Source organism: Canis lupus, chromosome 12 (genome assembly GCF_011100685.1).
Source record: "Canis lupus familiaris isolate Mischka breed German Shepherd chromosome 12, alternate assembly UU_Cfam_GSD_1.0, whole genome shotgun sequence".
In the NCBI taxonomy this organism is placed as follows: Eukaryota; Metazoa; Chordata; class Mammalia; order Carnivora; family Canidae; genus Canis; species Canis lupus.
Genome location: NC_049233.1, coordinates 5,713,884 through 5,846,650, shown reverse-complemented (window position 1 = coordinate 5,846,650; position 132,767 = coordinate 5,713,884). Strand labels below are relative to the sequence as shown.

The 132,767-nt window shown below is 41.0% G+C and overlaps 2 protein-coding genes, 1 long non-coding RNA gene and 1 pseudogene across 13 annotated transcripts; 2 read left to right on the top strand and 2 right to left on the bottom strand.

Moving 5' to 3' along the window:
- The first annotated feature begins 29,222 nt into the window (after nucleotides 1–29,222).
- Nucleotides 29,223–70,876, top strand: STK38 (serine/threonine kinase 38). 5 transcript variants are annotated; one of them, XM_038553875.1, is made up of 14 exons: nucleotides 29,223–29,472; nucleotides 35,293–35,425; nucleotides 46,712–46,763; nucleotides 47,659–47,781; nucleotides 49,738–49,821; nucleotides 53,951–54,074; nucleotides 56,397–56,551; nucleotides 59,555–59,657; nucleotides 60,477–60,538; nucleotides 65,577–65,694; nucleotides 66,743–66,866; nucleotides 67,055–67,150; nucleotides 68,038–68,132; nucleotides 68,831–70,876. In XM_038553875.1, exons 2-14 carry the CDS (start codon nucleotides 35,295–35,297, stop codon nucleotides 68,956–68,958), a joined length of 1,395 nt encoding a protein of 464 aa, XP_038409803.1. In that variant the 5' UTR covers nucleotides 29,223–29,472; nucleotides 35,293–35,294; the 3' UTR covers nucleotides 68,959–70,876. The 5 variants fall into 5 exon arrangements, with proteins under 5 accessions (XP_038409803.1, XP_038409801.1, XP_038409802.1 ...); XM_038553873.1 differs by having other exon boundaries at nucleotides 29,227–29,472; nucleotides 68,828–70,876; XM_038553874.1 differs by having other exon boundaries at nucleotides 29,227–29,472; nucleotides 35,290–35,425; nucleotides 68,828–70,876.
- LOC119874155 lies at nucleotides 51,255–53,121 on the bottom strand. 2 transcript variants are annotated; one of them, XR_005367619.1, is made up of 3 exons: nucleotides 52,355–53,121; nucleotides 51,771–51,877; nucleotides 51,255–51,482 (listed from the first exon to the last, which is right to left on the bottom strand). It is a non-coding gene; the product is annotated as an uncharacterized LOC119874155 (long non-coding RNA). The 2 variants fall into 2 exon arrangements; XR_005367618.1 differs by having other exon boundaries at nucleotides 52,479–53,121.
- A 3,471-nt stretch (nucleotides 70,877–74,347) lies between the features above and the next one.
- On the bottom strand, nucleotides 74,348–112,440 carry KCTD20 (potassium channel tetramerization domain containing 20). 6 transcript variants are annotated; one of them, XM_038553880.1, is made up of 9 exons: nucleotides 112,345–112,424; nucleotides 110,170–110,367; nucleotides 89,275–89,481; nucleotides 86,355–86,628; nucleotides 83,214–83,316; nucleotides 82,538–82,658; nucleotides 81,037–81,234; nucleotides 79,530–79,640; nucleotides 74,348–78,001 (listed from the first exon to the last, which is right to left on the bottom strand). In XM_038553880.1, exons 3-9 carry the CDS (start codon nucleotides 89,432–89,434, stop codon nucleotides 77,709–77,711), a joined length of 1,260 nt encoding a protein of 419 aa, XP_038409808.1. In that variant the 5' UTR covers nucleotides 89,435–89,481; nucleotides 110,170–110,367; nucleotides 112,345–112,424; the 3' UTR covers nucleotides 74,348–77,708. The 6 variants fall into 6 exon arrangements, with proteins under 6 accessions (XP_038409808.1, XP_038409807.1, XP_038409806.1 ...); XM_038553879.1 differs by lacking the exon at nucleotides 110,170–110,367 and having other exon boundaries at nucleotides 112,345–112,440; XM_038553878.1 differs by lacking the exons at nucleotides 110,170–110,367; nucleotides 112,345–112,424 and adding an exon at nucleotides 112,091–112,216.
- A 122-nt stretch (nucleotides 112,441–112,562) lies between these two features.
- LOC608388 lies at nucleotides 112,563–114,910 on the top strand (annotated as a pseudogene).
- Nucleotides 114,911–132,767: the final 17,857 nt, after the last annotated feature.

Genomic DNA, 132,767 nt, shown 5'->3' with positions numbered 1-132,767 from the left:
TAACCCAAAGAGGACTCTCACCAGAACCTGACCATGCTGGCATCCTGATCCTGGACTTCTAGCCTCCAGAACTGTGAGAAGTAAATTTATATTTTTATAAACCACCTAGTCTATGGTACTTTGTTAGCACAGCCCAAGCTAGGACATTTACTAAATTTAATAAATTAATAGATCAAATCTATAAAAAATAAAATATAAAAATAAATATATATATTATATATATATAAAAAATAAAAAATAAATAAAAAATAAAATAAGTCAAGTCTATAAATATGAAACATCAGGGTTTTTATTCTGGTCCAGATTGTGGGATCTGAATAAATATTTGATGACATGAAGGAATTACAATTAATCTTTATTTTTAAATTTATTTTTACCTTTACATATTTTACTTGTTTATTTGACAGAGAGAGAGAGAGCACAAGCAGGGGGAACCGGAGAGGGAGAAGCAGGCTCCTCACTGAGCAGGGAGCCTGATGTGGAGTGCCATCCCAGGACTCTGGGATCATGACCTGAGCTAAAGGCAGCTGCTTAACCCACTGAGCCACCCAGGCACCCCTCCAATTAATCTTTAAAGAATTATAACAATACTATGCTTATGATTTTTAAAGTCCCTATCTTTTAAAGGTACATGCTGAGATACACATGAAATGATAAACGATGTTCTAGGGATCCCTGGGTGGCGCAGCGGTTTAGCGCCTGCCTTTGGCCCAGGGAGCGATACTGGAGACCCGGGATCGAATCCCACATCGGGCTCCCGGTGCATGGAGCCTGCTTCTCCCTCTGCCTGTGTCTCTGCTTCTCTCTCTCTCTCTCTATCATAAATAAATAAAAAAAATAAGTAAAAAAAATAAAAAAAGATAAAAGATGTTCTAGATTTGCTTCAAAATAATACAGGGATGGGGCGGCCCGAGTGGCTCAGTGGTTTAGCGCCACCTTTGGCCCAGGGTGTGATCCTGGAGACCTGGGATCAAATCCCACGTCGGGCTTCCTGCATGGAGCCTGCTTCTCCCTCTGCCTGTCTCTGCCTCTTTCTCTCTGTGTGTCTCTCATGAATAAATAAATAAAATAATAAAAAAAAATAATACAGGGATGGAGGCACATATAAAGCAAGCTGAGAATGGCTAGCTGAAGCTGGATAGTGGATACTGGGTTCAGTCTACTTTTGTTATGTTTGATATTTTCTATTATAAAGAAAAAAAAGGAGAGAAGCCGTATGAGAAGAGTGGGAAGAAAAAGAAATAATTATCCTGCTGCTGATAGTGTAGCATTTTATAGATTATGGCATATTTACATGCAGTCATTCAGAAGAGACAGGTGAGCTCCCAACTTTTTCTTAAACCCTTTCCCTGCCAGCCACAAGAGCCCTGCCAGTCTCAAGACCAAGCCAGCCTGACACATAGAAGACAATACATGTTCATCAGAAATGAGTAAAAAAGCTCTCCTTCCCAGCACTGCCCACACTTACCCACAGGCTCTACAGTGATCAGCCCTCTCAAGCTTGGCCTTAAAGCAAAGACAGACTGTAAGGTAGGGACCCCTAACAATACCACCTCTTGGTCCTGTTCTCTTTCTGGCCTGACAAAACATGATTGCTTCCAGCTGCTTGCCACATATTTTAGAATTTAAATGACATGTATATCTAGCTGAGGCTTTATTCTCTAGGCAAAGATCTGTAACTTCTTTTATGAGTTTTTTTTTTAAGATTTTATTTATTTATTCATGACAGACATAGAAAGAGAGAGAGAGAGATTGAGAGAGAGAGTCAGAGACACAGGCAGAGAGAGAAGCAGGCCCCATGCAGGGAGCCTAACATGAGACTGGACCCCGGTCTCCAGGATCCCACCCTGGGCCAAAGGCGGTGCTAAACTGCTGAGCCACCAGGGCTGCCCTGTTTTTGTTTTAAAGTTTAAGGAACAGGGCCAGAAAATGAGGGCTGTTCATTCTAGGTTATAGTTGATAGTTCTATTCAAGTCATATTTCCTCTCATTCACCATTCTGTGTCTGGAGAAGGTTAAATCCTCTCAAAGCCTGTCACAGAATCAAAAAGTATGGGAAACACTGAGTTTCAGGCTTTCAGACTCTCATTTTAAGTTGGTTCATAGTTTCCAATAATCATCACTTAAGGCTCCGATTTCTCCTACTTTGTGGTGTCACATGACCATGGAAGTGTGGGAGTGAGCCAAGAGCTAATTTGAGTAATTCCACTTTCCTGACACTGCCTACCCACCACATACCTTTCTCTACACATAACAACTCCCTACCCCTAATCCAGCACATGCACTAATCTTTCACCTTGGTTTTCTCTGGAATTTATCTGGCTTATGAAATATAATTGTACGCTTGAAACAAGTGGATACAGAAGGGTTAAGTCACTTGCCTGAGGTCACACAGCTTTTAAGGGATGGAGATGGGATTCAAACCTCAGGTCAGGCTCTGGAGCCTGATGATTATCTGAGGAGTGCAAATTATGGCCATTTGGAAAGGCTGCCTTTGACATATCTGGGTGTGTGTGTTTGTTTTTTCAGCTCCAAGGAACAACATGTTACATGAACACATGTCCTTCGCTGCTGTGCCAGCCCCCTCTGGCAGTTCAGTTCCTGAGCCTCCTTTCCTAATTTCAACTCCACCCTCTACCCTCCCTGGGTGGTGCCTGAACGTCAATGCCTGCCTCAAGTATATTGCCTTATTTGGTTCTCAGACCCACAGAGAGGTCTGGAAAAGGATTCAGGCCTGAGTAAAAGGATTGCTTATGCAGCTAGGAGATGAGAAATCTATTTTACGGACCCTGCTTAGTGCTCAGGAAATCACAAATAATAGGGAAACGAGTTTGATCAAAAGCAACTACAAGGGCAGCCTGGGTGGCTCAGTGGTTTAGCGCCGCCTTCAGCCCAGGGCGGGATCCTGGAGATCCAGGATCGGGTCCCATGTCCCGCTCCCTGCATGGAGCCTGCTTCTCCCTGTGTCTCTGCCTCTCTCTCTCTCTCTCTCTCTCTCTCATAAATAAATAAATAAAATCTTAAAAAAAAAAAAAAGCAACTACAAGAAAGCAACTGAGGAGGGCCAGTAGAGGTATTGAGAATTTCTAATGTGTGCATAATTCTGTGTTTGGAAAGAGATTTTTCATTTTTTTCAGCTCCTCATGGCTGTCTTTTTCCCCTTCTTTTCTGAGCTTCTAGGGTCTACACACCAATCTCTAGTTTATAGCCAAGGAAATTCACAGGCCTAGAAAGTGCAAAAAATTTTAGGTAGCTGGTACCATAACTGTCGTCATAATTTAGCATATGCTTATGTGTAGCTCTTAAACAGCCTTTTTAAAGTGGGTTTAGAGGGTCTCTCTCTCTCTCTCTCTCTTCCTCCCATTCTCATTATTTTGGGGGCACCTGAGTGACTCAGTAGGTTGGGCATTCAACTCTTGACTCTTGTTTTTTGCTTAGGTCATTATCTCGGGGTCTCGTGAGACCAAGCACCATGTTGGGCTGTGTGCTCAGTGGAGAGACTACTTGGGCTTCTCTCTCTCACTCTGCCGCTCCTCTGCCTCTTTCTCAAATAAATAAATATTTTAAATTTTTTTTCATTTTTAAGTAATCTCTATACCCAACTTGGGGCTCAAACTCACAACTCAGATCTAGAGTCACATAGCGTCACTCATTGAACCAGCCAGGCGCCCCGCCCACTCATTTAATCCTTGAAATTCGCTGAGGTAGATGTTTTCATTATCTCCATTTTATGGATGAAAAGACTGAAACACAGAAAGTTACATTGCTTACCCAAGGCAAGGCCCTAGAGCTCAGAATTACCAGAGCCAGGTTTGACCTCTGAGTCAGGATACTAGCCACAGGCCCACCCTGCCTCTGACCCTCTGAGTATCTGGAATCCTCATTCTATCTAATCCATCATAGATTGATTCCATTCCTCCTGCATCTCTGTCTTTTCTCTCTTAGTTTTATAAGTTTCCAACCATCTGGCTCCTCATTCTCAGTGCCCTTCAGAGTGCTTCTTCTACTGCCTGCTAAATCAGGGAGCCCTCATGGTTTCCCCTCAGTCTCTGTGGGGCACTCCAATCAGATGGGGGAACCACCAAATGTGGGATGTGTGCGGTGAAGGAATTCACCCAAGGCAAGATAATCTTTTCTTTTTTTTAAGGATTTTATTTATTTATTCATGAAAGACACAGAGAAAGAAAGAGAGAAAGGCAGAGACATAGGCAGAGAGAGAAGCAGGCTCCATGCAGGGAGCCCGACGTGGGACTCAATCCCGGGACTCCAGGATCTCACCCTGGGCCGAAGGCAGATGCTCAACCACTGAGCCACCCAGGCATCCCTACCCAAGGCAAAATAAAAGAGAAATTTATTGACTACTCTGAAAGGGAGCAGCAGGCAGGACAGCAAAGGAGAGATTGCCTGCTCTGAGGCAGTGGTAGTGAGGCCACAGTTATAGGACAGAGTGAGGAAGTATGACAACAAATGGAATTTTCCCTTTTTTGGTAATCTTAGGAACTGTGCCTGGTTGTAATTAGTCAGTTAGGGTCTATGGGTGATTTTTTTTTTAATTTTAATTTTTATTTATTTATGATAGTCACACACACACACACACACAGAGGCAGAGACACAGGCAGAGGGAGAAGCAGGCTCCATGCACCGGGAGCCCGATGTGGGATTCGATTCCGGGTCTCCAGGATCACGCCCTGAGCCAAAGGCAGGCGCCAAACCGCTGCGCCACCCAGGGATCCCCCTATGGGTGATTTGAGGTGGGTTACCTAATGGGCCTGTTTGCAGTCAGCCCAGTGGGCACAATGGGCCCTTTTACCTTGTTCAGATTTCCAGTGCTCAAATTTGTTGACCAAAAGTGGCCTTTATAATCTCTTCCTGGCTCTCTGTATGTCAAGCTCCAGGAGGGAGCTTGTCTAGTTTCAGGACTCAAGTTCTTTGCTTTATCATTGGTGGGGTACTTATTCCTTCATGCTTAAAACACATCAAGAGGAGATCCCTGGGTGGCTCAGTGGTTTGGCACCTGCCTTCAGCCAGGGTGTGATCCTGGAGTCCCTGGATTGATTTCTGCATGAGGCTCCCTGCATGGAGCCTGCTTCTGCCTCTGTTTGTGTCTCTGCCTCTCTCTTTCTCTCTCTCAGTGTCTCTCATAAATGAATAAATAAAATCTTAAAAAAAAAAAAAACCCACACACATCGAGAGATGCCTGGCTGGCTCAATCAGTGGAGCATGTGACTCTTGATCTCAGGATTTTGGGTTTGAGCCCCATGTTGGGCATAGAGTTTACCTAAAAATAAAATAAAAAAAAACCCCATACATCCAAATGTTATATATGCCCTATGTTCCCGACATTTTTTAGATCTCCAACTTATTCTTTCCATTCTATGCCTTACATTTGAACCTCACTGCTTCCAGGTTACTCATGACCTAAGTCAAAGTCAGATGCTTTTCTGACTGAATCACCCAGGCACCACAATATCCAGGCTACTCTTGATTGACCTGGAACCTCATGGCCTCTATACCTGGCCCTGCCTGCCTACTTCCTAGTCATCTTGTCTTTCCTTTCCAGAAACAAACTGTGTACCTCTGTATTTGGTCCCCTTTGCCTGGAATGCCCTAACCAGGGTTTTTCAAACTTTTGATTCCAAAAGTAAAAAATACATTGGACAATACAACCCAGTACCCACAAGTACGTGGCCCAAGGATAGGGAGCAGTGCCTACCTTAACAACACCATGTTCATATCCAAGTCAAATATGAGTGCCAGATTATAGCAGTTAGAATTCTAAACCAGTTTGTGTCCACACCCAGAGGAGTTATTCAAAATATTTAACCCTAGTTCAGCCTGGACCCTAGTTAATCAAAACAGTCCTGAGAGGGTGGCAAGAGAAGAGACTAGGGCTCAAGGTAGGTAGGAAATAAGCACTAGGGTAGGGATGGGGGTTCTCCAAGTAGCGGCTATTTATCAACAAACACAGAAGTATTTGCTTTTTTTCTTTTTTTTTCCGAGAGAGAGAGAGAGAGAGAGAGAGAGTGCACTTGGATGGGGGAGGGTAGAGGGAGAGAGAATCTTAAGCAGACCTCCCCCATGCTCAGCATGGAGCCCAACATGGGGCTCCATCCCACAACCCTGAGATCATGACCTGAGCTAAAATCAGAGTCAGATGCTTAACCGACTGAGCTCCCCAGGTCCCCCAGCACTCAATATTTTAACAACTGTTACCTCTGTTCCAGAGCCTTCCAGCTGAAAATCAGTCCTGTCTATACTTTTTTTTTTTAAAGATTTTATTTATTCATGAGAGACAGAGACAGAGAGAGAGAGAGAGAGAGAGAGAGAGACAGGCAGAGGGAGAAGCAGGCTCCATGCAAGGAGCCGGATGTGGGACTCGATCCCGGTCTCCAGCATCACGCCCTGGGCCGAAGGCGGGTGCTGAACCGCTGAGCCACCCATGAATCCCCGTGTCTATCCTTTAACTTCTGTGTTCCTTACTGACTCCACCATCTAAACTTGTTTTCGGACTCCTGTCTTTTCTGTTTCTTGCTACATTCTGTTTCATCCTTGCTTGGAAAACAGCCCAGGAGGTCACTTCTAATTAATTCTAATTTATGCTCAGACAGAAGTCAATGAAGGGGGTTTTAACGGCAAAGGAATGTATTCCAGGCCTGTTGGGCCACGGTTTCAGCTTCTGTGCCACACTAGCAGGTTCGGGGAAGGGCAGCACAGCAGCCCGTGAGACACTTGGTAATGACCCTGCTGTAAATGAGGGAGTTCATAGCAAGGAGATGAAATGTTTCTCAATAGACTCTGACCATGTTGCTAGGAAGCAGGCACCCAGTACTGGCATACTATGACAAATCTTCAAAGTACCTTAGCAACCGAGACCTTTAATTCTTTTTAAAAAAAAATATTTTATTTATTTATTCATGAAAGACAGGGAGAGAGAGAGAGAGAAAGAGAGAGAGAGAGACACAGGCAGAGGGAGAAGCAGGCTCCATGCAGGGAGCCCGATCTGGGACTCGATCCTGGGTCTCCAGGATCATGCCCTGGGCTGAAGGCAGGTGCTCAACTGCTGAGCCACCTAGGGGGCCCCGAGGCTTTTAATTCTAAAGGCAAAGTCATATTAGGAATTCTTGATTGCTGGCTGAGATTCAGCAACTTTTTAGTCTCAAGTTCTTTTCAGTCTCACTGTCACATCTTTCATTTTATAAAATGGGAAAAGAATAAAAAGGTGACCTGAATAAAAAGGGTGTGTGAGAAGTAAAACAACTCTTTGTTTTAAAAATTGGTGACTGGACACCTGGGTGGCTCAGCGGTTGAACATCTGCCTTTGGCTCAGGGCGGGATCCCAGATCTAGGGATTGAGTCCCGCATCAGGCTCCCAGCGAGGAGCCAGCTTCTTCCTCTGCCTAGGTTTCTACCCTTCTCTGTCTCTCATGAATAAATAAATAAAATCTTTTTAAAAAATTGGCAACTAAAGGGAGAGAATTGAACTTTTTTTTTTCATTTGAAAAATTTATTTTACTTATTTTTACTATTTTACCAGTGTGGTGAATATTTGGGAAAGAGCTATCTTTAGATCAACCAATACACTTTTAAAAATTTTGTATTCTGGGATGCGTGGGTGGCTAAGCAGTTGGGCATCTGCCTTTGGTGCAGGGTATGATCCTGGAGTCCTGGGATCAAGTCCCACCTTGGGCTCCCTGGATTGAAACTGCTTCTCTCTCTGCCTATGTCTCTGCCTCTCTCTCTCATTCTCATGAATGAATGAATCAATGAATAAATAAATAAATAATTTGTATTCTTTTTTAAAATGTTTATTTATATCCCATTAATTCACATATAATGTATTGTTTTTTTCAATATTTTTTAAAAATTTTTATTTATGATAGAGAGAGAGAGAGAGGCAGAGACACAGGCAGAGGGAGAAGCAGCCTCCATGCATCAGGAGCCCGACGTGGGATTCAATCCCGGGTCTCCAGGATCGCGCCCTGGGCCAAAGGCAGGCGCTAAACCGCTGCGCCACCCAGGAATCCCCACATATAATGTATTGTTGATTGCAGAGGTAGAAATCTGTGATTCATCAGTCTTATATAATACCCAGTGCTCACTTCATCACATGATCTCTGTAATGTTCATCACCCAGTTATCCCATTCCCCCACCCCCATCCCCTCCAGCGACCCTGTTTCCTATGATTAAGAGTCTTTTATGGTTTGTCTCCTTCTCTGATTTTTTCTTTTCTTTTTTCTTCTCTTTCCCTAGGATCCTCTGTTTTGCTTCTTAAATTCCACATATAAGTGGGATCATATGATAATTGTCTTTCTCTGATCGACTTATTTCATTTAACATAATATCCTCTAGTTTCAACCACAACATTGCAAATGGCAAGATTTCATTTTTATGATCGGTGAGTAGTATTCCACTGTATATATATAGACCACATCTTCTTTAACCATTCATCTGTCGATGGACATTGGGCTCTTTCCATAGTTTGGCTATTGTGGGCATTGCTGCTATAAACATTGGGGTGCAGGTACCCCTTCAGATCACTACATTTGTATCTTTGGGGTAAATACCCAAGAAGTGCAATTGCTGAGTGGTAGTGTAGCTCTATTTTCAACTTTGTGAGCAACCTCTGTACTGTTTTCCAGAGAGGCTGCACCAGCTTGCATTTCCACCAAGGAGGGAATGTAAGAGGGCTCCCCTTTCTCAGCATTGTCAACAACATCTGTTGTTTCCTGACTTGTTCATTTAAGCCATTCTGACTGGTGTGAGGTGGTATCTCACTGCGGTTTTGATTTGTATTTCCCTGATGCCAAGTGATATTGAGCATTTTTTTCATGTGTCTATTGGCCATTTATTTGTATCCTTCTTTGGAGAAATGTCTATTTGTGTCTTCTGCTCATTTCTTGATTGAATTATTTATTCTTCGGGTGTTGAGTTTGATAAATTCTTTATAGATTTTAAGAATCAAACATTTAAGCTCCGTTCTAGTGGGAACTATATTTAGGATAAGTACATAACCTCAGTTGATGAGAGAAAGCTCTATTTTATTACGAATACCAGATAATCAATGTAGAAGTAATGTTAGAAATATAAAACCAGTGGTGCCTGGGTGTTTCAGTTGGTTATGTGTCTGCTTTTGGCTCAGGTCATGATATTAGGGTCCTGGGATTGAGTCCCACGTTGGGCTCCCTGGGCTCCCTGTTCCTCGGGGAGTCTGCTTCTCCCTCTGCACCTCTCCCTCCCACCTTGACTCATTCTCTCTCTCTCCCAAATAAATAAAACTTTTAAAAAAATAAATATAAAATCAGCATTTTGCAAGTTCTAATAAAATCAATGTAAGCAAGGATTGTCCACTGGTATTAAAATTAAGAACCTGATCATATTAAGTGTTAGTGAGGATATGGAAAAGTTGGGACTCTCATGCAGTGCTGGTGGGAATGTAAAATGTACAATCATTTTGGAAAACAATTTGGCAATTTTTAAAAAAGATTTTATTCATTTATTCATGAGAGACACACAGGAGTGCAATCCTGCTGAGACCTTGATTTAAACTGGATAAGGCCCATGTTGAACTTCTAACCTACAGTACTGTAAGATAATATATATATATATATATATATTTTTTTTTTAAATTTATGATAGGCACAGAGAGAGAGAGGGGCAGAGACACAGGCAGAGGGAGAAGCAGGCTCCATGCACCAGGAGCCCGATGTGGGATTCGATCCCGGGTCTCCAGGATGGCGCCCTGGGCCAAAGGCAGGCGCCAAACCGCTGCGCCACCCAGGGATCCCAGATAATATATTTTGTATTGTTCTAACCTACTACGTTTGTGATACTTTATCACAGCAGCAATAGAAAATCAATAGAGTACCCTTTAAAAATGTGCCGTTTAGGGATCCCTGGGTGATCTTCTTCTTCTTCTTCTTCTTCTTCTTCTTCTTCTTCTTCTTCTTCTTCTTCTTCTTCTTCTTCTTCTTTTTTCTTTTTTTCTTTTTTTTTAAAGTAAGCTCTTCTTCTTCTTCTTCTTCTTCTTCTTCTTTTTTCTTTTTTTCTTTTTTTTTAAAGTAAGCTCTATGCCCAATGTGGGGCTTGAACTCAATGATTCTGAGTCAAGAGCTGGCTCTACCAGCTGAGCCAGCGTGGTGCCCCTAGATACAACTTTTAATTTACTGTAAACACAAGGTGCAAGATAAACACTGGCACAAGGAAGTAGACAGAGAAATCAGAAAGTAGAACATTCTGGAGGACACTGAGCTTGTTCTCTCTGAAAGTCAACTTCATGACAAAAGGAGAAGAAGCCGTTAAGGGTTGTAACAGCCAGATCAATGAACAGTACTGCACCCGTCCCAGTTTCTACAAATTTACTCTCTGAGAAGGACAATTTGGGGGAAATTTGAATTTAGTTTGGATATTAGATAAAATAAAAGTTTCAAGTGTGAAGAGGAAAAGATTGGTGACTGAAAAACAGTTGCAAAATAATATAAAGGAGATATATTTTTTAAAGATTTTATTTATTTATTTATGAGAGACAGAGAGAGAGGCAGAGGCAGAGGGAGAAGCAGGCTCCATACAGGACTCGATCCTGGGACTCCAGGATCATGCCCTGGGCCGAAGGCAGGCGCTCAACCGCTGAGCCACCCAGGCGTCCCACTAACAATATCTTTAAAGGAATATTCGGATTACACGAGACAACAGGTAATACAGATAAAGCACTTGGACTATGTTAGGTACACCTATGGCTACTTCACCAGGTCTACCACTATGATCATAACTAAGATTTATTAAGGGTCCACAAGGGTGCCCCCTCTACTTTTAATTGCTTTGCCTGTATTCATTCAGGGGTTTTCAAACCTTTTGGATGGTGACTCACAGTAACATTTTACAAAGCAATGCAGCACATTCATACGTATGTACTTTTAGGCCATATACAATGGAAACAAAAGCTCTCAGAAAACATAACCTTCCCCTACTATGTGTGATGCATTCTAATATCATTTTGAAAAATGTATTCTGATTTTACTTCATTAAAAAAATGCTGGTTAGGGACGCCTGGGCAGGGAGTCCTGGGATCAAGTCCCACATTGGGCTCCCTGCAAGGAACCTGCCTCTCCCTCTGTCTGTCTCTGCCTCTCTCTGTGTGTCTTTCATTAATAAATAAATAAAAAATATATTTTTTTAAAATGCTGGTTAACACATTAAATTCATTTCATGATCTACCAACGGGTCATGACCTACAGTTTGAAAAACCCTTTTAACTCATTTAATACACACAGACATACATAAATTCCTGTGCAGTAGGAACTATTTTTATACCTATTTTTCAGAAGAGGAAATTCTGGCACAGAGAGGTAAAATAACTTGCCTAAGCACACATGGCTAAGGATGAAGTGGGGGAACAAGAATTCTAACCCAGGGAGTCAGGCCCAAAGCCTGTCCTTTGAACCAATCTCTTACATTCCTCTCATCCCACCAGACACATGGTGAGAAATGAGTATCTGCTATTACATGTCTCTGATTCTCCAAACAAGTGATTCACGTAATATTTGAACAGAGTGCTCTGTAAAGGGTATTGGTGTATTATTCACAGTTATACAGATTTAGGAAGCATATTTTCTGACTTTTGCATTTTGTGATGAATAAGAGTTCTGTATGAAGAGCATAGATTTCAAAGTCAGATAATTCTGGGTTCACACAGTGACTCCACAGCAGGGGCAGATTCAGATTTGGTGGGGACTAAACTTTAAAAGATATTGAAAGCTCCTTTTAAGGAGAAGAATAAAGCTTATGGATACAGAATTAGGTGCAGTGTCTGGAAGGAGCTCCATGTACGAGAGGGTACCTTCAGTCTCCTTAGTTTCATTAGCTTCCTGTTAATTTGCCTGTGTCTGCCCCTCATTGGCCCTATCTTTCTGACACTCAGTTTTTAGGTCTCTTAAATAGGGTTAACAATGCTTATTTCTTATGGATGCCAGAAGATTCGCCGGAGGCCCTAACACAATGTTTATGAGTAGGTATGCAATAACTGATTATTAACAATAATATAATAATAATGATTAAAAAAATAGGGCAACCCTCTAGGGTCCCCTCCCTCTTTGGGAGCTTTGTACTCTCTCATTCAATAAACTTTACTATTGCTCAAAAAACCTTGCTTTGCTGCTGACCAAAGGGGCGGGGGGAGAAAGAAAAGAAAAAAGAAAAAAGAAAAAAAACTAGAATATTTCAATTAAAAACCAGTTTCTAACCAGGGTTTTGAAATTAAAAACATGATGTGGAGAAAATTAGTTTGTCAGTTCATTTAAGCCTCAGCTCTGCAACTCAGCTCTCCCTGGAGTCCAATTATTCTGGTTTCTCTAAAGAGAAGTCTAAGTAAGAATAAGAAAACAGGGCGTCTAAAAACAAAGGCAGATAGAGTATCATGGGAGAAAGTCATCTGTAGGGGCCCCCAAAGGCCAGATTTCCACTGTGTGGATGTCAACAAGAAGAAAAGATATTTAACCATTTTAAGTCTTTCTCAATCAGCTGAAAAATGGTAGACTTCAAGGTATACTTTGCTATTGAGAGAGGAGGAAGCTGGATAGACCCTATCCTGGTCTGTATCAAGTTTTAGCCACCAGCAGACAGACACTTTGTGCTCGTTGTTCAGTTGTGTCCTGAAGGATTATCATAAACCAAGAGGCTTCTGGAGCTGGCTTCCTGCCCCCCTGGAAAACAAGCAGTATTTGAAGAAAAGCATGAGGTCACTTTGCCTTCAACTTGCATCTTCCCAGGGTTTGAGGTTCTAAACAACAACAACAACAACAACAACAACAACAACAAAAAACTATGCTAATACAGAATTACATGAAAATAAAATATAATGGGAGTCTTTCTCAACCATGCAGCTTCTCTTGGCTATCTGTGGGGTTTTTGTTTGGGGTGATCATGCTGTTTCATTTAGGTAATACACCATAAATGGAGATAGGTGGGAAGAGAAAGGTCAGAAGATGGTAGGAGGTAATTAGATTAATTAGATAATTAAGGGCAGATATGTGGGTGATGATTAACTTTCTTGCTAGCTACATTTAGGCACAAGTACATGTTTTATTTTCCTTAATGTTTACAAATGACTCATACCCTCTGTGATTCAACAATCACAAAATCTTCACATTTTCCTCCAAAAATTTCTCTGTGTAATGCCGGAGATCAAAGGGCCCTTCTTTTTCTACTCTCTGGCAAAATGATTTTTTTTTTCCTTCTGCCATATCTGTTTATTGCCTAAAGACATCAGGCAGTTCTGGATACATCTATTATCTCCAAACCCGTATTTCTCTAGATTCTCAATATCCACAGTACTGCATCAGGAGGCTCCTTTGGAATATCAACTCATGGCTTTTGTCCCCAGGATATTTTTTTTCTGCATGGCCTTTTTGCCCATTTGGTGAACTAAATCTTTGTTGTCTCAATTCAGGGCAGGGTGGACCCAGCAGAAAGAGGAATCTCTTTCTGGGGCTTGGGAGCTAGGACCCTGTGGGAAACAAAAGAGACTCATGTGAAAAGACAACACTCAAGGTTTGGAAGAGTCTACTCGACCTCTAGGTGAGATCCTCTAGGTGAGATCGGTGACCTCAGTGGTGGTTGTTAGGCATAATTTCATACGAAGAGGCTGTGTGGCCACCATCAGGCCACTCTCAGGGACTGCTGCTTTAATAATTTCCCGTGATCACTTTGGATAAAGCCTGGAAAAACAATTTAAATGTGTGAGGAGAATGAAGGAGAGTATTCAGATCCTTTTAAACTAGTATTCATGAGGACTGTAAACTCTTGGTACGTTTCGGCTGGAGAGCACAAGAAGAAATGTGCAGGAGCAGAAAGCCACCCTCCCCTGTGTCTTGTCACCACAGCAGTCTCTGGATAGTAGATACAACTCAGGGGGAAGGCTGGGGTGTAGAATGACCCTAACATATCTAATTGCAATCTGTGATAATTGCTACTCAGGTAAAACACAGAAAACTGTGCACACAGGTCTGAAGGAAAAGGGAAGGTGCTTTTGCTGAGATCTGAAGGGTGAGTTAGAGATAACGAGGTGTTTGTGAAGGGAGAAACCAAATATAATCTCTGGGCTGGCATTTACTTGGTGAGCCACCCAGAACCATTTATGAAATGTTGTCATAAGGAAAAGAGCAACAAAACAAGGAGGAGGGAGTGGTTGGTAGTGGTGAACACTGCAGAGAGGTCAAGCAATGTGAAGACCACTGGATTTAAAGAATACAGAAGACATTGGTGTTGACTTTGTCAAGTATAGTCTCAGCAGATGGCAGGGGGAAAAACAAAATTGCAGGAGGCTGAGACATGTGTGGGAGATGTAGAACTAAGGATGGTAAACAGAGACAACTCTAATGAAATTTGGCTGTGAAAGGAATGGTAAAGGGCAGTAGGTGAGAGACAGATATGGGGTCAAAGGAAGGGGCTTTTAAGTTGGGGAGCCTTTGAACATGCATACACATTGCTAGGAAGCAGCAAGAAGAGCTGGTTAGGAGAGAGGGGATGGAGTTGGGGGTGGACACTTAGTAGCAAAGGATTCCTAAGGAACTAGAAGTGATATAAGCCAAAGCCCTGGAGGAAATTGCCTGAATTTAGAAGAGAAAAGGTTGAGGGCTTGGGTGTCTGTAGATTTGGCGGCAGAAGGTGAGGGAGCTGTCTAATGGTCCCTGAAAAGTGGGAAGTGATAGAATCTGCTAATTGGGATGGGTTGGTGGGTGGGAAGGTTGGCAAAATCTAAGAATTGAGGAAGGTAGAAAAGATTCGAAATAGCTAGTAGAGTGGGTACAAATTTCAGATGCACACAAACCCCCTTCTATTTCAGTACTTTTACTCCTATTTTGAGCTGTCATTCCTCTAGGTGGCAGATGCTTCATCTCAGTCAATTTAAGCAGGGCTGACAGGAGGTCGGATTCAAGCTTAGAGAAGGGATATGGGCTGAAAACATCAATTTGGATTTCATCAGAACATGGTTTGCCCAGGAGTCATTGACATATTTCAGGGAGAGAAAAGAGGAAAGAGCCAGACTTGGAAAAACTCTAATATCTAAAGGCTGAGTAGAGGAAGAAGAATCAGCAGAGGAGATGGCAGAGGTAGGAAGCAAAGCAGAAGAACGTCATATCTCAGAGCTAAGGAAAGTGAATATTTTAAGTAAGTGAAATAAGAGGTCAACTAGGATTAGGATTATAAAATATCTGTGGGTGTCCCGTCTTCTTTCTTTGAGATTGGGCACACACAAAAAAGTGATAAGATATATAGTAACCACAATGCCCACTCTTTATTGAGTCCCAGCCCCTGATTATATCATTCAACCAACCAATCAGTCATATTTACCAGAACACATCATATGCCAAACTGTGCTAAGGACGTGTTTCCTCTCATGCTCATCAAGGCTCCTCAACCATTCTTGTGGCCACACATTAAAAAAGCAATAATATTTGGGGCACCTGAGTGGCTCAGTCGGCTAAGAATCTGCTTTTGGCTTTGTCTTGGGCCCTGATCTTGGGGTCCTGGGATCGCCCCCCTTCCCACAACTACATTAGGCTCCGTGCTCAGCTAGAAGTCTGCTTCTCCCTCTCCCTTTGCCCCTACTCCCCTCATGCTCTCTCCTTCTCTCTCTCTCAAATAAATAAATAAAAATCTTAAAAAGTAAAACAATAATATTTGTACATCTCTTGTGGTAAATGGATGATGAGGCTTCCAAGGCCACCTGGGTCCCTTTGGCTACACTGAAGGCTGGGAAATGCCATCACCCTTTACCTGCCTCTGATCAAGGTCTTTCTTTCTTTTTTATTTTTTTAAGATTTTATTTATTTATTCATAGAGACGCAGAGAGAGAGAGAGGCAGAGACACAGGCAGAGGGAGAAGCAGGCTCCATGCAGGAAGCCCGATGTGGGACTCGATCCTGGATCTTCAGGACCACGCCCTGGGCTGCAGGCGGCACTAAACCACTGCACCACCGGGCCTGCCCTCTTTCTTTCTTTTTTAAAAGGTTTTATTTATTTATTTGAGAGAGCGTGAGTCAGAGAGTGAGCACACCTGCACATGAGCAGGGGGAGGGGCAGAGGAGAAGCAGGCTCCCCACTGAGCCCCTGGCCCAATGCCTCCAGGGCTCCTTCCCGGAACTCTAGTATCAGGATCTGAGCTGAAGGTAGATGCTTAACCAACTAAGTGACCCAGGGTCCCCTGATCAAGGTTTTTCTTGTTCTTATAGTGAATATGATGGTAGAGAAGCTTTATTGTTGTGAGGGCAGAACTGGGAACCACCCGGAATAAAAACTGCCAGTGGTCATTATGAGGATTATTCAGAGCTTTGGAGAATGAGGGAGGTTTCAAAAGCTAGATGTTAAAAAAAAAAAAAAAAAAAAAAAAAGCTACATTGGATTGTTCAGCTTTCAGTAATGAGGAAGGGATGGAGAAAGAGAGAGAGTAGGGGAGAGAGAGGGAGAGAGAGAGGGAAATAAGTTTATTCCAAAAATGAGGAACATTAAGACTTGAGGTTCTTGAAGCAATCTGAGATTCAGCCTTAGCAGTTAGGAGGTGAAAACACTTGTGAGTTTCTGTTTGGCACAGATAGTGCCAATAGTGAGCTCACTATTGAAAAGAACCCCCTGGGATCCCTGGGTGGTGCAGCGGTTTAGCACCTGCCTTTGGCCCAGGGTGTGATCCTGGAGACCCGGGATCGAATCCCACGTCGGGCTCCCAGTGCGTGGAGCCTGCCTCTCTCTCTCTCTATGACTATCATTAAAAAAATAATAATAATATGAAAAGAACCCCCTTTAGATGAATTCATTTTGGTATATTGGTCATTGGAACATTATATAACCCTAAAAAAATGAGGCAGTTTTATTTGTCCTGATGTAAAATGATTTCCAAGATGTATTTTTCAGTGAAAAAGCATAAGGTGCAAAACAGTGTGTTTAGAATGCTATTTTCTTTTTTTTTTTTTTAGAATGCTATTTTCAAAAAAGGATATATATGAATGTGTTTGCATATGTAAAAACTATGGAAAGATACACAAGAAATGGACAACAAAGATGACCCATGGGGAGGGAGGAGAACATGGTGACCAGAGATGAGGGTGGGGCATTTTCATTGTGTACTCTTTTGTATTTTGTACAAAGTATTATTTATTTAATAAATAAAATTTTATTTAATTTTAATTAATTTTATTTTATTTTATTTAATAAATAAAATATTAAATACATTAAATAGATAAATACATTAAAAGATGACTTGGTGAGTCATTTTGCAAGGTTCATTTGTAATACAAACAGCCACTCCCTCATTTGCTTTGGAAATGTTGACATTTGTGTTCTGGATTTTCTTAAAGCATGAAATACCAGAGTCTATAAACCACACCCTGAGTGTTCTAAATTTGAGGTCAACTGACAAAACTAGCCATGCAAGTGTGACTTTCCAAAAGACCAAACATTGCCAAGAGAGGCAGAATGAGTAGCAGGGGGCTTAATGTATGCCTGGCTTGTGAGAATGTCAGAGCGGCAGGCGAAGAGATTTGGAACAATATCCTTTCTTTATAAATAGGGAAATTAAGGCTTGAACAGGAAGAGACTTGCCTGATGAAGAGATCATGCCATTCGTGTAAATAAGGGAAAGAAATGACTCTATATGCATATGTGAATAAAGAACTCTGGAAGGAGGGGCCCTGGCTAGCTCAGTCTAAAGATCATGTGACTCTTGATCTCAGGGTTGCCCTGTGTTGGGTGTAGAGATTATTAAAAATGAATGAATGAATGAGTAAATGAATTTAAAAAAAGAACACTTGGGGTGCCTGGGTGGCTCAGTGGTTGAGCATCCAACTCTTTTTTTTTTTTAATATTTTATTTATTTATTCATGAGAAACACAAAGAGAGAGAAGCAGAGACACAGGCAGAGGGAGAAGCAGGCCCCATTCAGGGAGCCCAACGTGGGACTCGATCCTGGGTCTTCAGGATCACACCATGGGCTGAAGACAGGCGCCAAACCGCTGAGCCACCCAGGGATCCCAAGCATCCAACTCTTGATTTCAGCTCAGGTCTTGATCTCAGGGTGGTGAGTTTGAGCTCCACATTGGGCTCTGCACTGGGTGTAGAGCCTACTTAAAAAAAATGAGAGAACTCTGGAAGAAAATACAAAACACTAATAACAATGGCTAACAATGTGGAAATGGAAAGTAAGGTGCATGGGAGACAGAGGTAGGAATGAGACTTTCACTTTGAAATTTGTATAATCTTTGATCTATTTTTTGAACAATACAACCCCATTTTATTTTATTTTTAAAGATTTTATTTATTTATTTATTTTACAAAGAGGAGAGGGCAGAGAGAGAAGAGATTGAGAATCCCAGGCAGACTCCATGAGACACAGGGCTCTATCTCACGACCCTGAGATCATGACCTGAGTGGAAATCAAGAGTCTGATACTCAACCAATTGAGCCACCCAGAAGCTCCCACCCTATTTTAAAACTTTATAAGGAGAGATGGGCCATGACATCTACATGACTTAAAATTCAGTTTTCAAGGTAGACATCATGAAGCTATGGCCTCAGAGATAAATGAAGAATCTGGTGCTGAAATCATGGGTCAAATCCTGCTGCTTCAAATGCCAATGACTGTGATGGTCTGAATTATTTTATCATATTGCAGTTTCTTTGAGATTGTATGAGCCACTAGTTGGTTTAGATCTCATTTTTGATAATAGACATATTTGTCAGAATTGTGCAATGACAGCCCATTGAAAGTCTGTGGATTCAGTCATATGGAGAGAGGCACCAAAAAGCAGGAGAAAGATCAATGGACAGGAAGTCAGGAAACCTGGCTCTAACTGAACTTTGCAATTTAATGTACCCATGATTTTGGGCAACTTAATTCTTGTCCGTAGGCCCGATTCCATCTGTAAAATGGAAGGATTAGTTGAGGTGATCTCTAGGTTCCCTTTTAGCTTGGATGTTGGATTCTAAAACATATGTTAGCAATTGAGAACCAAAGGGGAATTTATGAGATCATATTTCAAAGCCAGGAGGTGGTAACAGGCTGTTGGGTCTCCTCTTGCTCCTTTGGTCAGAAGCTACACAAGAACTAGCAGGTGATCCTGGCCCATCTCTCATATATCTCATATAACCATCTCCCCACACACACATACCCTGGTGGTAACTATCTAGTTCTGTGTTCCTCAAAGCACTAGTTTAGGGATATGTTAACTAGTGCTCCAAGAAACATCTCAGATACATCTATGGATTCCTTTACAATAAACGTTCCTTTTTTTTATTTTTTATTTTTTATTTATTTATGATGGTCAGAGAGAGAGAGAGAGAGGCAGAGACACAGGCAGAGGGAGAAGCAGGCTCCATGCACCAGGAGCCCGATGTGGGATTCGATCCCGAGGCTCCAGGATCGCGCCCTGGGCCAAAGGCAGGCGCCAAACCACTGCGCCACCCAGGGATCCCCTACAATAAACGTTCCTAATGGAGAGTCACAATGCTATTAAAAGTCCTGAGAAGGCCTGCGGTAAAGAAACTCATATCATTATACTTAACCCAGTTTCAAACTTATGGATATAGAACATTTTAGTATGTTCTATTATGGAACAAATGGGCTTATCTATTTGGAACAAATGGGATTCACATGCCTCCACTTTTAGGGAATGTATGACATCAGCTATCAGTTGGCAGTTTGGACAGTTCTGGGCCCTCGGCAAACATGGAAAATTTAGTGCATTCCTAAGAGAGCCTGGGAATCTTAAGATTCTTGCAGCCCCCCACCCAACCAGTTAAAAGAAAACCTTTCAATAATGGGAGCCTCAGGAACTCCCTTGTTTTACAGGAAGTTTCCCATCTAAACACAATGAAGTCAGTGACATCCCTTTCACTTCTGGTTTTGATTTATTTTTGCTTTAGGGATGGCTTCTTGGCCTTTTGGCTAAGATCAAGTGTATTTTTGCTTTGGGTAACCTGTTTTATTTTATTTTATTTTTTTTAAGACTATTTATTCATGAGAGATACAGAGAGGCAGAGACAGAGACAGAGGGAGAAGCAGGCTCCCTGCAGAGAGCCCGATGCGGGACTTGATCCCAGGACCCTGGGATCACATCCTGAGCCAAAGGCATATGCTCAACTGCTGAGCCACCCAGGCGTCCCAAGGAACTCGTTTTCATTACTCTTTTTGTTCTGCAGTTATTATTCTCTTTCTTTCCTTGCTCCATAAGGTTCGTATAATTTCTTCCCTCCTAATATTTCATACCAAAGGTTAGGTGGGAAAAGTTTATGCATCATTTGGTTACTGAACCTACCATGCTTCACATCCTTCATTTGTTTTTGAGATTTTTCACCCTCAATCCCCCAAAAAACATAGACTCATTATCATACACACACACACACACACACACACACACACACACGGGTATACACAGTCACTTGGAAAAAAATGATTTAAAATCTGTATTTCTTAAGACTTCACAATTATTTTGGCCCCATCTTTAAGTAGTTTAGAGAAAATAAAAACCTCTAAGCAGGCAAAATCATATGATCAAAACTATTATTGTACTACGCATTGGCATAGTTGTAAGTCTGCACCTAATAAACAATATGAAAAGCTAATGATTGCCTTTATTTTTTAGATTTTATTTATTTATTCATTCATGAGAGACACAGGGACACAGGCAGAGGGAGAAGCAGGCTCCATGCAGGGAGCCCGACGTGGGACTTGATCCCTGGTCTTCGGGATCACACCCTGGGCCAAAGAGAGGCGCTAAACCGCAGAGCCACCCAGGCTGCCCTAATGGTTGCCTTTAGTGCTTTCTTTATTGAGATTTTCAGGTTTGTAGCCTAAGCATTGGGCTAAAAAAGACCAGTAAGACAGCTGTGGCAGGCCCAGTCAATTATACTTATGCTTCTGAAGGACTGCAGCTGCAAATAAATTCTCCTCCTGGCCAGGCATGGTTATTGGCAGTTACCAGAGCATATATGCTGTGTGAGCTCTGCACTCTTCTGCTCTCCTAGGACTGTGGGAAAGAGATGGAGATGAGAAGGCAGCTGGATGGGGCTGGAGCAGGTGCCCAGTGACTCTCCCAATATTTATCTATTTATTTATTTTTTTAAGATTTTATTTATTTGTAAGAGAGAGCATGCATGCAAGCAAGGGGGATGGGTAGAGGGGGAGGGAGAAGCAGACTCCCCACTGAGCAGAAGCCCCATGCAGCAGGACTCGATCCCAGGACCCTATCCCAGGACCCTGGGTTCATGACCCAAGCCAAAGGTAGATGCTTAACCGACTGAGTCACCCTGGCACCATGACCCTTTCAATATTTATATATTATGGTTGATATTGAAAGGGGACGGCTATGAAATTGAGTGGGAGGGGAACACTAATGAGAAAATAAAACCATAGTGGGAGAGACCACTTAGGAGGATGGTTAATTTCAGGGTTAACTTGGCTAGGCTATGGGGTTCAATCTGGCCACAAGTACTAGTCTATATGTTGCTATGAAGGTATATTTTAGATGTGATTAACACTTATAATCCTTTGACTTTAAATTAAGCAGATTACCTTCCATAAGGTAAGTGGGTCTCATCGAGTCAGTTGAAGGCCTTTCAAGCAAAGGCTGAGATGTCCCAAGGAAGAAGCAATTCTGCCTCAAGATGACAACATAGGGGCAGCCCGGGTGGCTCAGCAGTTTAGCGCCTGCCTTCAGCCCAGGGCATGATCCTGGAGACCCGGGATCAAGTCCCGCATCAGACTCCCTGCATGCAGACTGCTTCTCCCTCTGCCTGTGTCTCTGCCTCTCTTCTTTCTCTCTCTCTCTCTGTCTCTCATGAAGAAATAAATAAAATCTTAAAAAAAAAAGATGACAACATAGAAATCCTGCCTGAGTTTCCAGCCTACTGGCCTATCCTGTGGACTTCAGACTCAAGACTGAAGCATCAACTCTTGCCTGGGTTTCCTGCCTGCCAGCCTGCCCTACCAATTTAGGACTTGCCAGCCCCCACAATCATATGAGCCAGATCCTTAAAACAAATCTTTCTATCCTATTTCTCCGGTTACTCTGGAGAACTCTAATACAGAGAGCTCCATGAAGGATGACCCTAGAGAAAAAACTGGAGCTGATAGACTGAGTTTGACCATAATATGAAAAAAGTTTTCCAGTTTTGACAAGAGAGATTGCAGACTAAATTAGTGATACATTTTTTTAATTTTAATTTTTTTTTTGAGAGAGAGAATGTGTGCACAGGTAGTGAGTGGGAGGGAGATGTGAGGGCAGAGGAGAGCGAGAATCTTAAGTGGGCTCTATGTCCAGAATGAAGCCTGAGGTGGGGCTTGATCTCAAAACCCTGAGAATCATGACCCGAGCCAAAATCAAGAGTTGGATGCCTGACTGGCTAAGCCACCCAGGTGGCCTGATGATAAATATTTTAAAACAAAACTGAACAAAGGAAAAAAACTGAGGCAATTATTAACTTTAGGGAAAACAAAAAATGGTCCAAGAAGGCAGAGTAATTATTCTGTCTTGTTTGGTTTAGTTTTTTTTTTTTGTTTGTTTGGTTTAGTTTATTATTTTTTTTTTATTTTATTTTTAATTTTATTTATTTTATGATAGTCATCAGAGAGAGAGAGAGGCAGAGACACAGGCAGAGGGAGAAGCAGGCTCCATGCACCGGGAGCCCGATGTGGGATTCGATCCTGGGTCTCCAGGTCGCGCCCTGGGCCAAAGGCAGGCGCCAAACCGCTGCGCCACCCAGGGATCCCTGTTTGGTTTAGTTTAAACACTGAATATTGACTTGAGAAAAGCAGTGGTGAAAGTTGTGTTGTGAGTTCTATCCTCACTTTCACTGTGAAAATTAAAAAAATTTAAAAAGACTGAAAATTTCAGAATCAGCAATGTTATTTAGAAGCAAGGAGGTAAAAAGCAGAAGAAACAACTATGTGTTGAAAACAACTGCTTATTATTATTTTTTTAAAGATTTACTTATTTGAGAGTGAGAGAGAGTGTGTGCGCACAGGGGGAGGGGCAGAGGGAGAGAGAGAGAGAGAGAGAGAGAGAGAGAGAGAAACTCAAGCAAAGTTTGAGTGCAGAGCCCAATGCAGGGCTCAATCCCAGGCCCCTGAGATCATGACCTGAGCCTAAATCAAGAGTTGGATGCTCAACTGACTGAACCATCCACGTGCCCAAAAGTAGCTGCCTCTGCTGAGTGAACTAGGAGTGGATGGGGCAAGGAATTGCTGTTAACATAAGTCTTGTAGATCGTTTTTTCCCCCCAGGTCTATATGTGTATTGCTTTGATAAAAATAAACTAAATTAAAAGTTATATGGGTACAATGTGGAACATTTTGAAAGAGAAATGTATGAAGAAGAAAATAATAGTCATTCATAACTCTTTCACTCACAGAAAGCAACAATGTACATTTTACAGGAGTAGGATTATTGAATGAATCTGAGATTTGGGACACCTGGGTGGCTCAGTTGGTTAAGCATCTGCCTTTGATTCAGGTTCTGATCCCAGGGACCTAGGATGGAGTCTGGCATTGTCCCCGCCCCCCTCAGTGGGGAGCCTGCTCCTCCCTGTCCCTCTGCCTGCTGCTCCCCTGCTTGTGCTCTCTCTCTGACAAATAAATATTTTAAAAATATGTAAATGAATTTGAGATTAAATTGTCAGAGCTTGCGGTTTACCAAATATCACAACTTAGATGTAAATGAATAAGAACAGTATAATACTGTGTGATATTGTAGGTATAATTACACACAATATAATCATACACCATATAATCCCCATTTGTTGATATGTGTATTAGAAAGTAGCCTGGAGGTGGGGTGCCTGGGTGGCCCAGTTGGTTAAGTGTCTGCCTTTGGCTTGGGTCATGATCCTGGGGTCCTAGGATTGAGTCTTGCTGAGCAGGGAGCCTGCTTCTCCCTTTCCCTCTGCCTGCCACTCCCCCCTGCTTGTGCTTTCTTTTGGCCAAATAAATAAAATCTTAAAAAAAAAAAAAAGTAGTCCGGAGGGATAGTCACACCAAAATGTGACTTGGTAGTGAGTAGGGTGGGCAAACAAGGTGCTTGTATGCACAATATAAGGAGGCACTCACCTCATGGTCATGTAATGAAGTTGCTGAACTTGAGCCTAGGTGCCTCACTTGCCTCACTCAAGTCTGGCCATGGTCGGGACATAGGGCTGCTGGATCATGGGCACTTACTCCATATTTTTCACTTGGGTGTATGTTCAAGTTCCTTCCTACTCCAAATGTGGTACATGGACCTCCAGCATTAGCATCACCTGGGAGCTTGTTTGAAATGCAGACTCTTAGCTCTGCCCAGACCTTCTAAATTAGAATCTGTATTTTAATCGAATCTTCGGGGATTTGTGTGCTTGTTAACATTGGAGCAACCCTGGGCTAGCAGGCACCAAGAACAGTTCCTGTCTTCTTACTAAAGGAATATTCAGAGGCACATTGACAGGCGAGGTGAGACACACTGACAGGCGATAAGACGCCTATTCTTCAGAGGATTGTGGTCTTTGACTAGAGGATGAGCTTCAGCCAGTGAAGCAATTGCAGATCAACCTGATGGATGAGAAACAGGTGAATTGCTTGGGACAAAGAACAATTCGGGGCAACCTTTATTTTATTTTAAAGACTTATTTATTAAATATTTTATTCATTTATTCATGAGAGACACACAGAGAGAGGCAAAGACATAGGCAGAGGGAGAAGCAGGCTCCAAGCCTGATGTGGGACTCGATCCCAGGACCCCAGGATCGGGACCTGAGCCAAAGGCAGATGCTCAACCACTGAGCTACCCAGGTGCCCTATTTATTTATATTTTGAGAAAGGTGAGGGAGATGGGGCAGCCTGGGTGGCTCAGTGGTTTAGCACTGCCTTCAGCCCAGGAAGTGATTCTGGAGACCCAGGATCGAGTCCCACATCGGGCTCCCTGCATGGAGCCTGCTTTTCCCTCTGCTTGTATCTCTGCTGCACACGCATGCTCTCGCGCTCGCGCTCTCTGTCTCTCATTAATAAATAAATAAAATCTTTTTTTAAAAAAAAAGTAAGGGACAGAGAGTTCACTTGCTCTCACTAGGGGTGGGGAGGGGCAAAGGGAGAGGGGGAGAGAATCTCAAGCAGACTCCCTGCTGTGAGCAGATCCTGAGGCAGGGCTCATCTTCTTGACCCTGATATCCTCACCTGAGCGGAAACCAAGAGTCTGATGCTCAATTGAGGGAGCAACCCGGCACCCCTGGGGCAACTTTTAAGCAGAAGGAAAAGATTAGTCCGTCTGAAACTGGGGAAAAGAGCAAGACGAAAGTGTTAGTATTTGTAGCACCTGTAGCACCTGGCTGGCTTAGTTGGCAGGGCATGCTACTCTTGATCTTGGGGTTGTAAGTTTGAGCCCCTGCTTTGAGCATAGAGCTTACCTAAAAAAAAAAAGTGCTAATATTCTGACCAAGTAATTCAAATCCATGGGGATGAAGAATAACTTAGTATACTATAAGGTTGTTGGTTTTCCAACAGCTTTTAAAGATATCTGTTATAGAACCGAGAATCTTGCAGGGTGCCTGGTTGACTCAGTTGGTAGAGCATGTGACTCTTGATCTGGAGGTTGTAAGTTCGAGCTCACTCCTTTGGGTGTAGCAATTACTTAAAAATAAAATCTTAAAAACAAAACCAAAACCAAAATGGAGGTCTCTTGCTGCAGCAACAGGAGTGGGTGCATCAGCCACGGGGCTCGAAGGGGAATTTCATGGATCGTTTTAAGAAAATGGCAGACAAGCCAGGCATGGGGGAAATCGTCCCCAAGCTGAAGATGGACCCAAGAGATGGTTGAATGGAGAAGTGGAGTGAAATTTCCTAAGAACCTTTAGGATTCTCTACCCCCAGTCATCTTCAAGACACCTCAGTCCTGACGTGGAGGAAGAAGAATCACCTGCAAGATGGACGTAAGTGCATGGTGAACCCGGGCATTCTGTGCTGATCCCACTGGCCTGTGGGTCTCTCAGGGGACTCCCAATCAGACTGCTAAATTCTCCACCTTGCTCTGGGATATTACAGGAAATTATTTGTATGGTGAATGAAAATAACATGTACTTTGTGGCAAAAAGATGTCAGAAAACCAAAACCTAAAACAAAACCCCCCAAAATAAAACCCCAAACTGAGAATCTTGAATAGGTGGATTGTATTGTAGTTATAATTATATGAGGGCAGAGATAATACAAAATAGAAAATAAAAAGGGATGTTCCCATTAACCAGTAGTCAATTAATATGGGTCCTGTAGGGGCACCTGGATGGAACTCCTGGAGAAGCATGTGACTCTTGATCTTGGGGTCTTGAGTTCAAGCTCCATGTTCAGTGTAGAGCTTACTAAAGAAAATAAATAAAATTTAAAAATAAAGCATCCTGCAATATGCCATTCTGCACTTAGATTAGGAAGTTAGAGGGATCCCTGGGTGGCGCAGCGGTTTAGCGCCTGCCTTTGGCCCAGGGCGTGATCCTGGAGACCCGGGATCGAATCCCACGTCGGGCTCCCGGTGCATGGAGCCTGCTTCTCCCTCTGCCTGTGTCTCTGCCTCTCTCTCTCTCTCTCACTGTGTGCCTATCATTAAAAAAAAAAAAAAAAAAGATTAGGAAGTTAGATTAAGGGGGCAACTGGGTAGCTCAGTGGTTGAGTGTCTGCCTTTGGCTCAGATCATGATCCTGGGGACCCGGGATTGAGTCCTGTATTGGGCTCCCTGTGGAAGCCTGCTCTCCCTCTGCTTATGTCTCTGCCTCTTTCTCTGTGTCTCTCATGAATAAATAGATAAAATCTTAAAAAAAAAAAAAAGGAAATTGGATTAAAAGAGAACAGCAAAGTAATGTATACTCCATGGCAGTCATTATTGGCTGGATCACTCAACATCCATTTTCACTTCCTTTCTTTTCTGTCTGCCTCCATTACAGAATATAACAAAAGCTGAGTACTTGCTTTCCCAGAAAGGGTGGCCGTGTTACACATGACCATCCTGGTCTGAGATCTCTATGAAGGTCTCTAGAAACTGTATGTAGCAGCTACCACTCTGACCAGAATGGATTCAGAGTGATCGTTCCAGGGTCTGGAGTAGGGTGAGGTGAGCAAGACACTTCCCTTGGTACAAGATTTATGAGGGTAGCAAAAGAATCAGTAATCAAGATAACATTTTAATGCAACATTTAAAAAAATAAAAATTAATGCAAAAAATGCATGATAAAAAAATAGCAGCATTTATTATTTTTTAAAGACTTTATTTATTTATTCATGAGAGACACAGAGAGAGAGAGAGGCAGAGACACAGGCAGAGGGAGAAGCAGGCTCCATGCAAGGAGCCCAATGTGGGACTCGATCCCAGGCCTCTAGAATCACACCCTGGGCTGCAGGCGGCGCTAAACCGCTGCACCACCGGGGCTGCCCAAATGGCATTTAAAATAAAAGCGGGATCCAACAACACAGTATTATAGGGAGGCAAATAAGGCCCCGTCCTGTGGGTGTAAGGGTCAGCTCACACTTGCTTCTGCTTCCAACTCACAGTCTGGGGTGGGTATAAGTGACTGGTGGCACTTAGGTTTTGTTTCTATTTGCTGGAAGTAGAGAAGAGCAGCATATTCTGGTTGAGCAATTTTGAGTAAAATTTTAGTGTTTATTAGAGTTAAGGTATAGATAAATTAATATAGAACTATAGAGAATAGAGGATGGGATATGTATCCTCTGGTGAAATTGGGAAGGCTCCAAGGAAAAGATAAGGTTTCAGCTGGGGAAAGGGGAAAGCAGAAAGAACATTGGATTTGCAATCAGAGAATGAGGCTCCTCTTGCTTTACTAGCTGTGACAATTCAGGCAAGTTCCTTCACTTCTCTCAGTGCTAGTTACTTTATGTGTAAAGTTACTCATCCTATGTGACCTGCCAAAGACTTGCGAGGATGAACTGAGATCAGATGAACGAATGGGGTTTCTAAACTGGAAAGTGCGCTAAGCAAACATCTTGCACTGCTATTAAGTCATTAAGGACTGGTAGGACTTTGACAAAAGGCATTGGTGGAGAAGGGCCTTTGGACAGAGAGAATGAAGGATGAATTCTTTTTAGTTTGAGGCGACACAAAGGAAACAGGGCTTTGAAGTCTAGGAAGATAAAAGCAGTCACGGAATGCCTACGTTTTTTAAGACCATTAAGGAAACAAAGCCCAGGACCCCAAGTTTGAACGGCAAAACCAAGCTTTATAGTCTTAGAATAACCCAAGAATGAGGCACCAAGCTAGCACAAAATACCCTAATGAATGACTTACACATTTTGCTACCTACATGGTCTTTTTGAAGGCAAGCAGGCACCCTATCTTACTCATCTATAATGTTTCCAGGAGCCTGACGCTTTCTAGTCAAGAGCTCTGTGCTCCTTTCTCAAGAAAAGAATGAGCGTCCTGAAGGCTTGGGGCTTCTTTACTCGGGGTTGCACAGACTAAGCGGTTGCGTTGCCTTGAAAAGCAGGTTCTTCTGTGCAGACTGGGATGCTCCCCCCCCCCCCCCCACGCCATAGCCTGACGTTACGAAAGCTCTCCAGATCCCAAGTAAGTCCTTAGTGTTAGTCCTTATTTTAAGGAAGAGTAAGATGGGGTGGGGTCAGGGGTTCTAGCCGACTTATTGCTACGATGATCAAAAATCAGGGGAAGGCGGGGGATGACGACTACACAAGTAATACAATTTAATACAACTACAGATGAATGCGAGCACGCAAGCACTCACAGACACACCAACGAGTGCATGGCAAACTGGTAAAATCCGAGTAAGGTCTGCAATCTAGTCAATCGTATTGGTTTAGTTAGTTGTGTTGTGCCGATGTCAATTTCCTGGTTTTGATCATGTACTAGTTGTGTAAGATGGTGAGGGAACTGGGTGGGTGATGGGTACACGGGACTTCCTCGTATTAGCCTTGCAGCCTTCTGCGAGTCTGTAATTATCTCCAAATAAAGCAAACAAAGAAACCAGAAAACACAGGGCACCTCCCCCGAGCCCGGCCTAGCCCACCCCGAAACCCCCACTGCACACGGCGCGCTGCCGCCCTCCGCACCGCCTCCCTCTCCCTCCGACCCTCTCCCAGGTGAGGCGGGGAGGATGGGTGCGGCGGGGCCGCGCACGCGCAGTCCCGAAGCCCCCCCCCGCCGCGTCGCGGGGCAGTCACGCCTGCGCAGTGCGGGCCCCCGGCCCCCGCGCCAGCCCCTCTCCGCGGCGGGGGACTGGGCTGCCTTGGCCCCTCCGCGCTGCCGTCTTTTCCGGCGGTTGGAGCGCTTCCTGTTGTCCTTACGCGCTCCCGCCCCCGGCCGCAGCCTCGGAGCCCCTTGCGCGTCCCCCGGTCGTGGCTGGTCGGCGCGGGGCTGCCGCTGGGGCTTCGCGTGTCTGCCGGTCGGAGAGGTCGCTGGCCGGGCGGCGTCCGCGGCCGTCCGCCGTCCCCAGCCCTTCTTTCCCGGGGCTCTGGTGAGTCTTCAGCCCACCCCAGGCTGCCCCCTCCTTTAGGGGCTCTCCCTCCCCCCGGCGCCCTCTTTCCAGCCGTTGTGCGGGCCGGCCCTCGGCGGCTCTCCTCAGCCGCTGGCACCCCTGGCACCCCGCCGCGCCCGGCTGCTCTCCCGGTCGGTCCTCGCCACACTTCCCCCGTCGCAGGCTCCCCACCCCATTCTTTCTTTCTTTCTTTCTTTCTTTCTTTCTTTCTTTCTTTCTTTCTTTTTGTGCGGTTGGGGCGGGGAGCCGGGCTCTCTTCTCTTTTTCCGTGTTGCCAGCTTTGCTCGCTGCTACAGCTCAGGTCTCCTCTGGGATCGCAGTCATTACCATTTTGCACCTCTTTTCTTTTTTTCTGGGGTCTGAGAACCTAGGAGCTGTTGTGTGAGGCAGAGATGTGGAAGGCCCACGCTGGGGTGTGGCTCCTTTGAGTGTGCCCCCTTCCCCACGGCGAGTCTTAGGGTACAGGGCTTCAGATCATCTTAAAATCACAGGAAAATTGAGTGACGGTTTTTTGTTGTTGTTTTTTTAAAGAAATAATGGAAAAGGAAAGTGTGTATCACAAAGTGTGCAGAAACAGCTACTAGCTGATCTACTAAAGATCAGATCTCCCAGTTTGCACTTTGAATCGACTAAAAGACACAAAGAGAAGCTTTTTTTTTTTTTTTTTTTTAAATGTGCAGAGGGAGGTTGATGTGAGGCACACCTGCTGCTTCCTCTCCCTTTCAGCTCACCTTGGCTCTGAATTAGAATTAGCCAGGCAGTAGCTGTGGTTTCCCTAAACAGACGACATCAGGCTAACAGGCTCCGCTGGTAAGAGGACCAGAACTTCATCCCCCAACTTGGCGGAGAAAACCATTTCACCTCCCAATACCGTTCCTGTCCTACATACATATTCTCAGCTCCCAGGAATGGTGAGGAAAGATGAGTGCTTTCTTTTTTTTTTTTTTTTTTTTTTTTTTTTTAAATTTTATTTATTTATGATAGTCACAGAGAGAGAAAGAGAGGCAGAGACACAGGCAGAGGGAGAAGCAGGCTCCATGCACCGGGAGCCCGACGTGGGAATCGATCCTGGGTCTCCAGGATCGCGCCCTAGGCCAAAGGCAGGCGCCAAACCGCTGCGCCACCCAGGGATCCCAGATGAGTGCTTTCTTGGCAAATCTTTTATAAGGTGCTTACTAAGTACATTGAGCATGAGATGGGAGAAGGATATTAAGAGTAGTGTAAGACAGATGCTTGCTTTGCCTTGGCTTACAGTTCAGGAGGAGAAATTCAGATACATGATTCTTAAGGAATAGTCTTAGCATCCGTGTTCATTGGCCCAAATGAAAGATACAGGATTGTCTGTTACAAAGAAGTAAGTAAAGAATTGGTGAGAGAAGGGGTCTTCATTAGAGATGACAGTGCCATTGTAGAGTTAGAGCCAGTCAACCAAGGATAATCATCTGGGTTGAATAAAACAATGCATTCATTCAGTCTACTTTTATGTTTACACTACCTACCCCTAACTTCTGAAGATCACATTCTTTTAAACTTTTAACACCTTTAAGGATTTTTTACCTACCTGTTCCCTAATCCTGCAGAGTTGGAGAATGAAACAAATAGGACAGGGGCCTCCATTGGCTTGTAGGTCAGGGCATGAAGGCTTGAATGATCAAAAAGTGTGAGTGTGATCCCTGTCTTATAAAAAGTACTTGGTTGACCCAGTAAAGCTATAAATTGCTATAGGGCAATAGTGATTGTATCTTTTGATGAAAGGTTATTAGAAAAGGCTATTCCTTTTATGAGTAGAGGAAGGGGAGGAGGAGGAGGTTTTGAAGAAAGGTCAAAGGGAAGGGCAGTGCCACCTTTGCCATTACATTAGAGACTATCATTCTACTAGAAAATTTGTTGGTCTGTTATATGAGCATCTTTGAATACACTTATCTGTCGATCTTTTTAAAAGCTTAGAAAGCCATGCCAATGACTTAAATGAGTCAAAACTTTCTTCACCCCAGTATTTATATACAGATCAATGTAAATGTAATTTTGTTCTTTAGTTTTTTTGACAACCAAAAAATCATGAACTTGCTCAACTTATATTTATTAACAACCTATTATATGAAAGACATTGTTTGTCTTAGGTTTAAACACTAGTTGCATTTTTATGTTGAAATAATTTCAGTTGTTAGAATGTAACCACATGTATGTGTTATATATATATAAAAGGGTCTCTAGAAGTGTTCAGGCAAGGGAGGAGTACAAAGCACTCCCTTGCTTCAGACTTGTTTTTAAATTTGGTTTAAAATTTCTTCACCAGACTTAGAGTGCATGTGGTTTTCATTGTGGGTGGAGGGGGTACAGGCTGACAAATAAGGAACCACACCCAAGCTTCATAAACCAGAGGTTTTTAAAAAATTCTACTGTTATCCTAAAAATATTTGGGTTAGCTGTTGCTATTAGCAGAAACCGCCCATAAAAAGTAACAGTAACGAATAACATTGTAAGGTAGAGCTGAGTTCACTTTCTTGAATTTGTGATTACTAATCATTTTGGCACATCATGAATAAAAATGTTTGAAGTAGAGCCTTGATCTTGAATCTCTTTGCTCTGAAAGGATTATTCTTTTACGTGACTTTTGCCTGAATATCTTTTATGTTAAGCCTTTTGTCTTAGTAATAATAAGTGCACACTCCTAAATAGCCTTAATCTAAGAAGCTGCTAAGTATTTTTTTTTTTTTAAGATTTTATTTATTTATGAGAGACACAGAGAAAGAGAAAGAGAGGCAGAGACACAGGCAGAGAGAGAAGCAGGCTTCCTGCAGGGAGCCCAATGTGGGACTCATAATGTGGGGATCCCGCATCTCCAAGATCACGCCTGGGGCTGAAGGCGGCGCTAAACTGCTGAGCCACCCGGGCTGCCCGAAGCTGCTAAGTATTAAGGGAAGAACCTTAAGGAAACTTTCCATAAAGTGTACTTTTTAAAAAAAATTGTTATATTTCTCTTCTCTTCTCTTCTCTTCTCTTCTCTTCTCTTCTCTTCTCTTCTCTTCTCTTCTCTTCTCTTTCTTTTTTTCTTTCTTTCTTTTCTTCCGACTTTGTTTATTCATGAGAGACACAGAGAGAAAGGCAAAGAAGTAGGCAGAGGGAGATGCAGGCTCCCTGCAAAGAACCTGCTACGGGACAAGTTCCAGGGACTCCGGGATCACGCCCTGAGCTAAAGCAGGCAGATGCTCAACCGCTGAGCCACCTAGGCGTCCCAAATGTACTTTTGAAAATGGCCCTTGGTCGCTTCTGATTTTTACTCAGCTTCATATTGGGATGAAAGGACAAACTTAGAAACAGGTCATATTGGAGGAAGGCATGATAAGGTTAAAATATCTAGCATTATTCTCAACCCTGGAGCAAGTCCAGAGTGGTGAATGGTTTGGCCAACTGTGACAGTATGGGCTGGGGAAAATGAGATTTAAATTTAGGGAAAAAATGGGGGATCTCTGGGTGGCTCATCGGTTTAGAGCCTGCCTTTGGCCCAGGGCGTGACCCTGGAATCCTGGAATCCTGGGATCGAGTCCCACGTCGGGATCCTCGCATGGAGCCTGCTTCTTCCTCTGCCTGTGTCTCTGCTTCTCTCTCTCTGTGTCTCTTGTGAATAAATAAATAAAATCTTTTAAAATAAATAAATTTAGGGAAAAATGTTCTGTAAGTTGTTTAAACCGTGTTGGTATCAGTTTTCTCATATGTAAATTAAGAAGTTAGGGTTTCTTGTTTTTAATCTATCTTTTATAGCTAAAATTATGATTCAGGTTTTTTCTTTGTAACATTGTTTTTATCATAGGTTTTAATTTAATTTATAAATCCAAATAGCATGCATTTATCAAATACTATAAGACATGTCAGAGTACATCTATACCTGCAGATAAGCATTTTATTTTATTTTTTCTTAAGATTTTTTTTAAAAAAGATTTTATTTATTTATTCATGAGGAACAGAGAGAGAGACAGAGATACAGGCAGAGGGAGAATCAGACTCTATGCAGGGAGCCCGACCTGGGACTTGATCCTGGGTCTCCAGGATCACGCCCTGGGCTGAAGGCGGTGCTAAACCACTGAGCCACCCAGGCTGTCCTTTTTTAAGATTTTATTTATTCATGAGAGACACAGAGAGAGGCAGAGACATAGGCAGAGGGAGAAGCAGGCTCCCTGTGAGGAGCCCGATGTGGGACTCAATCTCAGGACCCTGGGATCATGACCTGGGCAGAAGGTAGATGCTCAACCACTGAGCCACCCAGGTGCCCCTGTAGATGAGCATTTGTTATAGATTTTTAACTGTAGAAAGTTTATAAATTTAAAAATTATTGATAATTTGGGGCACCTGGCTGGCTTAGTCAGTAGAGCATGCAACTCTTGATCTTGGGTTGTAAGTTTGAGCCCCACGTTGGGTGGAAAGATTACTTAAAAATAAAATCTTTAGGGACACCTGAGTGACTCCAGCGGTTGAGTGTCTGCCTCTGGCTCAGGGTGTAATCCCAGGATCTGGTATCGAGTCCCACATCGGGCTCCCTGCATGGAGCTTGCTTCTCCCTCTGCCCATGTCTCTGCATCTCCCTCTCTCTGTATCTCTCATAAATAAATAAATCTTTTAAAAAAATCTTTAAAAATTATTGGTAATTTAGTAGCAATAGTACATGCTCATTTAAGAAAATATATAAAATATGGAAAAGCCCACATAAATGATCTTTATGCCACAAAAGAATGGCATTCTTACTGCCTAAAGTTAAACCATTAGTCACATTTGATACATATTTTATTTTATTTAAAAAAATTTTTTTTAAAGATTTTATTTCTTCAAGGTAGATTCTTGGATGGCAAAGTTTTATTCTGTGTCTATATTATATATTCTTAGTATACATTTATGGTATTGTGATCTTGTTCTCTTCCTTTTTAAAGTTATAGCATATGTTTTAAAGATATATTCATGTCACTTTTAGGTACAGATAGATTTGCTTCTGACTGCTGCATGTTATTTCTTTATGTGCATCCACAACATTTTCTTTATTTCCTTACTGAATTGGCTTCAACTTCCTATAACACAAATGAGGGCATAATAAACATTGTGTATTATATACATCCTTGTGCATTTCTTTCTTTTTTTAATTTTTAAAAGATTTTATTTATTTATTTGAGAGAGAGAAACACAAAGAGCATGAGAGAGAGAGCAAGCAGGGGGAAGGGCAGAAGGAGAAGGAGAGCAGGGAGCAGGGAGCCCAATGTGGGGCGCCATCTCAGGACCGTGGTATCATGACCTGAACCAAAGGATAGACGCTTAACTGACTGAACCACCCACGCACCCCCTTTATGCATTTCGTAAGAGCCCGTGTGACAATTTCTTTAGGTCTTATACCTAGCAATGGTATTTCTGGGTCATAGGACATTAATATATACTTATTTTCACCAAATATTCTCTTTGGCTTTTGTTATATATTATATGTTTGTCCTCCAGAAAACTTAAACAAATTTACTTTCCTACCAGTGGAGTAAGAGAGTACATAGTTGGTGGGTTCTTTTTTTTTTTTTTTTTTTTAATTTTTATTTATTTATGATAGTCACACACAACACAGAGAGAGAGAGAAAGACACAGGCAGAGACACAGGCAGAGGGAGAAGCAGGCTCCATGCACCGGGAACCCGACATGGGATTCGATCCGGGGTCTCCAGGATCGCGCCCTGGGCCAAAGGCAGGCGCCAAACCGCTGCGCCACCCAGGGATCCCTAGTTGGTGGGTTCTAATCCAAAACTAATACCTCTTCTTTTTTTGTTTCTAGCAGCCATGGCAATGACAGGCTCAACACCTTGTTCCTCCATGAGTAATCACACAAAGGAAAGAGTGACCATGACCAAAGTGACACTGGAGAATTTTTATAGCAACCTTATCGCTCAACATGAAGAACGAGAAATGAGGTAAAGAACTGTGTTTGAGAAAATTGTGTCATGGTTTTGGCATTCATGTCTAGTATCATAAAACACATTCATAATATTGTTGAAAGGAGATAAGAATAGCAGCAGCCATGCAGTAGCTATCCCATTACAGTGGAAGGACAGGGTCATTGATTTCCAAAACCCTTGCTATTTAACCCACTCATTTTTACTACTAGTCATAACACAGGGACACCTGGCTGACTCAGTTGGTAGAGCATGTGACTCTTGATCTTGTGGTTGTGAGCTTGAGCTCACATTGGGTGCAGAGATTACTTAAACTCTTAGGAAAAAGAACAATGCAGAATTCCATAGTATAAAAATATTAATTGGGTCAAATCCTTGGATTTATTGTTAAAACAGTATGATGTAACGGAAAGAGCAGCCCTTACGGAATCAGAGCTGCGTATAGAGTCATGCTTTTACCATTTATTAGCTGTCTGAGTCTGGAATAAGTTTCTTAGTCTTTTTGTGTATCAGTTCCCTATCTGGAAAGTGGAGATAATACTTGCTTTGCAGGATTGCTATGGGGATTATATATAACATATGTGAGTAACCACCATAGTGCTTCTCACGTAGTAATCACTTAATCACTTGGCACCTGTTGTTATTGATCTGGTGTAGAGTATTCATGTGGTAACTTGTAATTAAAATTTTATTCCCAGCATTTTATTATGAAAATATTTAAAAGTGCAGAAAAGTTGAAGGAATAATATACTGAATACCCTTATATACATCAAGATTCTACGTTTATCATTCATTTTATTACATATTCATCTATCCATCCCTCTATTCATTCATTAAACCATCTTGATTTTTTGCTATACTTCAAATTATGATGGAGATGTCAGTATGTTTTACTTCTGAATATGATGTCTGCTTATATAACAAGTTCAATATTTATATATACGTATATATTTAAGAGAGTGTAAGTTTTGCATACAATGAAATGCACAGTCATTGTTTTTTTCTGTCTTTTTAAGTAATCTCTATACCCACGTTGGGATTCCAACCAAAATGCACAATCTAAGGGTACCATTCAGCAAGTTTTGACAAATGGAAATACCTGTAGAACTTAGTCCTATCAAGACAGAATGGTACCATCGTCCCAGAAAGTTCTTTTATTCTTGGAGATGTTCCTTCAACCCCAGGCAACCACTGTTGTAATTTTGTTTCTATATTAGATTACTCTTGCTGGTTCCATGCAAATGGAGCATGTAAATGGATTCATATAGTAAGTACTCGTTTGAGTAAGGCATCTTTCACTCATCCTAATGTTTTCAAGGTTCATCCATGTTGCTCTTGTATCAGTAGTTTGTTCCTTTGTATTGGCTGAGTACCATTCTGTTTTCTGACTATACCTCTGTTTTTACATTCTTCTGTTAATAAACATCTGGGCTTTTCTCAGTTTTTGGCTGTTTTTTTTTTTTTTTTTTAAAAGATTTATTTAGGGATCCCTGGGTGGCACAGCGGTTTGGCGCCTGCCTTTGTCCCAGGGCGCGATCCTGGAGACCCAGGATCGAATCCCACGTCGGGCTCCCGGTGCATGGAGCCTGCTTCTCCCTCTGCCTATGTCTCTGCCTCTCTCTCTCTCTGTGTGACTATCATAAATAAATAAAAATTAAAAAAAAATAAATAAAGATTTATTTATTTGTGATAGACACAGAGAGAGAGAGAGAGGCAGAGACACAGGCAGAGGGAGAAGCAGGCTCCATGCCGGGAGCCCAATGCGGGACTCAATCCCGGAACTCCAGGATCGCGCCCTGGGCCAAAGGCAGGTGCCAAACCGCTGAGCCACCCAGGGATCCCCAGTTTTTGGCTGTTTTGAATAAGTTTCTACTGACATTTGTGTACAGATCTTTTTGTGAACATGTGTTTTCAATTCTTGGGTAAATATTTCAGAGTGGAATTGCTGGATCATAAATATACATAAGTATATATTTAGTTTTATGAAAAACTGCTAGATTTTTTTTCTAAAATATTACCAACAATGTGTGAGAGTTCCAGTTGCTTTACATTTTTGCTAACAAAATGTCAGCCTTTTTTTCCTCTTAAGATTTTATTCATTTATTTATTTGAGAGAGAGAGTGTGTATGTGCACACACTCATGAGAGCTGGGGGGAGAAGCAAAGGGAAAGGGAGTGGGAGGGGAAAGAATCTACAGCAGATCCCTTGCTGAGCTCACAGCCCAATGCAGTGCTTGATCTCATGACCCTGAGATCATGACCTGAGCAAAATCAAGAGAGGCCTAACTGTGCCACCCAGGTGCCCCTCCTGTTTCTTTTCTTTTTTTTAAAGACTTATTTGAGAGAGAGGGAGAGAGAGAACGAGTAGGGAGAGGGGCAGAGGGAGAAACAGACTCACTGCAGAGAAGAGAGCCCAATGTGGGACTTGATGCCAGCACCTCGGGATTATGACCTTAGCCGAAGGCAGATGCTTAACCGACTGAGCCACCCAGGTTCCCTCCTGTTTGTTGTCTTTAGATGAGCAGAAGTTTTAAATTTTGATGAACTCTAATTTGACATTTTTTTCTTTTATAGTTCTTGCATTCTGTGACCTCTAAGAAACCTTTGCTGCCCCCCAAGTCATAAAGATATTCTGTATCTTCTTTGGAAACTTTTATTTTTTTATTTTATTTTATTTTTAAAGATTTTATTTATTTATTCATGAGAGACACACAGAGAGAGGCAGAGACACAGGCAGAGGGAGAAGCAGAGGGAGAAGCAGGCTCCATGCAGGGAGCCTGACGCGGGACTCGATCCCTGGTCTCCAGGATCACATCCTGGGCTGAAGGCGGCGCTAAACCACTGAACCACCAGGGCTGCCCTTTGGAAACTTTTTTTTTTTTTTTTTTAATTTTTATTTATTTATGATAGTCACAGGGGGAGAGAGAGAGAGAGAGAGGCAGAGACATAGGCAGAGAGAGAAGCAGGCTCCATGCACGGGGAGCCCGACATGGGATTCGATTCCGGGTCTCCAGGATCACGCCCTGGGCCAAAGGCAGGTGCTAAACCGCTGCGCCACCCAGGGATCCCTGGAAACTTTTATAATTTAGTTTTTACATTTAATTCTATGATCCATCTTGAGTTAATAAGTGTATGAGATGAGAACACTAGATCTAGATGACTCTAGATCAAGAGTCACATGCTCTACCAACTGAACCAGAAATTGAACCCTAATATGGTTTTCTACTGTCTTTCATTGATCATTTGTCCTTCTGCCGGTATCATACTGACTTGGTTACTGTAGCATTGTGGTAAGTTTTGAAGTCATGTAGTGTAAATCTTCAACTACATTGTTTTGTTTTCTTTTCCCCCTAAGATTGTTTTGGATATTTTAGGTTCTTTGAATTTTCATATAATTTCATTTTATTGTATTGTATTTTAAGGTTTTATTTATTTATTAATGAGAGACACAGAGACATAGGCAGAGGGAGGAGGAACAGCCTCCCTGCAGGAGCCCAGTGCAGGACTTGATCCCAAAACTCTGGGATCACGTCCTGAGCCGAAGGCAAACTTTCAACCACTGAGCCACCCAGCCGTTCCTCACATACATTTTAGAATCTGATTGTCAATTTCTAGAGAAAAGCTTGATGGAATTATGATTATAATTGTATTGAGTCTGTAGATTAGTTTGGGGGAGAATTGACATCAGTATTGAATCTTCTGATGCATGAACATGGTGTATCTCTCTATTCTCTTAGGTCTTTAATTTTTCTCAGCAGTGTTTTGTAGTGTTTACTGTGGGGATCTTACGTGTTATTTTGTTCATCTGTTACTAGTATTTTGGAGTTTTTTTTGAGCTGTTAATTGGATGTTTAAAAAATTTTTTCCAATTATTTGCTGCTAGCATATAGAAATATAATTGAATTTTGTATATTGACTTTATATCCTGCAACTTGCTAATTTACTTATTCTACTAGCTTTTTTGTAGATTCCTTAGGATTTTCTGTGTAAACAATCAGGTCATACTCATTTTTCTTAAAGATTTAATTTATTTATTAGAGACGGGACAGTAGGGAGGGGTAGAGGGAGAGGAAGAAGCAGACTCCCCACTGAGCAGGGAGTCCAATGTGGGGGCTTGATCCTAGGACCCTGAGATCATGATCTGAGCCAAAGGTAGACACTTAACTGGTTGACTGAGCCATCCAGGAGCCCCTGGTTTTGCTTTTCTTAAAGACCAAATTAATTAAAAGATCGTAAGAAGGGAATATTAAACATTTAAGAGGATTAGAATGTTTTTGGTAATTTTTGTTATCAAATCATTATTTTTCATTAAAAAAAAGTAGTAAATACGTTGAAGGTCTCAGATATCCTTGCTAATCTTTTTCATTTAGTGCCCCCTTTTTTTGGTGCCCCCTTTTTGGGAAATGAGTTGATCTTTGTTGTGGGTTTGTTATACCAATTGATAAGACTATTTAGGTTTTATTGCTAGAAATTTTAAAAATTAAAAAAGGAAAACAGCGATTGGCAGGAGTTACTACCACATTTAGAACTACATTTAGAACTGTCAGATGGAAAAAAAAAAAAAAAGAACTGTCAGATGGGGGGTGCACCTGGATGGCTCAGTGGTTCAGCATTTGCCTTTGGCTCAGATCGTGAATCCTGGGTCCTGGGATCGAGTCAGGGAGCCTGCTTCTTCCTCTGCCGGTGTCTCTGCCTCTTTGTCTCTCATGAATAAATGAATAAAATCTTAAAAAAAAAAAAAAAGGACTGTCAGATGGGGAACTGAGTTTCTTAGTCAGTTGTGTCTGACTTCTGATTTCAACTCAGGTCTTGATCCCAAGGTTGTGAGTTCAAGCCTCAGACTGGACTCCATGCTGGGTGTGGAGCCTACTTGGAAACAACAACAACAAAAACCCTATCAGAAATGGATTTTCAGGCTTTTTGATGTTATGGGTGGAAATGTCATAGAACCTTGAGAAATAAGCAGAGTTTAAGTGATATGAGACACTCATTGATAAAGAAACTTTTATTTATTTATTTGTTTATTTATATATTTTTAAAAATTTTTATTTATTTATGATAGTCACAGAGAGAGAGAGAGGCAGAGACATAGGCAGAGGGAGAAACAGGCTCCATGCACCGGGAGCCCGACGTGGGATTTGATCCCGTGTCTCCAGGATGGTGCCCTGGGCCAAAGGCAGGCGCTAAACCGCTGCGTCACCCAGGGATCCCTTATTTATTTTTTTTAAAGAAACTTTTATTATGAGTATATCACTAATATGTGATGATGAGTGGTTTGAAATAAGTATTGCTAGTAAATTTTGAGATCAGATTGTAACAAATTTTCATTTTGTTCCTCCCTTGGATGCCTTTAAAATCTCTAGTATTTCTGCCACATACATGCACTTTTGCATTGTTCCATGTGTAGTAGAGCAGTAGGTTATATTTGAAACAAAGTACCTAACGGCAGGGGAGATGAAACCAAAACCTAGAGGTAGAAGAAAGAATAAAAATCATTTAGGATTGGTTTTCTGTATAAAAGTAAAATGTGAGAACATTGGCTGGGATTGGAAACATTACAGCAAGTTCTACTAATGGATTTAAAAACAATTAAACCCCCTGAGTCTGGTGTCTGATGGTCTCCTGTTAATGCTACTGGTAGGCTATAAGCTGAATCCCCTCAAGAATGCAAGTTTATCTTCTTTATATATATATATGTGTGTGTGTGTGTGTGTGTGTGTATATATATATGTATATAATTTGTATACATACTATTTTTTTTGTATACATACTATTTTTTTTTGTATACATACTATTTTAATCTTTGTTTTGCCTCTGATGGTAAGGTTATCTAAGAATAGCAGTTCTCCTTCTATTCTCTCATGTGACCCTAAGTACCCAGTAAATATTGATAATTGCCTAGTTTTTCATATAAAAAATATGATTATAGCAGCCTGAAATCAAAACTGAGGAAGCTGGCATTTTTTCTTATTAAATATTCTGTGTTGTTTCTGTTTTTCATAAATACTGTTTTGGTGGATTAATTAAGGCCACAAAAACCCAATTTTTAAAAAAATTTTTTTTTTAAATTTTTATTTATTTACTTATGATAGTCACAGAGAGAGAGAGAGGCAGAGACACAGGCAGAGGGAGAAGCAGGCTCCATGCACTGGGAGCCTGACGTGGGATTCGATCCCGGGTCTCCAGGATCGCGCCCTGGGCCAAAGGCAGGCGCCAAACTGCTGCGCCACCCAGGGATCCCAAAAACCCAATTTAATAGGAAGTAATGGTATGCTTCCCTCACCTTCCGCCCCTAAATCAAATAAGAACTTTTCTACATTTTACCCTTTGAGAACCAGCACTGTCTGCTACTCCTTTTAGATATTCATTCTTACCCAGGTTTTCCTGTGTATTTGGTCTGATCTGATACGGAGTTGCAATATGTGATTATTTAGTGAGCAACTGTCAGTTTTTTGGGGGTTTTTGGTTTTTTAAGATTTTATTTATTTATTTGAGAGGGAAGGAGCAGGGGGAAAGGCAGAGGGAGAGGGAGAAGCAGACTTCCTGCTGAGCAGGGAGCCTGAAGTGGGCCTCCATCCCAGGACTCTGGGATCATGACCTGAGCTGAAGGTGGACACTTAATAGACTGAGCCACCTAGGTGCCTACAAGTGTCAGTTTTATCTAAGTCCTAGGGATGAGTAAGTCTTGACCTTTGAATGTTGTTCACTGATTAGATGTATCAGTCAAACCAAAGTAATTTGTTGAGTTGTATGTATGTATGTATGTATGTATTTATTTATTTATTTTGAGCACACACCAGGGAGGGGCAGAGAAAGAGGGATAGCAGACTCAGTGCTGAGCATGGAGCTGACCTGGGGCTCGATCTCAGGGCCTTGAGGTCATGGCCTGAGCCAAAACCAAGAGTCATACACTTAACCTACTGTACCACCCCAGCACCCCAATTTGTTGAGATTTTTAAAAAATCTGTGTAATATTTATTTTTAGGGTATTTCTTGAGAATATTTTCAATTTTAATCATAGAAATAACAACTAGTGCTTATTTCTATACTATTTTTACTGGATTTTCAAATGTCTCATCAACAGAAATTAGAAATATTGTCTGGTCAACTCTCATAGAATGGACTAGCCCTTTTCTCCTATCCCTGGAACCTCTGAATCAAGATGTGCTGTGAGGTGAACTGAAATCTTAGCAGAGGGAGCTAATTACACATAGTCATGAATGTGTCTGCACATCATTACATACTCTGATTTTCTTTTTCTCACCATTTGGAAACATAAATTTTATAAAGTTGGTGTGTACAAAGCACTATTAGTGGAAAAGAAGGATTCAGATATGGGCCATCCCTTCAAAAGAACTTACTGTCTCATGAGAGGTGGGCTCACATGCAAGTAAATGGAGTTCATGGAAGGCCATGATGGAGTTAGGTTGAGTGTGGCCTGTAAGTGTGAAAGTGGCCAATCTCTTTCCCGGGGTTCTGCTCTGGATCATTGCAGTTGAGTGCAAGAGTGACTTCACCAAAGCTTGGAGTGTTAGCTAAACTGGCTCTTCAATCAGAGACATACCAGTGGAGGGGCCTGCTTTTCTTTTTTGTTATGAACACTTTTAAACACACACATAGAAAGATTAATACAATGAACCCCTGTATATTCATCCCTCAGATTCAGTAATTATCAAGATTTTGCTAAATTTGTTTCATCTGTTCCATTTTATTTTTTCTTGCTGTGTGTTTTAAAGCAAATTTCAAACATTTATGATTTCTTTTTTTAAAATTATTTATTTATTTATTTATTTATTTATTTATTTATTTATTTATTTATTTGGGACAGAGAGCGAGAGAGAGAGAGAGGCAGAGATACAGGCAGAGGAAGAAGCAGGCTCCACGCAGGGAGCCCGACGCGGGACTCGATCCCAGTCTCCAGGATCACACCCCAGGCCAAAGGCAGCGCCAAACTGCTGAGCCACCGGGGCTGCCCAAGCATTTATGATTTCAATCCTATGTATTTCAGTGTACATCTCTAAAAATAGGCCATTTACTTGTGTCATTGCAGTGCCACCATGAATCTAACAAAGTTAACAGTAATTTCTTCATGTCATCTCATAGAGGATGTCACTAGTAAGCCTCATTTTAGGTTATGCTTGCCATTTTGGGGGTCTTTAAGGTCTTCATTGGCTTGGGCCCAATAAATTATTACCATGGAGAATTCTGCATGATAGGCTTTTTCTGGATACTTTTTCTAATGAAAGAATCTGATTGTGTTCAAGGAGTTGATTCTAATAACTTTACCCTCAGGTAGGTATTCTACAGAACCCATTTAATTACTCTTGCAAGTATACTCAAGCTACGGAAAACTTCTTAGTTTGAATTAAGATTTAAATATAGTCAGAAGCAACTGTCTCTGGGTCATACTTTGTATGATAGCATATTGGACTTCCCACTCTGGTATGGTCATTCAAAAAAAAAATATAGTCAGAAAGTATGATGGTGTTTGATATTCAAGGCACAAAAAGAGCTGACCATGGTGGAGTTATAGTTCTTGCCATGATGTTTTCTTTCTTTCTTTCTTTCTTTCTTTCTTTCTTTCTTTCTTTCTTTCTTTCTTTCTTTCTTTCTTTCTTTCTTTCTTTCTTAATTTCTTTCTTTCTCCCTTTCTTTCTTCCTTCCTTCCTTCCTTCCTTCCTTCCTTCCTTCCTTCCTTCCTTCCTTCCTTCCTTCTTTCTTTCTTGATTTTATTTATTTATTTGACAGAGCACAAGCAGAGGGAGTGACAGAGGGAGAGGGAGAAGGAGACTCCTTACTGGGCTGGGAGCTCGATGCAGGGCTCAATCTCAGGACTCTGGGATCATGACCTGAGCCGAAGGCAGACACTTAACTGACTGAGCCTCCCAGGTGCCCCTCTTTGATTATTTTTACTTCAACTAATTAACTTATACTCCTGAAAGTACCAGCAGTATAGCCTTATCCTTTTAACACACATGCAGACAAAGATGTGTATCATAAAATATTGTGGGAACTCAGAGAAGTGAAGTAGGCAGACTGGGAACCATGTAGGGTTTTTTTGTTTTTTGTTTTTTAAAGATTTTATTTATTTATTCATGAGAGACACACACAGAGAGAGAGAGAAGACAGAGACATAGGCAGAGGGAGAAGCAGGCTCCAAGCAGGGAGCCTGAGCCACCCAGGGATCCCCATGATCCTGTGGATTTGTAATATGATTTCTAACACAATACAAATTTTAATTACTATTATTGCAATAATTATATATTGACCAAAATTAATTCCATTACCTTCACATGGTCCTTTCTCTGTGTTTCCTGTCTTGGTTGGTGGCATCATTATCCCCCCGCCCATGAGAAAGTCTAAGATTTTTCCTTTGACTCCTACTACCAGTTAGTCATCTTTGTAGTAACCCCCTTTACTTCATTCTGGGTTTCCAGCTCTTGGTCCAGATCTTGACTCTGAAGAATCATTAGGAGAGCTTTCAATTTGCCTTAGTCTTTGTTTGTTGCTTTCCCAGCCAATCCATCAGCTCCTTACTGCTGGCTGTCATTTTAAAACAGAAATCTCATCACATCACTCCTTTACACACCAACCCCTGGCTCGGTCTGTAGCCCTTAGTTGTCTACAGACCGAGCCAGCCCTCTTAGTGTGACATTTGAAGTGCTGTGTGCCTCTGCCACATTAGACTACATGCTGTTGCTTCATGTATTTCCTACTTTCTTTTCTTTTTTTTTTTTTTTTTTTTAAGATTTATTTATGTATTTGAGAGAGTAACAATGTGCATGCCCACAGATTGTGGGGAGGGAGAGGGAGAGCAAGTCTTAAGCAGACTCTGTGCCTAGCTGGAGCCTGACTTGGCCTGATCCAATGACCTTGAGGTCACAACCCCAGCTGAAAACCAAGAGTTGGGCGCTCAACTGGCTGCGGCACCCCAGCACCCTATATTTCCTACTTACATTCTTCCCTGCTCTGTCCACATTGCCTGTTATCTGGAATGCTGATAAGGGATAGAGATCCCAGTCAATATGCTTTCGTTTATTATGCTAAATAAATACAGGTGGAATCAGTTATAAGGAAGTTTTTCTTGTGTCTTTGAGTTTTATCAAGTCAGTATGAGACTATAGATCAAAAATATTCATGGATGGGGATTCCTGGGTGGCTCAGCAGTTTAGCACCTGCCTTTGGCCCAGGGCGTGATCCTGGAGACCCCGGATTGAGTCCCACGTTGGGCTCCCTGCATGGAGCCTACTTCTCCCTCTGCCTGTGTCTCTGCCCCCCCCCCCCCCCGCCCCCCCCTCTGTCTCTCATGAATAAATAAATAAAATCTTTAAAAAAAATATTCGTGGGGCAGCCCCGGTGGTTCAGCAGTTTAGCGCCGCCTGCAGCCCAGGGCGTGATCCTGGAGACCCTGGATCGAGTCACGCTTCGGGCTCCCTGCATGGAGCCTGCTTTTCCCTCTGCCTGTGTCTCTGCCTCTCATTCTCTCTCTGTGTTTCTATGAATAAATAAATAAAATCTTTAAAAAAATATTCGTGGATGCAGTTTTTAAAGTTTAATACTCTACGGATTTAGAGCCTTAAATTTTAACAGTGGTGCCAGTTGCCTGTTTTAATCATTCCTGCCCCCCCCTCCCCCCTTGAATCTCTAAATTCTGCCTTTACTATTGTTTATCACTCTTTGCTTGTGTACGGAGGGGGAGGAAGATGTAAAAATAAAGGAAGTAGATTTCAGTCAGGGACAGAGAGACATCCTGATAGAAGAGGTTATCAAACACCAGCTGTTTGTGGTTTGCTAAGGAGGAAATACTTTTAAAAAAGAGAGAGAACTTTTCATATTGAAATAGGATTCTTTGTTGCATTAATGTCTTATATAGTCTTTTTCAAAATGTAGAACTAACAAAGGGTGGGGATCTTTTTAGTTGTCTTAGTAACTGTAATTTTTTTTTTTTTAAAGATTGATTTATTTTTGAGAGAGAGGGTGTGTATGCATAAGTAGAGAGGGCAGGGGGGAGTTGGGGGTGGCTGGGGCAGAGGGGCAGGGGAGAGGGAGACAGAGAATCTTTATAAACAGATTCCTTGCTGAGGGTGGAGCCTGATGTGGGGCTCTGTCTCACAACTCTGAGATCATGACCTGAGCTGAAACCAAGAGTTGGTAACCCAACAGACTTCACCACCCAGGCAGCCCTGTAATTGTTTTAATGAGGCATTTTGAGATTTACCTGTTTATATCATTAAAAAGATACTATGTTTATATAGACTTTTCAGAAAAGTATTCAGTTATTTCAAATATCTTTATTTATTTTTAGACAAAAGAAGTTAGAAAAAGTGATGGAAGAAGAAGGCCTAAAAGATGAAGAGGTAATTCATATTGGGAAATTTTTCCTTGAACCCAGCATGGCAGATCTTGCCCAGCAAGTTGTTAGCCTTGGAGCATAGGGAAAGGGTCTTGGCTTAGTAACAGAAGAACTTATGAGAGCTGGTGTACTTCTGGATTTAGGTATTTATGCAAAGGGAGAAATTAATTACTAAGTACCAGGGAGAAGAATATTTATCTAGGCACAATTATAGTAAATTAACTAGATTTAGAATTCTAAGAAAGAGATGAGATCACATTAAAATTTAAAAAAGCAAATTATAGCATATTTACAGAAATCATGGGAAAGTCTTTAAGAAGTAGTGCCAATTTCTGAAATCATTATCAAGGCAAAATATCAAATCAGCTCTTCCCCCAATGCCTACAGATGCAGTAGGAAAAAATACAGTTAAACTGTGCAAAGAACTGAAATGAGAGTGGAAATGCTTTCAAAAATAGGAATGAAAAGAAAAATAGGAATGAATCATAGAATCCAGGAAAACCCAAAAAACCCCAACAAACCCAGAAGGAAATTTAAAAAAGCTCATACCCTTTTATTTTATATGCAGAAATTAAAGGAAAACATTGATTGTTTATTCTTCCTTCATTAGAAAAGTTCAAATAGTTGATTGCCAAAGTTGGTAGAGTCCTCAGAGGAGGCAGGCACCCATCTGTTCTCTATGGTTTGGTTATTGTGTCCAAATGCTGGGGAGGGGAGATTTGACCTCTTAAGGGTTCTTCTGTTCCTCTTAAGAACCCTTCTTAAGGGTTCTTCACGTGTGAGAAGGTTGTGCTTAGTCTGTGTGGCCCTGCTTTCCAATCACAAATAAGACTGTTAAGGAGTTGCAGTGTTTTAGTTCCTCCCCTTCCCACCTCTCTTTCCCTTTATTTAAACATTAGAAACGACTGAGGAGATCCGCGCATGCTCGGAAGGAAACAGAGTTTCTTCGTTTGAAGAGAACAAGACTTGGATTGGAAGATTTTGAGTCCTTAAAAGTGATAGGCAGAGGAGCATTTGGTGAGGTAAAAAAAAACACAGCTACTTATCAGATATAAAAACACCACAGAACTTTGAAGCTGCTGACATATTCATGATTCATGATTGTTAATAGAACTGAAATATGGGGTAGATAGGTCAGGCATGCCAGCCCCACATTTTAACTGCTCTCTCTGTCCTTTCTTTCTTTCTCCCTCCCCTGTCCCAGATCTCTGATTATTCTTCTGTTTTGCCAGAGATGATGTTGATGTTCTAAGTATTGATCTAGAGGGAGAGTTGAAAGGTAGAAGGAAATCAATATTTATTATTTACTGAGTGCTTCTCTCCTACAAGAACTCATTTTATGGATGATGAAATTAAGACTCAAGGGGGATATATAATGTTCTGTTGTCACATGGCCATTGAGCAGCAGCCCCAGAAGTTGGGCCCAGGAATTCCTGAATTTTTCTTAAAGTTTTTTTTTTTTCTTTTTTTAAGATTTTATTTATTTATTCATGTGAGACACACACAGAGAGAGGCAGAGACACAGGCAGAGGCTCCCCACGGGGAGCCCGATATGGGACTTGATTCCAGGACCCTGGGATCACAGCCTGAGCCAGAGGCAGATACTCAACCACTGAGCCACTCAGGCATCCCTTTCTTAAAGTTTTTAATCACCCAGTGCTCATGATGACAAAGTGCTCTCCTTAATCCCCATTACCTATTTCACCCATCCTCCTGCTCACCTCCCCTATGGTAACCATCAGTTTATTCTCTGTAGTTGAGAGTCTGTTTCTTGGTTTGTCTCTCTCTTTTTCCTCCTTGACCCATTCTTTTTGTATCTTAAAGGAGTTCCTGATCTTACATAAGCTCTTGCTTTTCCCAGCATCACACTGCCTCTCTAAGAGCAAACTAACAGCATATCTGTACCCTTCATTTCTTCCCCCAGATTGCTATTGCTCTGAAAATAGTTCCAGGAGACAGAATTTATAGAAATAGGTTATGCAGATAGTGGTAGAGAGCTGAAAGCATCTGCAGCTTTGTCCTACCTGGTCTCGTAGATGCATCCTGCTAGGTCATAAGGGCAGTCTGGTGGGGAGGGTTTGAATGAGCCCATGTGAGGTCATCATTGTTAATGGTAAACACCCAAAGTGGACTACTTACTGATGCAATAGTTTCATTAACTTTGTATAAAAGGAGTAGCATATTATTAAAAACCCATACCTAGGGGAAATGTGAGTACCTACTGAGAAGCACAAGTCAAAAAATTAAATTGATCCCTCAGTGTTCAGAATCCCTGTTGGCTCCTGGGGAGAGGGAAAGGTACGGTACTCCCTCTGGAAGGACTGTTTAGTGAGGAAGGGACATCAGACTCAGGAAAAACAGGAAGAAAGGTACAGGGGGGAGAAAGCATACATATCTTATGAGGGTAGGGGGAGGATGTGTGGGGACTTGCCAAGAGATTTGTCTTTGGGTTGATAGACCATTAGTTTTCTTTTCATCATAAAATTATCTGTTCTTTCTAAAAACATTGGAAGATAAAGAAAAAGGAAAACTGCATAAAACTCCATTTCCCTAATTATACCTTTTAGGTTTTTTCCTTCTTGATGTTTTTTCTACCCATAAGCTTTTGCTGTTGTTTTAAACATTGTTGTAATTGATTCCTTAGGTTTTCTGAGCTGACTGGATGGATATGTGGCATGGGTATAATGAATCCTTAAATTTGAAAGTGAGGGTTTTAAATTAGATGGATTTATTCAACGAAGGAGTGAAACCTGTTCAGATGTGGAGATGTTTGAGAATGTTTTCAGGGCTGACTTCATGATATTAATAAATATATCCATTCTGGAACATTAAAAAAGCGCTTTTTTCTGCTTTGTTATTGCTGGTTGCTTGTATTAATAGTGTAATACTTTTTCAGTTTAAATTATTTCTTAAAACACATGAAAGCGTTAGCATGGCATTGTGAACTTTTGACTTGACATTTCTTTTATAACTTTTAGGTGCGGCTTGTTCAGAAGAAAGATACAGGGCATGTGTATGCAATGAAAATACTCCGTAAAGCAGATATGCTTGAAAAAGAGCAGGTAAACCACAATTGTAGGAGTGATTTTAGTCAGCTGATAAATTTTGTGTCATGTAAAACTGTTCTTTTTGTTTATTTGAAATGTATTTTATTACAGTTTTCTTTAGCACTGATTCATGTATGAATGTACATATAATTACTTTTCTTTCCCCAACGAAGAAGCAGTTACATTAGTACAACTAATGCCTTATGTTGTATGGTCTTTTAAACGTTGTAAACCTATTAGAAGCATCTGCTGTTCGTGTCTCCCATTTGATCACAAGCTGTGGTTGTCATGAGGAGCCTGTTTTTGAGGTCACCCTTGCTGTGGTACCGTGTTCCTACTGAATGCTGAGAGAAATTGTATATATATACCTTGGAACTGAGACTTAGGAATTAGCAATCTAAAATGTGTCTTAATACGCTTCATTCTGTACACTCGAACCAAAGTTGGGTCTTCTGACCCACTCATTATTACCCAAGAGAGGAGACCCGCTCATTATTACCCAAGAGAGGAGACCAGTCTTCATTCTGAGTGAATTTGAAAAAACCTAATGCAAACGGCAGAGCAGTGCAAATTCTCCTTTAAGGAGTAAGAACGCTTTCTAAAACCTAAACCTACTTTGCATTTAGATTTAAAAGATGCAGAAATACTTTATGCAAAATAAAATGTTAAATATTGGACAGTATGTTAAAAACAAAAATGCAGCCTTTCTGTAAATCTAATATCATCAGCAGTTTGCTTAAGAATAGATTGTAGTGGGTGATGCCTGCATAGGTCCTGTAAAGGATCAGATGCCCTAGGAGAGAACAGAGAGACTGTGGCAAGGAGAGCTCTGGGTATAGAGTGTAAGAGCAGGAATGGAGACCAGCCCCACGCCCAATCCCTTTCTGCCTCATGAAAGGAGGCATAATCACTAAGGCTTCTCTGCCCTTCTTTTAAGTGCCAGTCACCATTTGGAGTTTTTATTTTCTCTTTAATTTTCATGTATTATCCATAAGCTTAGACTCATGGTTATTTTTTTTTTTAATTTTTTTTTATTTTTTTTATGATAGTCACAGAGAGAGAGAGAGAGAGAGAGAGAGAGAGGCAGAGACACAGGCAGAGAGAGAAGCAGGCCCCATGCACCGGGAGCCTGACGTGGGATTCGATCCTGGGTCTCCAGGATCGCGCCCTGGGCCAAAGGCAGATGCTAAACAGCTGCGCCACCCAGGGATCCCGACTCATGGGAATTTTGATTGAGAGTATCAAATACTCTGGCAGTGAACCTTCAGACACCATAGCTTATGCTAATACCAACCTCATTCAGAATGCTCAAGAGCCCTGTTTGTGTATTATCTAAAAATTAGTGTGCACTATGGGTATAGGCACTGAAAGAGTTTCAGTCTTGGAAAGGGAAAAGTACAACGGTATGGATTAGTCACTATACTTTGTATTTCACAAGTAAGCTTTATTTTTACAAGACCTATTTCCTGTAGTTTTAACCAACGCTCGAAATGTTTCTTTATCAAAGAGTGTTCAGAATCAAATTGTAAAAAGAAGTGTGCATGATGACTTTCACTTATTGATCCTTCATAGTTCGTGCCAGTTGCCCAGCATAGTCACAGATGGTGATCCAAACATATGGTGTAAAATATTTTTTCAAGTTGTACTTTCTTCAAAAATCATTTTCGAAAGTTTTCCTACATGAGAGTAGAGGGACTTTGTGAAAATTAGGGTTTTTATTTTTATTTTTTATTTTTTAAAGATTTTATTTATTCATAGAGATGCAGAGAGAGAGAGAGAGAGAGAGAGAGGCAGAGACACAGGCAGAGGGAGAAGCAGGCTCCATGCAGAGAGCCTGACGTGGGACTCGATCCAAGGTCTCCAGGATCATGCCCTGGGCTGCAGGCGGCACTAAACCGCTGCGCCACCAGGGCTGCCCAAAATTAGGGTTTTTAAACAGTGCATTAACTGAATTGTTAGCTCACCTTGCTGCTGGACTCTGCTCCCTGGGTTGAGTCTCAGTGTGGTCTAGTTAAAGTTTCTGGCTGTAGACATGGCCTGGATCAGCCATCTTGAAGAAGCATAGTTTGTGCTAGGGTGTGAGGGGAGGTAGACCAACCAGTGCAAATCCATTACTTTTGGGTAGGGCTGACAAAATTTAGATTCAGAGCCTAACTTTTTGTTAGGTAGAGTACCTTATCCATAGGAAAAGTTTTTTGTTTGCTTTTACTAAACTGAATAGGAATTAAAGCTACTCGCTGAGAGTTCAGGTTGTTATTCTCATCCTTAGGATAGAAATTTTGCTATCTGGAAAATTTTAAAGGATAAGAGACCAGCACTTAGTTTTTTCATGTGTCTCTTACATTGCAAAAGGAAAACCTCCAGTTGTGATGCCAGTATAGTATTAGGATGGAACAAAAGATAGACTTATCTCTGCTCTTTTCTTTTAGTGTTTAGGATAGCAACTAGCATGTAACTGTCCACTCCATTAAATATTTATGGAACAAGGAAAAGGAATCTCTGATGTGAATTGCACCTCTGGTTCTTCCCTCCCTGATCCTATATTTACCTGACTCCACTACTATCTGGATCTTGAGGTTCCTAGCTGCTGTTTCAGCCCCAGGAAAGAAGGGCAAGATGTGCACAGGTTGCCTATAGCTTTCCGCTTGACAAACAGTGAATGTTTCACTCACTTCCAAGGTGAGTGATGAGTGGGAGTGGTTGTGCCTTGCTTTTTCTTTGACTCCCTACACCAAGTAGAAGCTCTTCTCTGGAGCCAGGAGAGCAGAGGCAGGTGGAGGTTGACTTGCGCAGTCTTCACATCTGCTAATGCCAGGGGCATATCCCCAGCTGCAGTTGAGCAAGTGACATTTGTGTTTTCCACAAGCTTTGCTTCTGTAGGAAAGCCGAGGAAAAGCATCTGCTCCTACACAGCTTCTTTGTGATTTCCTAGCACTGTTCCTTACCACCCTTCTTCCATTTCCCCACCCTTGTACCCTAAATAGAGATGTACAAAAGGAAAGTTTTCTGCCACCTTGAAGCTTTTTAAAAAGTTCCCAAACAATATTAGTAGAGCCTTGAAACCGAAATCTGTAAACTCAAGTGCTCTGAGGCCCGCGGGAAGAATGGGGCAGGTTCCATGTAAGATGGGAGAGAGGAATGAGAGCTGTGTCTTACTGGAGGAGCAAGTGCCTGGCTTTGCTAAAGACATTCCAATAAAACAAGCATATAGAACACTGTATCAAACAAAACAACAGCCATGGGCTGAGTTTGCCACAGAAGTGCCAGTTTGTGAGCTATGGTAAATCTTCACCTCCTAACATGGAGTAGAACTCAAGCCCTTCAACATATGTTAAGAATAAAATCTCTACTCAAGAATTGGACTGGGTCTTAATAAACATAGATCTGATTGAACTCAGTTTTACATTTTGTGACACATAAGAGGAGAGGGAGTGGGATTTGATAACACACAACAGTGTTTTGATTACTATTACATATTTAAAGTAGATAAGGTAAATTTGATAATGAAGCATTGTTTTAATGAAGTAATTCTGCTGGTTCTCCCAAACCTTTGGTGACTTGGTCTCCTTAGCTAGGTAAGTTTAGTAAGAGCAGAAAACTGGCAATAGAAATTTGAATCAGTAACTTTTCTTAGGTATCCTTATATTACAATTCAGTAAGAACTGAGCACTTAACTCTGTGAATAGCAGTGAACTGAATGCTGTGGAATAGTATTCTAGAATTGTCAACTAGGGCATTGTCATTGCTGATCTCATCGCAGACCCGAGCCAGGACTTAGTTATTTAGAGAGTCTCATCTCGGGGCCTTATTTTTGTCATAAAAGATTATTGGAACAAAAAGCTGTGCAAAGAATGGTAGTTTTAATTAATCAGAGGTTCAATTTATAGCACTGTGAAAGTTGCCGTTTGCATTATAGCCATTCATTGTGTTATTTTTTTAAGCCTTTCATCACTCAGGTGTTCATGACTGAATACCTTCAAGTCAAATGTTGTCTGTTTTGAGTTCATACGTTTGCCTGAGCAGAAATTAGTTCTTTTGCATCATCACAATTTAATACTCAAACAGTATTTAAATTGTTTAAACAAATATACAGTCGAATAAAGCAGAGCAAGGCTTGTCATTAATCAAATGCGTATACCTCCAGGTTGGCCACATTCGTGCGGAGCGTGACATTCTAGTGGAGGCAGACAGTTTGTGGGTTGTGAAAATGTTCTATAGTTTTCAGGATAAGCTAAACCTCTACCTAATCATGGAGTTCCTGCCTGGAGGTAATTACTTGACGATGAAAGGTCATTTTTCCTTTTTGTTCTGTGGTTTCTCTCTCACGTCAATTAACCCTCCTTTCTACTTTTAATCGTGCTCACAAAGTTGCTTTCTATATCTTTTTTAGGTCTGTAAAGGAGGTCAGTAACCTGTCTTGTGCTGGGGTGCCTTCCTACAATTCTTAGTGCCATAAAAGTAACCTCATTCATTCTCATGATTTCAGATGGACATTTCTTTCTTTTCTTTTTCTTTTTCAATATAGGAATACAATAGGGACTCTGCTTGCTCTCCTGTCAATGGGAATCATGTATAATCAGTACCCAAGTGACCAAATTGAAGCTATTACTTTTTTTGCTTCAACTTTTTTGTTCTTTTTCTGTAACTTCTATTAATGAATGAATCTCTCATTACATTATATTAGTAGTCAGAATCAATTTCTCATATTTGAGATTTCAAGTTTTATATAACCCAGCATGTGTATCTCCTAAGACTGCTCCAAAGTAAACCCATAACAGAACATACCATCTATTCTGGGGAAGACAGTCTGTTTGCCAGTGAGCTGATGAGCTGTGAGCAAACTCTGGTGGCCAAAAAAGAAAACTTTTTTTCTCTTTGGTTCTATAGCAAAGCAAAATGCAACTGTAGTATAATATTTTGATCCTGTGAGAACCTTTAATTAGATCTAGGGTCATCAATTTTTAATGAACAATTAAAGAAAGTTAGGAGTCTATGTAGTAGAATGAGGAAAAACTTTTGAACATTTAGAAGCCAGTTCTTAAATAGGAATAAAACCCAGCTCAGCCACCAGCCCCTTGACACATGTCTCCTCAAGCTTTTAAGTACACCATCTTCCATAGCTTCTCATGTCTCCTGGACCCTGCCCTTTGCACTTGGTGAAGCTGGCCTGCAGAGCCATAGACCATCTGACTTGAGCTCTCTGATCATCTGGGCAAACTTGCACAGGTGAGGCCATTGGCTATTCTCCTGGGCCACAGCACTAAGGTCACATAGCTACCCTAAAGCTAGCCTGAGTGCACCATGTCTCTGTTGTGCCTCCAGATTGAATAGGTAGCTGCCAGGAGTGATTAGGGTATCCTGGTTTTCAAGTCTTGGGTCAAAAAAGAGAGCATTTTAATAAATGGTTTAATTTTTTGCCTGAGCATAAAATATCCACTCTTCCAAGAACACATGAAATTCCCCCAAAGTTATAAATGAAATTCACAAAGTGGCATGATGCTGTATTAAAATCAGAGGTTTCTTTCTCTTTTCCTTTTTTCTGACCATAAATGGCTTTATATGGAATCTAAACTGAATCTTTCCTGTTTCTCTTAGCTTTAAACTACTTATACATATTTTTTCTTTGCTTTGCTTTTTGTCTAACCATTGAGTTAGGATCAGAATCTTTTTTTTTTTCCATTTTATGTTGCTGATATTAAGCAGAGATAATTAAATTTTGACTTTGCAGAAAACTAGGGAGTTTACCTTTTACCTGATAGAATACTGATACTGTGTCATAAAAGTTGCATAAAGCCTATCGGTGTATATTTAACTACCTATAATAAAACTCTGGAGAAGAAACTCCACTGATCTCGGGAGGTGTTCACTTTGCACTTTGGGGAGGCAGCCATTACATATCTCAGTACATAGCATTTTCAGTTCCTTTTTACCTTTTGTTGACTTAAACTCTGCTACCTAAATCACACCTTTTTATGTTCAAGTGTTTTGTAAGTAGAGACTGGAGACCTTGTTTTCAGCTTTCTCATATATTTAGTTTTTGTTTGGCATTTCGACCTCTCTCTATAATAGTGGCAGTACTGCCTGTGTGGAAATGCCATTTGGTTCTGGGTTATAGAGAAGTTGGCAGGCAAAATGAAAAGTAAAGTAATTTTTTCCCACTCCAAAAATTTACTGTAAGCAAATTGTGTGTGTGTGTGTGTGTGTGAGCGTGTATGTGTGTCTGTGTGTGTGTGTGTGTGAGAGAGAGAGAGAGAAAGGGATTTCCTTTTTCTCTCTAAATTACAATGTAAATCAATGCTCAGTGGTCAGCATCAGGTTAGGTTAAAAACATTTTTCTCTCCGTGGCTGTGAATTTTACTTTTAAGTCTAAGTCTTAGAGACTGTTTACCATTTCCACCCATATTGGCAGTGTGGGGTCAGTTTCTGGAACACAAAAGAGGCTTGTTTATTACTGCCTTATGTAGGCTGATAGGGAAGACCAATCTGGAAACTGGCGCTTACTTATGTATTGTGTGTGTGTGTGTGTGTGTGTATGTGTGTGTGTGTGTGTGTGTGTGTGTGTGTGGTGTCTTATATCTTCTTGTTTGCAGGGGACATGATGACCCTATTAATGAAAAAAGATACCCTGACAGAAGAGGAGACTCAGTTTTATATAGCAGAAACAGTATTAGCCATAGACTCTATTCACCAACTTGGATTCATCCACAGAGACATCAAGCCAGACAACCTTCTCCTGGACAGCAAGGTACTGTGGTAGGGGAGAAGCGTGCCTGATGTGTGTTTCCTCATCTGAGGAGTCTCTGCTTTCACAACTGTACCATTTATAATCACAGTAAGGAAGCTGGGCACTGCCTTTTGGGGTGGGGGTGGGTGGGCAGTAAGCTTGCTGTTACTTCCTTTCTCTGAAATACGTATGATTTTATAATTTGATTGAATATTCTTTTTAAAAGTAAAGGACATTTTCAAAAATGATTAAGAGGAAAATTGACTTAGAAGCTTATTTTATGATAAAGCCAAAGATAGTCATCTTTTCCTAGCATATAATTAACTATTCAAATGCATCACCTATTGGGAACCCCTCTGTTGGCAAACCTTATTAGTTGAGGAACCAGCTAGGAACCAGGAAGTAAGACAAACAAAAACAACAAAAGTCTCTCCCAAAGTTCAGGTTCCAGATCTTTTGTCCTCTGTGTAAAGAAGAGTCCTGCTTAACCTCTGTACTGCTCTGTTTGTAATGTTCTTCAGACATGCAAATGAGTTCAGTCGCTTAGTTCTTAAACTCATAGCAAATGAGAAGAGAATCGCTGTGCTGCTAGATTGCTGGCTGCTCCTTGGCACGTCTTCCCCACTGTCCAGAACTCACGTATTTATAAAGTGGATATATTGTTCCATAGAAGCTCCAAAATCTTTTCCAGCTGTAAAATTTTAGGATGTTTTGTTCTATTACACAGTTGTCTGGACTGAACTTTTAAGTAGAACAGTGAATGTGATTCTTATATTTTTCTTTTTTTAAAAGTTTTACTTATTTATGTTATCTATCTTTTTTTAAAAGTTTTACTTATTTATGTTATCTATCTCTACACCCAGTATGGGGCTTGAACTCACGACTCTAAGATCAAGAGTCACATGCTCCACTGACTCAGCCAGCCAGGTGCCCCTCTTCCTGTCTTTTGATAATTTTCTTGGGATCTTTGAAAAACTTGAACTTTTGGTATACTTTCTTTAAAAAACTTTTATCTTAAAAAATTTTTATCTTTCTATTTCAAAATGGCAGGAGATTTACCAAATAATTGCTTCTGGTTAGTAGCTTTTTTCTTTGTCCTAAGAGTATATACATAGTAGAAAATTTGGACAGTACCAAGAGTTATAAAGAAGAAAAATACCTATAATCTGATCATTCAAAGATAATTACTGTTTTGGTATAAAAGCCTCAGTACCTTTTCTGTTTGTGTCTGTAATTTATATACAGTTAATATCCTAAAAGTACTTTAAAAATATTAATGTGTATAAATTATTCTTTAAGATTTTATTGAAAAAAAAAAGATTTTATTGATTTATTTGAGAGAGAGAGTATGAGCAGGGGAAGGAGCAGAGGGAGAAGCAGGCTCCCCATTGAGCAGAGAGCCTGATTAGGGGCTGAATCCCAGTACCCTAGGACCCTGGGATCATGACTGGAGCTGAAGGTGGATGCTTAACTGACAGCCACCCAGGCGCCCCTCAGATTTTTCTTCTATGTCATTATGTTCAGATATATTTTTAATAGAGTACTGGCCCTACTTTCTGTGGTTGGATTCAGATCCCCTGGTCCTGTATCCAAATGAATTAGTGCAGGCTTAGTTGAACCCTGTAGTCTGTGTTGAGGTCCAGCAAGCATATTGAAGGGAAAGACATTGGGGCTTCAATATAACTGAGGAGTGAGGAACCCTTGTAGGTGCACATTTGCTCTCTACAAGATGCTAGCCCAAACTTGTAGAAAAATGTTCTCACGAACAAGCTCATTTAGGTGTTCAGCCATACAGATTCTAGAAGTGAAACTGGATGTTTTGAGTTCCTGCTGCATACTTAAAAAAGCTACAAAATTCCCTGAAATTAGGCTTGATTAGCATCTGCTCCAGTACTGCTTTTTCCATTCCTGTCTTAGAGGTATCTAGGTAAAATGTAGTTTTGAGAACTATAAATTAAACTCTAGCCCTTGACTTGTATAACATATTTGCAGATCTCAAACAAGTGGTACCAAGTTAGCAAGCTCAAGGCTGTCTTCGTTTGGCAGTTTACGTTATTGTGCATGCATACACGTGTATGCAACACACACAAGGCCAAACCTAAGGGGATTTCTTCAAAATAAAACTTGAGCCACCTGGCAGGGTTTCTGTTGCCTCCTTGTATCCTGAGAAGTTTGTATGTTAAAGTATGTCTGAAGGAAGGTGGTGGAAAGACCACAGATGTTGAAATCACTGGGGCTTAACCCTTGCCATGCCACTTCTAATTGTACGACCTTGAGCAGTGTGTAGATCCCTGCACATCAGGATTCCCTCCCGTAATTTTGGCTTTATTTCCTTATCCACTTGAAATTTCACTACTCCAAGGACACCTACCTCTTTCTCAGGACTGGTTATGTGCACTAGGTAAGGAGCTTTATGTGCATTAATTCTCATCATTCCTACCAGGAAGATACCTTTATTTCCATTTTCCAGATGAGATCAGGGGGTTGGAGAGGGTAGGTAATCCTGGTCTGGGGAGAAGGAACATGGATTGATTTCTGGCTTTGGTTCTCCCATTTCACCAGTAAGCCATTTAACAAGTCTGAGTCAGTGAAGTGCGGCTTAAGAGTTATAAATGAGATGATACATTTAAAGCATGAGGCCTGGCTCAGAGGAGGTGTGAGTGTTCCTTGAAGAGAATGATAAATCATAAGTGTCTACTTATGATTAAAATATAGTATAGCAACATTTGTCAGGAACTATGTAATAACATTCATTCTCTGTTTTTGGAATAATTTATCCTTTGGACTGTAGCCTAATGAAACAATTCAAGAGTAAAAGTTACATGAACAAAGACTTGTTCATTTATTCATTATTTAACAATCATTTGTTGAAACCATCCTCTGTACCTCTATCACAGCGGTGCTTATAATCTACATCACATGAGAATGAGAATTAGAAACAGATATTTTGAAGAGCCAGAAAATATAACGTCTGTTCCACATCTGAGAATGTTCATCTTCCATTACCTTATTTCTTCCCCACAGGGCCATGTGAAGCTTTCTGACTTCGGCCTTTGCACAGGACTGAAGAAAGCACATAGGACAGAATTTTATAGGAATCTGAACCACAGCCTCCCCAGTGATTTCAGTAAGTGTCAGTAGTGGTGTTAGCCTTTTTATCCCTTACCTGGGCCTAGAAGAGCTGTTCCCCAGGTAACCAAAATATCCAGGACGGATTAGGAGATTCTCACAACCTGAGTCTAGAGAATGAAAGTATCTTCCCAGGTGTGCCTGTGGTTTTTATTGTATGGAGAGGCAAGATGAGTGCTGCCGGATATATTAAGGTGGATTTTGGGAAGAGCCTTCTTTGGACCTCTACTGAGAACGGGGGGATGTATATGGGGCAGGCAAGCAGTAGAGGAAAAAGTCCTGGGACCAGCTCTGGATGAGATTTATCCTAGGTGCTTCTTTCTGTCATGGCAGAAAGAAATTGATCTTTGTAAGTGTTATTTTCACTCCAGCACCGTTAAACTATTAAAACTATGCAGTACAATTACAGTTCATCCTGGAGAAGGTTATGCCAAAAATGTATTCTAAATTCAGAAGTCTTTGAATACATGCTAATTATTACTCTTGGAAACTTGATGGTAATTTTGAGAAATTATGAATATCTTAGGTCTACTTTGGGACCTTCGCTTCTGATGAAACTGTATTTCCTGTAATTCTGATGAAGGCCTGTATCCTCTATGGCCGCATGACCCATGTGACTGTGTGATTCTTCGAGCTAATGCTTCAGTGACTTTGATTTGGGTTTATAGACTTGCTGGGAGGTGTGTTAGATCTAGAGTTACTGATGTACAAGCTGGAAAAGCAAGACCGAAGTCTCATGTGGCTTGAATCAGAGCCTGAAAAAATATTAAACATACCTGTCTGAACTTTGACTAGAACTTGTTCTCTCTACTTTTAGCTTTCCAGAACATGAATTCCAAAAGGAAAGCAGAAACCTGGAAAAGAAATAGACGTCAGCTAGTAAGTAATATCTGTGGCTTCCTAAATTGCTGCAAACTGAGTATGAGTAAATTTTAAAAATAGGCACAGAAATTTGCATCCAATAAATGTTGACAGCATATCTATTCCTTGCTTTTAAGATTACCTTGACAGAACACTGTCGTGTTGCCAGTGGCACCAAAGGTAGTATTTTGATGAAGGGAAGATAATTTTAGGTTGTTTTGGTTGTGACATTTTTAGTGGGGGACCTCATCCTGACCTTTTACAAGACAACCCCATTCCTTCCTATTCAATCTGTTCTCTATTTTTACGGTGTTGTAAAGGGGTTATTTTTGAATTGGAGATCTCGCAAAATGAAACTAAGTTACAGATACCTACCCAGAGCTTTAAGGCCGCGGTTCTCATACTTTTAAAATTTTGATTCACAAAAAAAAAAAAAAATAAAAAAAAAAAATAAAATAAAATTTTGATTCACTTAGGCAAGTGAAGACTCTTCAGTTCACCTGCCCCATCCTACTTTGTGGTAGAAAAGAGAACTTAGTGATAAAAATTGGAGAGAAATTTAAGGAAAGTGCTTATAACTTACTGTATAAATATATACACAAAATTATGAGCTACAAGCTTAAAAATAAGTAACATTATTGCATTTACCTTGATGATATGTTGGAAGTGATTTTAAATATGCAAAGTCACCAGTGAAATATTGATGTCTAGGCAAACTTTTATTCTCATTCATTGGATTATATCTGAAGTATAATCTTGTGTCCAAATGTCTAGTTATTGACCAGAGATAATAGAAGTGTGTATCACCACATACTTAGACTTTGCTAGAAGCCCATAGCGAATGGAATAAATGATCGTAAAGCTAAACTAACAGTTGGTCATAGAAAGCAAAAATAGCAGCTGTGGAAAATGATGACTAACTTGGAATGATGGTCATGCACGTGTATCCTCTAGAAATGGTGGCACTTCTGCTTGTTGGTTGGTGTATACAGTAGTAACTTGGCGGGTTTGCCAAATACTTATTTGGGTCAGCCTTCTTAGTAAAATACTGAATTAGAGTTCTCTGTAGTATTTAGTAAGTCACTGGTAAGTAGTTGTCCGTCCTAGTGAAAATGGATGCCTGTAGGGTTGTTTGAAGAAAGCATCAAAAGAAAGGCTTGCAGTTTTTGAGGCCCATTGGTGGGCCTCAGACCAGACCATGGTTTGAATATGATGATTTTTTTATTCAACCTTGGTCCTGGGAGAGGCATTATCTTAAACACTTCTAGAGATGTAGTAACTGAAATTCATCTTTGAGATCTTGTCCTAACATTAACTTGGGGATACTTATGGTTGGTATGTCAGTCACATCATGATCTCCTTTCCTTAGGAACTCTGATGCTCTTTAAGAGTCTGAATCTTGTATGTGGTTGAAAAACTGTTTACATAGCTTGTTGAGGGTTAGGAAATGTCAGGAACAAATTTGGTCAGGTGCTTCTATTATGTCTCTCCATAGAGTAGTAGATCTTAACCTTGGCTGCACATCAGAATGACCTGGGGGACTTTAGAACCTATTGATGGCTGGGTCCTACTCCCAGAGATAGATTGAGTTGTATTGGGGTATATAATCTGGGTATCTGGTTTTTTGAGAGGACTCTTGGTGATTTTACTGTGCAGTGAAGGTTAAGATCCTCCACTGAAGAGACTGTTTCTCAATAGCTTCTGCATTATTGGGAAACTGATATTTACCTGTGTTTTGGAAGCTAATGAAAGGTAAAAAAATCTTCCGATTTTTAAATTAAAAAAAAAAAGATTTTATTTATTCATTCATGAGAGACACAGAGAGAGAGAGAGAGAGAGGCAGAGACACAGGCAGAGGGAGAAGCAGGCCCCATGCAGGGATCCCGACGTGGGACTCGAGCCCGGGTCTCCAGGATCACACCCTGGGCCAAAGGCGGCGCTAAACCGCTGAGCCACCCGAGCTGCCCCTACACTTTTTTTAAAGTAAGCCAGAGTTAACCTTTGGCTACAGTGCTAGTATATTTACTTTTGTTTTTTAAAGTGATTTCTATGCCCAGTATGGGGCTCAAACTCACAGCCCCAAGATTAAGAGTTGCATGCTCTACCGACTGAGCCAGTCATTTCTGGTTTTGTAATAGAAATTTCTTTAACAAAAAAAAAAGAATTTTTTTTTGACAAATAAGATATACTTAATATTCAGTTTTGCTGGAATAAATCTAGTTTCTAAGTGGAAGCGTTTCTGTAGTTTCTTAACCTTTATAATTAGACCGAAAATACTTCTCGGGGAGACCACAGTCCATGTCTCAGACTTTAAAGCTTTAAAAACAACAACTGGCATTTATATTTGTTAATACATGTATTTAAAAGAAAACAGTATACAATTCTATCTGGAACAAATGAATTCCTACTTTATAGTATACATAACAATAAGTTGTAGATGGAAAATAAAACTTTAAAATTTTAGAGGAAAGTATAGGGTGGTATGCTCATGATCTTGGAGTAAGGAAGGATTTTAAAAAATCCTTTAATTTTAAAGGAAAATTTAACTTCTTGTTAAGATACAAGAAGTACAGATCATAAAGGAAAACTTGATTTTACTTTAAAGACAGAACCCTTCAGTATATTGAAAGACATAAACAAATGAAAAAATAAGCCACATGGTCCCACTATTTTGGGATTATGTTACAATTCATATGCATACCCTGCAACCCAGGGAGTCTACCCCTCCCTATTCATATGGTCTGGAGAAATTTGCACTTGTAAAGCAGGAGCCATATATAAGAACGTTTATTGCATTTTTTAATAGCAAGAAACTGGAAATAACCCCGTGTCAGAACCCCATTGACAGGAAAGTGGTTACATTTTGGGATAGAATATTTTACAGCAGTGAAAATGAATGAATTCTAGCTACATGTGACATCATGGATCAATTTTAGGAGCAAAACATGGAGAAGAAAAATCAAACAGCAGAAGACTGATGTAGTGTGATACCATTTTTACAAAGCCCCAGAATAAAACCAAGATCTCATTTAGAGGCAGATATGGGGCAAAATTAAATTTCTTTTTAAAAGCAGAGGAATGATAACAAAATTGAACCATAGGGGTTAGGAGAGGTAAGAGGATGGAAGGGACAGGAGTACATGTTTAGTTCTAATGACATTGGTAATAATTCATTTCTTCAGTTGAACTCGTGGTTATTCATTTTTATTATTATGCTTCATAATTTGATAATTACACACTTTTTGGTATGTAACAAATATTACATCACTTAAAGGTCATAATAAAAATGATAATCCTCACACTGGGATAAGTTATTTCCAATATGTAAAACTATAAAGAATTAATGTCCTGGATTCATAGAGAATTCCTACGAACCAATTAAAAAAAAAAAGTAATGCAACTGAAAAACGAGTGGGCAAAGGATCTAAATGGGAATTCAGAGACAAAAGACCTGAATGGCTTATTAGTAGATGAATATATACTCAACCTTACTAGAAATAAAGGAAATACAAATTAAAACATCCCATTTCATATTCATCAGATTGGCGAAAATTTAAAAGAGTCTATCAGAGCCAAGTGTTGGTGAGATCTGGAACATCAGGAACTCATCCCCCCTGGGGGTGTTGCAATAGGTAATAACCACTTTGGAGGACAGTTGGAAGATGTCTAGTTAAATTAGAAGATGTTTGTAATGCAAGACCCAGTGATACTCCTCCTTTAGAGAAATTCTTGCTGTACTGCCCAGGAGGTGTCACAGGAATGTTTATTCGGGTGTTGTCATAGTGAAACATTGGAAGCAATAGAAGAATGGATAAAAAAAACACTGTGACATTTGTATAACAGAATACATTTGCAGTAGTGAAATGGGTGAATCAGAGCTACATGAATAAATCTTAAAATCATAATGTTAAGTTAAAACAAGTTGTAGCATTGTAGACTAATGAAGTGCCAAAGGAAACCCTTTATTAAAAGTTGAAATATTCAGGAGATCATATTATGTTATTTATGCAAATATGCATATAAGCATGGCACAGCAACTTCAGAGTGGTTTTGACTTCAGTAGGGGAAGAGGGAAGGGCTATCTGGTTTTAATCGTTTCTATAGTTTTATGTCTTTTAAAAAACAATTGATCTGAGACAAATATGGGAGATTATTAACTTCTCTTTAATATGGGCAGTAGGTGTTGTGTGTTGTATTGTCTGTTGTTTTTTTTCTGTATCTTTGCAGTATTCCATAATAAATATTTTCAAAAGACAATACATGTTATTTTCTATCTTAGAAGTTCTGTAATGTCAAAAGCACTTAGATTAGAGCCTTCTATGTGGTAAATCCTCAAATGCTGAGCACACTGGAAGGCTTTGAGTGCACATCCCCCTAGTATCATAGTCCTCATTATGAGAGTAGATTACTTGAGTTTAGAAAATATTCCCGTAAGAACTATTTACATAAATGAATATGTTTGGTAAATGGACATAAATCTCTAATCTGTAGGATACTACTACCTTGTAATAATAAAGCTTCCCTTTATTTAGGTTTTATCAAATTAAGGAATATTTAGGATAGAAAGAGGGATGATTTAGACAAGGTATTTCATTTTCAAACTGGCCTCTGCCACTTAACTAGTTCTCAGCCTATGAACAAAGCTGTTTTGGGCGTCAGATTTTTTTTTTTTTTATCTGCTAATAAAGTCCTTTGCTGACTTGTGCCAGGACTACATAGGCTCAGAAGCATGTAAGAAATATGGAGCCTCGCACTCACTGGGTGCTCAGTCAGTCACAATGCTGGTTGTTGAGATGGGTACCTTTGTCCTGATCAACCATGGGCTTTGGGTGTATTTAGGAAGGGTCTCTTGCCTTGCTGACAAAGCTTTATTGTTCATTTTGGAAGTGCTCTGGCAAATCAGACTTGCCATTGGGCTACTGGGGCCATCCATTCTGCTTGGTTAGTTTGTGGGTCCCCGTAGGTGGTGCTTGAAACTTTCTGTCTCTAGAACAGAACTCTGAGCACCGTCCTGGCTGTGGCCACCCCCCTCCCTGATGTATGGTACATGTTTCAGGCCTTCTCCACAGTAGGCACTCCCGACTACATTGCTCCTGAAGTGTTCATGCAGACCGGGTACAACAAGCTCTGTGATTGGTGGTCGCTTGGGGTGATCATGTATGAGATGCTCATCGGTAAGTTGCATGCTTTCAGAGGACATTTTGGTGCAACCAGAAGAGAGTCCCGTATTGATAATAGATGATTTCAGTTGAGGGTGGTCTAAGCACTTTTCTCCTTGTGTCTTTCAATGTGAATTTTCCTAAGCAGAAAGCTCTTGGCCATCAAAGAGCCAACTATGTTCTCTGGCCTCCTGCATCCTGTAGTTGCTTTGCTGATCATTTATCCTGTTCTTCCCCTATTTCATCCTCTCCTTCTAGCAGCTCTTTCAGTCACTTAAATATTCATTATTTGCAGAGAGCTTTAATTGGGCATTGCCTCACATACTCTTCACTTCTTTGCTGTCCCCTTCCTCTCTCTAAGCCTTCAAAGCATGGACCCCTCTGATCTCTCTCCCTCTCCCTCTAATTTGGATGATGTGTCTGTGTATTTAGAGGACACTCCAGGGGTGGGTGGCCATATTCCCAAGAGCACTAGGAGAGTAAATATGTCCATGGCAGTACTGAGTGCATGAGTCTGTGGATGACTAGAATGGTTTCTGGCTGTGTTGTCTTCCGGAACATTGGGTGGATGCCTGTGGAAGCGCATGAGATCTGTGTGGAGGGCATGTGGAGTAATGTGGTGTGAGAGTACTTATCCCCTTATCTGTAGTTCTCAAAAAGAGGCATGGTAGTCACCTTTAAAACCTAGGCTTTTTTCTTATTCAGCTTGTTTGGCACTTTACTCATATAGGGATATTCCTGGAACAGAGTCATTTTTCAATGATGTTGTTTCTTTTCATTTCTTCTTTGGGCGTGGTGATTTCCACCTGTGCAATGCTATGTATGTCCTCCTTTCTTTTCCCGGCTTCAGCTGTTAGCTGCTTCTCTTGTGGTACCAGAAGCACAAATTCACTTTGGGCTTAGAAGTTTGGGGGGAAATGAAAAATCAGTTTAGATGTTTTCTGGAATGAGTGGAAGTCCTGTGCATGTCATGGAGGGTTAAAGATAAAATCCTATTAAGGAGAGTACTCTCAGATTCAAAGTTCTGGGGAGTAAAAGCTCCGAAGTGTCTCTCTTATTACAGGGTACCCACCTTTCTGTTCTGAGACCCCCCAAGAGACCTATAAGAAGGTGATGAACTGGAAAGAAACTCTGACTTTTCCTCCAGAAGTTCCTATCTCTGAGAAAGCCAAGGACCTTATTTTGAGGTATTAGAGAACATCTCCCCCGCCTTTCACCCAGGTTTTTTGACATGCCAAAATTCTTTTTTTTTTTTAAACTTAAATTATTACCTGGATCTGCCCCCTGCTGTCTCCCATTCCTCTGTTTAGGTTATTCCATATCTTCTTCTAAAGAGACTACTTGAGGTTTGCTGAAAGACCTCTGTCTTTTCCAGATTCTGCTCTGAGTGGGAACATAGAATTGGAGCCCCTGGAGTTGAGGAAATCAAAAGTAATTCTTTTTTTGAAGGCGTTGACTGGGAACATATCAGGTATATCCACATAAAGGCTTTCAGGATTATTTCCGAAAGGGTGTAATTTGCTTACCACTAATATAGAGGCCCCAGTATTGGCAAGCCAGGTAAGGGAAGAGGGCTTCGGAGACAGTGAGCGTCCTTTCTTGATTTTCATTCTTGGCGGGGCTCAGGAGTCAGGGCTTGCTGTCGGCCATGTGCCCGGGGACATGGGGAAGCCAGCAGTTATTTCCAAAGTGAAGGGACATTTGAGTTCCGTGGTGAAGACAGCACTTTAAGCGTGTTGCCCTTGCTCTTACCTAGAACACACCAACCTCTGTAGCGTCGGCCACCGGAGCCGGGGTAGGAAGGAAGGAACTGGCCCCGGTGTGGGCTGCGGGGTGTGGCCAGCGCGCCGCCTCTTGCCCCCGGCCCAGCGCTGCTTCCTAGGCATTCGGTGGTTCCCAAACAAGGTGGGGACGTTGTCCTCTCCTCATAATTGTGTTCTGTTTTGCACTCTCATAAGTTTTACCTTTACCTCCCTTTTGCCACATTTTTAGCCCTCTCCTTGTTAACACCTGTGGTGGAAAGTGAGAGCCCCGCGCAAGAGGGCGCCCGGAGGTTTAGTTCCCCTTTTAACAACTGGGCAGGACACAAGGGCAGTGCGTTAACCTTGGATTTGACTTTCTCCTCATGGGTTTTGTCTTTCTTCCCAGCTCTGGATAATTGTTAGTTATATTCTCTCATTTGGATGTGGCCAAGTGGCGTGGTCGCTTGGTGTCAGAAGCTCTTCAGAGAAAGGAAATGCTGCCTGCCAGTGGGGTGGTCTTCCCGTGTCAGGCCAGGGTTCTTTTTGGAGAAAAAAATCAGCTGTGAGCCATGTGAGTACTAACTATAGTAATTTTTGGCATGTCTGTTCTTGGCAGAGAGAGACCTGCTGCAATATCTATTGAAATCAAAAGCATTGATGATACCTCAAACTTCGATGAATTTCCAGAATCTGATATTCTTAAGCCAACAGGTAACATCGCCAACACTGCCTCCTGCTGCATTATAGGCCCATTACGTCCTGCCAGTTTAGGGGTTGTATTCACAGGTCAGCTAGAGGAACTTTAGTTCTTTGGGTTCTTTGTAAGTATTTTTGTGGTGCTAACGCTGGGTAGCAGTGACCCCTTGTCGAATGGAGAATGAATATAAACTCTCATGGTCTCTTTCCTTATTTATTAATTTATTTTTTTAAGATCTTTAAAATTGATTTTAGAGAGTGAGCATGAGTGGGGGGAGGGGCAGGGGGAGAAGGAGAGAGAGGATCTCCAGCAGGCTCTCCATTGGCTCTCGTGACCCTGAGATCATCACCTGAGCCAAAATCAAGAGCCCGGCGCTTAACCAACTGAGCCACCCAAATGCCCCCACGGACTCCCAGTGTTTACCTGCTAAATGGAGTGGGTAAATCACAAAGGTTTGTTCTTTTGTTTTATTTATTAAGGGTTAGGTAACCTGAAATGACAGAAATGGGAAAATGGAACTTTTAAAATATTTGTGACAAATGGGAGATTCAAAGACCATAGACACGCAAATGTAGAAAATTTGCAGAGTGAAAAGCAGTTTTTCCCAAATACAGACTGTGCTATCTTCTTCAGAATGTCCTGTCCTCAGTACTGAGCAGTCCATCGGGGTAAGGCAGTGAATCAACTCTCACATCTATTTCTTTCCCAGTAGCTACAAGTAATCACCCTGAGACTGACTACAAGAACAAAGACTGGGTCTTCATCAATTACACATACAAGCGCTTTGAGGGCCTGACGGCTCGGGGGGCAATACCTTCCTACATGAAAGCAGCTAAATAGTGTCCTCGAAATAGAATCCTAAATGGAGCAGAGCTCTTTGTACAACGTTGCGGTTTTCCTCTTACACATTCTTTGAAAAGAGTTTCCAAGAAGTTTATGGAACCTGCCAGTATGTCATGGTAAACTCTCCTGAAATGTGACAGTAAGTGGATTCTCTTCCATAAAGCATTGGAAACCTGCAGAACAAAGACAACCATTTCTACTACGTCGGCCATAAACATCTGTACCGCTTCTTCAGAAGCCTCATGAGCCAATTTGATAGAGTTCTTAAAAAACTCGTTTTCCTAAGTTCCTCAGAATGAAGGAGAAAAAAAAAAAACAGCCATCATCAAACATTATTAAGATTGTAACATACACTTAACTGAGTATCAGCCAATTTCTGTGATTTTTGTGACAGACCTGCTTTCTGCCAAGCCCACCAAGTATTTCTTTTTCCTTTACAGCTAAAAGTTCCATAGTACTAAGGAAATAAAGCAATAATGAAAGCCTCAGCAGCCAGCGTTCTGGCTGAAGGAAATGATCCACCATCCTCTGAGCGGGTGGTGAGGGTAGTGTCTCCCATACCTCGGCCTCTGGTGAGTGGCTCCTCACAGCCTCCATTCATGGTGCACTTTATTTATGGTACTAGGATAAAGACCCTGAGTCCACTGATTTATCTCCTGCCCATCTAAAACACTCATGCTGCTTTTCTGAGTGTTGGTGGGGGATCCTAGCGTGATCCATCGTCGCTCTCAGAAGACCCAGAAGCCACTGGGCTTTGCCAAGGAGTCCCAGATCATGTGGAAAACCCTTACTGTCCCTTCATGGCTGGATCAAAAAATCCTTAAGATGGATGTTGTCGCGGACCAGCAGTAGCCACAAGTGCTGTCAGCAGGAACTCGGTTTGTTCCTGGGAACACAACAGGGAGAGTCCAGGCAGAGGCAGGAGGCCTGGAACCCTCTTGGCCAAGGTGCTGTTCCTGCTCGGTCTCCAGAACCTCCTCCGAAGTGAAGGAGCCAGCCCAGTAGAAGGCGAAAGCTGGCCTACAGGGCCCTGTAAAGCTCGCTCCTCCTCAGTCCTTGGTGCAACTGTGTTTGGTGTCTCTCTCTCTCTCTCTCTCTATTTGTATTTGTCCTCTCCAATTTAAGTAACCATTTTGCCTTGGAATCATGATTACTGATTTTTCCTTTGCAGATGCCTTCCAGGGCAGGGCAGGGGGGGTGCTTCTCTCCAACTTAAAGGGCAGCCTGCTGCTCAGGCTGACCGGTCCTCTCTGCTGTGGCACTCTCCCAAGAGACCCTCTGAATTTTAGCACAAAGTGCCTTTTCTTTCACACCTGCCACCACCTTAAGAGGAATTTTGTGGCATCAGAAAAATGTGGAGGTTCCATACTAATGCATTAAGATTTTTGATAACTCTGAAAGCATCATTTGCACCTCTGTGGTAATTTTGCCTATGGCAAAGCGTCATGGCCAAGCGACAACAGGGAGTCCGCTTTCTGCCAGTCTTGAGGTTAAGATCGACTTGAAAGGAACGTATGTCCTGGCTTAGCCATTCTGAAAAGAAAAATGGGATATCAGAGTTACAGTAAATGAAACTGCTTTGAGTTTCAACGTCTTAGAGGAAGGAGAAAGAGAGTAATAGGGAAGCATTAACTTTGGTTGAAGGTAATGTTTGCCCTTTAATCTTTCACTCATGGTCTGCTAGTGAAAAGGAAGTAAATGAGATTCTTTTGTGTAACTTTGTCATTTCGTTGTATTACCAAATAGCTGAGGTTTTGATCCCGAGGTGTTTTGCAAGTATGTTTGGTAAGCACAGTAAAGAGAAGTTAGCAGGAGTGGTGATAGTCTGTGTGTGGGGACTGGCAGGGGATGATTTGTTTTAGGGGAAGATGCCCATATTTTAAACTTCTGAATAAACTGTGTGAAACGGTGTGAATCTGATGTGTTTTAAAGCCAGCATGGTTCATAACTGAAAGGGGCAGAGTGCTGTGGCTTCTTTTAGCCCGTTTATCTGCAGACCATCGGAACTATTCATCACCATGTTTAAGTAAAGCGCTCTTCTGTCTCAGGGAGGCTGGGGCCTGCTTTTTTGTTCCCCGAGGATGAGCCTTCTGAGTTGGTTTGTATAAAGAGACCATCTTCTGTTGGCGCCATGCATGTGTTCTTTCTGCCTGGTTCAGGGCTGCGGGGCAGTGGGGCCTCCCCCTGCAGCAAGGCCAAGGGGACACCTGCTGACAAAAGTCCTGTTAGTTGTTGGACTTCCGTACAGCTGTTTACCCACCTGGGGTCGACCAGGACCCTCACAGGCTCCTGGGATGGGACTTTGGCAGAGCCTTTTGGGCCCTTTGGGTCTACCTGCTGGGGCCCCACATCAGCCCCTTCTCTGGTCTAGGGAAAGGAGCCTCAGAAAGAGGAAAGAAGAGCAAAGGCCATCCCGGGTCAGAACCGCAGGCAGAAGGAAGCCGAATGCAGCCAGAATGGCTGTTGTCTTTGCAAAACTTAAGAGTTTCAAGAAACATGTTAGGAGCCGCTGGTTCAGCGTTGGTCCTCTTCACGGATAGTACTGCCCCCTGCTCTCTTAGGGGGAGTCAGGAAATAGGACTTGGACCGTACTGCATACTGAAGTGAAACAATGCTGATGTCATTCAGCCTCCTCTTGATTTGGGGCTACATCAGGATTTTCTTCGGTGCCTGTTTCTTTTTCTTTTTAAATTTTTTCAAAGTAGGCTCCACACGCAACACAGGGCTTGAATACCGACTCTGAGGTCATGCGTCCCATGCTCTACCGGCTGAGCCAGCCAGGCATCCCCCTGCCCCGCCCCTGTACATTTCTTTTTAGAATTACTTTGAAAAGCTATGAATGGGTTCCTTCAGGATTAATATTCAGGCTCTGGATAGCAGGCTGCAATGTCAAAGCTCATGTATATGGCATAATATCTGCCATCAACTGTTAATGCTTTTTCTCTGAATTGGTTCCTTGGGAGGTGTGTTTGGGTTTCACTCTTTCCTGGGGCTCTGTGTGGAACCCCACATGGTATTTTTTTCTTGAATTCAAAAAGGATTCAGTGAATGGTATTTCCCTTTCCTAGCTAGCATATATTTCCCTGGAATGATCTACAAAAGCCAGCACTGACTTGAAAACCACCTCCATGATGCTTTTCAGGCGTACTTTCAGGGAAGAGCATCTTGCCTAAATCACATGAAGCACCCATCATATACAGAGCACAGTACTGGGCACCCTGGGATGCACCCGGGGAGCCCCCTTTGGTCCTGAACTGCAGAGCAGTTGGAGAGTTCCCACTAAGTGGCCTAAGGGCACGCGGCACCAGCTGTGAAGTCCTGGCGAAGCAGTGTGATAGCTGACCTGGAGCTGTTGGGGGACCTGGTGGTGTTGGGGAGCTGAGGGAAGCTTCCCGGAGAGGTTTCTTTTAAGATTTATTTATTCCGGAGAGGTTTCTTAATAGCAGTGACTTGGCAGAGTCGTGGAGCTGTTACTTCCTCATTTCCCCGCTCCCACTTCACTTCATCTGACTTCCGTCCCTAGTGTGAAACATGTATTCATTATCCCAGGTATAAAACCTACTAGTTTTTGTTTTTATAGTCATTTCTCTGGTCATGGATGTCCTGTCATAGCCTTTGGCTTCCATTCAGTCCTCATTAAGATTTATTAAAGAAGAGGGGGTAGAGGGGAGGAAGAGGGAGGCTGAGGGAGAAGCAGACCCCCCGTCGAGCAGGGAGCCCGCCTTGGGGCTCCATCCCAAGACCTTGGGATCATGACCTGAGCTACCCAGGCAGCCCTTCAGCCCTCCTTACTTGATCAACCTGTTGCATGCATACTGTTGACTTAAAAAACAAAACCAAGACTACTCTCACCCAGCTTTCTTCTTGGTGGTTTCCTTGCCACCGACTGAAATGCTCAGGATCGTCTGAGCAATGCCTTTGCCCTCTTTTGACTCACGTGGTCTTGGTGATCTCCCCAACACCGGGGCTTCAGCGCCCCTTTTTGTGGGGAGTTCCTCAAAGTGACCAACTTCCAGCCCTAGCCCTGGAACACTAGATCCCACGAAGCCAGGCGCCCACTAGACACCGCAGTGTGGAAGGCCTCGTTCAGGCTCAAACTACTGCAGTCCAGACGGAACTCCTGTTGCTTCCCACTGGCCTTTTTGACTCTGCCTACTCAGCTGTCCAGCCAGAAACTTCTTTCCCGGCTCCCATCGGTAAACACGCACAGCTGGGGCACAGCCATCTGTCTTACTGGTGCCTTCATTTGCTGAATCTACTGCTGTGGCCCCTTAGCTGACCTCTGTCCCTGGGCCTTCCCCCTTCAAGTCCACGGGCCTCCCTGCTGCCAAAGAAAGTCAAGTCTGACCATGTCATTCTCCTGCATAAAACCCTTCAGGGCTCCCAATAGTTTATATGAACAAGACCAAACACCTTTTCTGAGGTAGAAGAGTCCTTCCTTACTCTGGCTTCATCTCTGCATCTCTCCGTCTTCCCTGATGATTATCTCACCTTTGCATCTTTTCTCAAATAGTGGTGTTGGCCTGGAACACCTCCTGGCATGTTCACGGATCCAAAAACAACTCGTGTTTGTTCTTCAGAATTCGGTTCACATATCACTTGTAGAGCACTCTTGTAAACTCTCCTCATGCTGAAGAACTGGCTACTGCATGCTCTTGGGTTTTCTGGGTGACTTGGACTATAGATAGAGGTTTTCCCCACACAAATCTAAAAATCCCTTGGAGAGGAACTGTCCTGGTCATTGTGTCCCTGTGGTCATATAGGACTTGGCACAGAATATGTTTAATAGGCCGTGTCTACAGAGACGTTTTTTTTTTTTTTTTTTTTTTTTTTTTTTTTACAGAGACGTTCTTAACCTCTTTGTTGATAAAGGCAGGCCTGCTGGGAGGTGTTAGCACCCCTTGAAATTACCATCATCGATAAACTCCTAGGCTAAGGGAGCTGAGGAAACTCAGTAGGCACCAGACTGGAGTCAGGCCAAGTCACAGAGACCAGAGGAGGAGCCCACAGCTCTACAGCAGTGTTTTCCAGGGACCTGCTCTTCATTCCTGTTGCAGTTCCTCATTTGTTTGAAACCAGAACATCAAAGTCTGAGTCCTCTTACCTTCCAAATTTGTATTTGGCTTTGTGGGGCCCTACTAGGTTGGACTGGAGGATTCAGGAGGGCTTGAATGCCAATGAACCAGGAACTCAAGAAGGCAGACTCTTAGGGTTCTGGAACCCGGGAGTGATTAATAGGATAAGAAGGATGCACATTGGCTCCAAGTGACCCTGTGGCCTTGTAGGAAAGGAAGAGGCTCTGCTCTGGATAGTCGAGGTGCTGCTACTTCAGTCCCTTTTAATGTCCTGGCTTCCAATTTTATTTTCTGCTCAAAAACAACACGGACACAAATGATAATACTTTATTATAGAAAAAGCATCCCAAGTAATAGGATATCGTAAACACTGGTAGGTGAACAAGTGCAACTTTAAAAGTAAATACAAAGTAAAGAGGCAAAATCTACAAGCATTTTGCCTTTGAGAGAAAATGTAATGTTCTCGTGCAGAGGCAATCCCACCCAGAGCACAGTGTGGCTCCATCTCCCCCAGTGAAGCCATCAGGTTTGCTTTCTGAACTCTTACCCATTTTAACAATTTCAAAATAATGGCAAGAAGTGGCATTGAATAAATTACTAAAACCCCCTGATTCTTAACCTTCTGTTGACACTTAATAAAAAAAGACTCTATGTCACACTCCGACAATTTGAGTTAAAGCCTGTGCTGATTGTTTCCTGGGCTTATTCTACAGTATTTTCAGAGACCTGTATACGTTAGATGACATTCTACTTTCTTCAAATTTAGCTTAAAATAATATATAGGCTATTATACATTATGCAGTAAATTTACTTTCTAGCTTCCTTACCATTTTTGCTGGCATCTTTTCTATACTTTTCCTCCACTTGGGAGAAACCATGACGTCATCTCATGTTAACACTCTGCCCACTCTCCAGCTCAATGCCAAATGTTTCCTAATCAACGATGCATGATGATGATGCATTCACAAACTCAGATTCTAAACTCCAAGTTCAGGTTTCTCTTGGCTCACTGAGCTACCTCTGAGTTAGACAGTCTGAGCAAAACCATCTTCATAAGAAGATGTATGAACAGCCTGGCTTCCTTATTTAGGCACTTAGAGAAAAAAAAAAAAATCACCAAACCTGAGTTCCACCTTTATTAGAAATATCTCTTGCCGAACTGGCCAGTGGTGGACTCTGAAGGGAATGACTGCAACCCAGCCCCCTTGTCCCTGCAGCGACTGAACGGTCCTGCCATTAATGGAATGTCCTGGCCCTGGGAACAGAGCAGCCATGGCTAAGGGGAGCTACTAAATTACAGTGATGCTGAGCTCCAGGTTGGAAGGGTGGTGGGTCCATAAGACACCTCCCTCTTCACCAGAAGGGACCTTTAGGCCCCACTTTTCCCTTTGTCACCACTATCCAGTGACACCAGCAGATTTACCTGTACGGGTTTACCTGTGAGGCTCACTCACCCCCATGGATTGCGGCCAAAAGCACATTACCCACCTTTTGTGTGTGGGGGGGACCTACTTCTTGAAAGCCTGAGGAAATGAGTCATTTACATAGAACAGAGTGCTACATACATGCCATACTTTCATACCTGGCTTTTTACCTAGGCAAGGACTAACTGGTTTTACAGTGTCAGCTGCGGCATGTTCACACTTGAATGGTAATACAGAAGACGTAGAATGAAGTTATTACACTACACAGTTAATTCAGATTTCCTTTGTGATGGCATAGAAGGAAGTCAACTGAGAAGCAGAAAGGAAGCACCATTAAACGATTATCTGGGCTGGACAGCTATTGGTAGGAATGAAGTACTGGTAAGGTCAAAGCCAAACCAGACCTCAAACAAGAGTCAGTGAGTTTCACAGACATAAAAGTCCCCTCTGGAAAAACAAAACAAAACAAAAAAATAAAAAATAAAAGTCCCCTCTGGCTACAAAAAGACCTAACCCCAAATTGAACCATTACCATCAGCCTTACAAATTGGATGCCAGTGGTAGAACGACTATAGGTGGGAGATGGCTCAGTTTAACTACTTATTACTACTTTTTTCTGAGTAATGAACAGAGCATTGATTTCTACTGTGATGCTGGTCACATGTACAGAGAACACATTTCTTAAGAACGTTCTTGTTCTTCAAGCCTTGGAAAGAGTAGCTTTCAACACCCATCTGACTTTATACCTTTGGAGGACTATGATTAGGGCAAACTGGAATCGACTAGTTTGCCTTATGGTGTCTTATGGGAATGGAATTTAAGAAAACTAGTCATGTTACCTTAAAGAACTTGAAGGAAACTATGTACCTCTGAAATGTGTGAGGACTACAGGCTCTGGGTAGGTGGCCAACCTTTACCACAAGATGGGAGATTAGCCCCAGACACTTAATGTCTGGCTCTAGACTCTAGATTTAGCTCTGCTGTTAACAGCCAAGGGGCCATGAGGGAAAATGGTTCAGTACCGGGGTGGGGGGGGGAGTGGTCTGGGTTGTCACACACCATGCCATACTAACCCAGAGCCGACAGATCAAACAAAATTATTAGGCCTAACATCCCTTCAACTCATCCTTCCTTTGGGGATGACGGTACTATGGTTTTCTAACCCAGTGTGAGCAGTGTGATAGGCCACTTCAAAAACAAATATCCTGATATCCAAAAAAAAATTCCATTGTATGAAAAGAATATATAAAGTAAAATCCTGTACTGGGGTAAAACCTGGGTAGGTGATGTTTCCCCACCCAGCTTCACCCCAAATGCCCCCTTCCCTGGAGCTCTTAGAAGTCTTTTCTATTGAGAAACAGAGCACTTGTCAGAAGTTTCTGCCCATCTCTTGAAAGCCTTTAAGCCCATATCATCTAAGGTTTCCAAGCCACACTTACAGTAGTGTGCTGCCTACAGTGAAGACCTACAGCTTCTTCACATCAGATTCCAAGCCAGATAATTAAAGTGGCCTGATTCAAAAGATTCTTCTGGAGCTGTGAATTTGATTCCAAATGGTCATTCCAAATAATTCCTTTAGACTTGAACCTGACAAGGTTTCATAAACATTGTTACACTATTATAGTCAAAGAATCTGTCTGGTTTTGAGTTATTCACTGAATGAATGAAAAACAAAACTGAATTTAAACTCTTAAGAAATCCCCTCTGGACATTTTGATGAGAGCCTAGTTCTTCCCAGATGTGATCTGGGCACAGAGGCCACCAGGAGTGGCATTTTTATTGACCCCTAACAAGAATCCCATTAGCGCCAGCTTATGGGAGCTAGAGATTGTCTTTTTTTAAGGTTTGGTCCCTTTGCTGCCAAGTAATTTGCCTGGTATAAAACAAAAAAGCCAAGAACAAAGTATAAAGGATGAGAGGACTGCTTTGATGAATACGAAGCCACAAGAGTCTTGACTTCCTTTCCTGCTTTTTGCAGTTATGCAAAGACTCTGTAAACGGCACCAGATTTTTCAAGTTACCAGGGCTGCTACAAAGTTGGTAGCTTAATTACCAGTCAGTGCTTTTTTATCCACTGCCGGAGGCACAGACTTTTCAGTAATGAAAAGGACACACGCTAACTGTGGGAAAAACGGAAAGGACGGAGAAGCAGGTCTCCTACTCAGGGTGAGACAAACCATGGGAAGGGCTAGCTGTGGGCATCCAGTACAAAGAAGGGCTCCGAAGAGGCGTGGGTCCACAGCTGGCCCTAATCCTGAAAGTCGTTAGAAGCCATCTGAGAAAGTGGGGCGTTCAGCCGGTCAAGTTCATCCACTTGGGGTGGGTGGTGCATTAATATCTCATGGTCCTCCAAGACATCTTCTCCAGCAGCTACCAGATTGGTGAGGGATTTGCTTCGGACACACTGGAAATCCACATGGCGACTTTTCCCTTCTTCCTTTTCCCAGGACATCTGAATAAAGGGGCGCTGCACATAGTTATAGATTACTTCAGACCGGCCACCAGGTCTCCTCTTAATTTTTTCTTTACAGGTAGGGTAACCTGAAACACAGAAGGCCATTCTCATGACTCCAGGAAATTGCTCACTCTAGATTCCACGCTTTCTCTTTGCCTAACCACGGTAATTTCCTCCCAAATTCAAAGACTGTGCATAAGAACTACTGGAGAAATGGACAGCCCCGGTGGCACAGTGGTTTAGCGCTGCCTTCAGCCCGGAGCGTGATCCTGGAGACCCAGATCGAGTCCCACATCGGGCTCCCTCCATGGAGCCTGCTTCTCCCTCTGCCTGTGTCTCTGCCTCTCTCTCTGTGTCTGTCATGAATAAATAAATTAAAAATCTTAAAAAAAAAAAAAAAAAAAACTACTGGGGAAATGACCTCTGACCATGTCCTGCCACTCCCAACCCTCTGTGCTACACTCACCTCCCATCTATCCAGGTTAGCAGGTCTTGTCCCTAGAAGGGAAGTAACAAAAATTCTATCCCCTCTAATGGCAGGGTGAGAAGAGCCTCTTAGTAATTTCAGAAGCCTGTACTCACTGGCAGCAATGCCAGAGAACAGAAATCCTGCTAGGCCATGGTGAACTCCAGTCTCTAATTCTAGTGCTTAGAGAGCACACCTGTAGGAGGAGTAGTTTAAGGTATACATTACACGCTTTCTTAAAGAAAAAACAGGGAAGTTGCCTGAAGTATCTGAAATGCTATCACATGGAAATGGGAGTAGAAATTTTAGAGTAGCTTCAGAGATTAGAACTGGAAGACAGAAGAGAGAGGAAGTTATGCACTAGATATGCGGAAGAATGTTCTAGTGGTAGGACAGTATGACAGGCTGCTCTGGGAAATGGAGTAATCCTTATCACCCTGTTCCTGGGGTTTCTCGTGAAAAGGAGGGACGCAGTGAAAGGTTTAATAGACCTCAAAAATCTCTTCCCACCTGCAATTCCAACCTAAGTCAGACACAGTGAAGATCTGATATGTCTCAGTAGGCTAGACTGAGACAGCAAGAATAGTAAAACACAAGAGTCAAAGACTCACAGAGGGGAAACCAGCACAACTTCAGCGTACTCTAAGAGTCAGCGGCTAAGACCCTTTCATGGAGACCATAGGTTGGGAGCCACTGCTCAACATCATTTAAAACCATTCTATCAATACAGAAATTCCTCAAAGGTATGTAGTGGAATAAATTCAAATTATAAGTCTCTAGGCTATAGTTTTCAGAAGGACCCTTCCAGATTCCAAAGAGATCCTTAGCACTTGGTGAGCCCCTGGGGCTCTGCTCCATTCACCCAGTAGTGTCCCTAGCCCTTACTGCTCTTTATCCCGAAGCAGTATGCTGGGACTTATTCCTCCAGCTGTTTTAAAGCATTTACAACTGGAAATAAAATGGAAAGGAAATATAAGGGCGAACAAAAGCAGAACCAGGAATCCTTTCAACAGGTAGGAATGTAGTTCTCACAGGTGTCTATTCTCTAGGTCCTCTGGAAGCCAAGTTTGAAGGACATAAGCGGTGCCCAGAGATACAGCCTATTCCAGAAGCCATGCAAACTGAATACTAACTGGGATATTTATTACCTTCAATTCCAATGCGAATATTTTTCAGGCCTCGCTCCTTTAACACTGTTTTAGCAACATCACGGTTCTCAATATATTTGAAGAATCTATAGAGCTTGGAGCTATAAAGAACTGGAAAAAGAAAAATTGAGTTAGTCATGGAATGAAGACTTCTGAAAAAGGAGGGAGATGAGCTAACAGAATCAGTCTAATGAAAGGTATACCTGACCCTGATGCCAAAAACAAAATCCAGGTAGATCACAGATTAAATGTTAAGCAATAGATCAAACATAAGAAAGAAACCACCTGAGAAATTGTTATAGTCTCAGGGTGGGGAAGTCTTTTCTGGGTATGACCTAAAACCCAGAAGCCATAAAATAAAAATTAATACATTTAAAATAAAAATTAATACATTCAGCTACCTAGAAATGCAACATTTCTGCTTAGCTAAAACCACTTTTAATAAAGCTAAAAACAAATAGTCAACTGGGAAAAATACCTGCAGCTCACATTACAAAGGGCTAATTTCCTTAATATATATACAAAGAGAGAGCCTTCACAAATCACTAAGCAAGACTATCCAATTCTGTAATAGGCAAAAGGCAAAATAAAGTTACAGAAAAGGAAATTAAAATGGTTTCTTAAAAATGAAAAAGATGGTAAATCTTGATTGTGGAATGCGAAATGCAAATTTAAGTGTAAATGCAACGCTATTTTTTATCTGAGTGGCAATGATAAAAGTTTAGTAAAACATTGTTTGTTTTGGTGAGGGAACAAACCTGTCATATGTTGCTTTGTGAGTGTAATATGGAGGAGAATCTGGCCACATTTATCAAATTATAAAGGAACATGGCTTTGGCACAGAAATTCCATTTCTAGGAATATTGTTCTATAGAATTATACATATGAATAGACTGTTTAAAAGGAAATTTATTGCAGCATCATTTATAATTTGTAGCTTAAAAGCCCACCAACAGAACCAGTTAAATCAACTATGGCACAGTCATACGGTGGAATAGTAAATAACCATTAAAAAGATCGTGGAAGCTTTTTATGTAAGACATGGTGTTGAACAGTCCATAGAATATGGTAGCATTTGAAAAAAAGGGAAAAACATGGACATAATTGCTTATGTGTGTGCACTGAATACATCTGAAGGGTATAAAAGAAACTGAGATGAGGCAGGGGTAGGATCAAGACTTTTCAATGTATATCCAACCTTTTGTACTTTTTGAATTATTACCAATTCAAAAGGATTTAAAAATAAGACCAACGGAGAGAAGAGGGACACCACCATTTAATAGGCTCCGTATCACCACAGTATCCGACACTGGGCGCAGCAGTCGGAGTTGTAGATGCTCAGCATAAGTGTTAGCCCTGCATCAGCACTACACTGCACTCATCATCCAGGTGAGTGTGCTCATTGCCAGCTCAATAAGTGATATTCGCACTGCTTCTAGGATCTAGCTGCTACTCTGGGCAGCATGTTTCTTGCAGAAAACATGTACACCATGCAGGGGGCTCCTACTTTGGGAATATTCCTCCCCCATGGGAGGAGGGTGGTCTTCATCCCAGTCCACAGAATCCTCATCTGTTAGCACAACGATGTGGCACTCTCGCTCCCCTTTCTTGGCACAGCCCACCATGATGGGCAAGATCAATTCTTCAAGGTAGTGGTCAAACTGCTTGTGAGCACCATCATTAGACAATTCATGCAGTAAAGCACCTGGGGAGAGAAACTATAGGTGAATATCCTCTCTGCCCAAATGCAGATATCACTGGAGCAAAAAGACTATGAGGTAATGGCTGTTATTACTGAGAAGTTCCAGAGAGGTTGCCCATTAAAGGCAGAAACTGTTTCTTGCTCCAAGACGCTAATTAAGCTGATTTTGCTAGATGGGTCTCACATTTTACCACTCTTTAACTTCCTCATGTTTATTTATTTTATTAGAGAGAGAGGGAGGGAGGGGTGTGGGGTGGAAGGAGAGAGAGAATCCCAAGCAGGTTCCACCGCCCAACATGCCCAGCATGGAGCTGATGCAGGCCTCAATCCCACAACCCAGAGGATCAAGATGTGAGCAAAAACCAAGAGTTGGATGCTTAATCAACTAAGCCACCCAAGCACCCCCCTCATGTTTAATAATCCCTGAGCATTCTGACCAACTGAGGTTTTGTTAGCTATACAATGTCAGACCACACACATTAATAATACCAGAGACAGAACTAGCATTTGTAGTACTCGTTCTGAAGATGCTCTGGACCCCAATTTCATGGATTTACAGTACCACAAAGAGGAATCATCTGAAGTTTGAGGACACCAAGGGATTTGCTCTAAGTGTGCGCTAGACCCAGTAGAGAAACCACAAGTCTAGAGAACTTCATGGAATATGCAGGGAAATGTATCGTGAACCTCAATTATTTTAAAAATAATTTCAGGAAGCCTAGGTGATAATAAGAGATGGTGTTTGTAGTCAGACAATCAGTTCTAATCCCAGCTTTAACGCTTATAGCTTTGAACAAGCTAATTTCTCGGTCTTCTCATTTGTTAAATGGGTTTATCGCCCACCCTGCAGGGCTCACTGTTTTAAGAATGAAGCAAGTTCACATCTAGAAAGGACTTAGTACACACGAAGTTAATAATAATGGTAAAAATAATTAGAAGAACCCAGCCAGTTTATGTTGTTTGACTCTATGGGAGAGAGAATCAGGGGACCTGGAGACTAATGTCCAAGAATCAGTATCCCTATTTATTAGTTGAGACACCAAGGTTCCAAGAGGAGTAGTAGTTAGCTCGGTGCTTTGCTGGACAAGCTAGATTCAGAACCCACCACATGTTCTGGTTTGTTTACTCCACACTTCCTCACAGTGCTCTGAAGCAGGAAGAGGGAACAAGTTAGTATCATGTCTCTGCCTCTGCAGAGATTTTCAACCATGCCTGAAACTGTTTAGTGATCAAAAATATCAGTTGATTCCAAGCAAACTCAAAGTTCAGTGGCTCAAATGCAGATGGGAGCTGCTCCTGTACTCACTCAAATCTTGACATCGGATAGTGTTGAAGTCAAAGTTAATGCAGAGATAATCACATGTATCTCTAAGGTCTGGAATCGAGATGCCATCAGGACAATTGATGATACCAGTTTTATAATAATCCTGTAAACAGATTAAAAAGAAATGTAGGCAAAGAACGAGACGAAGAATGACCTCTTCAACCCTCTATTCATTCCTGGTTCTGTTAAAATGACAGGTTACTAGAACTATCACCAAGTTGGCTGACTTGTCAGCTGGCAAAGTAGCCCCTGGTCTCTCCTGGCATGCTTAACCACAACCTGGTACCTGACTGAGCTTGCACAAGCAAGAAGTACCTAAAAGTTACAGGAATGGAAAACAGAGGGAAGGGCACCTGGGTGGCTCAGTTGGTTAAGCGTCTTGCTTTTGCCTCAGGTCATGATCTCCAGGTCCTGGGACAGAGGCCCAAGTCAGGCTCCCTGCTCAGGGGGATTTTGCTTCTCCCTCTCCCCCTTCCCCCTGTTTATGCTCTCCTTCTCAAATATTTGAAAAAAGAAAGATAAACTAATTAAAAAAGAAAATGGAAAGGAAACTGGGAACCAGAGACTCTAAAGTCAGTAACAATTTGATGGAACTCTGAAGGCTTCTGACTATGCTTGCGCCTGGGGAAGAGGATGTCAGGAAGAGGCTCCTACACACCAGCACTGTTCGAAATACGGTAGCACTGATTCCTTCCGCGATCTCATACTCTCCCTTCTCATTGGGCCGAGTGAAGTTGTACTCTCTTCCTGGTCCAAACATTCTGAAAGACATCAGGCAACTATGTTAACCTTCTCTAGTTCAAGGGATTCTTCACACATGAGGACTGCTCCCATCTTCATTCTGGAAGACTCCATTCCATGTTCTCATAGTATAAATTAAAAAAACAGCAATGGGACCCAACCCCTTTGAAGAAGCTCCCTCCAGGTGGTAGCAATTGCTTTCAACATTAGAATCCAAGCAGAGATGAAGCAGCAAGTCCTCAAGAAACACCTGTGGTAAGCATCTGTGACAGTAATGAAATAAAGCGGCATCTGCAGAGTTAGCCCCTGGAAAATCTCTGGCGTGTGTGAGGGTTGCTTCCCACACGCTCCCCACTGCTCAGGAACCTGCCTGTGTGCCGGCAGCTCAGGAAGACCGCGTGTCTCGTGCTCCTGACCCTTCCTGGTCCTTTCCGCCCCCTGTTACCGTTACTTATCCAGTATGCCAATTCTCAGTAGTTCTGAGTTTTGCTTTTCAACACCTGTGTGACAGATGTATCTGCACTGGTGGGTGCACATGTTACTGTTCTCCCTCTCCTGGTACCTTTTAATACTGGGCTCTGGGAAAATGTCCTCCTTCAACCCAAGGAGTAACCCTAATGATGGGAACTTCAGGTCAAGTAGACAGGGACGGGAGGTATTAGGCTCATCAGTGGTCTGCCACAGGTTAGAGAGGCAAGCCTGCTCTGTGGATGAACTCAGAGGTCATGAGGGTACAAGGAGATCTTACTTTTTCTTACTCATATTTTCCCATGCTTCCTCCCTTCTCTCAGATCCCGTCCAGTACAACTGGCCCCATGACTTCTACCACTCAGATTACATTTCTGAGCCGTGGAGTGGGAAAACAGTGTGAGGGAGGGACAGGGCAGGCAGGTAGGATCTTTGGCCAGCCTGATTTAAGTTCCTAATGGGGCCTCACTGCCATATCCTTCCTTCACCTGCTGGGAGTCCTGCTGTTCAATGTAAAGCTGTTACCCTCCACCCTAAATTGGCTGCTTTTCAGAGTTCTGAAAAAGACTCCAAATCACATGCTTTCCAAACCACGAACACCATATATAAGAAATCCATCCTGATAAGTGTCTTCAAAGAATGCTGACATTTTTCTGGAACATTCTGGTTGAAGTCTAGCCAAGACAGTTATGAGTCAAAATAGTGAACACGGACAGCCTGGGTGGCTCAGTGGTTTAGCGCCGCCTTCGGCCCAGGGTATGATACTGGCGACCCAGGATCGAGTCCCACGTCAGGCTCCCTGCATGGAGCCTGTGTCTCTGCTTCTCTCTCATGAATAAATAAATAAAATTAAAACAAAACAAAAAAACCAAAATAGTGAACACATGCCATGTAACCAGTCCCCCCAACTATCATCAGCAAGACCTAAGCTCAAAGTTATTTATCTGGTAGTGGCGTGGGTTAACATAAATCCATTCGCAATCTCTCAGCTTGTCCATCTTGTGACCAGTGGCCCATATTTGTAAGCTCACTGCCTAGGCTTATGAACACTGTATGTAACCTCAGGACAGAGCAACCTAAGTATCTCTCAGAACTGATAACCTCAGCTGATGAACCACCTAGACAAAGAATCAGACTCTCTTGCCATGGGACAACTCATAACCAGATTCAAAGAATGTCACTCAAGAATCTATTAATCTATCACTCAGAAAATGCTTGCCTTCCTTCTTGCAATTGCTACCTTCAGGGGCAATCTATCTCAAAGAGCCAGCCAGCACTGAGGGAACAGTTTCAGGGGGTGGGGATGGGTGGGGGCAGTGCCATAGTGGTAGTGACACCAAACCTGAGGACAGGAGGTCAAGTCTGATAAAATGTAGGGCCAATTTGGAAAATGTTTTAATGTTCTAGTTTAGTCTTACTTTAGATGTTTGAGAAATATACAGGTTTGGTTCTGGTTAAAAATGGTTCTTCATGAATCTGTATGTGTATGTTCAAATATAAATATATTTGAATAGCTAGATTCCACTGATCCTAAAATTCAACAAATGAGTGTGGTCCATTCTGATTTCTAAATCAGTTCAAATTAGTTCAAGGTCCTGAGTGAAGTTAGATCTTTAAATAAGATCTACTTCCAAGGAGATGAAAGTCCTCACAAATCAAATGTTTGTGTGTATATACACACAGATTATTATTATTTTTACTCTTATCCCAACTTGCTATTCCTCATGTCAAGGTCTATGGTTGGCCAGAAAGAGAACTTCCTAATTCTCAGCCCAGGCTCCCAAGAATTCTTTCTGGCCAGTACTCCTCCCTGGCAGGCTCTGTTTGTATTTCCTAAACTCTTAACTCTAAAATGCTGGAGGCAGGAGATGGTGAGGAGAGTTAAGACTATGGTCTAAATGAAGCAGCACAGAGAATGGAATATGAAGAAAAGAAAGAAATCATGAAACACTAAAACAGCCAGATACAAAGATTTTATTTGAGAAAACTTGGAATAGTGATGGAGGCATTAGAAAATGACAGCATGACACCTACTGCCAAGCCTGATGGATGGCAGACAAAATGGTAGTAAAATGGCTTTGCTGTTGTGTCATGTGAAACACGTGTCTAATTCTATTTATTGAAAGATTAAAGAAAAAAAACAAACACGACTTAGATCTCACCTAATCCTGTCTTTGACCTGTGGAACTCAGACAAGATTACTTTTGAGAGTATACAAATTATGGATAATAGAAATTAGGTATCTAAAAAAAAAAAAGAAGAAAAGAAATTAGGTATCTGACTTCTGTTTTAGACTGAGTTTATAGAGAAATTGGGAGGGATATTCAGCAGATTACTTCCCACAGTTCTAACTGACTACACTCCCTTCTGCGGAGGCTCAAAGCTGTACTGGCTTCGTAAATAAGTACCTCCCCTAAATCATCAACACATATAAGGCTTTTTATAAGCTTCCCCTCCCTATTTCACAAAAGTATGAAGGTAGAAAAATAAGCAATGCAGTGCTTCTTTTCCTCACATCTAGTGCAAGATTAACAGGTACTTCTATTCATAGAGAACAGAGTGAATTTGGAAGGAAATTATTGTCAATTACCTTCCCAACATGGTATCCGGATGAGCAGTGAAAATTTGTGGATTCACAACAAAACGTGTGCCATCTACAAGAAGTGTCACTTTCTCTGGCGCCTGGGAATGAACGTTACTGCCAAAGCCCACAGTGCTGTTTCCAAATCGTTCTGGAGCCATAAAGGGTTCATGGTTCCGTTTATTCCCATTTTGGAAGCAGGAGCCTTTGACGTCTTCGGGAAGTGGCATTATGTGAGGGAACTGAAGATTTGCTGGCTGAGAGGCATAGTCAAGTGAAAGGTCTAAAAGATCATACAAACAAACCAAAATAACTTGACAGCAAAAAAGGTTTGGGGGAAAAAGAAACTTCATCTCTTTAAAAAACAACAAAACCCCCCCCAAACTTTTAGATGTTTGCAGGCAAAAAAAAAACAAAAACAAAAAACCCAAAAAACCTCTTGCTTTGAACAAGTAAAGGAAAAATAAGCTAGAGACTCATATTGGACCCCTCTGAGCTTTTTTCCCAGGTTTATATTTTGGAGAGGAGAGAAGGCAGGCAATAATGCCCACACTTTAAAATGTTTTAAAAAATTTAAAGTAAACTATGTGTATGGCTTAAAAAAATTTAAACACTAGAGAATTCTTGTGGACAATCAGCAAGGCCCTGCCACACTCCAAGCCCTCCCCTGGTCTTGTTCACAGAGGCAGTCACTTTTTACTTCTGTTTCTACTTCTGGCTCTAAATAATACTCTTGTACTTCTTATGATTTATTTAAGGAAACTGCTACCTCTGTGTGCAAAAACTTCATTTTTCACATTCTTCAAAAATTTCTAAATGTTTCTAAATTTTATTTCCTAAAAGGGATGACAGTTGTTGCATTACTTTTTCTAGAAATTCCCATAAAAATGCATTGTCACTATGCACTGGAGAATCCTAACATCACCAATACCATTTCTTGAAAGAGGTTCAAAATGAGGTTAGGTTTGCCCTCAACAGAAAAGTTCCAATGCTGGTGGCCTTGAGTTAGGATTCCTTCACAGAACCTGTTTTTGTCCTGGTATCACCAAGCAGCCATTTGCTTTAAGCAGTTTATTTAATTTTCTAAACCTGGTTCATTTTTAAAAAAATAAGAATCATGTTCATTCCACCTCCCTCACAGGATTATTCTATCAGCTGAAATAAAGTATTGTGAGAGATTTCAAAGTGTGCTAATACCATATCATGCAAAAAAAGAAAAAAAAAAGGCTTTTAACTAAATATCTGAAATTGGGATGCATGCAGTAGACAATTAGGGGGAAATATTTATCAAATGACTACTATAGGATTCTTTTAAATTGGCAGTTGTCCTAATATATTTTACTTTAATGTAAAAAAAAGTCTGTTATTTTAATGTAAAAAAATATTTTTATGAAAAATTTCAAACATACCAAGGTTATTAACACAATATATAATATGCATATCCTGTCACCTAGATTTGACAAGCTTAATTAACACTTTTCTACGTTTTCTTCAAATCTTTTTTTTTAAAGAGTAAAAGGTTAGAAATACAACTGAATGTCTCACTCCCATCCCTCACATATTTTAAGTTTGTATACAATATTTTATGAACATGATCACTGCTCATGACTTCTGGGAAATCAGTCTGATTTCGGACCCTTAGATAACCAAAAAAATTGTGAGCTAGCATACACACACTTTTCTTCTCCATTCGCTTTTCAAGAAAAAAACCCCAAAATCTAGACCAAAAACCTATTGACTTTTGACAAATTTTCAGTGTGGCCCTGTGTTTGCACACCAAGAGTTAAATTTCCACACGGCCCACAAGCAAGCTTCTAGCAAGAAACATTTTAATCACTAAGATGGGCTTTTGAATTCAAAGTGCTGTTCTAAAAAATGAAAGTAAATACCTATGTCACAAATTCAGGATGCCTGACCCCGCCCGCCCACCAAGGAAGCAGTTCAGGTGGCCTGATTCCTGAACGGTGCAAGTCCCACCGGGCATACATGGGTGAGCAGGAAAAGGGACTCAGTGCATAAACTCTCCCTAATGGCACCCTCTAGGATGGCAGGCACACCCTGCTCCTCTGCCAGCGGATGCATCTAGAATGCTTCTAGCACTCTCTGCTTCTCTAGCAGAGCCTGGTCAGAAAGACACATGTTTAAATGGTGGCTGCCCACCTCCTACCGGTGTGGGCCTGGGCACCTTCTGTAAGCTTATGAAACTTCTGTTTCCTCATCTGCACAAGGAGGATGAATCTAAGCAGGGATCAGCACACTTTCTATAAGGGGCCAGAAAGCTTTGCCGGTCAGTTTCTGCCACTGTAGGAAAGCAGCCAAAGACCGTGGGTCAACAAACGGGCATGATGGCTGCATTTTTGAACTTTATGCACAAAAACAGGCGGTGGTTTAGATTTGGCCACAGTTTGCCACCCTTTATCTAAAAACATGTATGTAAAGTTCCTAGCACAGTGAAGGTGAACGCTCAATAAACAGTAACTCAGTAACTGTTATTATTAGTGTTGCCACTGCCTTTTAAAGTTAAAAAGAACCTGACAGTTTATCAAGAGCTTGCACATCCATGAACTCCGAAGTCTTCCAGTCTCATGAAGAATAATATTAATATCCCTGTTTTCTAGATTAAGAAAGCAGGGCTCAGAAAGATTAAAGAGCTCATCTATGGTTATAGGTGATTAGTAGCAGAGCTAGAATTTGCATCTGTCTTCTGACTGCAGACCCAGGACTATTTTTCTTATACTGTTGTTGCTGAGTTGGGTGTGCTGGACTGATTAAGTAAGCAGGGATTTTTGGTGACAGTCAGCTTTATGTAACAGTGATATGTGAACTAAGCCAATTAGCTGGGGATTTTTTTTTTATATGCCTTCTGGGTAGAGTGAATGCTCGAGTGTCAGAAAGCCCTCCCAAGGAAGTTAAGCTCTAACCCTCGTACCATCACTCCTGGGACCTGGAGGGTAAGTGAGGTTCTGAAGAACAGCAGCAGCCAAGCTGTTTGTTTCTCTTTCTGGCGCTGGGGCTGTGGGCCCGTCAGTTGGGCCGCTCGCTTCCTGCCACAGCCCTCTGTCACTCTCACTGCCACGATGAACGTTCATGCTTGGATTCGGAATCCTGAACTGTCTGCTTGACCAGAAAAAAAAGCCTGGAAGACAGGAATATGCATGATCTAGAACATTCTCCAAACACGTTCCCAAGGAACTCCAAGGCATGAAAGGCAAGCTGGAGAACTCACAGATGCCTCGCATTCTTGCTCTGAAAAGAAATGACATCTTAAACATTCCTGTGATTTTATACTGGGAGGAACTGGGCTTATCGAAATGGTCTTTACCAAACCACTGACAATGTAAAAACATTGACCACCTTGTTACTTGAGAATAATTTTAAGCTGTATCCAAAAAGAGACCTCAAATCCACAATTCTTGCTGCAGTCATGATCAGTTCTACAAATTAAATGGTAGTGCAATAATTTGGTGGTGTTTAGATCACAGACACAAAAGAGGGCAAGAATCCAACTGGTCAGTTAAAGAAAACCTGCCCATGTATTAAAAATAATCTAGGCACATATGCTCCTCTAACAAGCATTAGGAAATGCAAACTATCAAGCACTGTAAGGCTCATCCAAGAGTTGGAACAAGAAGTCATCTGCCCTCAAATAAGCAGTTTGACTTACAGTGCTCAACTTCCTATTCATAAGTCCTCTCTCACTTTCTGTACCTTATGCTTAACCCTCAGCCCCTATGTCAAAATTACACCACAATGTCACTGGCTAGAAGGCTAACTCTCCCTCAAGCAGGGGAGTCATGTAAGGAACAAGTAATGAGCTACTGCCTCATGCAAGGCATTTGCTCCCAAGGCACAATGGGGAGGGGGCTATGTGGGAAGCTTCATCCCTCTCTTTCAGGTAATCACACCCCCCAACCCCTCTATACTTTGGGGGATGTCCAACTATTCAAAATACTCCCGAAGTTCACCCTACTTATTGTATTAGCACTTTCGGTTTATACTGTCCTGATTCCCATTGGTGCTCTGGTGGAAGAATGATCTTATGTCACCACCAATTTTTATGCAAATGGACTGCATCCTAACACCAGTTAACGAAAAAGTTAGGTCACTAAGGGCAATAACATGTAGCATGGAGAGGTTAAAACAGATCCCTAGCCACTGGTAAAGTCAAATAAAACCACTATTGCTCTCAAGTTTGATTCAGAAGATGTCAAAGTCAGGTCTACGGAACAGGAAAAGAAAAAGATCCGTAAAATCAGAAAATGCTTATTGCCGACAAGGGAAAGACCAAAATGGGGTCTTATTTTTTAATAAGGTTTAATCTATTTCAAAAGTACGCTTTTAGACTGTTCATTTTTTAAAGATTTTATTTATTCATTTGAGAGAGAGAGTGAGCGCACAAGCAGGGGAAGGAGCAGAAGGAGATGGAGAGGGAGAAACAGACCTCCTGCTGAGCAAGGAGCCCAACATAGGGCTGGATCCCAGGACCCCGAGAAGGTCTTGGGTATGATCTTTTAAAAGGCAGTACCTTTTTACTTCAGAGTAAGCTGAGTGGTGGAGATGAGGTAGGATGCCACAGAATTCAGTAAATAAACCAGTCCACCCTTCATCCATACTCCATAATTAGCTTTAGAAAATAATTACATCTTTGCCCAAACTTAATTCTAAACAAGTCTCGGTCTTTTCAGTCTGTTCTTCTTCTTTTTTTTTTTTTTTTTTTTAAGATTTTATTTATTTATTCATGAGAGACACAGAGAGAGAGAGAGAGGCAGAGACACAGGCAGAGGGAGAAGCAGGCTCCATGCAGGCCTGATGTGGGATTCGATCCCGGGACTCCAGGATCACACCTAGGCTGAAGGCAGGCGCTAAACTGCTGAGCCACCCAGGGATCCCTTCAGTCTATTCTTATGTGAAAACTACTACATTTCTTTAACTGTTTTAATGGCATATTGTTGACTTTGGCCTAGTTCCATTATTTATGCATAGTAATGACAACCCTGCTAATGTTTTTTATTTAAAGTTGAACAGGTTTTCATTTTGCTTCACATATATTCTCTGATGATACCCAGGATTTCTGGAAATAGTTAAAAAGGGCTAATAGTAGGGGAGGAGAGAGACAACAAAGATATAATCTAAAATGTCTTCATGATCACCTTCTAAGGTATTAATGGATGGATTGCAAAGAGGCTGCAATTTTAAAACATTTATTTATTATTTTTAAAAGATTTTATTTATTCATGAGAGACAGACAGACAGACAGACAGACACACACACACACACACACACACACACACACACACACGGAGAGGGAGAAGCAGGCTCCATGCAGGGAGCCTGATGTGGGACTTGATCCCAGGACTCCAGGATCACACCCTGAGCCAAAGGCAGACGCTCAAGCCACCCAAGAATCCTCAAGGCTACCATTTTTAGAATATACTCCAGGTATCCATTTTTTTTAAACCAACTCTACCGAAGCTTTTCTGTCATAGTTCTATTCACTTCCTTTGCATGTGTGACCCTAATGTTCCAATTTCTGAAGAAATTCAGTCTTCTAACTATTGAAGGCTTCTGGTTTTCCTTTTCCCAGAATATTTCTAAAAATCTTAAGTAAGACCACTCCAGATAAAGCCCATATAAATTCTGTTAACATTTTTAAATCTTGGAATTGTCCTACAATAGGTCCCTAAATCCATAATAATTTAGCTGTTTAAATGAGCAATGAGACCCTTGTTAGTAAATTATTTCTACTGGGTCCCCCCTACACACGTGCTTCCTTGAACTCTGGCAGACTGGTGAGACATGAATCACTTCTTAGAGCTCTCCTGCCACACTTCCCCCCCACGTATGATCTTTTATCATGGCTCTAACATTTATAACGTGGCCCTGTGCAGGCCCTATAAGTCTGTGTCTCAACTTTCTCACTTGTCAGAAAGGAAATAACTATTAATTACACAAAGTTGATATAAGGATTAAATGAGGTAATACATTTAAAGTGCTTAGTACAATGCTTGGCATGTATAGTGATTACTGTTCTATTCCTAAACCAAAGAGTCTACAAAGAGATTTTACCAACCTAATCTTATTTGCTACTGAAACAACTCCAGGAGGGATACTTTAATTATCCTCACTCAAATCGGGGGTGGGGGTGGGGGTGGGGGTGGGAATTAAGCTTTAGAGAGGTTAGCAACTTTCTCCAAATCATAACTCTAGCTAAAAGGCAAAGGTAGATTCCAGAATTAGGTCCCTGGATTCCTGTATTCTTTCCATTCAGTCACAGTGTTTCCTGCAAACCATCTTGCCTTTAATCCATTACTGACTCTAGAAGTTATTCCTTCTATTGTTTGTCACAAATGAAAGAGAAAGCCAGTAGTGTCACTGCTGCTATTCTTAACATGTAGGGGTTACGGCAGTAAGAATCCTGTGATAGCATGGTTATATTCTTCCATAAAATAAGCATTATTAGTATTTTACTGCTTATAAAAGCAATATGTACTCACTGAAAAAAAAAAAAGCAGTCAATATAGAAAGATACTTGAAAAATCAACAAAGCTGGGGCACCTAGGTGGCCTGGTTGGTTAAGTGTCAGACTTTTTTTTTTTTTTTTTTTTTTTAAGATTTTATTTATTTCAGAGAGAGAGAGCGTGAGAGTGCATGAGGGGAGATGGGTGAGGGGGCAAAGGGAGAAGCAGATTCCCCACTGAGCAGGGAGCCCAATGAGGGGCTTGATCTGAGCCAATGACAGATGCTTAACTGACTGAGCTACCCAGGGGCCCAAAGCATCAGACTCTCGATTTTGACTCAGGTCATGAGCTCAGGGTCCTGGGACTGAGCCCCGTGTCGCCGGCTCCTCACTCAGCAGGGAGTCTGCTGAAGATTCTCTTCCTCTCCCTTTGCCCCTGCCTCCTGCTCTAAAATAAACAAAATCTAAAAAAAAAAAAAACAACAAAAAACAAAAACAAAAAAAACAATAAAGCTGTGGTGAAATCTTTGCACGTATTATTATAACTTTGGGCATCTCCCCATTATATCCTTGGAATAAACTCTTAGAAGTAAAACTGATAATGAAAAAGGTAAACAGGGCAGCCCCAGTGGCTCAGTGGTTTAGTGCTGCCTTTAGCCCAGGGTGTGATCCCTGAGTCCCGGGATCGAGTCCCACGTCGGGCTCCCTGCATGGAGCCTGCTTCTCTCTCTGCTTGTGTCTCTGTCTCTCTCTCATGAATAAATATAATCTTTTAAAAAAAAAGGTAAATAATTTTTAAGTTTTGATAGATACTGCAGGATTATCCTCTATAAATATACCAATTTAAAGTATCTCTAGGGGCACCTGGGTGGCTCAGTTAGTTGAACATCTACCTTTGGCTCAGGTCATGACCACGGGTTCCTAGGATCAAGCCCCACATTGGGCTCCCTGCTCAGGGAGGGTGGGAAGGGGTGGGGGTAGTGTCTGCTTATCCCTCTCTCTCTGCCATTCCCCCTGCTTGTGCTATCTGCCAAATAAATAAAATCTTAAAAAAAATAAATAAAATCTTTCCAGCAACATGGGGCATTCACTTTCCAGAACTCTTGCTAGTGTTTCAGTTTTCTTCATCTTTGCTATTCTGATGAGTGAAATACAAATATAACTCATTTTTTGATATTCATTTTAATGTAGTAAATTAACATCATTTTTTTCATCAAAAATTTCACCTTCAAGAGCCTTAAAAGTAGGGACACCTGGGTGGCTCAGCCAGTTGGTGCCTGACTTTAGCTCACGGCATGATCCTGGAGTCCCTGGATGAAGTCCCGCATTGGGCTCCCTGCATGGAGCCTGCTTCTCCCTCTGCCTAAGTCTCTGCCTCTCTTTCTGTGTCTCTCATAAATAAATAAATAAAATCTTAAAAAAAAAAAAAAAGCCTTAAATTCTGGGTGGGTGGGGAAAAACAACCACACTGGGCAGGTATTAGGTAATAGAGATTTATTCATATCAAGTTTGTCAGGCTTGACCAGAATCACTGGATGTTTCCCAGGACTGCTCTCATCTCCCTGGAAGTCTGAGAAAACAACATATGATTACAAGACCACCCACTAGACTAAAGCAAAGCAGCTTCTGGCTTTGGCTTCATTATTAACTAGCCATGTCACCAAAACATTCTTTAAGCTTCAATGTTTTCATCTATGAAAATAGAGGAAGATATCTGCCGTTACCAAGTCAGACAAACCTGTCTCAAACAGGATGCATGGAAAAGCTCTCAAAAATCATGAGACAAAAGCTCTCAAAAATCATGAGACAACATACAAAAGACACGAGATAAACTTGGAGATGTGTCAATTTCTCTTATACAACTGCTCAGTACTTATTTAGCTCTCTAAGCACATCATGCTTATCCTCCACTTCTGAATGTTTATTATGTTCTGACTATTGTCTGGTTCTGACTTGAGCCACCTTTCTCTTTTTTTTTAAACATGTCTTTTTATTTTTTTAAAGATTTTATTTATTTATTCACAAGAGACACAGAGAGAGAGAGAGGCAGAGGGAGAAGCAGGCTCCATGCAGGGAGCCCGATGTGGGACTCGATCCCGAGTCTCCAGGATCACACCCTGGGCTGAAGGCGCTAAACCGCTGAGCCACCTGGGCTGCTCGCCTTTCTCATTTCGATTCAGTAAGACAACACCCTGTACTATTTTTGGAATTCCACATAGTATTTTTTGCCTCAGTTGCCTAACTTTTCCTTACATTTTTTTCTGCAATGAATAACATGTTTTATTAGTTTAGAATTACTGTGATAAGAACATTACATTTAATGGATAGCAGTTGTACACAGATTCCCTGTAACAGTTTGTTACCCAAACTGTAGCTTTGTTTGTAAAGATTTTATTTTGTAAGCAATCTCTATACCCAATGTGGGACTTAAACTAACAGCCCCAAGAGTTGCATGCTCTACCAACTGAGCCAGCCTGGCACCCATTTGTTCCAACTTTTATTATAGGAAGTAAAACTTCGCTTTACCTGAAAAGATTACTGCCATTAACTCATTCCAATGGAATATTAAAAATATGTGTGGGTGATTGAAACTATTAATACTAGAGTGATTTTGCTGTTTATTGTTGAGACAGTGTTTAGTCAAAAAAATTTTTTAAAAGATTTATTTATTCATGAGAGACACAGAGAGAGAGAGAGAGAGAGAGAGAGCAGAGACACAGGCAGAGGAAGAAGCAGGATCCCTGCGGGGAGCCTGATGTGGGACTCGATCCCAGGACCCCGGGATCATGCCCTGGGCCAAAGGCAGATGCTCAACCACTGAGCCATCCAGGCGCCCCTTTGTTTGTCTTTTTTTGTTTGTTTAAAAGATTTTATTTATGTATTCATGAGAGACACCCAGAGAGAGGCAGAGACACAGGCAGAGGGAGAAGCAGGATCCTGGCAGGGAGCCTGAAGTAATATCTATTTGGAAGAAGGATTACGAATACTTCAGATCATGCACAATCTCCGGCATATGAAGAAGAAACTGAAGAAACTGTTAGCTGTTACTATTCATATATTCAAATCTAGCTTCAAGCTTTTCTTTTTGGCTTCAAGCTTATAAAAAAATCATATTTCAATCATACTCAAAAACATTTTTTAATCTTTGCTTGTTTCTTTTTTGCATTACCCACCTACCATATCATCCCTCATCTCAGCTCCAATACCAACAACCTTCTATTATCTCTGTGTATTTGTATTTTTTATTTTTTTTAAAGATTTTATTTTATTCATGAGAGACACAGAGCGAGAGAGAGAGAGGCAGAGACACAGGCAGAGGAGAAGAAGGCTCCATGAAGGGAGCCCGATGTGGGACTCGATCCCAGGACTCCAGGATCACGCCCTGGGCCGCAGGCGGTGCTAAACCACTGTGCCAGCGGGGCTGCCCTGTATCTGTATTTTTTAATGTTAAGAATAACTACTGGATTCTGAATATGTTCGTCTGCAGAGATAATAAAATTTAGTTATGGGGCAGCCTTGGTGGCGCAGCGGTTTAGCGTTGCCTGCAGCCCGGGGTGTGATCCTGGAGACCTGGGATCAGGTCCCACGTCGGGCTCCCTGCATGGAGCCTGCTTCTACCTCTGCCTGTGTCTCTGCCTCTCTCTCTCTCTCTCTGTGACTATCATTAAAAAAAAAAAAAAATTTAGTTATGATACCACTGTTAAGTCTTAATTTCAAACATTTACTGATAAGACATGTTATTTCTGTAAACCAAACCTGTAATTTTAGACCTAAAAACTACACAGCTTTCTTTTTTTGAAAGTAGGCTCCATGGCCAACGTGGGGCTTGAAATAATGACCCTGAGACCAAGAGTTGTGTTATCTACCAACTGAGCCAGTCAAGTGCCCCAAAATTACACAGCCTTCTAATGAATCTTTTGTCTTGACTAAAAACTTTTATCAGCTATGTTTCTTTTTTAAGCTCTCAAAATGTGAGAAGTTTCTGGTAATCTCTTCAGATTATCTACCTATTAGTCAACATATATAGTCAGCATATATTTACCAAACATCTACTTTGTGGAACATACATATTATTGTGTGCCAGCAATGAGGGACACAAAGTATTGAGTAACAACTTCAGGGTTGGGCTGTTTAGGTGGGGATATGTGAAAAAGATAAATAAAGTAATATATACAGAATAAGTGGTTCTAAAAACACCAGTTCGATTCTCAGGTCTATCCTCCCACAGTAGTTGCCATAGGCTCACAGTGGGATCCAGCAGTTTGTAATTTTTTTTTTTTAAAGTCAACTCCTCAGGCAGCTCCCATGTGCATTTAGTTTTGGGGATCGTAAGAGAAAAAGTCATAAAAATTTATACAAGAGGGATCCCTGGGTGGCGCAGTGGTTTGGCACCTGCCTTTGGCCCAGGGCGTGATCCTGGACACCCGGGATCGAATCCCACGTCGGGCTCCCGGTACATGGAGCCTGCTTCTCCCTCTGCCTGTGTCTCTGCCTCTCTCTCTCTGTGACTATCATAAACAAACAAACAAACAAATAAATAAAATAATAAAATAATAAAATAAAATAAAACAAAATAAGATAAAACAAAATAAAGTCTTAAAAAAAATTTATATGAGAAAATCACCTCGAGCTAGTGTGGCTAGGAAAACAAAGTCTTCATCAGAAAAAAATCTGTGCTGGGCTCTGAAGATAAGATTTTTTTCTCCCCAATTTTTTATTTATTTATTTATTTTTTTAATAATTTTTTATTTATTTATGATAGTCACACACAGAGAGAGAGAGAGAGGCAGAGACACAGGCAGAGAGAGAAGCAGGCTCCACGCACCGGGAGCCCGACGTGGGACTCGATCCCGGGCCTCCAGGATTGCGCCCTGGGCCGAAGGCAGGCGCCAAACCGCTGTGCCACCCAGGGATCCTCAATTTTTTATTTTGAAACTTTTCATATCTACAGGAAAATGGAAAAATCATTACAATCAGTACCCTCATATGTACCCCTCAGACTTACCAGTGATCATCCTGTCTCATTTGTCTGTGCTTATGCTTCCTCCTCCACAATTTTCCAAATCACCTGTTAGGTATCACATTTGATAATCCTAATACTTCAGTATACATAGTCTAAGAATCACAACATTCTCCTACAAAATGCTACAGTACCATTTTCATCTAAGAAAATGAACAATTCTATAATCTCAACATATAATCTATAATTAAATTTATTAATTTGGCTTCATATTTTCTTTTACAGCCTTTTTGGGGATCCATAATTCAATCAAGGCCCATTCCTTGCATTTGGTTGTTCTGAATCTTTTAATTTTGCATATTCCCTCCCTCCATTTAAAAAAAATGAAATTGACATTTTACTTATTTTTAATTTATTTTACAGAGAGAGCTGAAAGAGAGTACAGAGAGGGAGAGAAGTAGACTTCTTACTGAGCACTCTATAGGGAGTACAGGGTTCCATCTCAAAATCTCATGACCTGGGCCAAAATGAAGAGTTGGAAGCTCAACTGATAGCCACCTAGGCACCCCTGAAACTGACATTTTAAAAGAGTCTAGGTCAGTTCCAACATACTGGATCTGATTGTTTCCAAATGAGTAAAAAATTTTGCGTCTAAACTAGAATACAACATAGATGGCAGTTGTACCCTTCCAAACACCATTACATTAGGGGCACATAATGCCAGGTTACCCCACTACAGGAGATAAGTTTGATGACTCAGCTAAATGGTGACTCTATATCTCTCTCCATTGTAAAGAGAGAAGTTAATAATCTTACCCTGTGGTTTTGGCAATCTACTGAGGATTCTTGCCTGCATCAGTTATTACATTTCAGACTGTAAAATGATGGCTTTCTAATTGTGTAATTCTTCCTACATCTACAATATAGCAGTATTCCATGAAGTAGAACTATTTTTTCACCCTTCCCTTATTTCTCCTTAAGTATCATTGTGAACTCATTTGTTTTAATCTAGTATAATAATCCATTACCATAACTTTTTTTTCAAATTGTCCCCAATTTTTGGTTCAAACTATTCCAAATATTGCCAGTGGGATTCTCTTCAAGTTATCATCTGTGTCATTTTCACACAATTCTATTTGCTTTTGAGGCTATTTGTTGACATAAGATTTCTCTAAGCTCACCTTTTGCCATCTCTGCCCCAGACCTGGAATCAGCCACTTCTCCCTGGAGCCTCTGTTTCTTCTAGTGGGCAATGGCATTTATAAATCAAGATCTGAGCACTAGTTGTCCTCATAGTTACAGGAGTGTCACTACTTCTAAGCTATTTTAATAGACAAACTTTGTGACTTTTTTTTTTTTAACAATTATGAGTTTATACTGATATTTTCTTCTTTTTTTAAAATTTTTATTTATTTGAGAGAGAGAGAGTACAATCGGGGGGGAGGAGGAGGAGAGGAAGAAGCAGACTCCCTGCTGAGCAAGGAGCCCAAAGCAGGGCTTGATTCTAGGACCTTGAGATCATGACTTGAGCCAAAGGCAGACACTTAACCAACTGAGCCACCCAGGCCCCCCATACTGATATTTTCAACTCTAATTCAACACTATAGTTTTTCCTTATATATCTTTTCCCTCACAATGAAAATCTTGGTTCATAAACTAGTTCAAATTTATAACATCTAGGGACACCTGGGTGGTTCAGTGGTTTAGTGCCTGCCTTCAGCCCAGGGTGTGATCCTGGGGTCCTGGGATCGAGTCTTGCATCAGGCTCCCTGCATGGAGCCTGCTTCTCCCTCTGCCTGTGTCTCTGCCTCTCTGTGTCTCTCATGAATAAAAAATAAAATCTTTAAAAAAACAAAATTATAACATCTATATTATTACTTACAATAAAGAATATACTAAATTTTAAGTACATATTAGGGGGCAGCTCTTTTTGTCCTTAAAGTATACCCTACTAGGGATGTACTATCAGTATGCTATGTTCAACTTATTTTTCCTCTATATATCCTCCTGTAGGTTAGGTTCATTTCTCTTTATACTTACTATGTAAAACCTTTACATGGTTCAAAAGTCCAGGTGTTATGGGGCACCTAGGTGGCTTAGTCATGTGGGCATCTGACTTTTGATTTCAGTTCAGGTCCTGGTCTTGGGGGCATAAGATGGAGCCCTATGTGGGGCTCCAAGCTCAGCAGGAAGTCTGCTTGAGATTCTCTGTCTCCCTCCCCCTCTGCCTCCATACCTGCAGAATAAATGGATGAATCGTAATTAAAAAAGAAAAGAATGCTCAGAGAAGTATCTTTCCCTTCCCTTTTCCCTCCAATCTTTCCCCATCTATTCCCCACAACCAGTTTTATTAATTTATTTACCCTTCATATTTCTTTTTGAAGAAATAAGCATAAAATGTGTATATACAGGTAGATTCAAAATTCCTTTTTCTTATACAGAAGATGGAACGCTATTATCTAATCCTCCTATCTTTGGCTATTTTTAACTAAACTGGAAGTTACGCCAAAAGAGTGATTAGAAACCATCCTCATTCTCTTTATTACTATGTAATACTCCACTCTGTAGATGTTAACATGTAGAACTTTGATAGAGAAAAGAAGAAAGAGCATGCTAGATAGCGTATACGACATATAACAGGCAGGAAAGTAAGAGTGAATAAAGCTTTATTACTATATATAAGGGGGGTGGGGTAGAAGACCAATCAGGCTAGAGTAAAGGGTTAATGCAAAAGGATGGGAGAAACCAGGGTCATCATCGTATCATACAACTCCAGGAAACCCCATGTATACCATCATTTAAGGAACTGTACAATGTATAACTTAGATGAGTATACACAACAGTCCTGGGGGCAGATAAAATTAAAAAACAAGATGGAACCAGCTTATGGAGGCCTTGAATTACAAAGTAAAACAGTTAGAATTTTGTCCTATAGCCAATGTTTTTACATATAGAAAGTTCATATTCAGGTGCCTGGGTGGCTCAGTCAGTAAAGTGTCTTGACTTCAGCTCAGGTCATGATCCCGGGGTCCTGGGATCAAGCCCTGCATTGCATCATTGTGATCTCTGCTCAGTGGGGAGCCTGCTTCTCCCTCTCCCATGCCCCCTGCTTGTGCTGTCAAATAAATAATAAAATCTTTAAAAAAAAAAAAGGCTCATGTTCAAAATGTTTGAAGATGAATGCTTCAAGATAAATACAGCCACAGACAGACTGGAATAATTAAAAGAAGAGGCTATTAGAACTGTCCAAGAGTGAAGTAATAGGATCTCAATGGGTTAATGGCAAGAAGGGTAGTACGTAAGACATAGTCCTGCCTACATTCAAAGAGCTTATAGTCTAGTTGTTAAGAAAACTCCAAACACAAGAGTTACATAATACAGAAAAGTAATATTTTGGAAAAAGAGACCTTAGGGTGATTATATTTCCAGTAGTTCTCAAGTCTAGTTGATAATCAGTATCACTCAGAAGAACTGGTTAAAAACATATTCTTGGGCTCCATTCCGCAAAGATTCTGATTGGGGTAGGATCTGAGAATGAATGTTTAGGGGATCCCTGGGTGGCTCAGCGGTTTAGCACCTGCCTTCAGCCCAGGGCGTAATCTTGGAGTTGCAGGATCGAGTCTCACATCTGGCTCCCTGTGTGGAGCCTGCTTCTCCCTCTGCCTGTGTCTCTGCCTCTCTCTCTCTTTCTCTGTGTCTCTCATGAATAAATAAATAAAACCTTAAAAAAAAAAAAGAGAGAGAATGAATTTTTAATAAGCTCCTCAGGTGATCCTGTAGACTGATGATGTTTAGGAACAAATGATTTAGTATAACTTTTCATTTCATGGATGAGAGACTGAATCACAGCAATATTCTTTTTAAAGAATATTCTAGGAGACTTACAATCTTGGGATAGAGAGACCTTTTTAATTTTTTTTTTAAAAGATTTTATTTATTCATTTGAGAGAGTGTGAGTGCGGTAGCAGAAAAGAGGGAAGGGCAGATGAAGAGGGAGAAGGAGACTCCCTGCTGAGCAGGGAGCACAACACAGGGCCTGATCCCAGAGATCATGACCTGAGCAGAAGGCAGACTTTAACACATTGAGCCACCCAGGCGCCCCAAGAGAGGCAGGCCTTTTTAATCAGGACCCAAAACCCAAAAGCTAAAAGAAAAAAGACAAATTTGACTCCAAAACTCCCCACCCCCAAAACAAAAAACTAAAAATTTTTGTATGACAAGGGATGCTATAAAAATAGATTTGAAAAATGTATTTGCAACAGGCTACACAGAGTTATTATCACAATATTCAGTGAGGGCTTATGAGAATGCATGAAACTAACAACAGAAAAACGGGCAAAGGATGGAAAAAGAAACTCACCCAAAAGAGAGATGGTGAAAATATATTAATAGCCTACAAAATAGAATTTAAGGCAAAAAACAAGTTGGGGAAGGCATAAAATTCAAAGATGTCTATTGGCACAACCACCTCTGTTCCTCATTTTTTTCTATCTTGGAAGAAAGCCACAATGAGAGAAGAGATGCAAGAGAGAAGAGGACATTCCAATTCCACAGAAAGGCTGGAGCTCTAATTCCACTTCCCCTTTCTTTCCTTCTTCCCTATGAATTGCTGAGGACAGGCTAAAAGGCTGGCAGATAAAAGCACAATGACAGTAGTGAAAGATCATAATTGCTTGGACACTATTTCTTGTCTTTTCTACTTGACATTCCCAATTTACTGCCTCTAGTACTTTTTGTGATTACTTATGTCCAAGAACAGGTTTTGTTCACAGAGACTATATTATAATTACTTGGATTTAAATTAAGATTTAAGACCTTGTGTCCAATTTAAAACTAAGACTGCCCTTAATCAGTTTCTTTTACACATTTTTCAAATTAATTAAAAAACTACTGTACTTGAAAAAAAAAGATTTAAACAATAAAAACTTTTATACTTACCACCCAGTTTAAAACAAAAAACATGATAATATAGTTGAATCCTCTATAACCACTATCCTAAGTTTGGTATTTCTTTTTTTAGGATTTTATTTATTTGACAGAGAGAGAGAGAACACAAGTAGGCAGAGCAGCAGGCAGAGGGAGAGGGAGAGAAGCAGGCTCCCCGCTGAGCAGGGATTTCCCCACATGGGGCTCAATCCCAGGATCCTGGGATCATGACCTGAGTGAAAGGCAGACCTTAACTGACTGAGCCACCCATGTGCCCCTAAGTTTGGTATTTCTATCAAATATTTCAAACTATACCTATAGTCTTAATATATTCTCTTTTCTTGTTTTAGCACTTCAACTGCATACCAAGCAAATCTTTAAGCAATGAAAAGAAACTGGTAGATCCTAAAAAAAGTTAAACTGATGAATCTAGTGTATCTCAAGAAGTTCTTAAATATTGCAACTCTTTCAAACAGCAAAGTTATCTTATATCCTTAAACTAGTAATCAAATCTAAAGCCCAACTAATTACTCAAGAACACATTCTACATTACAATCACAAATGAATCAGCTGAGATTGTTCAATATGTCAAATTACTACAAATCCTACATCTTAAGTACAGATGGCCATAAACTTTATTCACACATATCATGTGCCACATATGGTTCTAAGTACTTTATAAATGTTAAAACTTTACAAAGTAGGTGCCATTATTACCCTCATTTTATAGGTGAGTAAACAGAGGAAGAAAGAGGTTAAGGAAAGTTCTCAGTCACACAGCTAATAAATAGTGGAGCCAAGCTTCAAACCCAGGCTTCTGGCTTCACTATCTATGTTACCCATCATGCTGTGTTATAGGTCTGATTTACCTCACAATTTCTACTTAAGTCACAGAGGTTTGGAATTATAATTTCAAGCCCAAGATCTGTAGCCTGGGCACACAGCTTTTCTGTGCCAATAATGGGCATACTCAGCACCTTTTTGGTTTAAATAGTTGCTATAAAAGGATTTCTAAATCAATTAACTCCATGTGGAGGGTCGATTTTACAATGTGAATTCCGAGTTCAAAGATCTTACCTAATTCTGCTTCAACTTTCAACTTTATTACCTAAAAAACGGTGTAGATGAAATTTTATAATTTCCACACAGCTGTTTCGATCTTTTGATTGGATTCAACTAGTTCTATTCATGTTAGTGACAACATTATGCTAAGAACAACCCAAGGCACATAATAGACCAGGCAAAGCTTATGACTACTAAGAAGCCAGTCAACATATTATATAATCTCCAGGGTGATGTTCCTAATGTCCAAGACACTCTTCTGCTTGTTAAAAACCTGAAAACCTTTAAAGGAAGAGATACACAAAGATTACTTTGGCAAACTTCCAGGAAATCTCCAAGGGATATACTATTAGTAATAGTGTCTTAAAAGGTATAGTGCAAGGCAGTGCAATTAAAAAATTTAAAAATGGGGCACCTGGATGACTCAATGGTTGACCATCGGCCTTTGGCTCAGGTCATGATCCTGGGGTCCTGGGATCGAGCTCTGCACCAGGCACCCTGCAGTGAGACTCTTTCTCCCTCTGACTACGTGTCTGCCTCTCTGTGTGTCTCACATGAATAAATAAATAAAATCTTAAAAAAAAAAAAAAGTACTAGTTAACATAGCAGGTCATTTTAGAAAAAAAAAGCTAGATGTACATATGGCAAGAAAGATCTGAAGGTCTCTGGAGACAGATCCATGGATCAGTACTGTAGCTACAGAAGATGCTGAAAATTTTGGAGACAATCCAAAAATCATTGTCAGAAGATGCTTGCTTCAAGGACCAGTACCATTAGTGTCAAAAGTTTCCACTGAATTCTTAGCAGAAATGAGGACAATGCAATATACACATAAACAGACAAGTCATTCCAGTTCAAAGACACTGGACATTGATGGAGACATCATCAATCTAATAATAACAGCTTTGTAGGAAAAAGTACTAGTGTATTAGATATATACATGATTTTAAGATACCCCATAATTCCAAAAATATTAAAATGTTAACTAAAGAATTATGGTATAGGTGTAGTGCTTTCTTGGGAAGGGCAGTCCTTTGTACCTAAATTATACCTTTCTTTTTTGATATTAAATGTCTTTTCTTTTATGAAATAATGGTAACAGAAAATGATGGCCAGGTTTGTTTTTTTGTTTTGTTTTTGTTTTTAATGTGCTAAAATACTGGCAAGCTTATGATAGGCTCCCAATTTCCTCCCCCACAATTTTACCAATCATGAATCTCAAAAAAATCTGGACTCCAATAACCTTCCACCTAGGACTACAAAAACACTTCTACCAGTTTAGTCCAGCCTACCTAAAAACATTCAAAAATAAGAGTCTCTTGTTTTGCTCATTCACTCAATCGTTGAATAGCAATCCTTGGGGGAAAATTTCTCTTTTTTCGAGTTGAACCCAAGTTTGTCTTCCTCCCCAGACCCACCATAACTTCCATGTTTGGTTTTAGTCTATCCCCTAGAATAATACATCCTTCAGAAAAATGGGCAAAACAGAAAAAGACAATTGCTTGAAGGCATCAGACAAGTAAAGTAGCCAAGTCTTGAAGACTGGAGAGAAGCTATGATGGTCAGTTTCATATGTAAACTTGCTTAAGTTACAGTCACAGTTCAAACACTAATCTAGGTGTTACTGTGAAAGTGTGGTAGATGTGATTAAAAGTCTATAATCACTTTAATTAAGGAAGGTAATTTTAGATATTCTGAGTGGGCCTGATCCAGTCAATTGAAAGGCTCTAAGAGCAGAACTAAGGTTTCTCTATTAGGAAAGAAAAAATTCACCTTTGGACTATAGCTTCAACTCCTGTCCAGAGTTTCAACCTGCCCTTCCTGATGGTCTAGTCCAGCCCCCACGATTCTATAAGCCAACTCCCTATGATAAATATCTTAACATATATAATATAGGTGTGTATATTTATAGATAGAAGATACATATATTATCATATACATACACACAGAATCATAATCCATAATTAAAACCTTTCCATAAATAAAACTCCAGGACCAAATGGCTTGGCTAGCAAATTTTTCCACATCTTTAAGGAAGAAATTACATCAATCTTATACAAACTCTTTCTGAAAGCAGAAAAAGGAGGAATATTTCCCCAGTTAATTTTCTGAGGTTATTTTCTCTCATAAACATAAGCACAAAAATCCTAAACATTATTAAAAAACCAAAGGGGTAACATATTATGAGGAAAGTTGGTTTAACAGTCTAAAAAATTAATATAACTTATAATACAATTCACATTCAAAGACTAAAAAGAAATAAGTTTTATATTATGACTAAAGTAGCATGGAACAATATTGATTGAAAAAAGCAGATTGAAATATTCATAGAAAAAAGTTTGATAATATTAATTATTCTCCATTGTAGGCTTATCATGTGTGTTTAATTGTATTTTAAAGATTTTATTCATTTATTTGAAAGAGTGAGAGACATCATGAGCAGGGGGAGAGGCAGAAGCAGACTCCCCACTCATCAGGAAGCCTGATGTGGGGCTCCATCCCAGGATTCTGGAATCATGACAGGAGCTGAAGGCAGATGTTTAACCAACTGAGCCACTCAGGCACCCCATTAAATTGTATTTTATTGAATATTCCGAAGTCCCTAAAATAAAAGTGTTATTACTTTTAAAATGGGAAAAAAGGGGCAGCCCCAGTGGCTCAGCAGTTTAGTGCTGCCTTCAGCCCAGGGTGTGATCCTGGAGACCTGAGATCAAGTCCCATCTCCAGCTCCCTGCTTGGAGCCTGCTTCTCCCTCTGCCTGTGTCTCTGCCCCCCTGCCCCCCTGTGTGTCTTTCATGAGTGAATGAATAAAATCTTAAAAAAAAGGGGGGGGGGAGGAAAATGTATCTTAAAACAGAGAACTCTTCAAGAAAATGTGAGAACTTTTTTTCAAACAACAACAACAACAAAAAAAAAAAAACCTTTTTTTTTTCCTTAGAAAAGGCTTAGGGCAGCCCCAGTGGTGTAGCGGTTTAAGGCCGCCTTCAGCCCGGGGTGTGATCCTGGAGTCCTGGGATGGAGTCCCATGTTGGACTCCCTGCATGGAGCCTACTTCTCCCTCTGCCTGTGTCTATGCCTCTCTCTCTCTCTCATGAATAAATAAATAAAATCTTAAAAAAAGAAAAGAAAAGAAAAAAGGCTTAAAACAGTTTAAGAACAAATTTTAAAAGTTAAAAAAAATTAATACATAAGAAATTTTGAAATTCTTCCATTTAGATGAAAGAAATATGCTTACCAAATAAATTAGGAATTTATTAGATTAAATATATGGTATAGTTTCTCAAGCAGATTCTTGCTTTAAGTCCAAATGCAGGGGCACCTGGGTGGCTCGGTGGTTGAGCATCTGCCTTTGGCTCAGGGTGTGATCCTGGGGTCCTGGGGGAGTCCTGCATCAGGCTCCCCAAAGGGAGCCTGCTCCTCCCTCTGCCTGTGTCTCTGCCTCTCTCTCTGTGTCTCTCATGAATAAATAAATATATATATATTTAAAATATCCAAACACGGGACACCTGGGTGGCTCAGCAGTTAAAGTGCCTGCCTTCGGCCCAGGGGGTGATCCCGGAGTCCCAGGATCGAGTTCCACATCGGGCTCCCTGCATGGAGCCTGCTTCTCCTTCTGCTGCCACCCCCCCCCCCCCCCCCCGCCGCCTTCTCTCTCTGTTCTCTCATAAATAAATCTTTAAAAAAAAATCCAAACGCAATGACTTAATGCAGAGGCATGATGTGTTTCTTAGGGTACTCGACAGCAAGCATGGTTCTAAGTAACAGATGGAAGGTAAGACAGGGCAGGCATGGGGATAAAGGATGTTGCTTGAGACCTAGGGCACTCAACAATAAGGGCAATGGAACATTCAGATTAGCTGGCACAGAATTTCCTAAATAAAAAACAAATTTTCCTAAAATTTCCTAAAAAAAATAAAATTTTCTAAATAAAAAATTTTTAATCCCCTAAACAGACTGTTATAAGCTAAATTGTGTTCCCTTCAACATTTGTATGTTGAAATCCCAACTCCTAAATCCTCAGTGGGACTGTTTGGAAATAAGGACTTTAAAAGAGGTAATTAAGGTTAAATGAAGTCATTAGAGCAGGCCCTAAACTAATAGAATTTTTAAGAAAAGGAAGTGAGGACATAAACAAAGCAAGAAGGCCTCAGAAGAAACCAATCCTGCCAACATCTTGATCTCAGACCTCCAGCCTTCGGAATTGTAGGAAAATAAATTTCTGTTAGTTAACAGTCTGTGATACTTTTTTTTTTTTTTTTTTTTTTATGGCAGCCCTAGCAAACTAATATAACAGATACAACTGCAAAAAAAAAAAAATAAATTTCAGGCTCTACCACCAAAAAAGAGATGTAGGACAAACACATGGAAGGACTCTTATGTGGTTTTATGGTATGGACTGTGATCTTCCTATAGAACTGTAAATCACTAGCTGTTTTAAGGAAGTCAAACTTTCTTTTAAAAATCTTATCAAAAAAAAAAAAATCTTATCAATAATTTACTGCAACTTTCCTCTCTAATTTTAATAACTGTATATGCTATACAAATGTAAAATTCCATTTGTATTTGTTACTTCATCTGATTCGTACAACCTTCTCTATGAAACAAACAGAAACTAAACCCTCTGGTCCCAATTACAGATCTTTGCACTATACCCCAGTATTTTCCAAAATTTTAATAAGGCTCCCTCTGTTTTAGTAAGAACAGAGATAGTTTGTCTATATTTATCATAATGCCTTAGTAATTTAACAGTAGGAAGGACCATCTGAATCTAAAGAAAAGAGTATCTTGATTAAAAAAAAAAAAAAAAAAAAGCCAACATTTCCTGAGAATTTACTGTGTCAGGCACAGTTCTAAGTACTTTATGTGAATTAACTTGACCCTAACAGCCCTCTGAGGTAGGTAACTATGACAATCTCCATTTCAGAGACATAGAAACGGAGGAGTACTTTATCCAGTTAGTAAATAAAGGAGCCAGGATTTGAACCCAGGAAAGGCTGGGCTCAATGCCCACATTCTGAACTACCACCCAATGAAGTATAATGAGGGCACTATTGAGCATAAATCTTAATAGCTTTGGGGGCATGCAGATTTAAGTTTGAACAGTGGCTCTGCCACTTACTAGGTGCATGACTTTGAACAAACTTAAGCTCTTTGTATCTTAGATTCCTCAGCTATATAATGGAAATAAATAAAACAATGGATGTAGAAGCATTTAGTACATTAGCCCTTACTCCTCTAATTCTACTTTCATCAAGATACAAGGAGAATCCAACAATGTCTAATTTGGGGACTAAAAGCAAAAATATCAAAAGGTTCTCTTGGGACTCAGTCACTCAAGTATCAAACTCTTGATTTTGGTTCACGTCGTGATCTCAGGGTCATGAGATAGAGCCCCATGTCCAGCTTCACACTGGGCATACAGCATGATTAGGATTCTCTCTCTCCTTCTCCCTTTGCCCCCATACATGTGTATGTGCGTGTGCACTCACTCTCTAAGAACAAAACAAAAGCTTCTTTTTCCATCCATACTTCTTTCCTGCCTACATCTCAGAAATGCGTTTGTATCCCATTAATCTCATTTCTCCTAAGAAAATATATTAAATCAGATTAGTAGTTAGATCAGTTTTATGTTCTGTCTTCCACAGAATATCTAATAACTTTGATATGGACAACAATATAGTTATGTAACAACCTCAAAACAATACGTACAGGGTCGCCTGGGTGGCTCAGCGGTTTACCGTCTGCCTTCAGCCCAGGGCATGATCCCCGAGTCCCGGGATAGAGTCCCACATCGGGCTCCCTGTATGGAGCCTGCTTCTCCCTCTGCCTGTGTCACTCATGAATAAATAAAATCTTTAAAAACAAAACAAACAACAACATTCTGGATATTGCTCAAACACCTAATATTTAATAAAAATTCACCAAGGTACTCATCTTAACCTTTACTGAATTTTTAAAAAATTTTAAGTTCACAATGTCTCTTGGGATTACAAGGTATCTGCTTATTTAAACTTTTACTACCTATTTCATGCTTCAGAGTCCTTCAATCTCCTACATTTTCCTTCAATCTCTATTTTTCTAGAAAATAATGCTTTTGTGGTCATGTAAAAGTCTCTCCACTGTCATCTTCTTATAACTGAATTTCTTTCAACCTTTTCTTAAAGATTTTTATTTATTCATGAAAGACACACACACACACACACACACACACACACACACACAGAGGCAAAGACACAGGCAGAGGGAGAAGCAGGCTCCATGCAGGGAGCCTGATGTGGGACTCGATCCGGGACTCCAGGATCATGCCCTGAGGCAAAGGCAGGTGCTCAACCGCTGAGCCACCCAGGGATCCCACTGAAGCATTTTTCTTGAGAAGATTTAACAGGAAGAACACTGGGTTAGGAGCCAGGCATCCTCACCTCTGCCATCTCATCTCCTAGATTCTTCATCTGAAAGACGAGAGGACTGCACCAGACACATTTGTAATAGGTTTCCTTATATCTCTAAGCCTCATATTTCCATGATTCTGGGTCTTCCTACTAGAAGTCATTCAACATTCCAACGACTTCCCTCAACTTTTTACTCCAGTTAGCCAAGGAGAGGCAGGCATTCAGATTCTGGGGGAGAGGCAAGACAATAAATAGGAAGTCTGGGGCCACAGAAGGAAAAGATATGACATTTGTGAACCAACGGGAAAAGATTTTTTTTTTTTTTTTTTTTTTTTGGGAAAAGATTAATATAGAAAAAAAGATGTCAAAAACAGGAAAGTCCAGCAGCCTATCTAACCTCACCCTTACATATCTATTTGAAGAGGAACTAGGAAATAGAAAAAGCTCTTAGCAGCAGACGTTATTCAGCACTGGTTTCCATGTCAAGGGAGCAATGTGACTGTGTACCATCTTTGCAATGTTGTTGCTAAAGTGGCCCCCTACAGGCTTTGCAACAAAATAGGGCATTACTAGGATATTCGGTGATGGTATTCAGCGAAACTGAAAGCTCTCATAAATGCTACCAGGACCGCTAGGTACCATGAAATCTGAGGACTCGAGTCCATGGGAATTACATAGCATTGGCTGCCCTGGTTCTAACGGGAAGACTGAGACTGAGTTAGGATGGGAAGATGTGACCTAATGGCACTGCTTAAATTCTCATGATACTGGAAGTACAGTACAGACTAATAGGCACAGGCCATCTCTAACCCACCGAGGCAAGATCAGAATATGTATGAAAGTCATTTCCTACCCTGGTGTCAGAGTCCAAGAAAGCACTAGCTCAAGGCCAGCTTCTTGGCTCATGGCTGGCTGGAGGGAAGGGGACAGTAAATCAACCAAGGGATGCGGGAGTTGGGCACTTCTGGAGATTCTCAGGCCAGCCCTATGGTGGTGTTTCTCAAAGTGTGGTATAACACACCAAGGAAGGGGGTGCCTGCTTAAAATGCAGTTTCAGGGACCCATCACAGATCTCTAGAATCAAATTGGCATTTTTTAAGGGGCAAACTTACGTTTGAGAACTACTGCCCCAGAATGACAGGTGGGGATGGGGGTGGGGCAGCGATAGGCATTGAAGTGAGGTTCTTTTGCTTCTGGATTACATTGGACTACACCACTCTGTTTTGGCGACCATTACTGAAACCCCTCAATACCTGTTTCTCAGGTAACAGCTGCAGCTAAGTTGTCTAACAGCTCACAGGGGCCCAATGAAAGGGCTTGGAAAATGTTTTTTCGGGAACTGGTTAAACAGCTCCTCCAGGACCTTGTTTACCGGGTTTCGTTTGTTCACTGGTTTCTTTTCTTTCTTTCTTTCTTTTTTTTTTTTTTCCACTGGTTTCTTGTTTACAAAATATGCCGGTTCAACCCAGGAATTTTTAGAAAGAATCACAAACTCCAAAATAGAAGAGATCTGGTTTTTTTTGTTTTTTTTTTTGATAGCGCAGAACTAGGCTTGTAAACCCGAAGTCGCTGTCTACTATAAAAAAAAATAGGGTTTCACTTGAAAAAAAAAAAAAAAAAAGGAGCTCGCGGGTTCAGGCTCTGCCCAGCTCTGGTGCCCTCGGAGCCACTAACGAAAGGCAGTATCTTGGGGGGCACGAAGGACTGTGAAGCCGAGGTGGGGAGGCGAGCGAGAGCGCTCTCCGCTCCAGAGTTGGACAAGAAGTCCGATCAACTACCTGGTTTCTAAGGAGTTCCAGTAACTGCCGGCAGAAAACGCGCCTGCAAAGGCGCTATCAACAGCCGCCCGGGGTCGCCGTCGCCGTCGCCGCCGCGCGGGCGGGACGAAAACACCCCAGGCCTGCAGAAGACCGACGAGTTACACGTCGCCCCCCAGCCCCGCGGCGTTTACCGTCTCCCTGTGAGGGGACAGCCCTGTCCCGGGTTACTAGACTTCGCCTCCGCACGCACACCCGCGCCCCACACGCAGCCGCGGACATGCCTCCGCGCGACGACTTTACTCCCGCGGCCTTTCCACCCGGGCCCGAGCCGGCGGGGTCCGCACGAGCGGCGGCCGGAGGAGACGCCCCCGCCCTGACACAAAGGCCAAGTCCGGGCGCTGCCCACGGCCACCCTCGCCCTTCCGGGCTCCCGGCCACCGCTTACCTGACGCTCCCCGCCGCGCTCTCGCGCTCGGGCCCGAACCCGCCCTGGAGGCGCGCGCACACGTCGCCGCGAGGAGCCGCCGTGCCGCAGCGGCGCGCCCCCCACGCCCCCCACGCCCCCCACCCGGGCCGGCGCGGCCACGCGGCTGAGTCACCCGGCGCTTCACGTTAAGAGTCCCCTCGGCGCGCGGGGCACGCCGGGAAGGCCGTCCGGGCCCGCCGCCTGGGGCGGCCGCTGATAGGTGCCCGCTCTCCTTGCCGCCCCGCCCACCGACCCGGGAGGACGCAGCGGCACCTGCTCGGCGGGTCGGAGCGGGGTCCGCGCTGTGGATGCCCGCTTTCAATTGTTAAAGGTAGAAAACGGAAAGTTAGGGCAGCCCGGGTGGCTCAGCGGTTTAGCGCCGCCTTTGGCCCGGGGCGTGATCCTGGGGTCCCGGGCTCCCTGCATGGAGCCTGCTTCTCCCTCTGCCTGTGTCTCTGCGTGTCTCTCATGAATAAATAAAATCTTTTAAAAAAAGAAAACAGAAAGTTAGCAGTTACCTGAGTTGTAAAATAATCTCGTGCAGCCCCCGGGACAGCTAAGCTTAAAGAAGATTGGGAGCTTGGGGAAGGGAGTAGGTAGGTAGGTAGAATAACGGAGCCCCTTAAACACGTGTTGCTTAGAAGCCCCTATCCTGGGAATGCATTCTGACCAAAGGAGGAAAAAAAACAACAACCTATATTTTTCTCAGATTTTGAGCTCATGAAATCACATGCTATGTATAGCAAACAAAGTTGAATTACAAGTCTAAAATAAACCGGAAGCGAATTATTGGAAAACTGGTCGTGTTACGAGTAAACTATTTCAACACTCGAAAAACATGAACACACGGTCCTTGTCTTATAACAGGAGTGCTGAAAATATGAAGGAAACGGTATCAGCCCTCATTGTCCTGATTTCTAGTGGCTTTTGTACTTTTAAAAGTTATGAAGTTGTACTGATTATGCAGTTTTGTTTTAAAATAAAAATTAAAATAACAATTTTGAAAACTAGGGCACCTGGGTGGCGCCGTAGGTTAAGCGTGGGACACGGTGTCGGCTCAGGTTGGGACCCCAGGGTGGTGGGATAGAGCCGGCTAAGGGCTACTCTCTCTGCCCTTCCCTCCCCACCATTCTCTCATAAATAAAAATAAAATATTTAAAAAATAATGAGCTCGCTCCTGAAGCCGCCACCTCTGCCGGAGGCCGCAGCGGGACCCGCGCCGGAACCATGTTTCGCAACCAGTATGACAATGACGTCACTGTTTGGAGCCCTCAGGGCAGGATTCATCAAACTGAATATGCAATGGAAGCTGTCAAACAAGATTCAGCCACACTTGGTCTGAAATCAAAAACCCATGCAGTGTTGGTTGCATTGAAGAGAGCACAGTCAGAGCTTGCAGCTCAACAGAAGAAAATTCTTCATGTTGCTAACCATATTGGTATCTCAATTGCGGGACTTACTGCTGATGCTAGACTGTTATGTAATTTTATGCGCCAGGAGTGTTTGGATTCCAGATTTGTATTTGACAGACCACTTCCTGTGTCTCGTCTTGTATCTCTAATTGGAAGCAAGACCCAGATACCAACACAACGGTATGGCCGCAGACCATATGGTGTTGGACTGTTTATTGCTGGTTATGATGATATGGGCCCTCACATTTTCCAAACCTGTCCATCTGCCAACTATTTTGACTGTAGAGCCATGTCCATTGGAGCCCGTTTTCAATCAGCTCCTACTTACTTGGAGAGACATATGTCTGGGTTTATGGAATGCAATTTGAATGAACTGGTTAAACATGGTCTGCGTGCCTTACGAGAGACACTTCCTGCAGAACAGGACCTAACTACAAAGAATGTTTCCATTGGAATTGTTGGTAAAGACTTGGAGTTTACAATTTATGATGATGATGATGTATCTCCGTTCCTGGAAGGTCTTGAAGAAAGACCACAGAGAAAGGCACAGCCTGCTCAACCTGCTGATGAACCTGCAGAAAAGGCTGATGAACCAATGGAGCATTAAATCACAAACCAGTCTATATGTGTATTATCAAATATGTAAGAATGCAGGAGCCCTTACTGATGACAGTAATCTATACTTTGAACCAAAAGATGCAGCGTGGTCTTCTGGTATGTTTTAGGTATTGGTCCAGATGTGTTTTTCCCAAGTAACTTGTCTGAACCATATAATGGTGTGCATTTTTCTTTGAGAGGGTCTATATAATCATTTTCTAGAAAGTATAGTTATCTGTACTAATGTTTTTATATGAAGAACATAGTGTCTTTGTGGTTTTAAAGACAACTGTGAAATAAAGTTGTTTCACCTGCCTGTGGAAAAAAAAATAATGAAATTGTTGAAAACCGTGTAAGTTAATAGCATGATTTCTTAAAATTCTGAGTCCAGTTTTTTGTTAGAAAAGTCTCTAGGGGGCAGCCCCGGTGGCTCAGCGGTTTAGCGCCGCCTTTAGCCCAGGGCGTGATCCTGGGGTCCTGGGATTGAGTCCCACGTTGGGCTCCCTGTGTGGAGCCTGCTTCTCCCTCTGCCTGTGTCTCTGCCTCTCTCTCTCTCTCTGTATCTCTCATAAATAAATAAATAAATAAATAAATAAATAAATAAATAAATAAATAAATAAATAAATAAAATCTTTAAAAAAAGTCTCTAGAAATTAATTTGAGGCCAAAGATCAGGATTAGAGTTGAAGTGGAAGGAACATGATTAAATTGTTTTGATTCTCATTCTAACAGGTTGCAAATGGTTGTTGGATACTTGTATGGCAAAATTGCATTATTAGCAACTTTAATTTAAAAAAACTGAAGCTATGTTTTTTCATTGTAATTTGACTTTAGAGGTCTTTGAGAATCTTAGGATCCAAACTTTACAGTCAAAGAGGATTGTTGGGAAGCCTGGGTGGCTCCGCGGTTGAGTGGCTGCCTTTGGCTCAGGTCATGATCCCGGGGTCCTGGGATTGAGTCCCACATTGGGCTCCCCGCAGGGAGCCTGCTTCTTCCTCTGCCTGTCTCTGCCTCTCTCTCTCTGTATCTTTCATTAATAAATAAATAAAATCTTTAATTAAAAAGAGAGGATTGTCCAAATTAATACCTTTATTTCCATTTCTATAAAGTACAATGTTATGCCTGAGGCAAAAAAGAAGGAAAGGAGGAAAACCTTTTGATATTCCTGCAGGATAGTTCTTGAAGCAAATTCTTCCTTTCTGGAAAGTTTTCTTTCTGCAGATTTGTAATACACAAAAATCTGGCACAAAGATCAGACAGTCAGGCTAATGACTGTGCCTTTTAATTAATAGTTAAGACTAAATTGTTCTATTTTTGTCTATACTTTCATGTAGTGAACAGCGTATCAGATCTAGCACTTTTTCAGGGTAGACACTGAGGAGATGAATGAAGTATGAGAAATGTATATTCACAGGAAGCACCGGTGTGTGCAGATTTTTATCATTCGCCTGTAAGTTAATGCATCTCCAAACTGGAATCTCTCAGATGCATTTATATCTGAAGCTGAAACCCTTTCAAATATCAAGTTGGCAGACCTGGAATTTTCCACTGCCATAATGGCTAATTCAAAAGGCAGTTCAGTTCATCTGATTAACTGTGTTAAGTCTCCTTGAATAGGATACTTACTACCAGCAAATATTACAAGGCACCTTTTCCAATATTAATTAACAATTCTGGGAGATAGATTTTATTACTTAGATTTACAAATGAGCAGAACAAGACAAACAAGTATCTAAGGTTATTAAATACATAGTGGTACTGGTGGGCTGAGAAACCTGGATCATCTGACCCCCAAATTCTTGCTCAGCATCCACTGAGCATATGGCAAATCTCCCTAATTGCTTCCAGGTGAACTCTGGAGTGCTTTCAGGAGGCACCTTAAATGCCTTCAGCTGTCAACACCAAACAATTTTAAGGTTAACTTAGAATGAAAATATTTTTATTATTTTTATTTTATTATTTTTTAGAATGAAAATATTTTTAAATAGCTGTTAACATTAGTATAAGAAAATAATTATCCTTTCTACATTATATGTAGTAAATGTAAAAACAATGCAAAAATCCCAAGATTTTTGAACTCCCAAAGTAATTATATTTACATTTTAAAAAACTAAGTGATTTAGGTTGTATGATTTCTAGGTCACTGCAGACATGTAAAATGAGACTTTTTGAAAGAATAATCACTTTCATTTGGAAGTCCAAAATTGTGATCAAATATCGATGTAAATAACTATTTAACTTCTGACTTTCTAGAGGGAGGCTGGAACTCTGCATGTTAGCCCAAAATAGATTCACAAGAATCTTTTTTCCTTTACTCTATCAGTTCACTTTTGTTAACAACTTTCTCTTCATGAAAGTCACAAAGGTTAATGACCAGCAGGAAACAAAGCCTGGATCTTGAAAACATAATCAACCAGAGGAGCATGAATTTTAAGTTTCTAGTGGCTGGAATTTGCTACTGGATCTTTATTTGGATACATCTGCTTTACATACAACTTCAGTGAGCTTTTTAGTCTTGTTTATAATGTCTCATCTGCAAATTCAACAAACATGTAGTACAATCCAAAGGTATAGGACCCCAAAAGAATTATGTAGATGATGATTGCAAGATCTCTTCTCTAAAGGAACTTTAAAAAGTTTGGTTATTTGGGTAACCAAATAGATAAGGGGAAGTGAATCTAGATAAAAGTATTCCAGTATTAAGTAAAAGGAAAATGATAAAATATCCCAATTTTGTAACTCCCTATGAATTAATAGATACAGTCATTGTGCCTCAGCAGCTCCTAAGATCATAAAAAAGAGAGAGAACTAGACATTTTGTACCTCCTGAGGGAAGACCACACCACCACTTAAATTGCTGCTGAAGAGATCAAACCTAAATCTGTTACAGACTTGAGATCCGGCTGCCAGTTTGTAGGAAACAGAAATATGTTGAACACTACATGATCATGCAATCCCACAGTCCTGACTGTGGGAAACTCTACAAGTCAAAGGGCCTCCATTCTTCAAGAGATAAACATAAAGTTGGAAAAAAAATTATTTAAAGGATATATAAAAAAATTTTAAGTGTCCTGTATGTGTTGGGGGAGAGACTATACCACCTGGGGTAAACATCTGGGTGGAGAAACCATTAAAGAAAAAAGGAAGTGAAGGTGATACTATTAAAAGTTAAGATAATGTCACTTCTGAGATGGTGGTGATAGGAAATGATTGAGAAGGGATACTTGGAAGAAGTTCCTAAGAGTAGGTAGCAAAGTTCTGTTTCCTGACCTGGTGATGGTTACAAGAGTGTTTGCCTTAGAATAATTTATTAAGGCAAACATTTCCTTTATAGTGTCATCTGTTTCTGTGTTTTGTTTTATGATAAAAATATTAAAATAAAAAAAAAAGAGGGACAGGCCAGTCCTACCTTAGAGCTGAAATATATTTTCTCCACACCAAGCTATTTGCAAATGTATTCATTTGGTCTCCTGGAACAATATTACGTTTAAATTATTTTTTTTAAAGATTTTATTTATTTATTCATGAGAGACAGAGAGAGGCAGAGACATAGGCAGAGGGAAAAGCAGGCTCTCCGCAGGGAGCCTAATGCAGGATTCGATCCCTGGACCCTGGGATCACCACCTGAGCTGAAGTCAGACACTCAGCCACCCAGGTGTCCCGGTTAAATTATTTTAAAAGAAAGATGCTTTAAAAAAAAAAAAAAAAAAAAAAGGGATCCCTGGGTGGCGCAGCGGTTTGGCGCCTGCCTTTGGCCCAGGGCACGATCCTGGAGACCCAGAATCGAATCCCACGTCGAGCTCCCGGTGCATGGAGCCTGCTTCTCCCTCTGCCTGTGTCTCTGCCCCTCTCTCTCTCTCTCTCTCTCTCTCTCTCTGTGTGACTATCATAAATAATAAATAAAAATTAAAAAAAAAAAAAACCCAATCCAGGATGCCTGGGTGGCTCAGCTTGAGATTTTGCCAAGGGCAGGAGCTCCCTCCTTTGCCCACCCATCAGTGAAGACAATTCATCTCCGAATTCTATGACTTCTTAAAGGGACATAAAATGCTCAGCTTGAGATTCAAGATCAAATAAACCCCTGTAAATAGAAGTCCTGCTGGGAGTCAGAATGGAGGCTTCGGAAAATGTAGAAATATGTTACCCTGGGGCTTCAGCAGGCTGGGTGTAAACTGATAATATGTTTATCTCTCATTACTCCTGTTACAGTTTACAAACAGACTCTGACCTTCCAGATCTCATGCACAGGCTCTGACAGCACAGGATGTCTCTGTTTATGAACACAGAAGTCTCATTCTTGAACACAATACTGAGAATGCTGGGAATTTTTTTTTATTTTTTTATTTTTTATTTTTTTACTTCATACACGTTTTCAATGAACTGCATCAGAAAAAGAAAACAAACAGGTTCCAAAGTATACATTCTTCAAACCAGGGTTTGAACAAGTAAACTTTAGGCTTGCAAAATAGACTCCAGTTATCCATTGAGCCACCATAGAAAATCAAGAGATTGTTTTACATGCTCAAATCATACCTCCTCTTTCCCCTGAAACTTTCAGTAACTGAAATAAAGCAAAATCTGCTTACCACAGCATGTGCCCTGGCCCATACCTCCACTTTTGGGGAAACTTTATAATGAAAAACAGACAGTAAATAATAGGGACTAGGTAAATTCAGAAAGGTTTCTTCTGCTGTTAACCAAGAGCCCAAAGTGTTCTTGTTTACTTGGAGTTATGATGCCTCCTTGGAAGTACATCAGTGTTTGTGAATGTACAAAGTACATAAAAAAGGAAGTACAAAAACATGAAGTGATATCCGATTCATAGGGCAGGCAGTACGATGTAGTGAAGAAAACAACATTGGAAAAAGAGCCAGATGACCTCAGTTTGAGGCCATTCCACCACTTACTGGCTCAGCAAGTCATGCAAAAGCTTGGGTTTCCTAATTTGTAACATGATAACTGACCTACCTTTGCCTTGAAGTTGTTATGAGGAAGAAAATATAGTCAAATGTATGCAGAAGTATATAATCTCAAAGCACTAGAGAAATTAGGTACTATTAGTATTAGAGAAAAAGGTATTATCAGTATTAATGTTATTTTTGTACTTAAAACAATTTTTATTGAAGTATTTACTCTTAATGCCATATTCACACATTCCATTCCAACCAATATTATCTTTAAAAGGAATACCAAGGGGCGGCCTGGGTGGCTCAGCGGTTTAATGCCACCTTTGGTCCAGGGCCTGACCCTGGAGACCCAGGATCGAGTCCCACTTCGGGCTCCCTGCATGGAGCCTGCTTCTCCCTTTGCCTGTGTCTCTGCCTCTCTGTGTGTCTCTCATGAATAAATAAATAAAATATTTAAAAAAAAAAGAAAGAAACTTTCTTAATATTTAAAAAAAATAAATAAATAAAAAATAAAAGGAATACCAAAAGACTTTCTTGTGAGATAAAGTTGACCTCGTCAATGTCAACCATTAATTATTATGTATCAAAATATACTGCTTTCCTTAACATTATGCAGTTTGAATGAAAATAAAACCATGTTATAATGGCAAAATAGTTTCAGTATTTTCTCCTTTCATTCATAATCATTGGTAACAATCGAGTTACATTTAAAGAGAATTTAACATCTTTTCTTTTTTGAATTTAAATTGTTTATTTAAATTCAATTAGTTAACATATAGTATATTATTAGTTTCAGGAGTAGAATTTAGTGATTCATCAGTTGCATATAACACCCAGTGCTCATCACATCAAGTGCCCTCCTTAATGCCCATCACCCAGTTACAGTTACCCTATACCCCCACCCACCTCCCTTTAACATCTTAAAAGGACATTTGGTTCTTTATGTAATGTGTCCTTTTTAATGGAGCAATTTTTTAATGGTGCAGTAAGTAATTGCCCTCATAGATTCTTATTTTTAAAGGGCTATAGTGGGCACATGCCACCCCCCGACACACACACACACTCCCCTGGCTGAAGAAATTATGGGAAATTTCCTAACTCAGTCCTTCCTCAGCCATGCTATGATTTTTTTTTTTTTTTTTTTTTTTTTTTTTTTTAATGTAAGCCCAGAGTCAGGCTTGAACTCACAAACCTGAGATCAAGGGTCACAGGTTGGGGCAGCCCAGGTGGCTCAGCAGTTTAGTGCTGCTTTCAGCTCAGGGCCTGATTTTGAAGACCTGGGATCGAGTCCCATGTCAGGTTCCCTGCATGGAGCCTGCTTCTCCCTCTGCCTGTGTTTCTGCCTCTCTCTTTCTCTCTCTCTCTCTCTGTGTCTCTCATGAATAAATAAATAAAATCTTTAAAAAAAAATGGTCACAGGTTGTACTGACTGAGCCAGCCAGGCACCCCCACCATTCCTTTTTTTTTTTTTTTTTTTTATTTTTTTTTCCCACCATTCCTTTTTAATCACATGATAGCAGCATACAAACAAGGTTGAAGAGAGCAATTTCAGAAAGTTTGTTTTCTTGCTCTGAGTTTCTAAAGCATTTAACACTTAAGTTTAGATAGCAATTTGGGCTATTCTCTCTTTTTCTTTATTGTAAATGCTGGTAGGCCCTAGGATGCTGAAAATTAGTAGATGTTCAGGCCTTGGGGTGGAGATTATATACAAATATCCCTTGATTTTTGGGACACCTGGGTGGCTCAGCGGTTGAGCCTCTGTCTTTGGCTCAGGGCCTGATCCCAGGGTTTTGGGAAACAGTCCCACATCGGGCTCCCTGTGAAGAGCCTGCTTCTCCCTCTGCCTATGTTTCTGTCTCTCATGAATAAACATATACAATCTTAAAATAAAAAAAAACTTCTTGATTTCTGAAAATTTGAATTATGCTGCATTGTTTTTAAAAGACCTGCATGAGGAACTGTTTTTGCCAACTGAAAGAAATCCAAAGAGAATTTTCGTTTTTTACAAGAAAAAAGGCAAAAAGCAAAAATAGCATTCAGCATTTATTTTGCAGCAAACCCTTAGAGAGGCAGCGTGTACCTGACACAAGTCCCTGTACCCCCCATCTCCCCGCCTCTGAAGTACACTCAGCATCTCAGGATCAAGGTGCCATGGCTTTGATTTGTGTCTGTGAGCATCTTTGCTTTACCTCAATTTATTTTGTGCTTTTGTTAGCAAGATGTGTCCTTAAGGTATCAGAAAAGCTTAATAGAGGTTATTCGCTTGGGTCTGGGAATGCTAAAAAAATGTTCCACATAAATTACTGTTGATTTCTTCTTCTTTATGCCATTTTGGCTTATGAAAGTTTTCATAAGAATCCTCTACTTTGAGGGACACCTGGGTGGCTCAGTGGTTGAGCATCTGCCTTCGGCTCAGGTCGTGATCCTGGGGCCTGGGAGGGAGCTCCACATCAGGCTCCCTGCTCAGCAGGGAGTCTGCTTTTCCCTCTGACCTTCCCCTTCACTGGTGTTCTCTCTCTCAAATAAATACATAAATCTTTAAAAAAAAAAGTTAGGAGTTTTAGATGAAATGATAACTGCCATTTATTCGCCACATTCCATAAAGTAGTGTTAAAAGGTAAACTGAGTCACATTAAAGATTTTAAGAATTTACAGCCATAGGGCAGCCTGGGTGGCTCAGCGGTTTAGCACTGCCTTAAGCCCAGGGCGTGATCCTGGGGACCCGGGATCGAGTCCCACGTCGGGCTCCTTGCATGGAGCCTGCTTCTTCCTCTGCTTGTGTCTCTGCCTCTCTCTCTCTCTCTCTCTCTCTCTGTCTCTCATGAATAAATAAATAAATAAATAAATAAATAAATAAATAAATGTTTAACTGATCTATCTTTCAAGTTAGAATACATACAAAGTTCAAAGAATTAAAAAAAAGAGTTTACAGTCATAAAAAAAGTATGAAATCTTGACATTTGCAACAATGTGGATGGACCTAGAGAGTATAATGCTAAGTGAAATAAGTCGGACAGAAAGAGACAAATACTGTATCATTTCACTCATATGTGGAATCTAAAAAACAAAATAGGTGAGCAAACAAAACAAAACAGAAGCCAACTCAGAGATACAGAGAACAAACTGATGGTTGGCAGAGGGGAGGAGGGGATGCATGAAACAGGTGAAGGGGATTAAGAAGTACAATCTTCCTGTTATAAAATAAATAGAATGTGGAGATGTAACATAGAGGGTAGGGAGTATAGTCAATAATATTATAACAACTTTCTATGGTGACAGATGGTAACTGGAGTTTACTGTGGTAACCATTTCATAATGCCTATAAATATTGGATCACTGTGTTGTGCACTAGAAACTAATATGATATTGTATGTCAATTATTCTTCAATAAATACACATAAATTAAAAAAATAAGAGTTTATTTGGCATCATCCAATCTAGTAAACAGAGAGAAGCTCTGAGGAGTTGTGAAAATGAAAGGCTTATAGGCAGAAGGGAGCAGGAACAAGGACATTATTATTAGGCACAAAAAGCAGGTTAGTTATTGCAAAGTTACTTTCCTTAAGGGTATTTCAGAGGGTCTAGTAGGCAGATTACCTCAAGAGTGCTGATCAGTGATTCCTGATTGACTGATTTAAGATTCCATTTCTGAGAGAGCCAAACTTATAATTAAGTCTCCATTTAGTGCTGTGGGGCTGAGCATGAGCAATTCATTTTGGGCCTGTTGTCATGTTTTTTAGCAGTAGGCAGATAGTAGCTCTAATTCTCCTAGCAGCCTGGCAAGACTGGGTTTGTAGTCCCATATTACAGGTAGAGAATAAAAGGTTCAAAGACATGAAGTTATTGCAGGTCACATTAGGTGAACGCCATGGAACCACTTTAGCTTTGAAATTCTAGGATTACTGAGAAAATCTACCTCTTGGGTTTCATGTTTCCCTTTTAGAAATCCCACTGTTTGAGATTCAGTCATGAATCAAATCAAATGTGGAAAGGGCCTTAGAAATCATCAGTGTCAGGTTTTTTAGTTCTCAAGAAGGAATCTAAGGTCCAAAGAGGATGAGTGATCAGCCCATGGTTTTAATTTATTTTCTTTTCTGAGTTTGCCTGTACTGCTCATTGTAACCTGATTCTACCTGGGTAGAAATATATATAGGGAGATGTCTCAGGAGGTGGAATTTGGCCTGGACTCCAAAAGTTTCTTAAAGGTGACCTTGGTTATGTGCGTAAATATTGTCCAAATAAGCAGAATTTCCAGGACCTGAAGGTCACTGGAGGACAGTCCTTTTCTTTGGAGAGGTATAAAATGAGGCAGTGAAACTTTCACAGAGAATTACTGACCCCTGAAAAGTTAAGAAAGAATCACACATAATGAAAAAGCAATTTAATTTAGCTATTTTTAAGAAAGATTTTATTTGTTTGACAGAGAGAGCGCACAAGTAGATAGAGTGACAGGTAGAGGAAGAGGGAGAGGCAGGCTCCCCACTAAGCAAGGAGCTCAATGTGGGGCTCCATCTCAGGATCTTGGGGTCATGATCTGAGCTAAAGGCAGATACTTCACTGACTGAGCCCCCCAGATGCCCCTTAATTTAGCTATTAATATGTTATTAAAATAATCCTTAGAAATTAAGCATTGCTGTAGATACATTTTTACATTTTAAAATTATTCAAACACTAAAAGCAGGTAAATTTCTGTAAATAATAAACTTTCAATAAATACTATAAGAATTTATTATGGCTAGCTAAGAGTTAGAATTTCCATAGAAGGAGGAGAGAAGAAAGAGAGGTGGAGGCAATACTAGATTAAAGAGAAAAAAGGAGAGAAACATGGGCAGAAAAAATTAGAGCTGGAGAGAAGGAAAAAAGAATGACAAAGAACAGTGGGGAAGAGAATGCTTGAGTAGCTCAGCCACTGAAGCATCCAACTCTCTCTCTCTCTCTCTTTTTTTTTTTTTAGCATCCAACTCTTGATTTTGGATCAGATCATGATCTCAGGGTTATGAGATGGAGCCTGATGTCAGGCTCTGGGCCGGGCATGGAGCCTGCTTAAGATTCTCTTCCTCTCTCTCTCTTCTCCCTTCCTGCACCCTGCCCTACTCCTCCTGCCTTTCTGCCTGTGCTCACACTCTCTCTCTTCCTAAGGAAAAAAAAAAAAAAAGATTATAAAATGCTGGGACAATATAGAGAATAAATTATTATTATTATTTTTAAAGATTTTATTTATTTATTCATAAGAGATACATTGAGAGACAGAGACACAGGCAGAGGGAGAAGCAGGCTTCCTGCAAGGAGCTGGATGTGGGACTCGATCCTAGGACCCCAGGATCACACCCGAGCTGAAGGCAAATGCTCAACCACTGAGCCACCCAGGCGTCCCTAGAGAATAAATTATTAATTAAAAAAAAAAGAAGAAGAAGAAGAAGAAGAAGAGTTAGGGAAGGAGAAGGGGGAGTCAGGGAGAGAGAAACCAGAAGTGGAGAAAAGGAGGAAGCTGGTATTAGAAGGGAGAAGACTGAGAACAAAGATTACCCAGGAGACATGAGTTAAGAGGGTTCCTTGTTTCATCAACAATTGTTTATTGCCTACTGTGTGCACTTTGAGAAATTCACGTCCTAGAAGAAATAAATATGCATTACTCCACTGCAAGAAGAGTTAATGGTTTTCTTTCATTAGTGACCTTTTCATCTTCTGAGAATGAAAAGTAATTTATGCTCATTTAGAAATTTTGGAAAATAGTGGATTAAGGAATCTCTTTCTCTAGGAGAAAGTGGGGGGGTGGGGTGGGAAACGAATCCCTAATTCTATCCTATTGACTTTTTGCTGGCTTCTGTTTTGCATTCCTTCTGGTTTGAAGGGCAGCAGCTACCCAGGGAAAACTCTTCTGGAGATGACAGGAAGTACAAATTGGCAGGCAGAGACACATTAGGCCCCTTCAGGCCCAGGTTGGAGCTAGCACAGTTGTAAGTGTCCCAGTCTCATGAAGCCAGTGAAGTAAAATGGGGCCAATAATCATGTGGATCTAATTTCGTATCATATAAAAAGTATAACTTCCTAAGTATAACATAAATTCGCATTTGTACTTTTACCTCTCCTGGGACAATGCAAGGGCCTTAGAACACTTTGAAAGTCCCTTTGTAAAGCAACTATGTTTCACACCTCCTCTTCTATCCTAGAATGTATGGTTAATAAGAAATATATACAAATCCAATTTTATAAATTTGTATATTTTTAAAGATTTTATTTATTTATTCATGAGAGACACAGAGAGAGAGGCAGAGACATTGGCAGAGGGAGAAGCAGGCTCCCTCAAGGAGCCTGATGCAAGACTCGATCACCGATCCTGGGATCACGCCAAGAGCCAAAGGCAGATGCTCAAACACTGAGACACCCAGGCGTTGCCAATTTAAAAAAATCTATATAACGCCCTTCTCATAGAGAAGAATAAAAGGAAAGTAATTTACAATAGCAGTTACTATAAAATAATATATATATCAGTATACTACACAGGCACTACCCAGGCATAATATAAGAGAAGACTTAAGCACTTATTTGGTTGAACCTATACATAGAATCACTGGGAATGTGACAGCCACAAATACAATCTGATATGTATGTTAAATTAGGAACTCAATTAGCATGAATGGTATTGTAGTCCATAACCTGATTTTTTCTTTTTCTTTCTTTCTTTTTTTAAGATTTTATTTATTTACTCATGAGAGGCACACAGAAAGAGGCAGAGACACAGCTGAGGGAGAATCAGGCTCCCTAGATCCCAGGACCCCAGGATCACACCCTGAGCCAGACAGATGCTCAACCACTGAGCTACCCAGGTGCCCCCATAATCTGATTTTCTGATATAGTAAACAAATTTTGGTAAAGTTCAGAAAGACATAAAAGTATGTTTCTCTTGATTTCTCTGAATTTATGCTGTAATGAATTCTTAGAAAATCCAGTGTGGGGATGCCTGGGTGGCTCAGCAGTTGACCATCTGCCTTTGGCTCAAGACGTGATCCCAGGGTCTCCAGATGGAGTTCTACATCAGGCTTCCTGCATGGAGTCTGCTTCTCCCTCTGCCTGTGTCTCTGCCTCTCTCTGTGTGTCTCTCATGAATATAAAAAAGAAAAGAAAAAAAAAAAAAAAAGAAAATCTAGTGTGTATAAAACCCATGCAAAAAATCTTTGGGTTTATATGTGAAACAGACTTAAGTTCTAAACACAGATAATTATACGCATTTTTTAAAAAGATTTTATTTATTTATTCATAGAAACACAGAGAGAGAATGAGAGGCAGAGACACAGGCAGAGGGAGAAGCAGGCTCCATGCAGAGAGCCTGAAGTGGGACTTGATCCAGGGTCTCCAGGATCACGCCCTGGGCTGCAGGCGGTGCTAAACCACTGTGCCACCAGGGTTGCCCCTATACATGCATTTTTTAACCTATATGAATATCCAGAGGAACAGAACAAATACAGTACACAGGTTATAAGACAATTTTTTTGTGGGCAGGATCTTGGCAGGATTGGAGTATGTCTGTGGTACATAATTTGATCGGTTAAATCTGAATATAACCCTTTATTAATATCACTCTACAAATACACAACAACACTTTCAACAACACCCTGTAAGGACTGGTACTGCTCACAGTGCAGTCCACTTATATATCCCATACCATAGACATTTTGCTCACAATTGCAACCTAGCACTTAACACAGTGCCTGGCACATACTAGAAGTTTAATAAATATTTCTTTAGTTATTGAACGTAAGAGTGTTCTTTTCACTTACACAGCATTTTTTATTTTCTCTAAGATAATGACTCACTTAACTTTAATTTTAAATTTAAATTTCTAGCCCTGATCTGTCTTCTGAGATCCAAATTTCTCTTGGCAAGTTGTCTAAGCTGTTAAAAGAAGAATAAAAAGAGAATTATAACATTTCAGTTAATACATTTTATTACTTTAGTTAAAAATCTAAAAACAAAATCAAAAAAGAATCTAGCAAATTTTAGCAGTTTTGCCACTTAAATATAACTCTTTTCAAATTGTATACATTTAAATATTTTATTTCTTCACATACCTTAATTGATTGACAAGCTTTTTTAAGTACTTGTGCTTTTATATTTATAAATATGAGTGATTGTTAGTTCTTTTATACTCCAAATTCTCTTGGATATCTCAAAAATAGATTTGATTTCACTTGTCCTTTATATACCCAAACTGTTCCACTAAAAGTAAGGAGGATTTCAATTATATCGTTAACTAATTTTCAATCTGATTAGGACTGATTTCAGTCTGATTAGCTACCTCGCTTGATTGGATTCAGCCAATTTATTTACTGCTTCATTCTATTTTGAATTCTTCTCAAAAGAGGCCACAATTCAAAACATACAAAAAATGAACTATTGGGACTTCATCAGGATAAAAAGCTTTTGCATAGCAAAGGAAACAATAAAAAAAACTAGAAGGCAGCCTACAGAATGGGAGAGGATATTCGTAAATGTCTTATCAGATAAAGGCCTAGTATTCAAAATTTATAAAGAACTTATCAGGCTCAACACCCAAAAAACAAACAAACAAAAACCCAGTCAAGAAATGGGCAGAAGACATAAATAGACATTTCTCCATAGAAGACCTACACGTGTCCAACAGACACATGAAAAAATGCTCAACATCACTCAGCATCAGGGAAATTACAAATCAAAACCACAGTGAGATACCACCTCACACCAGTCAGAATGGCTAAAATTAACAAGTCAGGAAACAACAGATGTTGATGAGGATGCAGAGAAAAGGGAACCTTCCTACACTGTTGGTGGGAATGCAAGCTGGTACAGCTGCTCTAGAAAACAGAATGGAGGTTCCCCCAAAAGTTCAAAATAGAACTACCCTACCACCCAGCAATTGCACTTTATCCAAAAGATACAAACATAGTAATTTGAAGGGGCACATGCACCCCAATGTTTATAGAAACAATGTCCACAATAGCCAAAGTATGGAAAGAGACCAGATGTCTATCAACAGATGAATGCATAAAGAAGATGTGGGGGTATCCCAGGTGACTCAATGGTTTAGCGCTGCCTTTCAGCCCAGGGCGTTATCTTGGAGACGTGGGATCGAGTTCCACGTCGGGCTCCCGGCACAGAGCCTGCTTCTCCCTCTGCCTGTGTCTCTGCCTCTGTCTCTGCATCTCTCCGTGTCTCTCATGGATAAATAAATAAAATCTTAAAAAAAAAAAAAAAAAAAAAAAGGAGGGCACTTGATGGGATGACTACTGGGTGTTGTTTAGTGATGAATCACTAAATCCTACCCCTGACACACTAATAATACACTATGTTAGCTAAATTGAATTTATTCATTTTTAAAGATTTTATTTATTTATTCATGGAAGACGCACAGAGAGAGGCAGAGACACAGGCAGAGGGAGAAGTAGGCTCCATGCTGGGAAGCAGGGAGCCCGACAAGGGATTTGATCCTGGGACTCCAGGATCACTTCCTGGGCTGAAGGCGGCGCTAAACCGCTGAGCCACCCAGGCTGCCCTTTATTTTTTATAACAATTTATTATGAAAAATTCAAAGTTGAGAGAATAGCATGATCAACACTAGGATATCCATTATTTAGACTAAACAATTGTCAACATTTCCCTATATTTGCTTTATCTATTTGACTATTTTGGCGACCTATTTGGAAGTAAGTGGCAGACAACAGGACATTACATTGCCAAACATTTTAAAATATAACTCCTAAAAATAAGGACTATCCCTGTATGCCTGTAATAGCACTATCCTGCTGAGGAAAAGTAACAATAATTCTTCAGTAATATTTTTTATAGCAGTTTTTCTTTTCTTTTCTTTTCTTTTTTTTTTTTTAAGATTTTTATTTATTCATGAGAAACACAAAGAAAGAGAGAGAAAGAGAGAGGCAGAGACACAGGCAGAGGGAGAAGCAGGCTCCCTGCAGGGAGCTCAATGTAGGACTCGATCCTGGGACTAGGTCTTGGGACTCGATCCTAGGACTCCATCCTGGGACTCCAGGATCATGCCCCGGGCTAAAAGCAGGTGCTAAAGCGCTGAGCCATCCAGGAGTCCCTCTTTTTTTGTTTGTTTGTTTTTTAAAGCCAGGATCCAGGGACGCCTGGGTGTCTTAGCGGTTGAGTGTCTGCCTTTGGCTCAGGTCATGATCCCAGGGTCCTGGGATCTAGTCCCACATCAGGCTCCCCCACAGGGAGCCTGGTTCCCCCTCTGCCTGTGTCTCTGCCTCTCTCTGTGTCTCTCATGAATAAATAAATCTTAAAAAAAAAAAAAAAAAAAAAAGCCAGGATCCAAAGTTCACACATTGCATTTTATTGTTTTATTTCTTTAGAGTTTTTAAATCTAGAGCAATGCTCCCCATCTGCCTACCATTTTATCTCCCTCTAAGACTTATTTATTTATTATTTTTTTAAGACTAATTAAAAAAAAAAAAGATCAGCAAGTTATTTTTTAGAATGTCCTCATGACTTTTTCTGACCTGTGTCAGTTTCCAAGTTCATTCTACTTCAGAGGATTTATCTTTCAATATATAATTTTTTACTGAATTTTAAATAGTTTTAGTATTTGTAATTTTCAACTGGTCTTCCTTGCTCTTAGACTATTTCTTCTTTTAGTATCCTGTTCTTGTTTTACAGATACAATATTTTTCTGATGATACTCTTAATTTCTTTGAAGTATGTATATGCTCCCTGCATTGTCTCTGTTTCTTGTGATTCCTTTTCTCTCCCTGATTCTTACATGTTGGAGGTTTTTTACTTTTTCATGTTGAAGGGTTCCCTCTGGTATATGGTGATTTTTATCTGTTCATATTTTAGGAGTGAAGTCCTAAAAGCTGATCAGAGGCCCCAAATGTGTGTTTGAGTCGTGGCAATTGAAGAGTTTTCCTTTGGGGAGCCCCAGATGTCAGTGTCTTTGGCTTTTTTTCTGACATGGCTCAGTTTTTCCTGAGAATAAAGTTTTTACCTTTTATTTTTTGCTAGAGAGTAGAACTTGGCTGCAAAGTTCTACAAGCAGGAGAAGCGGACTGGGTGTCTTATTTTCAGTTTCAGACTTAATTCCTCTTTTTTTTTTTAAGATTTTATTTATTTATTCATGAGAGACAGAGAAAAGGCAGAGACACAGGCAGAGACATAGGCAGAGGGAGAAGCAGGCACCACCCAGGTACCCCTTATTTCTTCTTTTTTCAGTGAGATATCTCACTCTCTGATCTATGCCTCATGCTGCCACATCTAGAACTCATCTGGTTTACTTTCTCCAGAGGTGACATTTCCTGTCTCCTGTGAAAGTAAAAGCAGTAGCCTGATATTATCAGGTAGAATGGGGATGTGAGGATCTGTCTGCTTATTAAACAGATTTTTAAACAAATCTCCCTTTTCTGCATTACACTTCTCCCATTTTTCACTCTAGCTTCCTTCCTGCACTTTACCTACTTACAGTTTGTGAGTCTTTTCTAGGGTTCCTCAGGGTGACCTGCCTTGCTTCTCCTTGGTTTCTCCTCTAACCACTTCAGCTTGACCTTCCTTGAGTCTGCTAAGTGCTTCACCATCCTCGATCCATTTTTCATTTTCGTGTATTGTGGTTTGGGGTGACTACCAGTTCAATAAAGATGAAATCTGTTTTCTCTTTTTCCTCCTTGTTATTTTTAAGAAAAGTGGTATGGGGAAGTTCTCAGCTATCTTGAATTGAAAGGCTCCACTGTTTTTATTTTTAGTTCTTCAAGTCCCATGAAGTCTTTACTGCCTTTGGGCTTTTGCATGTGGTACTCTAGCTCTCTGAGACTTTCTTTTTCCCTCTCTCCTCTTCCCTCTTGGCCAATTCCAAGTCATCTTTTAGATCATAGCTTAAACATCATTCCTAGATGAGTCCTGTCTGACGACCCAGACTAGGTTAGTCCACTCCCTATATTTTCATATCACCTACCATGATTCTAATTAAGTGTATATATCTGCCTCCCCTGCTAGATTGTTACCTCCATGAGGGAAGGGAGTATTTCTGTCTTGATGACTGCTATATCCCCAGTGGGTAGCCCTAGCATTTAGTAGGGCTAAATATATATATTTCATTGTTGATCAACATATATTACTCATTATAAAGATTTTTAGCTAGGGGCACCAGGCTGGCTCAGTCCATAGAACATGTGACTCTTGATCTTGGAATTGTGAGTTCAATCAAGCCCCATGTTGGGTGTAGAGATTACTTTTAAAAAAGTAGCTGGATTTACAGTTGCTACCACCAATAAGTTATTTAGAGTTTAACAATCTTAGTTACAGTGATTGTCTAGTTATTATTATAGAAACACTATCAAATGGACTCTTGTCCATCTCCAAACTTATTTTACACGAACGCTTTTAAGATGATAATGTACTGATAGTAATATCCATTCAGATGAGCATAGTGTATAAGTTTTCTATTTCTCATTTTGCCACATAAGGTAAAATATCCACACATCCAATTAGGATGTGAACATCTTTGGGGGGACCATTATTAAGTCTAGCACACAAGACAGTAAAATGTAAATGCATACATGAATTAGTTATTGCAAGAAATGATAAGAACTTTGTTCATATATAAACTTTATATCAGAACAACTTCCAGAGTAGGTGACATAATTTATTTATTTATTTATTTATTTTTAAAAGATTTATTTATGATAGACAGAGAGAGAGAGAGAAGCAGAGACACAGGCAGAGGGAGAAGCAGGCTCCATCCCGGGAGCCTGACGTGGGATTCGATCCCGGGTCTCCAGGATCGTGCCCCGGGCCAAAGGCAGGCGCTAAACCGCTGCGCCACCCAGGGATCCCGATGACATAATTTATTAAGTGAAAAATATCATAAATATATATTGAAAGAAGACAAGCATAAACCAAAGATTATTAAATAGACAACATACATCATCAGCTCAGTAGTTGCCTTGCTTCCATGTGCATATCCACTATAATGCTTTCATGAAACCTGGGATTTCCTGCTGTTTTCAGGTACACACACCGTTTCCTAAAGGCAATTATATAATTATACAAACAACTATATATAACAGCATAGTGCTTTTCTTACATATGTCTAAAAATAAATTTTAGATGAAAAATATAATTAGCAATGATTTTTTTTCAATAAATACCTCTTAATATCCTGCAAAATTCCCAAAAAGTTTCCCAAAAAGTTTGGGAAAAATTATAAAACAACCTATTTGGGAAAAACCAATTCTAACATTCTCAATTGTTTATTTTAAACATTATATGGTCTCATTCATTTGGGGAATATAAAAATTAGTGAAAGGGAATAAAGGGAAAGGAGAGAAAATGAGTGAAAATATCAGTGAGGGTGACAAAACATGAGAGACACCTAACTCTGGGAAATGAACAAGGGGTAGTGGAAGGGGAGGTGGGCGGGGGGTTGGGGTGACTGGGTGATGGGCACTGAGGGGGGCACTTGGCGGGATGAGCACTGGGTGTTATGCTATATGTTGGC

What these genes read in the sequence shown, in the direction of transcription:
- KCTD20 (XM_038553878.1), bottom strand. Translation starts at nt 112,178, where the DNA reads ATGTCCGCGGCTGCGTGTGGGGCGCGGGTGTGCGTGCGGAGGCGAAGT. An exon ending in CCGTATTTCGAACAGTGCTG is followed by an intron (nt 82,659 to 83,213) that starts GTGTGTAGGAGC and finishes ATCTGTTTACAG; the next exon opens with GATTATTATAAAACTGGTAT. An exon ending in TATTCGCATTGGAATTGAAG is followed by an intron (nt 78,002 to 79,529) that starts GTAATAAATATC and finishes TCTGTGTTTCAG; the next exon opens with GTTACCCTACCTGTAAAGAA.
- STK38 (XM_038553873.1), top strand. Translation starts at nt 35,295, where the DNA reads ATGGCAATGACAGGCTCAACACCTTGTTCCTCCATGAGTAATCACACA. An exon ending in ATATGCTTGAAAAAGAGCAG is followed by an intron (nt 49,822 to 53,950) that starts GTAAACCACAAT and finishes GTATACCTCCAG; the next exon opens with GTTGGCCACATTCGTGCGGA. An exon ending in TGATATTCTTAAGCCAACAG is followed by an intron (nt 68,133 to 68,827) that starts GTAACATCGCCA and finishes TTTCTTTCCCAG; the next exon opens with TAGCTACAAGTAATCACCCT.